The 128,119-nt window shown below is 42.0% G+C and overlaps 1 protein-coding gene across 2 annotated transcripts; it reads right to left on the reverse strand.

Annotated features, from left to right (window-relative positions):
* Nucleotides 1–10,980: 10,980 nt before the first annotated feature.
* On the reverse strand, nucleotides 10,981–72,173 carry ATF7IP2 (activating transcription factor 7 interacting protein 2). Of its 2 annotated transcripts, none has more exons than XM_086691272.1 (12): nucleotides 72,092–72,173; nucleotides 59,361–59,426; nucleotides 57,646–58,493; nucleotides 56,270–56,394; nucleotides 51,926–52,060; nucleotides 51,231–51,329; nucleotides 49,220–49,374; nucleotides 33,116–33,189; nucleotides 31,923–31,984; nucleotides 31,173–31,242; nucleotides 13,111–13,196; nucleotides 10,981–12,498 (listed from the first exon to the last, which is right to left on the reverse strand). In XM_086691272.1, exons 3-12 carry the CDS (start codon nucleotides 58,481–58,483, stop codon nucleotides 12,085–12,087), a joined length of 2,058 nt encoding a protein of 685 aa, XP_086547398.1. In that variant the 5' UTR covers nucleotides 58,484–58,493; nucleotides 59,361–59,426; nucleotides 72,092–72,173; the 3' UTR covers nucleotides 10,981–12,084. The 2 variants fall into 2 exon arrangements, with proteins under 2 accessions (XP_086547398.1, XP_086547399.1); XM_086691273.1 differs by lacking the exon at nucleotides 72,092–72,173 and adding an exon at nucleotides 71,746–72,070.
* Nucleotides 72,174–128,119: the final 55,946 nt, after the last annotated feature.

The raw sequence follows: 128,119 nt of genomic DNA on the forward strand, positions 1-128,119 counted from the left end.
GGTTTACCTTAAATAACAGATTTTTGGGGGCCAGAAGAAGTTGGACGTGCTGCTGCCTCATCCGGGAGGGAAGGGGAGAGGAGGGTTAACAGGCGGCCCACCATGCCTCTATCCTCTTAGCTAAGCTTAGGTTTGCTTTTTCCGGAAGCCCGCGTTTCCTGTTTGTCATCCTCTGTCATCCTATGGCAGCCTGGGATGGGTGGACTTTGGTCCAGAAAAAAAGGATCCCGAAAGACCCCCAGCCCAGACCTTTTCAGAATAAGCTGTGATTCCTGGATCACAACGAAATATCTCACTGGGACCAACGAGACATGCCTCGTGGGGGCTGATGACCCTGCCGAGCCTCTGGTCCCAGCATTCTCCTTGCTGGGTGACCCGTGGCAAACTGCTTGATTTCTCTGGGCCTCTGCTTCCTGTAAAACGAAACTGGCTGTTGCAGGAAGTGCAGGAAGCATACAGACGGTGCTCAGAGAGGGCTATTAATCTCGAATTGTTATTGTCGAGTCACTGGGCCAAGGCCACCTGTCAAGTAAAGTGGTAGATCCCAGGCTAGAAATTAGATTTTCCTACTCCAAATCCTGGGTTCTTGCCACATGCCAGCACCACTTGGGAAGCTTCTGAAGCCCGGATCCCGCAGAGGCGGTCATTTATTGGCCCGGGGAGCAGCCCGGGTGTGGAAGTTGTTAAAATTCTCCAGGTGATTCTAACATGTAGCCCGGGGCTGAGAACCTGTCTCTGGTCTGCGTCATAAGTCAGGTGCAATCAAGTAACAGTCAGGCCCGTGCGGTATTTGACCTTCTGTGACTGGCTTATTTCACTTAGCACACCGTCCTCCAGGTTCACCCATGATGTAGCATGTGACCGGATTTCCTTCTTCTTTATGCCTGAATAATATTCCCTGGTATGTAGATATCATGTTGTCCCTATCCATTCACTTGTCGATGGGCATCTAGTTGGTTACCACCTGTTGATATCCCTTGAGGTGCCTCAAGTAGTCAAACTCATAGGAACAGAAAGTACAATGACGGCTGCCAGTGGCTGGGGGAAGGGGGCTGGGGGGCTGGGGTTCAGTGGGTATGGAGGTTTGGCCGTGCAGCTTGCAAAAGTTCTAGAGATCTCCTGTACGCCATAGTGCTTGTGGCAAATGATGGCATACCCTCAAAACTTTGAGAAGGTAGATCTCCTGTTAGGTGTCTTATGTTTACAATAAAAAAAAAACAAAAACAAAAAAAAACACAGTGGTAGGCGATGGGTTGTTCGAGGAAGTACGGAAGGCTCCAGAGTGAGCAGAGCCCAGAAACAGCAGGACTGAATCAGGAGGGGCTTCCTGGAGGAGGTGGTGGCTGAGCTGACGGTGGAGACGGACCTTCTGGGAGGAGAGGTGCCAGGGAGAGCAGGAAAGCTTGGAGCCAGCCTGTGGAGCGGCAGGTGGCGGGAGGCCTTTTAAGGGGGTTAATGGGAGCAGCAGGCTGCTGGGAATTCCAAGCAGGGATCTGGAGCCTTCAGCGTGAACCGTGAACCGCAGACATCGCAGATCTCGGAGTTGCCTGCTGGGAGCAAGGTGTGGCCTGCCGGCTCCTGCCTCCCCACCCCCCGGTGAGTTGACACAGTAACCAGACTACCTGTGAAAGGGTGATGACTCAGTCTTCCCTCTCAGCCTCCGTCTTGCTCTGCTTGTTTTCTGGCAACGGAGGCGGAGAGGCCCCGTGGGCAAGACGGGGCAAAACGTGGCAAAAACAATGGCCAGTTGGTGCCAGAGGCTCACCTGGTTTCGAGGGGTTGGTCGATTTTCTCTCTCATCGTACGTGGAAAGGGCTGCATAGCTGCGGGTGGGAGAAAAGGGTTTCGTGAAGCGTCCACAGACCCATGGCCTTGGGGTCCCCTGGGGAGCAGGCGGACCTGCGGATTCGTGGCCACGCCCTAGACTGTTGGAGTCCGTCCCTCCAGGGTCGGGGCCTGGGAACCTGCCGCTTTGACAGGCTCTCAGGGATCCAGATCCGGAGAGGTGGGTGGACCGCAACTGGGAATGTCTCACAGGAGGTTTAGCCTTGTCCACCAACCCAGACAGCCCGAATTCGGAGGCGTGATTGCGCTGCCCGCCCGAACTTCCTTTCCTCTCTGCTGGCTGTCCGCTGTCTCGTTGAGCGTCATGAAACGCCGAGTGAACCTCCAAGGCGGTTTGGAAATGCAGTGACCTGACTTCAGTGTAGTCCCACCAAAACTGATAAATTAAAAAAAGAAAGGAAATCTCACCTCCTACCCATGGTCCACTCATGTTTGAAATACCTATCCATGCGGATATTTATTGCTTTTTTTTTTTTTTTTGACTGGCTGATATTCAGTCCCCTTTGCTTTGGTAACAACACCCCAAATGCCTCTTGGAAAGCCATCTCCCCCTCCCTGTGGGCAACCTGATGGGCAGGTCAAGCGGGCGTTTTGTGGCGCGTGACCCAAGCCAGTGCAATCCACGTTTCTTTCTCAGACCCTCCTGGGCTCCTCGAGGATCCCCAACCCTGGCGTTTATTCCATCTAGCAGGTGCTTCTTATCTTTGCCTTCTTTCTGGGCCTTCCCTAATCTACACCACGATTGCGTGGGTCATCTTAGGTGCCTCTCATAAATCCCCCTGCTCCTGAAGTTCCGGTCGGCTTGCCTCCTCGAAAGGTCTCTCCTTACCTACGTGTACATGCTGCTGCAGTATTCTGGAAAGCTTTGGCTTCCCGTGCGAAAAGGAAAGGAGTGGAGGCAGGGATGATCAGGGGCGTCAATGCCTTTCAATTCCTCTGCCACATTCAATGGAGTCCACCAGGAGAGCCTGAGGTTTTTCTCGCAGACAACATAGAGAATGTGGCTCATGGAGACCAGTCTTCCACTTGGGTTAGGTTTGCAGCTGAAAGTAATGGATTTTTTTTTTTATTTTTTTTTCAACGTTTTTATTTATTTTTGGGACAGAGAGAGACAGAGCATGAACGGGGGAGGGGCAGAGAGAGAGGGAGACACAGAATCGGAAACAGGCTCCAGGCTCCGAGCCATCAGCCCAGAGCCTGACGCGGGGCTCAAACTCACGGACCGCGAGATCGTGACCTGGCTGAAGTCGGACGCTTAACCGACTGCGCCACCCAGGCGCCCCAAAAGTAATGGATTTTGATCTACCTCACTCGACTCCAGTTTGGCGAAAGGGTGGAAAAAGGAAGAGAGGAGGAAGGGTGATAAAATCCACCCGCAAGGGCTGTGGTTTCTAAGTGCAGGCGGCATTCTGGAATGGGGAACGCCGTCAGGGAAGGGCTTTTGACTCGTTAGGAAAGACAGCGGGCGTCTGTGGTCATTCTGGTTACATTGTGTGAATCAAGGTCAGAATCCGAATCGACGGAGAAGTGTTAGAAAAGAAATATATATTTTTTTTTTTCTCTGCCCTTCTTGGCTTTTTGTGACCCGTCTAATAATCACATTAACCTAGGACGGATTAACAAGAGAAACACAGATTTAATTAGTACACAGCAGAGTGCCACAGGGACCACGAGGCCCAAGGGCAAGCCGGGAAATGGAGGCTAACGTTTCATCTTGAGCTGAGGAATGAGACAGGGGCCTGGGGCTCCACAGTGGGGGAGGGTGACTCAACTCACAGCAGTAGAAGAGGAGGTGTTCGGTAATGAAACGTTCTTCTTGCCATACAGATATGTCATTCAGATTAACAAGTGACCTCTTGGTAATAGCTCTCTTTCTGGGCCAGGCCCCCTATCTAAATTCTTTTAGGTAGTTTAAGGAAGAGGTACAAGTTTTTCTTGAGTCTGCTGGGTCTTGAATGCCTTCCGCTCAAAACAGTCCACATGTCAATAGTCCACATTTTGGGGAGACTTATTCTGAACCCCTTCAGAATCAATGTAGAGGCCTGGGAGAAATGGACCGTGTTGTATCTAGGTAATAGCTAAAACACTTGCCACACTGACACCGTATTTCAAATATATTATTTAGTAGCATTGTGACAGTTGGTTTCAACGCGCAAAGGACAAAAAGGTTTCCTTTCAGTTTCAGAAAGGCGGAGAAGAGGCATAGTGCCACCTGGTGGCCATTTCCCCACATTGTAATCAAGCCTCAGAGATGAAATTTGTGGCATTAAATGTAGGAGGCGAAACGCGAAATTCCACTGCCCTCAAAATCTGGCCATTGACCTGGGATATATACATCTCTATATTCAATTAAATTCTCAAGTATTAATCAAAAAAATTTGGTTTGGTTTGGTCTGATAAAAGTTGTTCTTTTTAAAAATCAGATATTCCCCAAAGAAGAGAAATGATTCCAATGATTTGTTTTATGGCCATTCTACATTTTCCTCTGCCATGTTTTCCTGGAGGAAGAAGGGTGTGCACATTTATTCTGTGCTTCTTAGTAGCCTTGGGGCAGAGTAACTGGACGCTGGGGTCTGCCTGGTATATTCATTGAAGATTCCCTGGAAAGTATTCATTCTTGATTCCCCTATCCCCGGACATCACTTCCACGGCTTCTGTCCACATCACTTCCCAGCCCGGCTGCTGTCGTCTTGTTCTGACCATTGCAATAGATTTGTAATTAGTCACCCTCGTTCCCTGGTCTACCCACCACCCTCACCCCAGTCTCCAGCTTATTTTCTACGTGGCAACCAGAGTGATTGCAACCTCTCCTGATCGTGTTAACATCTTGATTGAAAGCTTCACTGGCTCTCCATAACTCCCAAGACAACAACCCAACCTCTTTCTCTTTTCTAAGCTTTCATTTTAATTCCAGTAGAGTTAACATTCAGTGCTATGTTAGTTTCAGGTGTACAGAAAAGTGATTCACTTCCATGCATCACACTCAGTGCTCATCACGGCAGGTGTATGCCTTAATTCTCAACCCCTGTTTCATCCAAATCCCCGCTCTTTCCCCTTTGGTAACCATGTTTGCCCTCAATAAGGAAGAGTCTGTTTCTGGGTTTGTCTCTCTTTTTTCCCCCTTTGCTCATTTGTTTTGTTTCTTCAACTGCACCTGAGTGAAATCATATGGTATTTGTCTTTCTCTGACTGATTAATTTCGCTTAGCTTTATACTTTCTAGCTCCATCCATGTCATTGCAAAAGGCAAGGTTTCATTCCTTTTTATGGCTGAGCAATATTCCATTATATATATATATTTCACATCTTCTTTATCCATTCATCACTCGATGGCCACTTGGGCTGTTTCCATGGTTTGGCTCTTGTAAATAAGGCTGCTATAGTATGTTAAGTTACAAGTTAAAAATAGAACTACTCTACGATCCAGTAATCGTGCTGCTGGGTATTTACCCCCAAATACAAAAACACTAATTCAAAGGGATATATGAGCCCTATTTATAGCAGCATTATTTACAATAATGACCCAACTTCTTTTTTTTCTTTTTTCAATATATGAAGTTTATTGTCAAATTGGTTTCCATACAACACCCAGTGCTCATCCCAAAAGGTGCCCTCCTCAATACCCATCACCCACCCTCCCCTCCCTCCCACCCCCCATCAACCCTCAGTTTGTTCTCAGTTTTTAAGAGTCTCTTATGCTTTGGCTCTCTCCCACTCTAACCTCTTTTTTTTTTTCTTCCTTCCCCTCCCCCATGGGTTTCTGTTAAGTTTCTCAGGATCCACATAAGAGTGAAACCATATGGTATCTGTCTTTCTCTGTATGGCTTATTTCACTTAGCATCACACTCTCCAGTTCCATCCATGTTGCTACAAAGGGCCATATTTCATTCTTTCTCATTGCCACGTAGTATTCCATTGTGTATATAAACCACAATTTCTTTTTCCGTTCATCAGTTGATGGACATTTAGGCTCTTTCCACAATTTGGCTATTGTTGAGAGTGCTGCCATAAACATTGGGGTACAAGTGCCCCTATGCATCAGTACTCCTGTATCCCTCAGGTAAATTCCTAGCAGTGCTATTGCACGACCCAACTTCTTAACATGGGCTACCAGTCTCTAACAGTGTCCCGGGTGCTGTTGCTGCCTCATAAGCCTCACACTTAGAGGCTTAGAGTAACTTGGGTTTTGCTTAGTTTTGTGGGTCAGGAATTTGAATGGGGCTCAGCTAGGCTGTTTGGTCCACATGGCTTCCACGGAGGCGATTGAAACCCAGGATCTGCTTCAAAGAGGCCCTCCTCACCCATGGGTCTGCCACCTTGCTCCTCCCTGGTTGCTGCCACCCTGTGACATCTTGCCCTCCAGGGTCTTCATGCAGCGTGGTGGTCTCAGGGTAGATGCACTTTTTTAGACGGTGGCTGGTTTCCAAAGGGGAGGAACCAGAGCCAGCTCTGAGAGCTGGCTCAGCATCGCTCCCACTGTGTTCCATCGGTCAAAGCTGTCATTGACCTGCCCAGAGTCAAGGCGGTGGAGATACAGACGGGTCCACTAGGTGGGGTTGGGGCAAGGCCACACTGCGGGAGACCAGGCAGCATGTGGGTCTGCTGTCCAGGGCCTGGCCCCTGCAGAAGCACAGGTCATCCTAAACCACCTGCCTCTTACACATGTGCTTCCCTGCGCTCTTAACCTGGCGAGCACGGCCAAATCAGGATTTCCAGACTCTCCGTGGCCTGAACAAGCCACTGTTTTGTCCCCAAACTTTTTATTTTGAAAAGCTTCAGCCTACAGAAATCTAAGAATGACATGAGCCCATACACTTTCCACTTAGATTCACCAACTACTAACACTCTGTGGTTGTATTTGCTGTGATGTGTGTGTGTGTGTGTGTGTGTGTGTGTGTGTGATTATTTTATGAACCATTTGTGAGTTAGTTGCAGACATCAAGGCATGGGGTTAAATGTCCATCATTTAACGCAGACACAGCACTGTTGTCTGCACAGTCTATATAGTTGGGACTTTGCTGGTTGTCCAAATGATGTCCTTTAGAGCTGCTTTTCTAAATCCACAATCCACTAAGAATCACGCACTGCATTTCATTGGCCCATGGGATTTCCCTCTTCCACGCAATCCTCTACCTCCAGAGAACTTCCCTGAGTTAAACCCCTCGACTGGCACAAGCCTTCCCAGCAGACGGTCTCCAGGACCGGTCTGTCTCACCACCATGCTCCACTGTATCTCCCTGCTCATGTTCCTCATGGATCACATTGCCAGCGCTCTAGGGAAATCTTGCGTGTTCATTTCTTACTCGTTAATGTCCTTAGGCCACTTCCGAAAGGGCAGGGGCAGTATCTACTCTTGTTCTCCATGTCAGCCCCGGGCCTGAGGTCTGGCACCTGGCAGATGTTCGATAATTCCTTAGTGAATGAATACATGAATATTTCACTGGGGAAATTTAACGAATCAGTGAAAACAGTTTTGGGTTGGCTGAGCTTTGTGTCCCAAACCTTTACTATGTCATAAACCTCTTGCCAAAACTGCTAAGAATTTCTCCTTTGTCTTGGGCTATAGCCCAGCCTACCCAAGCTTGGCCTCTAGTTTGCTCAGAGGAATAACTCCTGCTCATAACTCTACCAAATTGGTTTTATACAGAGCCCATGTGGACTGAAACAAGATTCCAAACCCTACTGCTGAACTACCCAAGTGTCTCTGCTTGCCACTTGTGGGTCCCAATCTGTGAGCAAGAGATGGGTGACTCCAGCTTATGGGACAATCTCTTTTTCTTCTTCTTTGTTATATCTATATAAAGTTTATCTTTTTTGAAAGAGAGTATGTGTGTGAAGGGGGAGGAGCGGAGAGAGAGGAGAGAGAGAGAATCTCAAGCAGACTCCTCACGTCATTGCAGAGCCTGATGTGGGCCTTGATCCCACAAACTGTGAGATCACGATCTGAGCCACCCAGGTCCCTGGGAAGATTTCCTTTTCATGGAGTGAGATGCATAATTCGCCCAAAGGGAGCTGGCTTAAGCCGTGGCAGTGATCAGGTTAATTTGCAGGTAGTCCTGAACATACCCTATGACCCCCAGTAATGCCCATCACATGTGGTTTTCACCCCCTGTGCTATGTCTGTACCCTTTCTTCAAGGCACTTTGGACATTCCAGAATTCTCTTACCATTAGGTACTCCCAAAATGGAGTATTTCCTTGAATCCAAAGAGTTAACACTCTATATTGCAAAAATCAAGTATTACCTGCCTCTTGTGTTACCGTGGCTTAAATCCATTCCATCAAACTTTACCAACTGCATGCACTATGTGCCCCCAAATCCAGGGGAATCAATAAATAAATCTTGGGTGCAGAACTATTATCTTCACACATCAGACATTATTTCCCTCCATCAAAGAAAGAAAAAGAACTTCCAGATGTGTCCTTGCCCCTGTGATTGGTAACAGTATCTATAGGTGTGTCCATTGGTATCAGCCTTAATTTGTTCAACTTTCTGTAACCTTTAAGGAAGGTGAAGTGACAAACACTCAGAGATCGACTGACACTTATACATATTACCCATTACCATACATCCAGAGGGTGGAGTAAAATTGGACTTAAAAAAAAAAATCCCTAAAATCCAATTCAGTCAGTTCCTACCTTTTGGCCTCATGAGATTTTTGTCAGGGGAGAGATGCAACTTGATTTTTTATCCACCTTGAAGGAAACCCGAATAGGCCACCCCTCAAAAAATAAGCCGTTCTGGTGTAAGGATCATGGTGAGCTGAAGGCTGCTGAGAAATGGGAGACATGGGAAGACCTCTTTGCTTTCCCCCTTTCTGCCTAAAATCGGGGCATTTCACATGTGATCTCCTTCGGCTGGCTCTCTTCTGGTGTCACCGATAGGGTAACAGTTGAGAATATCGCCCCTGCACTTTCCAAAAGGCAAAAGCCATTAATGCTTTTTGAGCCACCAACTCTAAGATGCTTGCTATCGGCCTTCCTCCCTCATCCTGTTATTGTGAAACTCTTGCTTAAGCTTGTGTACTCACCAACATTCCAGAAGATTTGCTGGCTGGGGATGTGTTTCACTTCGGTGAATGCCCACCACAATCTTGTCCGTGGTGTCAACTCGGAGCTTGGCTTAGCACATGAATGTCTACTCCGCGTCAGCCGAAGGGTGCAGTCCTCCCCTAAGTGGAGCCCTCGTCCTGTGCTGAGGGATGCCCCCCCACCCCGCCCCGCTCCATTGCTCTGAGCCTGAAACGGGACCTCACAGACGGAAAGCTCAGCTCATCAAATTCAGTTCAGAATCTGGCTTTTCCAGGAGGAGTCAAGATGGCGGAGAAGTAGGGAGACCCAAATTTCCCTCATCCCTCAAACACATCGGTATTGAGGTCACAACACTTGGAATACCAGGAATCCAGTCTGCAGAGGGACAGAAAAATCACAGGTGTACAGAGACACATGGCGGGACAGAGGTGTATGTTTGTGAATTGGGGGAGATGAAATGGGCAGTGTAGACACAGCGTGGGGGGATCCCCTTCGGTGGAGAGACAAAAGGAAGAGAAAGAGAGGCTGTGGAAGTGTGGGATTATATTCGGATAAGAGAAAACCCTCTCCCGACCACTGGCCAGGGAGTTAAAAATATGAAGGGAGCCTGTTTCTACTTTGCAAACAGCCTTAGGAGTTTAGGTCAGAGTTTTCAGGGGTGTATGACTTTGTCTGGGACTGGAGCCAGCAGTGTGTGTGTGTCCTGGGAAGGAGGGGAGCCAGTGATCTTGGGGGTGCACTGGGAGAAAGCAGTCTCCTCCCTGGAGTGCCGTGGGAAGAGAGTGTATTGCCCCCCACCAAGGACAGAAGCCCCTGCAGGTGTCAGCCAGAGGCCCTTTGTGGCTGGGTGGAGCGGTGCTATTCCAGAACCACACCTGCACACAATGGGATCCTTGAAGATACCGGGTTTTGAATCCTAGTGGAGTACCTGGGAGGCATGGGGGACTGTGGAACAGGACAAGCCACCCACCTGGGTGGCTCTGTGAGGATGGCCTGAAGAGCATGCTTTGAGACACCCAGTTCAGGGAGGAGATTGGGGTGTCATTTTCCTTTCACCCAGGGGTGGGGCTTCAGGGACCAGGACAGAGGCCCCCAGGGGACTTGGGCCCCTGCTTACACCAAACCCTGCCCCTCCGTACGTGGTAACTGCTTATCTACCGGGGTGAGATTGACACTGACGGAACCAGACACGGCACAGTCACGGGTCCCAGGCACCAACAGATAACTGTCTTGTGGTTTTTTATGTTAGTCTGTTTTTTTTCTTTCCTTCTCTTCTCCCTTACCTTTCTATTCTCTTCTTTCTTCCCCCCTTGGAATCAGCCTCAGAGCTTCTGATTTGATTTTTGATCCGTTCTTATTATATATAAAATATATATTTCTTTCCTCTCCTCTGGTCATTTAATCAGGCATTTTTATCCTAGTCTTTTTACACCTTTTCTGTGTCTCCTTCTTATTTTCCTCTTTCTGGATTAAGCCTATGGTTTCTTTTTTTTTTTTGTTGTTTTTTTTTAATTTTTTTTTGACGTTTATTTATTTTTGGGACAGAGAGAGACAGAGCATGAACGGGGGAGGGGCAGAGAGAGAGGGAGACACAGAATCGGAAACAGGCTCCAGGCTCTGAGCCATCAGCCCAGAGCCCGACGCGGGGCTCGAACTCCCGGACCGCGAGATCGTGACCTGGCTGAAGTCGGACGCTTAACTGACTGCGCCATCCAGGCGCCCCAAGCCTATGGTTTCTTTGATTCTCTGCCTGGTCTTTTTTTCCACCCCTGTCATTTCTTCGTTTGGGATAAGGTTTCTTCCCTTCTCCCCGGGGCCCCCGCTTCTCCTTTTTCCCAGGGTTACTTCAGCAAACGAATCAAAGCACATGAGGCGGAAGGTCCAACTTCCCACCACGAGTAGCGAGATAGAGCAGCCAAAGACACAACAGTGCATGCAAGACCCTCTAAAAACACTTCCTCAAATGCCAGGCCCTGGACAGCGTATGACCTCTTTTTAATGTAGTAGTTGTCACAGGTGCAGGACATAGCACAAGCTATTACAACACATAAAGGCCAGAATCGGGCTCTTCCAGTAGAAATGTCTTAGGAGATAAAGACACAGGAGACCGTAAGATAACAGCTTTATTTATGACTGGAGATGTGAAGATATTCACAAAATGCCAAGGAAAACCCTTCCTCGTTCAATTTTTGAAACCTCACAGGTCAGAGGACTGAGCTTTCACTACAAACCAGGAAAGGACACCTCTCGAACAGACGATTCTTTACGCTAAGAGCTGGTGTTCCTTTTCTCACCACCCCACTGGGCCCTGAAGTACACGTATGCAGTCTGCTCACGGTTTCCTGGGGAGCTTGTGCTGGCTGCCGTCTCACTTTAGTGCCCCTCAGAGGAGTTCACGGGCCGCATCTCTTGGGGCCCCCTAGGGTTACGTCCTCTCTCCGAGTATGACGGCAGCCAGCAAATGAACAGAGAGTAGCACTGAGGAGTCAGCAAAGGAAAGCTTTGAACCTCAGGCAGACAACTCCATTTTCTGGAGCTGAAATAGAGGGTTGGATACTGCTCTTATCAGAGATACTCTGTGTTTTGTATACACAGCACACAACGTGTAACTAATTTTATTATAGATATCAAAATATACAAACAAATTTAGGGAAAACCTCCAGGCTCTTTCCCCAGATGACTGACAGGGCCAAAAAGAAAAACACAGGGAGAGGGCAAATGATTAGCCCTTAGGATTTGAACAGAAGGAGAAGACATTTATTTTCGTAAAATCTTGGTGAGCACCCCAGGGATGACCCTTCCTTAGCAGAGAGCTGATTTTTCTTGTACCTACACTGACCACAAAAGCAGGGCACCGAACGCTGATTTCCAAAGGCGCAAGAAGTGGCTGCTCGTATCCTAGGGCTTTGGAGATAGAAGAGCAGTGCCTCCACAGTCCCGGAGGTTATGTACACAGCACAGCCGAAATGACGTGAGTCCAGGGAAGCGTATGTTTTAGAACATATCTTCTGGAAGTACTTATTGAATGCAAATCAGAAATTCATGAAACGAGACGTCACTTACAACATAAGGACGAGGCCTGTCCCTGTTCAAAGGGTTCACAATCTGAACTGGCCCCTGGCAAATAGTGTTAGAGGAACACTGTAAACCAACAACTCAAAAATGAAAAAACAAAACAGCGCGATACAATAAATAATCACCAAAGACTTTTAGGTGAGATTTTCAGAAAACCCAGGGATAGATTTTATATCACAAAATGGTCCATATCGTCCAAAAATGTCTTTTGACTGGACGGTAAAATAGTATTTGTTGGAAGCTAAAAATTGAGATAAAGTACAGGCCATTGGGAGTGGTAAAGCTTTAATTTCTCCGATTTTCTTCCAAATAAACTTATTACTAGGGTTGTCATGGCAGAGAAAGAGGTGATAGCTTTCTACAGGGGCACACTTGGGGTTGATTTTAGCGATGTTCCAAGTCAGCGCGATGCCCCTGGGTCTCAGCACCCGCTTCACTTTGAGCTCAGGCTTCTGCGGGGGAAGCGTGTCTCGGGTTTTGTCTACGAGCTCGGGCAGCAGTGGTGGTGGTTCTGGGAGAGGCGGCAGGTGCTCAAAGGACTCAGGAGCCTAAAAACACATTTAGAAAGTTTAGCGAGCTGGCTCGGCGGGCTCTGGTAATTTACACGCGCGCGACTGTAGTTCTAAATCTACTTCCCAGTTTTCTGTCTGTTTCTCCAAATCCTCAGGACAAAAGGATGCTTCAAGACTATGTGGGGCTAGGGCCGGTCTTTTTAAGCATAAGCTGCTTTTGGCATTATGATTTGCACACTCTGCAGTGTCACTAGTCCAGAACGGTGAGGTCCCAGACGTTCTGGATCAATATTCCAGCTCATTTCCAACTTGTGTTCCCAAACGCTGTGCTAGTTTACGTGAATGGTGTGAGTGCACATGAACACCCATTTCTCTCCACCGTCATCAACAATAGCGACTGCTCTTAAAAACCTTTTGTATACACACACACACACACACACACACACACACACACACACACACACATTTGTATTTGCTTTAACTTTTATAGCTTCTGGAAGACTCCATTATTTTGACTGCATACATAAGGAGATGTACAACAGCACAGTTTCAAAAGCACAAGCTGCAAGGGGACCCAAATGTGTCTGCCTAGGTAAATGGGTACTTCCCCTCAATCTGGAAGGAGCATCCCTTATAGAGCATCAGTACCTGGGCTGCATTTTGTGCCACTGGGGTTGTCTCTTTTGAGGTTGAAACCGCTTTTGCGGGTGACTCCAGGGTGGATACTGAACTTTCTGTGAACACAAGGTGTAAGAAGTAAAATTTATCTGCAACAATCAATTCCATAGCCTTTAAGCAAAGCTAGTTACGTCTACCTTAACTTTCTGTATCACAATTATACTGTTAAAACATATACTCCAAGTATTAGGAACCTTGAGACAACAGAAGATGACATAATATTCATATTGTTTAATAACAATTAGGGGCGCCTGGGTGGCGCAGTCGGTTAAGCGTCCGACTTCAGCCAGGTCACGATCTCACGGTCCGTGAGTTCGAGCCCCGCGTCAGGCTCTGGGCTGATGGCTCGGAGCCTGAAGCCTGTTTCCGATTCTGTGTCTCCCTCTCTCTCTGCCCCTCCCCCGTTCATGCTCTGTCTCTCTCTGTCCCAAAAATAAATAAACGTTGAAAAAAAAAATTAAAAAAAATAACAATTAAATGTGAACTAAAGTTACAAAACTGTGAAATAAGATGACAAACTTTTGATAAAAATTCAAGACCCAAAGGTGCTAAATACAGCGAACTTTCCTTCAAATGGGACAAGAATTCTCCCCTTAAACACTGAAGTCACTATGTAAGCTAGAAGTAGGAAAAACTACACACAGGAGAGTGCTCCTGGCTCAGGGCTCTTAGAGGTGGCTTGGGCTCTCTCAGGCCAACAGGATATTTGCAAACAGAGCCATCTGCAATCCTGTATAAATATGTGACACACACAAGTCCTAGGAATTCAAATGAAGTATCAGGCAGCCTGGAGGTTATAGGACTCTGCTGTGGAGGCTGCTTCAGCCTAGAGGGCATCGGATATACCACTGACCCTTGAACAACACAGGCTCGGTCCACCTAGACGTCGCTGTTTTTCATTAAATGTAGTACAGTCCTGTACAAATATTTTCTCTCCCTTGTAATTGTCAAGCCATTTTTTCTCTAGCTTACTGTATTGTAAGAAAACAGTATATACGACATAGAACACACAAACAGGTATTGACTGTTATCAGTAAGGTTTCCAGTCAACAGTGGGTTGTTAGTAGTTACATTCTGGGGAGCCAACAGTCATATGCAGATTTTCTTTATTTTTTTCTTTTTTTTTTTTTTTTAGTTTATTTATTTTGAGAGAGCAAGAGAGCAAGTGTGAATGGGGGAGGGGCAGAGAGTGGGAGACAGAGAATCTCAAGCAGGCTCCACACTGCCAGCGCAGAGCCTGATGCGGGCGTTTGAACTCTCGAACTGTGAGATTATGACCTGAGCCAAAATCAAGAGTTGGATGTACAACTGACTGAGCCACCTGGGTGCCCCTAGGCAGATTTTCTTTTCTTTTCTTTTGTTTTTTTGATAAAAATGTTTAATGTTTATTTACTTTTGAGAGAGAGAGAGAGAGAGGCAGAGAGAGGGGGATACAGAGGATCCGAAGCAGGTTCCGTGCCGACAGCAGAGAGCCTGACGTGGGGCTCGAACTCACAAACCGTGAGGTCATGACCTGAGCCAAAGTTAGACGCTTAACTGAGTGAGTCACCCCACAGATGTTCAGCTGTGTGGAGGCTGGTGTCCCTATCCCCCACATTACCCAGGGTCAACCATAAATTGTGCACTGTGGTAAGGGAGAGGGGAGGGAAAAAGGAGAAAAAGGAGAACAGAAGAGAGCTGGTGAAGGGAAGAAAAGGGTAAAACAGAGAAAATGTGAGCCTAAGGGAGAGACAGAAGGTTTTAGTTGGCCCAGGACAATGTTCTGAGGTTGTATCCATGTAGTTGTATATAATAATATTTTGCTTATTTAAAAAAATTTTTTTTACATTTATTTATTTTTGAGAAACAGAGTGAGACAAAGCATGAGCCGGGGAGGGGCAGAGAGAGATGGAGACACAGAATCCGAAGCAGGGTCCAGGCTCTGAGCAAGTGGGTCAGCACAGAGCCTGATGGCGGGGCTCAAACCCACGAACTGTGAGATCATGACCTGAGCCGAAGTCGGAGGCTCAACCAACTGAGCCACCCAGGTGCTCCTATTTTTTTTTAAATAAGCTCCCTAAGTGGGGTTTGAACTCACAACCCTGTGATCAAGAGCCATGTGCACCGCTGACGGAGCCAGCCAGACACCCCAACATTTTGTTCATATTTACTGTTGAGTAGCATTTAGCTGTATTATAGATATGCTGCAACCTGTTTCTCCATTTATCCACTGATGGACATTTGCACTGTTTCTAGTTTGGGGCTACATGCATAAAGTGGCCACAAACATACGTGTCAAGTCTTTGTGGATGTGGGTTTTCATTTCTCTTGGGTCAATCAATACCTAAGATTAGAATAACACGGTCACATGGTAGGGGTGCAGCTGACATAATGAACCGCCAAATCACTTCGAAAGTGGTTTTACCATTGTACGTCCCTCCCGCTACGGCCTGGGAATTCTAGGCTGTTCCACATCCGACCCAAACTCTGTGTATTTTCAGTTGTTCTCCTTTGTAGCCATGTTGTGGCATCTCATTCCAGTCTGCATTGGCCTGGTGAGTAACGATGTCGAGGATGTTCTCTCGTGCCAGTCTACCATCCCCACAGCTTCTACAGTGAACTGTCATCCGTTCGTTGGCGTTTAATTGGCTCTTTTTCTCCCAAGCATCTTAAGGGAGAAGCTTATCAGATTGCTCATTTTAGACTTTCCATTTTTTCTAATATAAACATTTAATGCTAGTAACTTCCCTCCAAGCACTGCTCTATCTGCTTCCCTCAGATTTTGCTGTTCCAATTTTCATTCAGTTGAAAACATTTTCAAATTTCCCTTCTGACTGCTTTGACTCCTGGGTTATTTAGAAACGTGTTTGGTCTGCAAATACCTAGGGATTTCCCAACGATCCCTGTTACTGATCGTGAATTTAATTCTGCCGTGTCAAAGAACATACCCTGTAGGACTACAGTCCTTTTAAATATACTGGGACTAGTTTTATGGTCCAGAACACAATCTATCCTATCGCATGTTTCATATGCACTTAAAGAGAAGGTATATTCTGCCATGGTTGAGTTGAGCATTCTACAAATGTCAGTTAGCTTAAGCTGGGTTGGTAGTGTTGCTCAGGTTTCTACATACCCTGTCAAGTGCTGAGAATGGAGTGATGGAACCTCTAATTCTACTGGCTTATTTTTCTATTTGTCATCTCAGTCCTATAAGTTTTTGCATCAGGAATTCTGAAATGCTGTGATTAAGTACATACACATGTAGGTTTCCCAGGTCTTCCTGTTGAAATGACTACTTTATCATTAGAGATAGTCTTCTTTACCCCTGGTAATATTCCTTGTTCTCAAGTCCATTTGATGGTAATACCATCACCCCAGCTTTCTCACGACTAGTGTCTGTATGCTTTTGCATAGCTGTCTCCCTCCATCCTTTTAACCTCTCCATGTATTTATATCTGAAGGGCATCATATAATTATCTTATAGTTGGATCTTGTTTTCTTATCCAGTCCAACAAGGTCTGCTTGTGAATGTAGTATTTAGACCACTAACACTTATTCTAATTATCAGTATGGCTGGGTTTAACTCTACCATCTTGCCTTCTGTTCTCCATTAGTTTCGTTTGCTCTTTGCATTTTTTGTGGCTTCTCTTAGATTATTTAAAAATTCCATTTTATCCTCACTATGGTCTATTAGCTATACTTGCACTTAAAAAAATTATTGCTCTAGGCATTAACATATGTATCTTCAATAACTTAGTCTGTTTTCAAGTAACATACTAATAAAACGTTAAGACCCTCACAAAAGCATACATCCATTCCTGTCTTATGCACCACTATTGTCATATATTAACTTCCACATATATTATAAACTCTACAACATGGTATTACATTCTTTCACATACAACACTTTCCATCTGCTATCATTTTCATTTTGCTAGAAGAACTTCCTTTATTTTTTTTTCTGCAAATTTTTATTTAAATTCTAGTTGCTTAACATAGTGTAATACTGGCTTTAGGGGTAGAATTTAGTGATTCATCGTTTACACGTAACACCCAGTGCTCATTACAAATACCCTCCTTCATGCCCATCCCCCATCTCCCACCCCCCCCCTCCATCAACCCTTAGTGTGTTCTCAATCATTAAGAGTCTCTTATGGTTTGCTTCCCTCTCTCTCTTTTCCCTTCCCATACGTTCATCGGTTTTCTTTCCTAAATTCCACATGAGTGAAATCATACGGCATTTGACTTTCCCTGACTGACTTATTTCACTTAGCATAATATACTCTAGCTCCTTCCCTGCTGTTACCAATTATAAGATTTCATTCTTTCTGGTGGCTGAGTAATAATCCATTGTGTCTGGGTGTGTGTATGTATGTGTATCATCGTACACATACATACACAAACACCTTTAATCCATTCTTCAATTGATGGGGCACTTCGGCTCTTTCCATAGTTTGGCTATTGTTGACAATGCTGCTAATAAACATCAGGGTGCATGCACCCCTTAGAACCTGTATTTTTATATCTTTTGGATAAATACTTAGTAGTGCAATTGGATTGTATGGTAGTTCCATTTTAACATTGTTGAGGAACCTCCATACTGTTTTCCAGAGTGGCTGCACCAATTTGCATTCCCACCAACAGTGTTAAGAGGGTTCCCCTTTCTCCATATCTTCACCAACATCTGTTGTTTCCTGTGTTGTTAAATGTTAGCCATTCTGACAGGTGTGAGGTAGTTTCTCAATGTGGTTTTGATTTGTGTTTCTCTGATGATGAGTGATGTTGAGCATCTTTGCAGGTGTCTGTTAGCCATCTGGATGTCTTCTTTGGAAAACTGTCTATTCATGTCTTCTGCCCATTTCTTAACTGGGTTATTTTGGGGGTGTTGAATTTGGTAAGTTCTTTATAGATTTTGGATACTAACCCTGTATGAGATATGTCATTTGCAAATATCTTCTCCCATTCCTTAGGCTGCCTTTTGGTTTTGTTGATTGTCTCCTTTGCTGTGCAGTAGCCTTTTATCTTGATGAAGTCCCAATAGTTTATTTTTACTTTTGTTTTCCTCGCCTCTGGCGATGTGTCTAGTAAGAAGTTGCTACGGCAGAGGTCACAGAGGTTGCTATCTGTGTTTTCCTCTAGGATTTTGATGCTTTCCTGTCTCACATTTAGGTCGTTCATCCATTTTGAATTGATTTTTGTGTATGGTATAAGAAAGTGGTCCAATTTTCCCAACACCATTTGTTGAAGAGATGGTTTTTTTTCCCATTGGCTATTCTTTCCTGCTTTGGTAAAGATTAGTTAACCATATAGTTGTGGGTCCATTTCTGAGTTTTCAATTCTCCATTGAAATGTTCCACTGATCTATGTGTCTCTGTTTGTGCCAGTACCATCTTGTCTTGATGACTACAGCTTTGTAATATAGCTCGAAGTCTGGAATCGTGATGTCTCTACCGTTGCCTTTATTATTCAAGATTGCTTTGGCTGTTCAGGGCCTTTTGTGGTTCCATACAAATTTTAGGATTGTTTGTTCTATCTCTGTGAAGAATGCTGGTGGTATTTTGATAGGGATTGCATTAAATGTGTAGATTGCTTTAGATCATGTAGATATTTTAACAATGTTGGTTCTTCCAGTCCATGAGCATGGATTTTTTCCCCCCATTTCATTGTGTCCTCCTAAGTTTATTTTGTAAGTGCTCTTTGGTTTTCAGAGTATAGACCTTTTACCTCTTTGGTTAGGTTTATTCCTAGGTATCTTACTGGTTTTGGTGCAACTGTAAATGGGGTCGATTCCTTGATTTCTTTTTCTTCTGCTTCATTACTGGTGTATAGAGATGCAACAGAAGTACAGAGATGTACAGAAGTACATCGATTTTATATCCTTCAACTTTGCTGAATTCATGTATTAGTTCTAGCAATTTTTCTGTTGGAGTCTTTCAGGTTTTCCACAGTAAGTATCATGTCTGCAGATAGCAGAACTCTGACTTCTTCCTTGCTGATTTGGATGCCTTTTATTTCTTTTTGTTGTCTGAGGCTGAGACTTCCAGTACTATGTTAAATGATAATGGTGAGAGTGGATATCCCTGTCTTGTTCCTGACTGCAGAGGAAAAACCTTATTTTTCCCCACTGAGGATATTGGCTGTGAATCTTTTGTATATGGCTTTTATGATGTTGAGGTATGTTCCATCTATACCTACTTTGTTGAGGGTTTTTATTAAGAATGGATGCTGTATTTTGTCAAATGCTTTTTCTGCCTTTATTGAGACAGTCATACGGTTCTTATCCTTTTATTAATGTGGTATTATCACACTGATTGGTTTGTGAACATTGAACCACCCCTGCAACCTAGGAACAAATCCCACTTGGTTGTGGTGAATAATTCTTTTAATGTACTGTTGGATTCAATCTGCTAGCATCTTGTTGAGAATTTCTGGGTCCAAGTTCATCAGGGATATTGGCCTCTAATTCTCCTTTTAGGTGGGGTCTTTGTCTGGTCTTGGGATATTATATTAATAACTCTTCTTTAAATGTCTGTTAGAATTCCCCTGGGAAGCCATCTGTCCCTGAACTTTTGTTTGTTGGGAGATTTTTAATTACAGATCCAATTTCTTTGCTGGCTATGGGCCTGCTTAAATTTTCTATTTCTTCCTGTTTCAGTTTTGGTAGTGTGTATGTTTCTAGGAATTTGTCAATTTCTTACACATTGCCCTGGTTTTTTTTTTTTTGGCAATTTTTCATAATATTTTCTTAAATTTTTTTTGTATTTCTGTATTTGCGGTGATCTCTTCTCTTTCATTTGTAATTTTATTTATTTGGATCTTTTCTCTTTTCTTTTTGATAAGTTTGGCTAGGAGTTTATCAATTTTATTCTTTCAAAGAGCCAGCTTAGTTTCATTGATCTGTTTGTTTGTTTCTATATCATTTATTTCTGCTCTAATCCTTGTTTTCTCCTTCTCCTGCTCACTTTATTTGCTGTTCCTTTTCTAGCTCCTTAAGGTTAGGTGGCATATTTGACTTTTCTTGCTTCTTGAGGTAAGCCTGTATTGCAATATTCTTCCCTCTTAGCAGAGCCTTTGCTGCATCCCAAAAATTTTGCACTGTTGTGCTTTAATTTTCAAGCATGAGTGGGAGAGGGACAGAGAAAGAGGGAGAGTCCCAAGCAGGCTCTGTGCTATCAGCACAGAGCTTGATGTGGGCCTCGAACTCACAAACCATGAGATCATGACCTGAACTGAAATCAAGAGTTGGATGCTTAACCAACTGAGCCACCCAGGTGCCCCAACCCATTTATTCTTTAGTAGGATATTCTTTAATCTCCATGTATTGTGGTCTTTCCAAATTTTTTGTTGTGGTTGACTTCAAGTTTCATAGCACTGTGGTCTGAAAATATGCATGCATGATCTCAGTCTCTTTGTGCTTGTTGAGGGCTGATTTGTGATCTATTCTGGAGAATATTCTATATGCACTTGAAAAGTATGTGTATTCTGTCACTTTAGGATGAAATGTTCTGAATAAATCTGTTAAGTCCATCTGGCCCAATGTGCCAATCAAAGCCACTGTTTCTTCGATTTTCTGTTTAGATGATTTGTCCATTGCTGTGACAGTGGGTTGTTGAAGTCCCATACTATTATTGTGTTATTATCTGTGAGTTTCTTTATGTTTGTTATTAATGGATTTGTATATTTGGGGGCTTCCACTTGGGGGCATAAATATTTACAGTTGTTAGATTTTGTTTTTAATTTATTGTATTATTATTTATTTTTTCATTTAGTTTATTATTTATTTTAGAGAGACCACACACGTGTGAATGGGGGAGAGGGGCAGGGGAGAAAGGGAGGGAGGGAGGGAGGGAGGGAGAGAGAGAGAGAGAGAGAGAGAGACAGAGAAAGGGAGGGAGGGAGAATCTTAAGCAGGCTCCATGCTCAATGCAGAGCCTAACGTGGAGCCTGGGATTATGATCAGAGCTGAAATTGAGTCGGATGGTCAAATGACTAAGCCACCCAGACGGCCCACAACTGTTAGATCGCCTTGATGGACACACCCCTTAATTATGATATAATGCCCTTCATCTTTTCTTAAGTCTTTGGTTTAAAATTTAGTAATTCTGGGGCACCTGGGTGGCGCAGTCGGTTAAGCGTCCGACTTCACCAGGTCACGATCTTGCGGTCTGTGAGTTCGAGCCCCGCGTCGGGCTCTGGGCTGATGGCTCAGAGCCTGGAGCCTGTTTCCGATTCTGTGTCTCTCTCTCTCTCTGCCCCTCCCCCGTTCATGCTCTGTCTCTCTCTGTCCCAAAAATAAATAAACGTTAAAATTTAGTAATTCTGATATAAGTATGCCTACTCTGGCTTTATTTTGGCAGCCATTAGTCATGATAGATGGTTCTCCATTCCTTTACTTTCAGTCTGCACATGTGTTTAGGTCTAAAATGAGTCTCTTCAGGAAACCATCAAAACCCTAGAGGAGAAAGGAGGAAAAAACCTCTCTGACCTCAGCTGCAGCAATTTCTTACTTGACACATCTCCAAAGGCAAGGGAATTAAAAGCAAAAATGAACTATTGGGACCTCACGAAGATACAAAGCTTCTGCACTGCAAAGGAAACAATCAACAAAACTAAAAGGCAACCAATGGAATGGGAAAAAATATCTGCAAATGACATATCAGACAAAGGGCTAGTATCCAAAATCCATAAAGAACTCACCAAACTCCACACCCGAAAAACAAATAATCCAGTGAGGAAATGGGCAGAAGACATGAACAGACACTTTTCCAAAGAAGACATCCAGATGGCCAACAGGCACATGAAAAGATGCTCAATGTCACTCCTCATCAGGGAAATACAAATCAAAACCACACTGAGATACCACCTCACGCCAGTCCAGTGTGGAGGTTCCTCAAAAAATTAAAAATAGGTCTACCCTATGACCAGCAATAGCACTGCTAGGAATTTACCCAAGAGATACAGGAGTGCTGATGTATAGGGGCACTTGTATCCCAATGTTTATAGCAGCACTTTCAACAATAGCCAAATTATGGAAAGGGCCTAAATGTCCATCCACTAATGCGTGGATAAAGAAATTGTGTTTTTTTTTTTTTTTTAATTTTTTTTTTTTAACGTTTATTTATTTTTTTGGGACAGAGAGAGACAGAGCATGAACAGGGGAGGGGCAGAGAGAGAGGGAGACACAGAATCAGAAACAGGCTCCAGGCTCTGAGCCATCAGCCCAGAGCCCAACGCGGGGCTCGAACTCACGGACCGCGAGATAGTGACCTGGCTGAAGTCGGCCGCTTAACCGACTGCGCCACCCAGGCGCCCCAGAAATTGTGGTTTATATACACAATGGAATACTACTTGGCAATGAGAAAGAATGAAATATGGCCTTTTGTCACAACGAGGATGGAAATGGAGAGTGTTATGCTAAGTGAAATAAGTCATACAGAGAAAGACAGATACCATATGCTTTCACTCTTATGTGGATCCTGAGAAACTTCACAGAAGACCATGGGGAAGGGGAAGGAAAAAAAAAGAGAGGGAGACAGCCAAACCATAAGAGACTCTTAAAAACGGAGAATAAACTGAGGGTTGATGGGGGCTGGGACGGAGGGGAGGGGAGGGTGGGTGATGGGCATTGAGGAAGTCACCTGTTGGGATTAGCACTGGGTGTTGTATGGAAACCAATTAAACAATAAATTTCATATTAAAAAAATAAATAAAATGAGTCTCTTGTAGGCAGCATATACGAGACTTGTTTTATTTATCCATTCTGATACTCTATGTCTTTTGATTGGAGCATTTAGTCAATTTACATTCAGAGTGGTACTGAAAACATAGGAATTTAGCGCCATTGTGTTATCTGTAAAGTTGGTGTTTCTGGTGATGTTCTCTGTTCCTTTGGGTCTTTTTTCCCTTCCCCACTCAGAGTCTGCCCCTTTAATATTTCTTGCAGGGCTGTTTTAGTGGTCATGAACTCCTTTAGTTTTTACTTGCACGGGAAACTCTCTCTCCTCCTATTCTGAATGATAGCCTTGCTGGATATGCAGCCTGACTGCACATTTTCCCCGTTCAGCATGTTGAACAAATTATTCCACTCCTTTCTGACCTGCCAAGTTTCTGTGCACAGACCTGATGTGAACCTGATTTATTTTCTCTTATAGGTTAAGGACATTTTCCCCTTGCTACTTTCAGGATTCTTTCCTTGTCTATGTATTTTGTGAATTTGACTACGATATACCTTGATGATGGCCAGCTTTTGCTGAATTTAATGGCAGTTCTCTGTGCTTCTTGGATTTTGAAGTCTGTTTCCTTATTAGGGAAGTTTTCAGCTATAATCTGCTTAAACAAACCCTCTCTTCCTTTTTCTTTCTCTTCTTCTGGGACTCCTATGATACGAAAGTTTACACATTTAAGGAGTTGCTGAGTTGTCTAAATGTACAATTATGATCCAATACATTTTTTCCCTCTTTTTTTCCGCTTCATTATTTTTCATAATTTTATCTTCTATATCACTTATTTGTTCCTCTGCTTCATCCGTCCTCAGTGTCACTGCATCCATTTGGGTTTGCATCTCAATTACAGCATTTTTTATTTTGGCCTTTGACTAGTGTTTTGTTCTTTGATCTCTGCAGTAATGGATTCTCTAAATGTCTTCTATGCTTTTCTCAAGCCCAGCTAGTATCCTTGTGATTACTGAATTCCTCCGTCTTGTCATTTTGTCTGGGTCACTGGTCTGTTTGTGTGTGTGATTGTTAGGAAAGTCTGTTGTATTCCTACTCTTGAGAATAACGGCTATTATGGGGGTAAAAAAAAAAAAAAAAAGCTAGATCCTAAGTGTGTTTTGGTGTGCTTGTTAAAAGAAGTAGATCCAGGGGCGCCTGGGTGGCGCAGTCGGTTAAGCGTCCGACTTCAGCCAGGTCACGATCTCGCGGTCCGTGAGTTCGAGCCCCGCGTCAGGCTCTGGGCTGATGGCTCAGAGCCTGGAGCCTGTTTCTGATTCTGTGTCTCCCTCTCTCTCTGCCCCTCCCCCGTTCATGCTCTGTCTCTCTCTGTCCCAAAAATAAATAAACGTTAAAAAAAAAAAAATTTTAAAAGAAGTAGATCCATAAATAAATAAATAAATAAATAAATAAATAAAGCAATATTTAAAAATAAATTAAAGAAAATGAAGGTAAATCCTGGGTGTGCTTTGGTCTGCTTGTTAAAATAAGTTAGATCCTTGGGCGCCTGGGTGGCGCAGTCGGTTGAGCGTCCGACTTCAGCCAGGTCACGATCTCGCGGTCTGTGAGTTCGAGCCCCGCGTCGGGCTCTGGGCTGATGGCTCAGAGCCTGGAGCCTGTTTCCGATTCTGTGTCTCCCTCTCTCTCTGCCCCTCGCCCGTTCATGCTCTGTCTCTCTCTGTCCCAAAAATAAATAAACGTTGAAAAAAAAAAATTAAAAAAAAAAAGTTAGATCCAAAAAACAAAACAAAAAAAGGAAGCTAGGTCCAGTATCCCCTAGAGCCAAAGCTTTGCAGCAGTCTAAGATCAGTGACTTTGTGCATGAGGTGGGGGGGGGGGGGGTCTGTGTTGGCCTCCCGGAGGTGGAGCCTGCTATGCTGATTCTCAGGTGAACTTGCCCTAATGGAGACGCATCTGCGGGGGGGGGGGGGGGAGGGGGGGTTGCTTGGTGTAAGCGGCTCTAGCCTCCACTGGATGGCACTGTTTTGCTCATTGAAGTCGGTCCGTGCTGATGGGTAGAGGTGGGGGGACTGAGGGGTAGAGGGTGAGGGGGTGGGGATGGCACTGCCTTGCTCTCTCCTCCTAGGAGCTGGGAGTTTGTGCCCGCCACCCTTCAGGACGCCCTCAGAGAAGTGTGAATCATCACCTTTCTTGTGTGCCCCACTACTGCCAAATCCCTGCCTTCACCCTGCCTGTGTCTGAGTTGTCCACCTGCTAGGCAGCACGGTACTGCTGTGTTCTATGTTGGGTGCATGCCTGGGTTTCAAAAGTCCAAACTCCAAGACGCAGACCCCCGCTGATCCTCTGGGGGAGGGTCTTGCCTTGCTTTTGCCTTTTGCTAGTCCGTCCCAGAAGAGCAGTCGCAGAACTGCACGGCGGTTCGGAGTTCACTGTAAACTGCAGAACAAGGCTGGCACCAAGGTTTGCTGCCCCCAGCTGGTGTCTGCTCCTACGCTAGCGAACAGGGCAGCACGCTGGCGCCACCCGTTCTTTTTGTCCCCGGAGAGGCCATGCCACCACTCCCACACGTACTGCAAGCAGGGGAACTGTTTCTTCCTGTGCCACCCAAGGGATCCTCAGACCACGGTGCCTGCTCCCGGGTCTCCACCCTCCTTCCCCACCTGCTAAGCCCACCAGGCATGGCCACAGCGATGGCGTAGACCTCTAAAACTTGAGACTTTGCGCTCCACTGCTTGTGATAACTTGCAGCAGTCAGCCTTTCTTCTTTTCCTGGTTGATGGTTTCGAGGAAGATTTTCTTCTTGTGCAATCCGCTGCAGGTGCTCTCTCTCTCTCTCTCTCTCTCTCTCTGTTGCTCCCTTCTCTGTGATTGGGGCTCCCTTCCGTTCACAGCACCCACAGCTCTTTTCTCCCCTAAATCAAGTCTCTGCAGCTCCCCTTCCACAATATGGCTGTTTTTCTACTTTTAGTTGTGCGGTTTTCCTCGGTCAGGCCTCGGATCGATTTCCTGGGTATTCAGAATGATTTGGTATTTATCTAGCTGTGTTCAAGAGAGGCGGCAAGTTTAGGGACCTCTACCCCTCCCAGAACTTCCTTTATTTTTAATAATGAAGGTTTACTGGCAACAAATTTTATCTTAAAAAGTCTTTTTATATATTTATTTTGAGAGAGAAAGCGCATGTGTGTGGGAGGGGGGAGAAGCAGAGCGAGAGGGAGTCTGAAGCAGGCTCGTCTCCACCAGTAGCACAGAGCCCAATGTGAGGCTCGAATTCACGAACCATGAGAATGCATGAACCTGAGCTGAAACCAAGAGTCGAATCCTTAACTGACTGAACCACCCACATGTTCCTATCTAAAAAAGTCTCAAGTTTGCTTTCACTTTTGAAAGATATACTTGGTAAGGATTTTTCCCCCGGCCTTTTAATGATGTCATTTGACTGTCTTTTGGTTTGCACAGTTCCAAATGAGAAAACTGAATTCTTCGTTCTTCTCTCTATATTTTATGATACATTTTTTTTTCTTAAAAACAATTTTTGTTTTTTTTCTGATAGCTTTTAAGATTTTTTTCTCTTTACCCCTGGTTTTCAGGAATTGATTATGAGGTACCTTGATATGGTTTTCTTTGTATTTATCCTCCTTGGAATTTACTGAAGTTCGTAATTATGTGGGTTTGTGCTTTTCATTAAATTTAGAAAACTTCTGACCATACATGTATGTAGGTCCACTTGGTACTATCCCACAGCTCATTAAAAAACTCTTACTCCTTTTTTCCCCAGGCTTTTTTCTTTTCTCGTTTTAATCTTCCTTTAATTTGGATAGTTTCTTTCTAAGCTATCTGGTCAGGTACTATTTCTTCCAATTTACCAATTTGTTTTCCTTCTTCTGTGTTTAATATGCTGTTTTTTTTCCAGTCACTGAATTTTGTTTTCTAATTTGGTTCTATTTTATATATTTTCTTTCTCTTATTATGTTCCTGGGTACTTTTTATCTTTGAGCATATTTCGTTTTTCTTTTTTCAATTTAAATTTTTTATGTAATCTCTACCCCAATTTGGAGCTCAAACTCCAGATCAAGAGCCAGGTGCCCCAGTTTGAGCATATTTATATCACATCTTTCAAAGTCCCTGTCTGTTAATTTTGTCATCTCTGTCATTTCTAAGTTTGTTTCAGATAGATTGATTTTTCTCTTGGTTATGGATTCCATTTTTAAAAAAAAAATTTTTTTTAACATTGATTCATTTTTGAGAGAGAGACGGAGCATGAGCGGGGGAGGGGCAGAGAGAGAGGGAGACACAGAATCTGAAGCAGGCTCCAGGCTCTGAGCTGTCAGCACAGGGCCTGACGTGGGGCTTGAACTCACGGACCATGAGATCATGACCTGAGCCGAAGTCGGACGTTTAACCGACTGAGCCACCCAGGCGCCCCTGGATTCCACTTTTTTTTTTTTTTTATCTTTGTATCTCTAGTGACTTTTAAATTGGATAATGGATATTATAAAATGTAAATGGCTGTATGTCGAATTCCATTCTCTCTCATTTTTTTTTTTTTTTTTTTTCAACGTTTATTTATTTTTGGGACAGAGAGAGACAGAGCATGAACGGGGGAGGGGCAGAGAGAGAGGGAGACACAGAATCGGAAACAGGCTCCAGGCTCTGAGCCATCAGCCCAGAGCCTGACGCGGGGCTCGAACTCACGGACCGCGAGATCGTGACCTGGCTGAAGTCGGACGCTTAACCGACTGCGCCACCCAGGCGCCCCCATTCTCTCTCATTTTAAACAGAACACAGTGAGCTTTGTGTGGTAAGCCATCAAGTTACATGTAGTTCAGCTTGATCCTTTCGAAGTTTGTTTTTTGATTTTATTAGGGTAAGGCTACAGTTGCCTTTGCTCTAAGACGAGTTTACACCCAGATATTCAGAAGACTCTGCCACTATAGCTGGTCAAAATGGAAACATTTCCTACCTGTGAGCATAAAGCTCTTGGGTCATTCTTTGCCCAGATGTATTGAGTTTCACTCTACCCATGTGCGGCTTAATACTTCAGTGAGGCCTCAAGAGGATTCTATGCTAACCTCCTGCGGCTCTTTCTCTGAGTGGCTTCCTGATTCTGATACTATAGTCTTCCCCTTCTCTCCAGCTGCCTTAGCCTCTCTGGAGGCCAAGTTCTGTCTCCTGACCTCAGCAAGACAGACATTCTCTGTTTGGGAGCTCCTACCGTGTACCACAGTCTAGGAAGGGAGTTGGGACAATCTGTACAGCTCATCTCACTGACTGCCTTCTCTCAGGGGTTGTAGTTCCTATCCTGCAATATCTGAAAAGATTTTTAAAAATTACATCTTGTTTAGTTTAGTTTAGTTTGTTTATGGCAGAAAAGGGAAGTCTGGGATCCTTTACTCACATCACTACTCTCTATACGTACATTTATAACTTTTTTCTCTTGTCATATTACTAACACGTTTTCATCAACACATGTACTTCTTCTACAGCATTATTTTTAATGGCTGAATACTGCTGTACCATATAAATGTGTGCAATCAATCCTATATTTCTAGGAATTTAAGGATTTCCAAAGTTTTATCACAAATAGCACTGTGATGAACATTTTCAAAGAATTTGGGGGTCAAAAGGCTTCCATATTTGTTAAGTTTTTGATATTGATAAAAATGTCGTCCAGAAAGATTCACACTCCCATTCACAGTGTGCAAAATTATATTTCTTTTAAATCTCTTTAGTGGAAAATCTGCCGCACTAATTGAACATTTTGGTGGGAAAGTAAACTATGTGATAAACATTGTGCTAAAAGGATGGGAACTTACAGATTAATAAAGACACGGATGCTGTAGAAAAGAAGTTCCAGTGCTTTCTGGAAGACATATGTAAAGAAATGATTACAGGACGATGTAATCAAGCTAGAATATGGGCGTGCGCTAAATACCAATGGTAAGGAGAACCTGGAAGGAACAGTGTAGCCAGTGTCTAAACTGAATATGAAAGGATGAAGAGTGGGGACATCACACAAGCCTAGGGAGCCCAGAGGGGAGAGGCGTCCCAACAAAGGGAACCGCACACGTGGAGGTGGTGAGGAGAGAAGCAGCGCTACCTGTTGAGAGGCGATTAAGGCACAGCTAAGGGATGTGCAGAACATAAGCTCGAAAGGTTTGCAGGGTCTACGTCATTGAGGCTTCTGTCGTGCTAAGGGGTTTTGATTTTATCGTACACAGGTGTGTACACAGGAAGCAGTATTTCAGTGACAGCTTGCAAGAGTCACCAGAAGCACTAAGTTTAGGGCAGAAACATTAGTTACTAGGTTATGACAGAAGACCAGGCTAAAGGTGATGGAATTCTGAAATAAGAAAATACATGGAGCAGACCGGTTGGCTTTTCAGGAGACAGAACCGATGGGCTTGAAAAGTGACGAGACTGAGGAACGAGGCAGATCTAAGCGTCAAAAGTGTTTCCTTTTGTCTAGGAAAACGGTCTAGCTTGGAAAATAGAGTGACCTGGTGATACCATTCATCAAGACTGGGAATACAGGAGACAGTCTAGGTTTGACCTGAGAAACAAACTTTTATTGAGAACTGGATATTCTACAAGATAAACAGACTCGATGTTATCATGGGTCAGCAGCATGAATTAACATGATCTCTCTGTCCAACTGCTAGATTTCAGACTAAAGCCCCCCAAGTTAGAGGTCTGATTTATCTTCTCAAGCAGTGACAAATCTGTGTTCCTACTTTTTATTTTATTGTGTCTCCAATCCTGTACTTTGGGGAATAAGCTGAGGGACTCCCTGAGCCTGCACTGATGAGTTAACAAGGCAGAAAGAATTACAAAGCCATAGGATGCTCACACCCAAGTATGGGTAAACAAGATTAGGTGAATAAGGATAGAGAAGGGGGGCAAAGGTCCCCAGAATAGAGGAGGGGGCAAAGGCCCCCAATACAAAGGTATATGAGGTAAGCAAGATAAGGTATTCAGGGCAAAAGGGCTCCCCAATTTAGTACTATAGCAGAAAGCTGCTTTCACAGGAAGGAAGGACCAAATTAGGTAAACAGGTAAATAGGGCTACAGACCTCTGTGCTGTGGGTGAAGCTGCCCAGAGGGGAGCTGATTAACAAAAGAAAGGTGTCTTGTTAACCCTGAGGTTATGTGCTCTATCTGTCTTATCCTCTAGGCTAGCCAAGATAAACAGACGCGGGACCTCCTGTCTGCCCTTAACAACCATCTACCCATCTGCCTGGTGTCAGGATTTTGTTTTGTTATTAACCCAAACCCCTAAACCCCTTCAAGACCCCCTTTCCCTCACGTCCATGAGTTACTGTTCACAGTTTCACTGCCTCTTTGTGCACATCCATTACCATGTTTGTAAGCCTTCCGATCCTAATAAAAACGGAGCAAGGACCCTTAATCGGGGCTCTTGTCTTTTCCCGGATATTAGCCATCTCTCGCTTTTAATCCTGTGTCCGCTCTCTTGCTGGTCAAGAGAGAACTTTAGACTTAGAGTCTACAGCACTGCACCATGTAGTTTAGAAACAATTTGTAATCTGAATTAATAACAACCGATTATTATAGATTCCAATTCATTTTCAGATCTGTATTTCTAATTTTCATCACTAAACTGGAAATTGAAGGGTTTCTTAATTCTATCATGAGGTACCTGGAGATTTCAATGGTTCCAACCTTTGTTTGGGTCCACAGTTGAAAGGGGAGGAGTTAGACTATATATTTCCTATGCTAATCTCCATTTTTAAATATTACACAATTTTACTAATGCTAATAAGTAATATTTCAAGAGTTTATCAAGAGTTTGAAAAACATTCAAGTGCAGTTATTAAGGGCTGAAACTCTATAACTCATTACTAGTCCCAGATGACTATATTTTACTTCTTTCTCTTTAAATCTGAGAAAGAGGGCGCTGTTCCTCTTCCCTTTCATGTTATGCCCTAGATTCCTCTCACAGTGCTATTGTTATAGTTAAAGAAAAAAGGTGTGTACCAGGGAAGAGATTCATAATAGCCCCAAACAACCCAATGTCTTTCAGTGAGTGAATACAAACTATTTTATACATCTATACCACAGAATATTACTCAGCAGCAAAAGGGAATACTACTGATACACAACTCTGGTGACCCTCTGAGGGAATTATGCTAAGTAAGGAAAAGAAGCCAATCTCATAAAGATACACGCATATCATCACAGAACACCCACAGATGGTTGTGTGATTGGATTGTGGTGACCATCACATGAATCTCTACATGATAAAACTGCCCAGAACTACACACACACACATATACTGACACACTGAAACAAACTTTATAAATGTGTCAAATGCTTTCTGAATTGTTAGCTTCCATCCTACTTAAGAAGGAAAGACAACTCGTTTACCTGCGTTGCAGTTTGATTGGGCTTCTTTTGTCAGATCGATCACAGAATCAAATTTCTTTTTCTCTGTGGCCTGAAAAGTTGTTGTTAAAGAAACAAGATTTTGCCTCCATAACAGAACATATTTTTTTAAAAAATAAATCACAAATTTTAAATTACCATTTAGAAGACAGAACATCCTGTAAGTCCTTAAGGTTTAATTTAATTCTACTATGAGAGAGAAGCTCAGGAAATACTACGTGGTTTTTCACAATATGACTAAGCAGAGTCTGAGTTAATTTGGTAAGTAAGTATGGTTTTGAAATATGTTTATCATTAAGTGTTTGCTTTTATTTTTTTAAATTTTTTCTCTCTCTTAATGTTTATTTTTGACAGAGAAGAGTGCCTGTGCCTGGGTGCATGAGAATAGGAGGGGCAGAGACAGAAGGAGACAGAGGATCTGATGTGGGCTTTGTGCTGACAGCAGAGAGCCTGATCCCAATGCAGGGCTTGAACTCATGAACTGTGAGATCACAACCTGAGCCAAAGTTGAATGTGTAATCGACTGAGCCACTCAAGTGCCCTGTTTGCTTTTTAATGTTTAAGCTAGACTGGACCATGGGTATGCCAACTAGTCAAACATTAATTTCACAGAGAATGAATCTCCCGAAGAATGAATAACAAAACTAAGTCATCCAACATGTAGCAACACTCAAGTTCACAGAACTAACATATTCAAATAAACAGCACTCAGAAACAATATTTATTACCTACCTGAACTTCTGCTTCAGCATTTGGTGGACTGTTAGAATTTCCTGATGTAGGTTTTCCAGTATCTGAAAGACAATTATTAAAATACCAACATTTGACAAGTTTATTAAGCAATTAAATATTTATGAACTTTGTAATATATACAAATGCTAAAACACAATAATGAGGATCCTAATTAACCATTTACCAAGTATGGGTACATAGCCACAAAAAGTAATTCAATGGACATACCTATTCCAAAGACCAAGGAACAGTGCAAACAAACAAAAAATCTAATTTTCGTTCAAAAGATTTTGTTCTCCTGTGACTTTACAACTGTATTAGTGACTCTTTTTTGAAAATCCATCTGTAAATTAATACAGCATTTGAGGAAAGACTTGGAAAGGTGCACGTTTTTTATTCACCGTATTTCTAAACTAGACTACTGGAGAGGGCTGAAGAGCATTCTATCCAGAACCAGTAGAAAATCTCAGATCAATGCTTAATATCCCTTGTAACTATCTGATTCACAATCTTAACAGTCCAAACCCTGGGGGCAATTCAGGAGATACATAAGTGGAGGCAAAGCTTTCTGAAATCAAGATGCAAATACTCTAAAATAGTAAAACGTGAAAAGGAAATGGATAATTTTGAATGAGAACTTCTAGGCCAACAAGAAAGCCATTTTAAAAGAGACGAACTTTAGAAATCTTAGGTTAAAGATTTTTACGTAAGTGAAATAAGACAGAAACTCTAAAGAAAAACAAAGTATTCTCACAGAAACTAAAAGTTAAAACATCAAAGAGGCAAAACAACAGCCAGACTTTAAATCTTAAGTGGACTGTAAGGTAACTTAAAAGACAAAACAAAAAGACAAACAAAAAACAAATCTGTCCCCCCAACACAGGCCAGAGCAAACATGGAAAAATAATGTATACGAAAGGGTAAGTAGTTTTAAAACTCAAAAAGCCATTAAACACAATAAACAAACAAAAGGCCATAAATTGATTAACACGAGTTTAAAAAGAAACCTCAGTTATATCAAGGAATCATTTACTTATTCAGATATTATTAACCACAGACATAAATTAAAACACTTTTGGAACCAGAATTAAAATATTTATTTATTGAAAGATAATATTCAATTCTCTATTAGAAAAAAAACTGATTTGAGGTTTTCTAATTTGATAGATGATATTTTAATCAACTTCAGATACCTGTTGGATTTGATGTAATTGGAGCTGTCAAATTAGGACTTTCCACAGAAATCAACATAACATCATCATTGTTACTAAAATGATAAAGAAAATTAAAAACAAAAATAAACTAAACATGCATTATTAGGCTGAAACATGCAATCAGTGGTTAGAATTCTGACTTAACATTTCATAACTGACACGTTTTAATCTAACAATTGGGGGCAGAGGGAGAGAGATGATAAGTATACAATATACATAAGTGTTCAACACATACAAGTCACTCTAACACGTATACTTGCCTTCATGAAAATTAAAAGTATAACTGAAAGAAACCCATTAAGACACTTAGACTCTTCCAGATACAGGACTATAACAAACAAAGCTATAACAAATTAGTTCTGCCATGATTCTACATTGTATCACTATAGTAGAAATAGTTACCATACATTTACTAAACTAAACAAAGTTGGTAAATGATGCTGATTGCGGTTACAGAATATCCTGAGTCAGAAGATTGTCTTCAGCTCCCATTTGACCCAGACTCCTTTCATGAGTTTATATTATTTTTTAAAGTTTATTTATTTGAGAGAGAGGAAGGAAGAGAGAGAATGGGGGAGGAGGAGAGAGCGAGGGAGAGAGAATCCCAAGCAGGCTCTGGGCTGTCAGCAAAGAGCTCAATCTCATGAACCACGAGCTGAAATCAAGAGTTGGATGCTTAACCCACTGAGCCATCCAGGTGCCCTGAAATAAGAGAGGCCTAAACATAATTCCTTCTTTTCTTTTTTTTAAAGTAGGCTCCACCCTGGGCATGGGTTCCCACAGGCCTTAAACTCACAACCCCTGAGATCAAGACCTGAGCTGAGATCACGAGTCAGACACTCAACCGACTGAGCCACCTAGGTGCCCCTACTACTGAGTTTGATATTTAAAATCAGAATCTTTAAGAAAATCTTGACAAAAATTTCATTAAGCCCATAAAATTGTTAGATGAATTTTCTATGCACAGAGTTACACCACTTTCTAAATTAAAAAAAAAAAAAAATAATGTTTATTTGACAGAGCCAGAGTGTGAGCAGGGGAGGGGCAAAGAGAGGGAGACACAGAATCCAAAGCAGGCTCCAGGCTCCAAGCTGTCAGCATAGAGCCCAATGTGGGGCTCAAACTCACAAACCGTGAGATCCTCACCAGAGCCAAAGTCAGATGCTTAACTGACTGAGCCACCCAGGCACCCCTACACCACTTACTTATAGATGTTTTAAATTTGAGCTTTTGTATTTAGGTCTATGATCCATTTCAAATTATTTTTGTATATGGTGTAAGCTAAGAGGGGAGGTTCACTTTTCCCTTCTGGTTATTCCTGCAACAGTTGTTGAAAAGACTATCTTTTTTCCAACAAATTACCTTGGGAATTTTTGTTGAAAACCACTGGATCATATGCATATTCTCTAACCTGTCCACTGATTTGTAGGTCTATCCTAAACACCACCACATAAGTGCTGTCTTAATGACTATAACTTTATAAAAGTCTTTTTTTTTTAATGTTTGTTTATTTTTGAGAGAGGGAGAGAGACAGAGTGTGAGTGGGGGAGGGGCAGAGAGAGAGGGAGACACAGAATCTGAAGCAGGCTCCAGGCTCTGAGCTTTGAGCACAGTGCCCGATGCAAGGCTCAAACTCACAGACCTTGAGATCATGACCTGAGTCGAAGTCGGACACTTAACCGACTGTGCCACCTAAGTGCCCCAACTTTATAAAAGTCTTAAACTTAGGTAGTGCATGTCTTTCAACTTTGTTCTTCTAACACTGCTTTCATCTTATAGATCTTTTGCACTTTATGTAAGTTTTCAATCAGCTTGTTACTATCTATAAAAAAAAAAAAAAAAAGGCCACCAGGATTTTCATTGAGACTCCACTAAACGTATAGAACAATTTGGGTGAAGTGACATTAATAATGAATTTTCTGATTTGTAAACATGACGTATCTCACCCTATATTTAGGTCTCCTTTAATTTCAGCAATTTCTTGTACTTTTAAAAACTAACAGATGAGTTTTTTAAGAGCAGCTTTAGGTTTATAGCAAAATTAAGTGGAAGGTCCAGGGAGTTCCCATGTACTTATTGTCCCTAACCAATCTCCCGCCCACAACTTCCCCATCAAAATCCTATATCACGGTGGTATGCTTGTTACAGATGATGAACCTATATTGACACATCATTATCATTGTCAAAGTCCACACTCTACAATTGGTTTCACTCTTCGTGGTGAATATTCCATGAGTTTTGACAAATGTAAAATGATATATATCCACCATTATAGAACCATAGACAGTAGTTTCACTGCCCTAAAAGTCCCTGTGCTTCACCTATTCTTTTCTCCTCACTAACTCCCTGGTGGTATTTGATCCTTTTAGTGTCTCCATAGTTTTGTCTCTTCTAGAATGTCATGTAGTTAGCATCACAGTATATACAGCCTTCTCAAATTGACTTCTTTCATTTAGCAATATGCATTTAAGTTTTTTCTGGATCTTTTCATAGTTGGAGAGCCCATTTCTTCTTGAGTATCGTGTAATATTCCATTGTCTTGAATGTATCGGTTTATTTATATAATGAAGGACACCTTGGTTGCTTCCAAGTTTTGGCAGTGACGAATAAAATTACATTTTATATGATTCTATTTTCTTTCCTTTCTTAGCCTATCAGTTATACTTCTTTTTTAGATGGTTCCCTTAGAGTCTATATGTTTACAACGAATCCAAAACTACTGGCAAATAACACTATGCTGCTTCACAAGTAGGGCAAGTACCTCCCAACAACAAAATATTCGTAATCTCTCCTGCCTTTGCCTTGTATCATTGCTATCATTCATTTCATTTAAACAAACACACACATACATAAATACACTGTTGCCATTCTTTCCAACAAACTCGTCAAATCACTTGATAAGATGAATAAAAGCTTGCGCTCTACCTTTGCTTATTACGTCTCCGACAATCTTCTTTTCTTTCTGTAGATCTGCTTTTCTGATTTATTTTCCTTCTCTGTAAAGAATTTTTAACATTTCTTGCAAGGCAGGTCTACAGGCAACAAGCACACTAAACTTTTGTTTGTCTGAGAAAGTCTGTATTTCTCCTTTGATACTGAAGGAGAATGTCACAGAGTACAGAATTTTAAGTTGGTGGTTTTTTGTTCTCTCAACATTTCACTCCACCCTCTTTGTGCTTACATCATTTCTAAGGAGAAGTTGGAGGTAATTCTTATGTTTGCTCAACTATGGGTAAGGTGTTTTTTTCCTCTGGCTTTTTTCAAGATTTTATCTTTGATTTTCGGGATTTTAAAAATCATATGCCCAAATGTAGGTGTTTTTTTTTTTTTTAAAATATTTATCCTGCTTGGTGTTTTCTGAGATTGCTGGTTCTGTGACTTGGTATCTAACATTAATTTGGGAGAAATTCTTCGTCATGATTGCTTGAAATATTACTTTTACTCCTTCTATCAGCCTCCTCCCCTTTTCTATCCTTCTGGTGTTCCCATTATGCTTATGTGCCTTCGTTTGTAGTTGTCCCAACTCCTTGGAGATTTCTGTTGTCTTTTTCTCTTTGCTTTTCTGTTTTCAAGCTTCTATTGTCATTCTCAAGCTGGGTGAAGCTTTCCTCAGGGATGTCTATTCTAATAAGCCCATCAAAGGCATTCTTGTTGCTGTTTTGATCTCCAGCACTTCTTTTTCATAAAATTTCCAGTACTCTGCTTCCATTATCTACCTGTTCTTGCATTTTTTTCTACCTTTTTTTTCATTAAAGCCCTTAGCAAAGTGGTAATTTTTCAAAATTCCTAGTCTGATAGTTTGAACATTTCTGACTCTGCTTCTGATGCTTAAGTCTCTTCAAATCGTGTTTCTTGCCTTTTAGTGTGTCTTGTGATATTTTGTTGTTGAAAGGGGGACATGATATACTGGGTGAAAGGAACTATGATAAAAAGGAAGTTGGTGATGCATTAATAAGACGGGGCAGGGAGGGGAAGCTTCTACTGGTCCTGTGATTAGCTCTCAGCTTTTAAGTAAGCCTGTGCCCTTGGAGTGTGGACTTCACTTCACCAGTGCTTCTCAGTCCCCGACACCCTTCAGGCGGGACAGGATGGCTGGAGCAGGTGGAGTTGGGTATTTACTTCCTCCAGATGGAAGGCCAGAGGGAGCAGGAACTGGACATTTCCTTCCCCCCAGGTAGGTTAACTTCTGGTAACAGTTTCTCTCTAGGACAGGCCTTGTCAAGAACAGAGTGCTCTGGTGTATTTTAGAAGCTTCCTTTCACCATCCGCCTCTATAAGCACGAGGGGATTTTTCTCCAGTATTCACCGTAAGGCCCTGGCAAAGCCCCACCTGGAGTTGCTAACTCTTGATTTGTCTACACTGAGCCTCCAGCAATTACAGTTTAGGTCTTCCTACCCTGGGACTGGTTCCCACGGAGTCTTCTGCTCTAGTTCCTGGATGTCGTGATGAATATTTCTGCCTGTTGTCCTCTCCATTGGGGGGGGGGGGGGGGGGACGTTGCTCTGTGACCTTACTTCTTCTCTAGTGGTTCTAACAAGAGCTGTTGATTTTTTCAATTTGTTCAGCTTTTTACTTGTCGTTAGAAAGGAGTGACGACTCCCTGCATGCTGGATCACAAACCTGATATCTACTTTGTAGTTTTGAAATTAGGTCTTACAGATATTTTAGTAATCTTAGCCCTATGTATATGTCAAAGAACATTATTGTAAATAGGATGGATTTTAAATTTGAAATTCCAACTGTCTGTGGCCTGTATGCAGAAACACTGTATTAAACAGGACTTATGTAACATATATACACACATATACATATACACACACACACACACACACACCATGTAATATAGAGGAACAGTATATTAGATACACGCATATATACCCTATATGGAAACACAGAAAAATACTTTACATTACCCACATATTTACAATATCCAGCACTCTGCACCTCTTTACCTTTGCATAGAGTCACATTTCCATCTGGTTTTGTTTTCCTTCTGCCTACAGAACTTCCTTTAACATTTCTTGCGGTGCAGGTCTGCTGATATATTCTCCACCCCCCTATATTCACCTTTTTTTAGTGGGAAAGTGTCTGTTTCCCCCTACGTGTCTGAAAGGTATTTTCACAGGAGTGTAAAAATTTTAATGGGTCATTTTTCTTTCAATGTGTTAGAGATGTCCTCATTCCAATGCTTTAGAAATGCCTTCTAGTTTGCATAGTGCACAGCAACAAGTCTCCTTATCTTATTTTTTTTGTTCCTTTCTATGTAATGAGTCTTTTCTCTCTGGCTGCTTTTAAGATCTTGTCACTGGGGCGCCTGGATGGCTCATTCGGTTGAGTGTCCAACTCTTGATTTCAGCTCAAGTCATGATCTTTCAGGTTCCTGGGATGAAGCCCTGTATAGGGCTCTGTGGTGACGGTGCGGAGCCTGCATGGGATTCTTTGTCTCCTCTCTCTGCCCCTCTCCCCGCTTGCATACACCCTCTTTCTCTCTCACACAATAAATAATACACACACACACACACACACACACACGACTGCTTGATACTGTTCCAAAGGTCTCTGATGCTCTGTTCATTTTTTTCTTTTTTAGTCTTTTACCTCCCCATGCTTTTGTGTGAACAGTTTCTATTACTATCCCACTGTTTTTTATTTTTTTTTATTTATTTTTTTATTTTATTTTTTTTTAAATTTTTTTTTTCAACGTTTATTTATTTTTTGGGACAGAGAGAGACAGAGCATGAACGGGGGAGGGTCAGAGAGAGAGGGAGACACAGAATCGGAAACAGGCTCCAGGCTCTGAGCCATCAGCCCAGAGCCCGACGCGGGGCTCGAACTCACGGACCGCAAGATCGTGACCTGGCTGAAGTCGGACGCTTAACCGACTGCGCCACCCAGGCGCCCCTATTCCACTGTTTTTTAAATGAGTAATTATCTCTTCTGTTCTTAATCCTAATCAGTGTACTCTGCATTTACTGTGTTTTTCACCTCTAGAAGTTCAACTTGGGTGTTTTTGTTGTTGTTTTTTACATCCTCCATCTTCCTTTCTATCGTAGGACATGAACGCTATACAGGTTAATAGCTGTTTCCTGTTGTGGTTGTCCATCAAACATAGTTTCCAGGTCTGTTTCTATCATTTCAGTTTTCTCCTTGCTATGAATTATATTTGTGGCTACTTTGCATCCCTGGTAAAGGTGCCAGACATTGTAAAATTTACACTGTTGAGTGAGGGATGACATTTCATTCTTTCAAAGAATGCTGGACTTGATTCCGGCATGGAGTTAAATACTCAGGATTAGTTTCATCCTTGGTGTCCTTTCAGTTTTTGGGAGCAGGTCCACTGCAGTTTTGAGGATGAAGCCAGGCCCACTATAGCATGCCCACCTAAAGACTCTACCTGGTGTTCATACTTTAAGTTTCTTCATTGTAGCCAGAGGGAAAGCAAAATGTCCCTACCCTGTACAATACCCAAGAAATGTTTGGTCTTCTTCTTTGCAATGGTTCTTTTCGCAGCCTCTTGAAGTTTCATCCTTTGCACGTAAAGATCTGTATTCAAACAATAACTCAAGAGGGTCCCTCTGCAAGTCATCAGACCTCTATCTTTACACACTTTCTTTTCATCACTGTTCTGCCTCACAATTCTAGCCAACTCAGACTTCCAAGTCTCTGATCTAAATGTAGCAAGATCTCAGGTGCACCTGGGTGGCTCAGTAGGTTAAACATTGGGTTCTTGGTTTCAGCTCAGGTCACGATCTCACAATCTGTGAACTGAGCCCCATGTTGGGCTCTGTGCTGACAGCATGGAACCTGCTTGGGATGCTTTCTCTCTCCCCCTCTGTCCCTCCCCTGCTCACTCTCTCTCTCTCTCAAAATAGACAATTAACATGTAAAAATAAATAAATAAATGTAGCAAGACCTGTAGGCTGTTTGGGCTCTTCCTGCCCCTGTCTTTCAACCTGCGAAATGCCTCTGGGCAGTAAGCTTGAACACTGTAGGGTGCATTTCAGGTGCTTCCCTTTCCCCAGGGAACCCAGTCTTATGCTCCCTGTCGAACATTTCTGAACACAATTCTTTTTCTTTTTTAGTTTGGTTTTCTATTTGTTGACAACCAAAGAACAATTCCTGTAGTAATTAATACTTCATGGACAGAAGTGAACATTTCCTACATGCTCCCTTTAGTTTTGTGAAATCAACTGGTTTAAATGCACATTTTAAAGCAGACTTAATTCAATAATTTTCCCCCAAATTTATCAATAAGAGAGTCTAATAGCCATCATTTCTAAGTTCAGTAAATAAAAACAAATGTTTAGATTGAAATTTAATCAAGAACATTTTAATCTTCTATCCACTTTTGGTCTCTAACAAAACTGTTTTGTATGTATTTCTTTCTACTAGTGATAGTGATCATACGGTTGAAAGATTGATAACTATATTTATTTTGTTGCTTAACCATAAGCAATTCTTTTCAGATGTTCATTACACCAGAGTCAAAATCTCTTTATCAATCTCAAAATTCTTCATTTAACATTTGTAAAGTATTTCTAGTATTTTTTTTTAAGTTTATTTATTTAGGTAATCTCTATCCCCTTGTTGGGGCTTGAAAACTATTAAGTCACATGCTCCTCCAACTGAGCCACCTAGGCAACCCAAATACAGTACAGTGCTATTTTAGGAGTCTAAGAAACCAAGCAGAAGACTTTAAAAGAGTGGAATTTTTGGCTTTTTCACTGGGCTGGGGTGGTAAAGATTGCAATTTGAGACCCACTAAAGTGGAGGGACCTAGTGAATGCTCCAAGCTTTCAGCCAGGAATCTATGGAGGGCTAGGTTTTTTGTTTTGTTTTGTTTTGTTTTAAGTTTCACATATGTTTGTTCCATACAAAACAAAACAAAACAGAGGGCTATGTCTTAAGAGCCAGAGTGAACGAAAGGTAGAAGGAACCTTGCCACATTCACAACAAGCCTAAATTTATACCATTCTCTGAGGAGCTTAGGTGACCAGGCCCTACTCTGCCAGAGGACAGAATGAACCTTGTGTATAGTATGATATCATTCCAGAGCCTCACCAATTTTTCAGAAATTATCAAGTGTGCCAAAAAACAGAATCAAATGACCAGAAACTGACAGAACAGCAATAGCAACAGTTACACAGATGATGTGGATGCTGGAGTTTTAACACAAGGACATTAAAAAAACTGTAATTAATACTTTTAAGAATAGTGAGGGAAGACAGAGATATAGTTAAAGCCAGATGGAACATTCATCAGAAAAGCAGAAACTATGGAAAAAAAAGACTACGCTGAAACTAACAAGTCAATTCATATAAAGACACTATTAAGAAAGTGGAAGGACTTGGGACTAGAAAAAGGTATTCATTGTAAACGTATCTGACAAAAAACGTAACAGGCAACTCAAAGGGAAAACATGCAAAAGTCTTAGAGAAACTTCATAAAAGGTATTAGAATGGCTCACAACCATAACATTGTACTTCACTACATTATTAGAAGGAAATATAAATTCAAAACCAATATGTGGTGTTATCAACGTACCAGTGTGGCGAAGCAAAAAACAGAATATCAAGTGATGGCAAGGATATGGGAGAACAACCACCTCATTATCCTTTCTAATGGAAATACAGCTTTCGTATGATTTCCCTGGTAAAGTATTTGGTAATATCTATTAAACCTGAAAGTACATATATACTCTAGGACCTACCAATTCCATTTCCAGGCAACAGAAATGTGTGTATGTACATTCACCAAAACACATGTAAAGGAATGTTCATAACAGCACTACTCATAATTTCCCCAATCTGCAAACAAACTAGGTGCCCACGAATAAGTAAACTGAGGTATATTCATATGATGAACATTATACAGAAAAGAGAATGAACACATCATTGCTGCTCAGCGGAGCATGGATGAGCCTCACAACATATAATGTTGGACAAAAGAGGCAAGACACCAAAGTGTTCCCTGAGTCTGACTCCATTTCTATAAAGGTGAAAACCAACCAAAAACTTAGGTTAAAAGTTCAGATAGTGTTACTTAGGTCACTCTGGTAGGAGTAGGATTGGTGATTAGGAGTGAGGCATGAGGCAGAATGGATGGCACTGGTTTGACCCAAGAGATAGTTACAAAATGTTTTTATTTTCTAAGCTATACATTTGCCAAGCTATACATTTACCTTGTGTAGTTTTCAGTGGGCATTATGTCAATTAACTTAATTTTTAAAAATTATTTATATAAATGTGTGTGTATATATATGCATGTAGAAAAGTGTGTCTGTTTGTGTGTGTATATAAACTGTTAATACTTACCCTGAGAAGCTAATCTGTGTATCTGCACACTGAAGATTGGAATCCCATGACCATTCAAAGACATGTGACTTTTATAAAACTGTTCTACTGACTGATACCAGTGATGGCTGGTTTTTTTTTTTTAATGTTTGTTTGTTTGTTTATTTATTTATTTTTGAGAGAGAGCGCAAGTGGGAGAGGAGCACAGAGAGAGGGAGAGAGGGAATCCAAGCAGGCTCCAGCTGAAGAGAGGATTAATAAACTGGAAAATAGGTCAATAGGAAATATCCAGACTGAAGCCTGGAGAACAGAAGACATGGCGGCTACAGAGAAGCAAGTAATTGAAATACCGGAGGGGAGAAGAGATGGAATGGTGCCGAAGGAATATCTGAAGAGACAATGGCCAAGATTTTTCCAAAGATAGTGGAAGACATAAAACCAGATTCATGAAAACGGTGAGTCCCAATCTAGATAAATTAAAAACCAAACAAACACTAAACCCAAGCCCCCACAACTAGCATCATAGTGCACTAATGAAAACCAAAGGTAAGTAGGATATCTTAAAAGCAGAAATACAGACACGATCTTTGAAGAAACAACAATCAGATTGAAGCTAACTTTTCAACAGAGATGATAGAAGTCAGAGGTAAAGACATCTTGAAAGTTCTGAAAGCAAGTAACTACCTACAAGTCAATACCTATGTTAAAATAGTCTTTAAAAATATAGACAAAATGAGGGCACCCAGGTGGCTCAGTCAGATAAGCATCTGATTTCTGCTCAGTTAAGCATCTGACTTCTGCTCAGGTCTTGATCTCATAATTCATGAGTTCGAGCCCCACATCGGGCTCTGCGCTATGTGGAGTCTGCTTGGGATTCTCTTTCTCCCTCTCTGCTCCTCCCCCACTTGCGCTCTGTCTCTCTCTCTCTCTCAAATAAATAAACTTAAAAAAAAAAAAAAAAGACAGAATGGCATTGTTTCCAAACCAAAAAAACCTGACAAAATTTATCTTGAGCAAAACTAAGAAAAGAAATAACAAAGAACAAAGTTCTTCAGGCAGACGGAAAATTACCGCAGATCGAAAGACAGAAATACAGGAAGAAATGAAGAGCAACAGGAGTGGTAAATATGTGGGTAACTCTGAGTAATGACTGTAACAAAGCAGTGATACCAGGCACCTGGGTGGCTCAGTCGGTGAAGCATCCGACTTCCGCTCAGGGCATGATCTCACAGTCCATGAGTTCGAGCCCCATGTCGGGCTCTGTGCTGACAGCTCAGAGCCTGGAGCCTGCTTGAGATTCTGTGTCTCCCTCTCTCTCTGCCCCTCCCCTGCTCATGCTCTGCCTCTCTCTGTCTCAAAAATAAATAAAAACATTAAAAAGAAACAACAGTGATGCTGTCTTGTGAGATTTAAAATACAGAGGACTTTGAACAACAAGGGTTTGAACTGTGCATGTCCACTTACAGGTGGAAATTTTTTCGATCAATAATGTACAGTACCCCAAATGTATTTTCTCTTATGATTTTTAATATTTTTTCTCTAGATGGCAGTACTGTAAAAATACAGTATATAATATATAGTACATACAAAATGTTTAATTGTTTATTTTAAGTAAGGCTTCCAGTTAACAGTAGGCTATTAGTAGTTAACATTTTTGGGGAGTCAAAAGTTATGTGTGAAGTTTTGTGTGTGGGGTCGATGCCGCATTATTCGAGTGTCAACTGTAATGTAAAATGAAAATGTGTGAAAACACAAAAGATGGAGAGCAGTAAACGGAGTTACAAGGTTCTAAGGTCAAGCACTGCCTACAAAATGGCAGAGGTAGCAATTCATATGAGATTCTGATTACTAGAGTCAAGGATCCAAATCTGATCTTTAGGGCAATTTCTAAAAGAACAATGAAGATGTGTAATTAACAAGGTAATGGGGAAAGAGGAAAACAAGATTGATTCAAAAGGCTAAAATAGCGACCAACACACAGACACAGACAAGGGAGAAGGAGCATAAAATAGATGGAATGAAAGAGTACAGAAGAAAGACTGTAGTTCTGAACCCACGTATTTCAGTAAGATTACATTAAACATAAATCTAGATTTTCTAATAAATAGGCAACTAATTTCAAATTGGGTTTAAAACACATGTTTAATTTAATAATTAAAAAGCTAGCACCCATGTAACCACCGCTTAGGTAAATATATTTTATATGATCAGCATTTCAGAAACCCATGTGCCTCTATCCTGTATTACAAATCTCCTCCATAAATAGCATTTGTAGTGCTTATTTGTTTTATTCTTTAGGTTCACCATCTAGCCTTGAATTCCTACATAATGTACTTCTATTTTTCTGGCTATTTTTGACATTCATTTGAACAGAATGGAACCATTCAATGTTTTTACGGGAGTAACTCAGTTGCATGTGACTGCAGTTCCTCCGTTTCCACTAACGTACAGAATTCCACTGTGCGGATTTACTGTAATTTATTCACTTCAAGTGTAGATGGGCTTTTTTTTCTTTCTCGTTTTTGACTATTATGGAAAATGCTAATAAATGTTCCTCTGCATATATCCTATTGCACATTTAAAGGGCATGTTTCAAAGGATAGGAATGTGAGGTCAAATGATGGTCAGATCTTCAATATTCCTAGATAATGCCAAATTTTTTCTAAAGCATTATACCAATTTGCTCTTCTAACAACAAAATTTTAAACAGAGTCAGTTCCCTTTATTTCAAAGCCTCTCCAATACATCTGGTGTTGTTGGATTTTTCAATGTTTTACTTTTCCTTACCTGATATGAAATGGCAGCTCATTGTGGCTTTAATTTGCATTTCCCTGATTACTAATGAAAATGAGCACCTTTTCATATGTTTATTGGTCATTTGGAATTCCTCTTTTGTGAAATACACATACAAGTCTTTTGCCCATTTTCCTTTTGTATTATCTGGCTTTTATTCACTGAAACTCTTTTATATATATACTCTGGGTACTAGTCCTCAATAGGTTCTATGTGCTGCATATGTCTTCTTCACCTTGATGGCTTGTCTTCTCACTAAAATTATAGTGCCTTGAGAGAAGTTGTTTCCAATTTGAATGTGGTAAATCCAAAAAAAAAAAGATTTAATGTGATCAATTTTTTCGCTTATTGCAAAGGTATTTGTGTCTTAAGAAATCTTTCCTTATCTGAAGTTCATGGAGACATTCTATATTACCTTCTAAAAGCTTTATAATTCTCCTTTCGTTATTTAGTTCCTAATCCACATGAGGATGATTTTTATGTATAGCCTGATATAGGGATCCAGTTTCTTTCATATTTCCCTCAACAAGAGTAGCAAAGTATCTGCACTATTTACTAAGTCCCTCATGTCCCAGATGATGTGCCATACATTCTCCATCACTGATCACATGTGTGTGTGTATGTGTGTGTGTGTGTATATATATATATACACACACACACACATACATACATAGGTTTCCGGATTCTCCATTTTTCTATCACTTGTATCACATTATCCTCATTATTGCAGTTTAGTAGTGTCCTGACATCTGATGGCAAACTCCTTCGTGTTTCTCTAGTTGATGGACATCTTGGGTTTCTTAATCTACTGCATTTACGCACACATTTTAGAAATCAAATCATCTTGTCAAGTTCCACAAAATTACACACTGGGGAACTGATTGGAATTGCACTCCATAAATTAATTTGAACAAAAGTGAGTACATTCTATAAATACTGCATTGGGCAACCCATAAACATAGTACATTTCTCCAGTGAATTTTTCTTAAAATCTCTGGAAGTTTTGTTCATTTTCTTCAGTTATTACATGTCTTATTGAATGTATTCCTAGCTTAGCTAATGGCTGTATTTGGTGCTACTGTATTGGTGTGGTATCTTTAAAAAAAATCTTATAATTCCCTAATTGTTTGTATCAGGTATACAGGAATATAACTGATTTCTTACACATTTGAGATTGGCAATGTTGCTAACCTCTTAGTAATCCTAATAATGTATCTGTAAGTTATGTTGCATTTCCTACATTATAATCCTACCCTAATCATCCAAGGATAGCAATAATATTTCTTCCTTCTTTTTAAACCCTCTGTATTTTGACTTCTTTTTCTTCCATTAGCCAAGAGATCCAGTAGAAGGTTAAAGTGATGACCGCAGGCATCCTTCTATTTTATATCTTAAAGGAAATACTTCCAATATTTCACCATCAGATCTGTTTTAGGGTTTTTGTAGATATTCTTTATCAGATTAAGGATGTTACCTCCCTATTCCAAGTTTGCCAGGAATTTGGTTTTTAATCATCAACAGGTATTTTGTCAAATCCGACCTCTATTGTGAGTTAACAATGATTCTTGTCCTGGCAAATTACATTTGCTGATTTTTTTTATTGTTGAACCAACCTGGCAGCATTGCTGTGACAAACTCAACTTTTATAGATTATTGGACTCGGCTTACTAGTGTCTTGTTTAGGATATCTGTGTCTGTTTTGTGGGTAAAAGTGGACTGTAGGTTTCCATTTCTGTAAAATGTTAAAATTGACTTTGTATCAGAATTGTGCTAGATTGTAGTATCTAGTCTCACAAAATGAACTCAAGTATTTCCTCTTTTTTTATTCTTTGGAAGAGTTTAACACCGGTGTTGTTTCTTTCTTCGGTGTTTTTAAAACTCACCACTGAATCCATCCATCCAGGTCAACTTATACACACTTGTTATCGTGGCTGCCTAGGACAAGTTCCATAAATGGCAGATTCTTCATGACAGAGCATAAGGTAGATTGTTCTTATCAGATAAAGCCACAAACAAATTTGCCATATTGGTCTACAAAATGCTATTTTCATGGGGTCTTCACTTTTCAACTTCTGTCACTAGCATTTTATTTTTCTTTTTTGTCACTTGATGAGTTTCAGCACACACATTAAGAGGTAGTAACAACAGGGACGCCTGGGTGGCTCAGTCGATTAAGCGGCCGATGTCGGCTCAGGTCATGATCTGGCAGTTTCGAGGGTTCTAGCCCGTGTGCGGCTCTGTGCACTGACTGTGCAGAGCCTGCTTAGGATCCTCTCTCTTGCTCTCTCTCTCTCTGCCCCTACCCTGCTCACACTCTCTCTCTCAAAATAATTTTTAAAAAATTGAAAAGAAAAAAAGAAGTGGTAACAACAAAGACTCGATGAAATGGGACTCTTGGGGCGTCTGGGTGGCTCAGTCGGTTAAGCGGCCGACTTCGGCTCAGGTCATGATCTCGCGGTCCGTGAGTTCGAGCCCCACGACGGGCTCTGTGCTGACAGCTCAGAGCCTGGAGCCTGTTTCAGATTCTGTGTCTCCCTCTCTCTGACCCTCCCCTGTTCATGCTCTGTCTCTCCCTGTCTCAAAAATAAATAAAAAAAAAAAAAACGTTAAAAAAAAAAAAAGAAATGGGACTCCTGCCTTCATAAACTAAATAAATGCTTTCTTCATAGCAGCCTCCTGGCTCAAAACTAAAATGAATATTAGGAATATTAGGAATATTAGGAATGTTAGGGTTTCTTCCGAGGAGTCAAAACTGCATGTAAATTCCCAAATACCAAGAATCTACTGCAAATGGTGTAGATTTGGGATGCTTCTCCTTCTTTTGCTGCCTCCTTGGGTATGTGCAGTTCTCTGGAGAAAGGGTGCTGTTCTTCAAATAATGGCCATCCTTTATTTATTTTTGGTTATATATTTTTCTCTTTTTAAAAGCTGGAGTATAATTTAACATATAAAAGTAAAACCTGAGGACATTTTAAGGAGTTAATGTTAAGAATAAATAAATAGTATTATAAAGCTCCAAAACTGTTCAAAATCACCAAAGAAAAGAATTCACTAAAATGCCCCTCCCCCCATCATCTATCTAGGCTGGAATCAGTAATCGTGTTTCTTTGTTAAACCTAATGATTTCTTCCCTACCAGCCCCAAATCTTTTAGACTAGATCAGGGGTTCCAGGTCTTGGATGCTTTTTTTTTTTTAAGTTTATTCATTTTTGAGAGATAGAGACAGAGCATGAGCAGGGCAGAGAGAGAGAGAGAGAGAGAGAGAGAGAGAGAGAGAGAGAGAGACATGGAATCCAAAGCAGGATCCAGGCTCTGAGCTGTCAGTACAGAGCTCAATGCGGGGCTTGAACTCATGAACTGTGAGATCATGACCTGAGCTGAAGTCAGATGCTTAACTGACTGAGCCACCCAGGCTCCCCTTGGATGTTTTTTTTAGACAAGGAAGTTAGTCTATTCACTCTAATTTGAAGTTGCCATGACACTGCTTTCAACCTCTAAGAAACTAATAATTTCAGGCACTTCTTCTCCACTCTTACTTTCCTAGCCTTAGTCTTCTCTGTAATTTTTGTAAGCCACTGTTTCACAGGACCTTGACTTTTCCGTGTGTAGAACAAAAACCACAGGAGTGATCAAGTGACCACTCTGGTCCCCATACCAAAGCTGGAACACAGCATAATGGAAAACCCAATCCCCTAGTCAATTCTAAACTTGACTTAGTATTGTTTTTCTTTTTAAGTAAACCCTACTCCCAATGTGGAGCTTGAACCCACTACCCAGCGATCAAAAGTCACATGTTCTACCGACTGAGCCATTCAGGTGCCCATATTTAGTAAAAACCACCATGTAAAACAACAATGATAAAAGTCCTGGATAACCAATTCCATTCCTTCACAACAGACAAGAATGAATGTGAACATTTAAGCTGTTTTACGCTTGAGAAACAAAGGTTTACAAGCATCTACTTAGTTAAGTATGCATTTTTATAGAAACGCCTACCTTTCAGAAACAGCATCATGTTTCCTTGATAAATTAATCTTTTCACTCGCATTTTGTGAAGGGTTAGCAGATTCAGAGTTCACCGAAGTCTTTCCTTTATCTGGACTACTGACTGACTCTGGGCTCTTATCCAAATTCGTCTCTGAATTTGTAACCTGTTAATTGGGTGAGGGGAAAGCACTGAAAGGGAGTGGAGTGTTACCACTTGTATTCTTCCACATACAACTACTAGGTAAACTTTCACCTGGAAAATGTTCTCAAGATATTCCCGAATACATATGGCAAAACATACGTTAAGTTATACGTATTTCGATGGCTAATGACCATGATTGCAGTTTCTCTGCCAAAATGAATTTTAAAAATACTTCTAGGAAATAAAAATGATAGTAACAAATGAACTTGTTAGCTTGCGTGGAAAAGAAAAATAAATACCTAAGTACTTATACATTTTATTCCTATCAGACTATGTTATAGGAACTCAGAAACATTAAACTTTAATAAGCAAATTTTTACTTTCATTATATTTCTAATAATAAGTGAAAACCAGAAATAAATCAAATTTCCAACTTGTTCTTCCAGTTGGTGAGTTTTGTTTAAAACTTGGAAGCTGAAGTACTTAGTACATGCTTTGGTTGAGAACTTAACAGTATTTTTTTTTTAAGTTTATTTATTTTGAGGGTGGGGGAGAGAGAGGGACAGAGAGAGAGAGAACTTGCTGACAGCGCAGAGTTTGATGTGGAGCTCAAACTCACAAGCCGTGAGATCATGACCTGAGCTGGAGTTGGACACTTAAGTCGACTGAGCTAGCCAGGTGCCCTGAGAACTTGCAGTACTTAAAATATCTGTGTTAGTTGGGGCCCCTGGGTGGGTCAGTGGGTTAAGCATCAGACTCCTGATTTTGGCTCAGGGCATGATCTCACTGTTTTGTGGGTTCAAGCCCCATGTCAGCCTCTGTGCTGACAGCTCAGGGCCTGGAGCCTGCTTTGGGTTCTGTGTTTCCCTCTCTCTCTGCCCCTTCCCTGCTCATGCTCTATCTCTCTCTCTCTCTCAAAAAGAAATAAACATAAAAAAATATTTAAAAAAAAAAAAAGGACAAGAAAATTTTGTCAATCATTTGTCAACACATTCAACAACTTAGATAAAATGGTCACATTCCTTGTGAAGGTAACTTACAAAACTGACACGAGATCAAAGAGAAAAATGTGAATTGCCCCATACCTATTAAAGAGTTGCATTTCGAGAATAAGTCTCTCTATAAAAAAAGCTCTCACCCAGAGAGTCTTCAGAGATGGATTCTATCAAACATTTAAGGCAGTAACAAAAATTTTACCACAAACTTCCAGGGAACAGGGGTAGGAATGCTTCCCAATTCATTTACTGAGGCTAGCTACCATAAATACGATACCAAAGAAAATAAAGACACTACAAGGAAAAAACTCAGTGAACGTACATTGAAGATTAGATTCAAATTTTATATAAAAAATATAAACAGATGCCAAACTCCAATGATACCCTTGCTGAAATATTTTGGAAATACATTCTGCTACAAAACATGTTAGTATTTAAGAATGCACCAAATATAAAGATGGCTTAGGAGATGAATGGATTGACAGATATATGACAAAAATCAACACATAAAAATAGTAAAGGTAGAATTTAGATGCCGTGTATACAAGTGTTCACTGTTACATTTTTTCAACTTTGCTGTAGTGTGTGTTTTAAATTCTTTATCCTGATAAAATGGTGGGGATGGGAGCAGTCTAGGTAATCACAAATCACCTCTCTACTCACTTTATTTTCCTTTATTTTTTACCTCTCCATTCACTTGATGAAAGAAATATAAGTGGCATTTGGAGGATACTCTGCAGACTATCTTCTCCAGAGACAGCATCATAGGAACATTCCAAAAACAAATGTATTGTCTTTAAAGCTGACATTTCCTTTCTTAAAATCCAACTACCTGTAATGTGGGTCAGTGAGGTAATTAAAACTCCTATATGTTTATACCAACCTTACGGGCCGTGTTATTGGTTAATACATTTGGTTCCAAGCAATTCTTTTGAGTTTGCAATACTGTTTTAATGCGTCTTTGAAGTTTGGATATTTTCGCCTAGAAGAGAAAGAGAAAAACAAATATGAAACCAGAGTACTAAATAATATATAGAGATGAAGGGAAAACTATGTATTTGCCAAAGTAGTCTTCTAACACTTAGGTAGCCACCCAAGTAAATGAGAAATTCTTATATAAGCAAAGATTTAAATAATGTTTGATGCTGATATACCATTTAAGAATGGAAGATAAAAACCCCAAACTTCTAACTGAGCCACAGTAACACTAATGTCGGTACAAACACCAATCAGCAAGTAACCTTAGAAAAGTAGAACCAAACAAAACCCCCGAGACAGTTTGAAACAGGCTGTAGGCGCTCTAATACAGAATATGTTTTGAATTAAAAAAAAAAACAACTGCCTATGTATTAGGTCAATCGACACAGAATTACTGACAACAGAATAGCACAGAAGAATATTTCTAAAAGTATCTCACAAGGGCCACTATTGCTAATAGATTCTATCGCCTCTGGTATAGTACATAATGCTTGTGGTCAAGGATCAGACTTGGGTCTGCTTTATTGTTTCTGTTTCCTAACAGGTAAAATATCACTACATTCCACTTCCAAATTAAATCAGATGAAATTAGAAACTTACGAAGAGTTCATCAGCTACTGCTTCATGTTTATTCCTGCACTGTGTCCTCCCAATGCGTTCGGTCAGTTCTTTCAGTTTGTTATCAAATAGTTTGTAATTTACACTATAGATCTCCTGTCGAATCAAATGTTTGACCTAGAATTAAAAAAAAAAAACAAAACCCAAACACCCCATGTTTCAAGTTGAAAAACAATTTTATTTTCTACCCCTTCAAAAGATCTTTGCTCTTTTTTGGATTTACTGTAACCAATAAAATATGCTTTTTTTTTCATATTTTTATGTTTCTATGTATATGACTGTATGCGTAAGTTTTATAGAAGTTCGAATATCAAATTCAGCAAGACACACCATCTATGGAGATGCTAATTTTAGTTTCCTGTAGTTTCAGCTGAATTCCATAATATATATTAAAGGAAAGGTAAAAGCCTATATCCCGTTTATATATATATTTTTTAATTTTTTTTAACGTTTATTCATTTTTTGAGAGACAGGGCACGAGAGCGTGAGCAGGGGAGGGGCGAGAGAGAGGGAGACACAGAATCCCAAGAGGGCTCCAGCCTCCAAGCGGTCAGCCCAGAGCCTTGATGCGGTGCTTGAACCCACGAACTGTGAGATCGTGACCTGAGCCGAAGTCGGACGCTTAACCGACTGAGCCACCCAGGCGCTCCCCCATTTATATTTTTTAATAAGCATAACTGAAACCTGTATTCCATAAAAAGGATCTCTACCTATCTGAAAACCAGAGCCCAGTGAACATGGCTGGTTGGTCTGTAGTAAATCTGAAGCAGATTATGGAAGTCTGAACCTTGGCCCAGTCATTAACAAGCTACATGACCTTTGGGAAGTCACAATATCTCTCGCCTTCATTTTCTTTGTCCACATAGGGGTAGATAATACAATGCTGAACAAATGATCCTCATAGGATTTTTATAATACGAAAGGTTAATATGTGAAAGAGCTCCATAAAATAGAAAATAGTGAATTGGCATAAAGGAAATAAATATGCAACATAATCCACTTTACTTGCATAGGTTTTTTTAGGGGGTGACTTTCCTATTGTTAAAACTGAAAGAGGCCAGAACAATTAGGTAGTGACTAATGCCGTTTGGCATAAAACATGCTATCCTAACAGTCTGTAGTAGCTATCACACGAAACATTAATGCATTTCATTGTCTGGCTGTTTTTTAGAAAACAGGCTGGCCTATTTTCAGGGAGTAGAATTAATCTCAATGCCCATGGCTATGAAAAGCTCTGTCGAGCCATATATTCAGAAACATCCACTGTACCTTTTTGAACCTGTAACCTCCTATAAGCCACTTTCCTAACACAGTAAGTAGTCTCTCTTAATAACAAAACCTGTCATGATACACTTAAGGTATTTATTGGTAATATTTGTATTTTTCCCCATAAATTCTTGTTTCTTGGTGTCTGAAATTAGAACACAAAGCTTCTATGTTAACTCTTTTATACTGGTATCACCTGGATGATTTCTCATATTCAGCAATTTTATTTGATTATTCCTAAGGTTCTTCCTTCACATTTCCAACCGTTCTTACTCTTCAACATTATCATCTACTTGATTTTTTCTGTAATGCTTAACATTTCTTCAGTGGTTTTCTCACTATTAGGCACGACTGTCATTTTCACTTTCAAACTTTTAAGTATTTGATTAAACTAGTAAGTGCTCAAAATAAGTATATTATATAAATAAGTGCTCAGAAAAACATACTATTTTTTACTGTCGGGTGTTACCTATTACCCATGTGTGGTTTTTATGGGTTACTGCATACTTGCCAGTTCAATGGCTGGGGTCAATATGTAAAGCTCATACTGAGATGAATCTTGGAGAAACTATCTAAATGTTTTGAATATGGAAATAGCGTTTTGCTAACAAGTGGAGGCCACACAGTATTTGCGAACCTTCCCTGGTGACGAAGAACCATTATGGGACATTTGTTAACATCACAGATTCCTAGGCCCTACCCTGAATTCACCAACCAGAACTTCCTGGAAAAAGGCCTGGAAAGCTGTATAATTAACAGGCACCACGAGTAATTCTCAGGTAAGTGTGAGAAAAAAGGAGCCTCAAACAACAGTCTTCAACTATTAGTGAGCCCAGTAAAAACCACAATTTAACCAAGCAAGTATTCCTGGTGATTCAGATGGAGGCCTACTCTTAAAATTTGGTTATTTAAAAGGACTAACTGCCCACCTACGGGTGATTACTCTTGGTTAGAGCGGACATTTGTTCTCATTTAGTGGTGATGTTCCTGAAGAACAGGGAAGATGTAATAACCTCCACCAAATACCTCATAAATGTCTTGTGCTGATGGTAATGTGTCCAAAATTATGGTATCAGATGCAAATCCTAGGTACAATTTGCAGATGGCAGTCAAAGTAGCCTAGAGCTTGGAGAAAGACTGGCAATTATGCATTTCCAATCTGCCCCAACTTCCTAGGATGAGGAACTCCACTTATCTATGGGTAGATGAATAACTTGGACTTTAGAAGAAAAACCTCTCCACTTCAATAATTTAATTGAAATCAGTGAGGCCAAGATCCTTACAGAATCTCAAGAGAGAAGAGTCAACAGCTCTGGGACTCTCTCAGGGAAGAACGATGCCAGAATGGTAGGACCTATTCTACTGGGAATCAAACAAGAAAAATAAATAGGTATGGTTTAGAGAGTTAACTGTTTGAACAGGAATTAAAATATCAAGGGATGGAAAGCTAGCTGTTTAGAGATAGGTAAAAAGATAGTAATTAGTTGAAACCCAAGATATTTGCGAAGAATGTGCAAGAAAACTTTTGGCGGGGGGGCTGACAAAACAAAATAGACTGCATTCCTTAAACCTCACTTGGAAGGACCATTTTCTGTGTCAACTCAGACCAAGTATTTTGTGAGACAGATAACAATAATGAATGAAAATTGTAATCTTCCCCTGCCAGTGAAACCAAAATGATACAAAGATTAAATTTTGTCTTTATATGTCCCTATCAGAACTTATTTCTAGGGGCACCTGGGTGGCTCAGTCAGTTGAGTGTCCGACTTTGGCTGAGGTCACGTTCTCACACCTCTTGAGTTCGAACCCCGTGTCAGGCTCTGTGCTGACAGCTTAGGGTCTGGAGCCTGCTTCGGATTCTGTGTCTGCCTCTCTCTCTGCCCCTCCTACACTCTCTCTCAAAAAAAAACAAAAACAAAAAAAACCCATTAAAAAAAAAAAGAACTTCTTTCTAAATTCAGCTACTAATCACCGAAGTAAGACACAGCTGGAATCCACAACCTTTTTTGTAAGCTAGATCTATGCTTACCATAATTTTGCTACCCACCTCCTGCAAATAATAGAGTTATGTACATATTAGAGTTTCCTTTGGTCTTCCTGGAAGAAAAGACTAGGAGGAAAGGGAAAAACTGCTGACTGGCTTTCATGCTGGTTCTGCATGAGTCTTTCAATAAGGTTTCCATTTATTTATTATGTGAATATATATTCATATAATACATAACCATATAACTGTAATGGTCTCTTTTAGAAAACAGTAGTGCTTTTGTTCCTGAAACAGCAGGATAGTTTGGCTTGGGGCTTTGTGGTCCATTATAGTTGACAGACATTAATCTACCATATAATGACTTTTGGGTGAACAATTCCAGTGGTAGCAAAACAGTAAAATATGATTGTTATAATAGGTCCTGTAATGAGGACCTTTTTTATTAAAATTAAAGCTCATTAGACTTAAACTCAGAGTTGATCAGACGTAGGAAACTGTAGTACAATGAAATAAAATGGGGCAAAAATGAAAGCAAAACGTGCACTTGATGATGCTATACAGCAAATGGTCAGACAATGAAACATTTCTGTGTAAACCTGGAAATCAGGGCAAGTAAAACTGAATGCAACTGGACTTTATGATGGAGACTTCTGGGCTGTCAGAGTCTATGGAGTGGTCAATTGTGACAAGGTATACCAACAGCTGTAGCTGCAGATCAGAGAACCCCATGACCAGGACAAAAGAGATCCAGCAAAGCTTAAGGTCATGCAGTGTCTTTCAAGGAAATTTAAATGCAATATGACTAAAAAGGCCATTCTCTTTCTACTGCAGCACTCTACCTCCATGTGATTCTCCAGGTTGCTCTGCATAGGGCTATGTTCGATTAATTAGAGATGGTAAAGGAAACAATGATCTTTTCCCTGATACCTCCATCTGTTGATTCCGTTTTCACATACCACCTTTGCACCATAGTGAAAGTCACCTGTACTATACATCATTGTGGAGATCAAGTAACTTTTACCATTTTTTATTAATCAGAAGTTTCTGAAGCAAATATATATGCCCTGATATTTTACCTGTTCCAGCAATGCTGTTTGCTTTTCCAGAGCTACACAAATATTTTCATCAATTTGCTCTGAAGTTTTCATGCGCTTAACATGTTCTTTTTTTTCTGAAAACATCCTCTTCTTTTGATTATGGCCTTGGGGAAATGGAAAGATCAGAGGTAAAAACATTCCTTCTAAGGAAAGAAACAGGGGAATTCTCTAATCTAGTGACCAAAATGTGACCAAGGCAGCATTTTTTAGCAAATGTAATTGTATAAAAACTTCCGACAAACTAATCCCCCCCAAAAAATGATTGTCTTAGGTTTTTACGTAGCGTTCTGGTCTCAGATGCACTTTCCCTTCAACCTTATTTAGTGCCTATTTAACACCAACAAAAACTGAATTATAGCATTTAATCCTCTAGTTACTTAAGTGGTCTTACAGTATTTTTATAAAGTTACTTAGGCAGTCTGACCTATTTTAATATGTGATACTATTATTATTTTTAATTTTAAATCCATCTTGTTTAATCATCACTATGAAGCCTAGGCAAGAACACAAAATTTCTCCTGCGAAATCGGTTTTTTCTTATATTTCACTAACCTACAAAAACATTCTACTTCTAACGAAATTTACTTTTGCTATTTGATTTGGTAGCTCTAGAACATCACTGGTTAATTATCTGACGTTTCTCTGTCACTCTATGCACACACATGTATATGCTCATGTGTATATACCCTTATTACCTATCAGCTTATACTTGGCATATGATTTCCAGGTCAATTCTATGGAAAGAAATGAGTTCACCAATGATTAAAAAAACACACTCTTTCAACTAGCCTCCTTATTAACCTAATAAATAAATCTTTAAAATAAGAAAAGATGTAGGGGTGCCCGGGTGGCTCAGTCAAATGAGCATCCAACTTCGACTCAGGTCATGATCTCACAGTTCATGAGTTCAAGCCCCACGTTGGGCTCTGTGCTGACAACTCGGAGCCTGGAGCCTGCTTCGGATTCTGTGTCTCTCTTTCTCCCTCTGCCCCTACCCCACTCGTGCTGTCTCTCAAAAATAAATCAACATTAAAAAAAATTAAAAAAAAAAAAAGAGATGTAGATGAAATAAACCAAACAACTGCCTTAAACCACCTTTTGATTTCTTTGTACTCTTAAGGGAAAGCGACTGATTCCTTCTTTGCCAGAATTTATTTTCCTTTGGGTATGGATAATACTATTTCCCCCTCCTCACCCTAAATGGTTCAGAAACAAGATACTCTATAACAATTATTATCATTATTCACTCTTTCTCTTGACTATATGTAGTCTACTGTTTCTACATCTGAGGCTAAAAAAATCCCCCAAAAGGAAAATGACTCACTTCTCCAAAAGATGCTTAAGTATGCACTTACTGCTATTACTATCTGTGTCGAGTGCTGATGGCCACGTTGAGTCTACATTGTCACAATTTGAAACGCTGGAATGACTGGTTCTACAGGATTCTTCACTTTTCAAGATGTCAGCAGGACAGTTACTGGAGATGACTGAATTCACCAACTTAGGTATTTTATCAAAAGGCACAAAATGGGTATCTGAACTTAGAATGTCACTTTGTCTTTTATCATGTGACTCGGAAATGGAGTTCGTTTCTAAATGGGAAACAATCTTGTCGATTCTCTTATCATCCAAGGTGTTTACTGTAGATTTTGGTATTGGAACCATACCACTGCATAAACTGGACGGACAACAAATGGATTTCAGATCACAATCCTCTTCACGTTGTTCAAAATAGGACCTTGTTACCTCTGTCTGACATTCAAAATGATTTTTAGAAGTGTTTTGTGAATCTTTTGTCTCTTGTGTAAAGGGTTTCCCAGAAGATTCTATTGTTTTACTTGGCTTTTGGGAAGGGCACACAACTTGTTCTTGAGTGTATTCTGATCTTGTTTCTGAATCAACAGTTTCTAATGGTTTCATTACATTCTGAGACAAAACTTTACTTTTCACCGAGCATACTGAATTTTTATTAGAGGCCAGCAAGGAAGCAGCATTTTCAGACTGTCCATATATGCTCCTTACGACACTGGTATTTGAATTCTGATTACCACTTGACATATTATTCCCACTTGCTGTTTTCAGTGCTTCGACATTCTTTGACTTATTCAGGATTTCTACTTGCTTCCGGCAACTTGCAGGCATTGTTTTTTTGGCTTTTAGTATCTTCCGTTTACTTCTATCTGGACTTACCATCTTTTATATCCTAGAGTTTAAAATACCATATTTAAGTACTTCTCTCTAATAGACAAAAGCTTATTTATTTGCAGTACTAAAATTAGGGTCAGACTATCTCTGAAGAGTCAGGTAATTTTCTTGAAAATTACATCCATTTCCATCTGTCATTAAAATGTACAATTTTAATTTTAGTCTATAAATCTAAACTATGTAAAACCCAGACTTCATATTGCCAGTAAGCCTCTACTTGATACTAAGTCTGATAATTTTATCCGGCCACTTTTTGTGGTATTACCTCATTGCTGTAACCATTAAAGTCTGGTGTCAACAATCCAAACAGGCCATACTTTACATAATCTAAAGAATGAACTGCATTTCTTCATAAAAACAAAACTCAATGTTTTGCAAAGAATTTTGGATTTTCTCCACATAATGGCACCTTCTTAAAGCCTTCCTAATGTTCAAATTTCCAAAATAAATGGTACTGCAGGAGTAATTCCCAGTAGGAGTATAAAATAAATGCTAAAGATACACAACGTGATGCCAGTTCAAACAAGAAAGCCAATTTAGGTTTTGTAATAATAATTTCTCATAATTTAAGAAAAATCTCCATAAGAGAGAAAAATATCTTCGTGTTTCTCAGTATCTATATCAAGTCTGATCTAAACTGCAGGTAGGTAAATGGCTTAAAGGAAAGAACTCTGCCAAGTGACAATCAAAGGCGTAATAAAAGCAAAAGAATATAGATATATATAATATATACGGGCATGGTAGACCAGTTATCTAGCAAACTATAGAGAACTTATTAAACTGAAAGAATCTAAGACTTTTTAAGGCACAAACGATACAGTCAAAACTACCTAAGTAATTTTGTCATTTGTAACTATATTCTTACCTGAAGCTTTTATCCTTTTTATTCACTATTTCATATGATCACGAACAGTTCCAGGATTTGTGAGACCTGAAGGTTGAGGTAAATAGTTATTTAATAGCAAGAAAAAAAAAATCAGAACAAATTCAAATTAAAAAAAAAAAAACCTGTCACGTATGAATAAACATCACAAAATCCAGAAAAAATAGCATACTTTCATTAATCAAGGGCCTGATACAATATAGGATCCTGTTTTGCCTCTATGACTGAATATCTGCCTCTTAGTGAACATAATTTTTGCAGAATTTCCCATAGAAAGAATGATCAAACCAAGGCTTTCTTCCAGCATGGTTAATTTTTTTTTTAATGTTTATTTACTTTAGAGAGAGAATACAAGCAGGGGATGGGCAGAGAGAGGGAAACACAGAATCTGAAGCAGGCTCCAGGCTCTGAGCTGTCAGCATAGAGTCCGACATGGGGCTTGAACCCACGAACTGTGAGATCATGACCTCAGATGAAGTCAGACACTTAACCGATTGAGCCATGCAGGCGCCCCTATGGTGACGTTTTAATTGAACATGCTGTTATTTTTTTTTTTTTTTAACAAAGAGAGAAGTTCTTTTGATTGGAAATCCATGAGAGCTATATCCTCTACTTACATTTTTAAACATGAGGTAACTGGGAAGTCTTCCTGACTACCTTCTGGCTTCATAAATTTCAATTTGTGGCTTCTTTACTCCTCACATATTTCAGGTGCCAGGCACTGAAGACCACATTCCCATCACGATCAGGCCAACAGGCAATAATTACCTACACTCAAAAGTGACTATGAACCACAAATGTATTCCATTAAACCCACGCTAAGGATATCCTTAATCACAATCTGCCTGAAGCTGTTCTACTGCCAGGTGACACAGAGGTAAGGGGAAATGAAGATGAAGAGAGACAGTAGTCTTACATGATTACAGCATCTTATTTTTTAAAATCTTACAAAAACTTCCAACCATGTGAATACACTGCCATGGTCCTTTCTCATGGCCTTGAGAGAAGGCCGAAAATAGTGAAAAGCCCTGAAAACTTTGGGGGAAATATGCCCCTCCATATGATGCATCCAAAAGGCATGTAATATCCATTAATTATGAAATACAACAATTTGAAAGTACTGAATATTTTTGGGGTGTCTGGCTGGCTCAGTCAGAAGAGCATGTGACTCTTGATCTCAGGGTTGTGAGTTTAAGCCCCACCCTGGGTGCAGGGATTACTTAAAAAATACTGAATACCTTTGAACCACACACCACTCATTCAATCAAGTACGACCAGTAACTTTCATTTGCTTAAGTTTCCCTATATCATGTCTCCTCCCTGGTACCCATTCTAAGATAATTCTATATCCTAAGTTTTGAGTTTATACTTCTATTACCCTTTGTAAGTTAGTTTCATTGTAAATGTCATTGTAAACAGTATAGTTTAATTTCGTTTAGAGTAACTTATAGTTTTCTAACACTTGTTCCTTCATGAATATCCCAGACTCATCCACACAATTGTATATAGCAATAATTCATACATTTTAATGGCATTATAATGACCGATTGCGTCAATATAACAAAACTTGTTTATTTACTTCTCTATGAAGATATCTGAGTCACTTCCAGTTTTCTTTTTCTGACGAATACTTGTTTCAAGGGGGCATATCTGTATAAATTTTTTGAGTGGATCTGTTGGGTAGCAGGTAAGATATACAAATGTTCAACTTTTCAAGATAGACAAATTATTTTCCAAAGCAGGTATACCAATCTACATCTCTATGGGCGATATATGAGAGTTACCACTATCCACATCCCCTCAAGCCTTTGGTATTGCCAGACTTAATTTTTATCAATCTACCTGGATATAGATATATATCCCAACTGTCTTTATTTGCATTTCCCTAATTACTAGCATCTTCTCATGTTGATTGGCTATACAGCTTTCTTTATCTGCAAAATTCCTGGTTATATCTTAATTTTTTTTTTTTGACTGGGTTTTTTCTAAAGCTTATTTATATTTTTTGAGACAGGGACAGTGTGAGTGGGGGAGGGGCAGAGAGAGGATTCCAAGCAGGCTCCATGCTGTCCCCACAGAGCCCAAACTGGGGCTCAAACTCCTCCGAAATAATTACCTGAGCAGAAACTAAGAGTCGGGATGCTTAACCGACTGAGCCATTCAGGCGCCCTGGGTTGTCTTTTCTTATTTACATATTAAGAAAACTTAATAGATTATGAGTAATAATCCTTTGTCAACCATTCGCTGAATGAGTTACAAGTATCTTGGATCTTCCTAATTTTTATATTGACAAATTTCTTTCTTTTTTTCTTTTATGGCCAAAGTTTAATCTCCCTTGAGAAATCCTTTCCCACCCCCATGGTAATGTATGAAATAATAAGGCCCACTGGAGGTACAGAAGCCTTCTTCCAAATAGGTTATCTCGGGACATGGACCTGTAGCGTGGCTGCGTTAACTATAAAAGTGTATGATATAAATGCAGACCTGAGTGAGTATATGATAGAAATACTTGCTCAGAATTATTTTTAAAGTTTATAAACATGAGAAAATGGGTCATTAACTGCAACTTGCTCGTTGATAAAACTTAGGGCACTAAAGAGAGACAAATCACTTCTGTATCAGTATGCTTAGGGAGAAATAAGTAACACTGCCAGTAAAGGGCTCAGGGAATTTAAGTACTGGTAACTACCTAAAAGGTAAACTACAGTTTACATGTTGTAGAGAGGTTTAGTGAAATTTATTACTGGTAGATTAAAACTTAAAAAATTGTAATTGGGGGATCCCTCCCATCACCAGAGCTCCTGACACTCTTCAACCTTGAATCCTGTGCTTCGATCCTTTGCTGTCAAATAAACCACATTTGACACATCATTGGAATCATGGTACTGTTCTGCAGCATAAGGATGGAAAAGAGAAGTCATCTATATTACCTCAAGTTTTAAAGACCTGTGTTTTGTAATTTAAGTCTTTAATCCATCTAGAACTGATTTTAGAATGTACTGGAAGGAAGGAATCTAAATTCGTTTTTCCCTCAGGTGTATAATTAATTGTTGGACAGTATCCTGTTAATTTTTAACTTTAAAAACATAATGTCTCTTTTATTTATCTGATGGTGCAATTCCTTCTGAACATACTGTTGTTCATCCCATCAATTTTAGATGTCTCTTGTAAAACTGATTTTAGTCTAATGAATCTTTCAATATAATTTAATCAAATTACATGTAATATAAATGCCATTAAAGCTTTAATTTATATTGGTGTTATGCCTCTCTGGTTTTCACAGCTTTTTGCTGTTACGTTTTCCTTTCTGTTATTTGTGATCTCCATATTATGCTTCACTATGAAAATGTCCTTTTTATTTTTTGTTCTTTTTTTAAGGTCTACACATGCTTTCCAATTCCATGGATTTTAGTATATTTAAAAGTTTTCCCAAAGCATTTCAGCCAATGTTTCAGTAACCACTGAAATACAAAATGCAACATTATTTGAATATACATTATTAAAACAAATATCCAAGGGGAGCCTGGCTGGCTCAGTTGGAAGAGCATGTGACTCTTGATCTCTGGGTTGAAGTTTGAGCCCAACTTTGGGTCTAGAGAGTATTTAAAAAGTATTTGAATTTTACATCCCGGATTTTACCCTACTTTAATGTTATATATACTTTCAAGAATAATTTTGGATCTTTACATTCTGGTTCAGAGCCAAACTTGGCTATTATGAATAAACTGCTATAAACACGCATGTGTCAGTTTTTCGTGGACTTGTTTTCATTTCTCTTGGGTATATACCCATCAGAATTGCTGCGATATACTCTAACTTCATATTTAACCTTCTGAGAAAGGCTGTTTTCCAAAGCATCTAGACAAATTTACATTTACACCAGGAGTGAATGACAGATCTTGTTTTAGGATCACTTCCTCAACACTCCCTATGATCTCTATCCTAGTATACTCATCTTAGTGAGGGTGATGTGATACCTCATTTTCATTTCCCTGATGGTTGCTAATGCTGCTTACTGGCCATGTTTATCTTGTTTATTCAGCTCATTTTCCACTTTAAAATTGGGTTATTTGCCTTATTAACTTATAAGAGCTCTTTGTATATTCTAGATTTCAGTATCTTTTCACATATGATTTGAAAACTTCTCACACTCTGTAGGTGTCTTTTCAATTTCTTGATATGCTTTGCAAACCTCAAGTTTTTAATTTTGATAATGTCCACTTTAGTTTTTTATTTGTTGCTTGTGCTTTTGGTATCGTATCTAAGGAATCACTGCTTAATCCAGGGTCATGACTATTTACTGTTGCTTAAAAATTTTATAGCTTTATTTCTTGAAATCCATTTTAATTTATATATAGTATCAAGGGGGTCCATTTATTCTTTTGCATGTGGACATTTGTTCCAGCACCATTTGAAAAGGCCATTGTTTTGGCGCTCTTGTCAAAAACCAATTCATTTCAATGTTAAGGCATAAAGGTTCTCAATTTTATCCCATTGACATATAGGTCTGTCCTTATGCCAGTACCACAGAGTCTCAATTACTGTAGGTTTCTGCTAAGTTTTAAATTTAGGATGTGAGTCCTCAACTTTGTTTGTTTTGGTGCGGTGGGGACAGGGGGATTGTTTGGACTGAGTTCCTTGACTGTGTATATGAATTTCAGGACCAGATTAACAATTTCTGCAAAGAAGCCTACTGGATTTTGATAGGGGTTGTGTTCAACCTATAGATCAGTTTAGGGAATATTGCTACCTCAATTCTACCAAACATTCTGATCCATGAACATGGAAGTCTTTCCATTTTTAGATTTTTAATTTCTTTCAAAAGCATTTCATAGTTTTTAGAGCTTTGTACTTCTTTTTGATGCTATTTAATTGAAACTATTTTTCTTAATTTCATTTCTGTATTGTTCGTTGCAAGTACATGGAAATTCAACAGAATATTGTATATTGATCTTGCCTGCAACATTGTTGACCTTGTTTTTACCTCTAGTTTTTTTGAGGCTTCTTTAGAATTTTCCACAAATAAGATCCTGTCATATGTCAGTAGTTTTATTTCTTCGTTCCTAGTCATGATGCCTTTTATTTCATTTTCTTGCCTATCCTAACTAGAAACTCCAGTATAATGTAGAACAGAAGTGGTGAGAACAGACATCCTCATTTTATTTGGACTCAGGGGATAACCTTTACTCTGTAACCATTTTTGTATGATGTTAGCTGTGTATTTTTCATAGATAACCTTTATCAGGATAAGGAATTTCCCAACTATCTTTACTTTGTTGAGTGTTTTTGTCATAGAGGAGCATCGGATTTTGTCAGAGAATGTTTCATCATCTATTAACATAATCATATGGCTTTGTTTTCTATTCCACTGATACATTACATTATTGTATTTTTGGATGTGAAACCAACCTTGCATTCCTGGGATAAATCCCACTTGGTCATGGTGTATAATCTTTTCTGTGTTGCTGGATTGAATTTTTTAGTGTTTTGTTGATGATTTCTGCATTTATATTCATAAGAGATATTGTTCTATAGTTTTCTTGTGGTGTCTTTGTCTGATTTTATTATCAGAGGAATACTGGCCTCCCAGAATTAGGGAAGTGTTCCTTCCTCTTGTATTTCTTAAAAGTATTAAAAATTGGTATTTAAAAAAAAATTTTTTTTTTAACGTTTATTCATTTTTGAGACAGAGAGAGACAGTGCATGAATGGGGGAAGGTCAGAGAAAGAGACACAGAATCTGAAACAGGCTCCAGGCTCTGAGCTGTCAGCACAGAGCCCGACGCAGGGCTCGAACTCATGGACCGCGAAATCATGACCTGAGCCAAAGTCGGACGCCCAACCGACTGAGCCACCCAGGCGCCCCTAAAAATTGGTATTTTTAAATGTCTTGTAGAACTGAACAATAAAACCATTTGTGACCGGGCTCTTCTTTGCCTTCTAATTCAATCCCTTTACTTGTTATAGGTCTGTTCAGGTTTTCTATTTCTTCCTGAGTCAGGTTTGTTCATTTGCGTCTCTAGCAATTTGTCTGTTTCAACTACTTAATTGACTGGTATACAAGTGAGTTGTTTATTCTCTTATTTATTTTTTTAACTTCTGGAAGGTCAGTAGTAAGCCTCCCTCCTTCATTCCTGATTTCAATTATTTGAGTCTCTTTCATGGTCAGTCTAGGTAAAAGTTTGTCAATCTTTTTGATCTTTTGGAAAAACAACTTTTGGTTTCCTTGATTTTCTCTATTTTTTATTTTATTAATTTCCACCACACTCATTATTTCCTCCATTCTGCTGACTTAGGTTTAGTTTGCTCTTGTTTTTGTATTAAAGTTAGGTTATTGACTTGAGGTATGTTTCAACACAGGCATACATCACTACAAAATTTTCTTCTAATGATTGCTTTAATTTCACTCCAAAGTTTTGGCATATCATTTTCATTCATTTCAAAGTATTTTCTGTTTTTCCTTGAGTTCATCTTTTACCCACTGGTTATTTAGTAGGAGGTGTTTAATTTCCACATAGTTGTGAATTGCTCAAGTTTCTTCTTGGCATTAAATACTAATTTTATTCCACTGTTATCAATCTACTTCATTGACTTCAATCCTCTTAAATTTGCTGACGTTTGTTTTATGGCATAGTATGTCTACACTGGAGAATGTTCTCCATACATGAGAAGAACGTATTCTGCTGTTATCTTGTTGAGTGTTCGCAAGACATCTCTTCGGTCTAGTTGGTTCATAGCGTTATTCAAACCTTACAGTCTCCTGCCTAGTTTTCTGTACATTAAGAAAGGGCAGTACTGGTCTCCAACCATTCTTTTTGAATTGTCTATTTCTCCCTTCAATTCTTGTCAATATCTGCTTCATAGATTTTGGTACTGTTATTAGGTGTATGTATATAAGTGTTATAAATTCCTGACGGACTGGTCCTTTTTTTATAAAACATCTCTCTTCTAGTAGCATCTTTTGTTCTAAAATCTGTTTTGTCTGAAATCAGTATAACCACTCTTTCTTAAATTTTTTTTTTTTTTTCAACGTTTATTTATTTTTGGGACAGAGAGAGACAGAGCATGAACGGGGGAGGAGCAGAGAGAGAGGGAGACACAGAATCGGAAACAGGCTCCAGGCTCCGAGCCATCAGCCCAGAGCCTGATGCGGGGCTCGAACTCACGGACCGCGAGATCATGACCTGGCTGAAGTCGGACGCTTAACCGACTGCGCCACCCAGGCGCCCCCAACCACTCTTTCTTAAGGTGGCTCTTTGCATGATAGATCTTTTTCTATCCTTTCATTTTCAACAGATTTGTAGCTTTCAATCTAAAGTGTCACCTGTAGACAGCATATAGTTGGATGCGGTTTTCCCTCCAGTCTGAAAATCTGTTTAATCCATTAATTGTTTAATCCATTAATATCTGACATTAATATTGACAATTCGATTTGTGTCTACATTTTACATTTTGTTTTACAGGTCTCACATCAAGAAAATTGAAAGTATTTTCTATTTTCTGAAGAGTTTGTGTTTGCAAATGATTATTACTTCTTCCTTAAATGTTATAAATAATTTACCATAATGCCACCTGGGCTTGGAGTTAACTTAGTAATAAAGGTTTTCAATTATAATTGAATTTTTAAAAAGAGACACAGGACCATTCATATTTTCTACATCTTTTTGTTACTTTAGTGGTTTTTCTCCTTTCAACAGAATTTCAAATTTATCAAGTTCTTCATAATTTTCTCTAATTATATTTGTAACATCCGCAAGATTTGTCGTATTTTTTTTTTTTCTTTTCCTTTCTTAAGATGAGCGGGTAGTGGCTCAGGCCATGTTCAGTCTCTAGCTGTCTTACCACCCACACTAGCTTCTTAGCTCATCTGGGCAGATGTCAGGGCAGTGAGTGAAGTCAGAGGATATTGGCACCCATGGGCCCTAGAAGTTGGTTTTCCTGCAAGCCTGGCCCAGTGGTCCAGCAGGATGAAGTCATTCTGGTCCTTGGCTGTCTAGCACTGGGCCTCTGTCTGCTGTTGTTGCTGCCACTGCTCCTTCCTTGCCCTTGTAGCCAGTCAGGCTTCACTGAAGCTCTTTTTATTCTTGATATTAGTGATGTGGGTTTTTTTTCCCCCCTTCATCATTTTTACTGGAAATCTATCTACTGAATCAATACTTACAAAGCACTAAATTTTGGCTTTGTTGACCCTCTATTGTATGTAGTGTTCATTTCCTGTTGGCATAATTCCATTTTCTTCAGGCTTGATTTGTTGCTCTTTTTCCAGCTTGAGATAAAAACTCAGATCTTTCATTTTCAGCTGCTTTCCCCTCTTCACTTTTTGCATCTAAAGCTATAAAATTTTTCTCTAGTTCTGCTTCAGTTGAGTCCCATACATTTTGATAAACCCACTCTCAATTTTATTATTTGGTTCAAAATATTTCCAATTGTCATTAGAATTTCTTCTAGGATCTGTGGATGATTTCGAAACATTAATTTCCATGCAATTGCAGATTCCCTATTTATATTTTTGTTGAAAGTTAGTTTAATTGCACCAGAGTCAGAGAATATCTTCCAAAATGACTATCTTCCAAATGGTATTTGTTGAGGCTAGCTTCATTGTCAATTTTTCCAAAAGCTCCATATATACTTGAGCAGAACCTGTATTCTAACACTGTTGAGTACAATGTTGTTATATGTAAATGCCAACTAGTTCAGATGTTCTTAGTTGTACTGTTCACAACCTTCCAGCTATTAAAAACACTGGATTTGTGCACTTCTTTTGATTTAATCATGGTTTTCTTTATATAGTTTGAAGCTGTTAAGTACATACGGATTTATTTTCTCTATTCCTGGTGATGGATTGGTTTTCATTACAAAATCTCTTGCAATGCTTCTTGCTGCAAAAGTATCTTAATACATTATCAACAGTAAATAAATGTCAATTGTATTTTTTTTTAAATCCACTGAACCAAATATTTACCTTCCCTTTACTAAAAGTAAAACTTAGAAACCAACCAACCTGAGCTAGGTTATGTAATTTGTTCAAGGAAACATAGTTCAGAGCCAGAATTTAATCTTAGGATCTTAAGAGTCAAGGAAATCTTGTATCACAAGTACAAATCAGATTAGGAATTATGAAGGGACAGGGTTATCTTCAGGGCTATACAATGGTCAACAAATTGACAAAACTTGACCAATTTGTGACAGGTGATTATCTGATAATGAGCATGAACTAATTACTACTCTAAGTGTGGTCCATGGACCAGCTGCACCAGCCACTTTCTAAGTGCTAGCAGAATTTTACTTTTATTTTAAAAACTTTCATCAATGTAATGCCCTAAAATCAAACAGTTATAAAGTGCTCATAATGAAATGTAGTTGCTTGTCAGCACTCCTTAATGCCCGGTGGCAATCAATTTTAATCAATTTAACAACCTGTTTTTATTTCAGTATTTTTATTTATTTATTTATTTTTAACGTTTTTTTATTTTATTTATTTTTGGGACAGAGAGAGACAGAGCATGAACGGGGGAGGGGCAGAGAGAGGGAGACACAGAATCGGAAACAGGCTCCAGGCTCTGAGCCATCAGCCCAGAGCCCGACGCGGGGCTCGAACTCACGGACCGCGAGATCGTGACCTGGCTGAAGTCGGACGCCCAACCGACTGTGCCACCCAGGCGCCCCTATTTCAGTATTTTTAAATATCTTTACACTAGTTATCTCCTGAGTTACAAATTCTAGTAATTATCAATTCCTATATATTTACAAATGAGATTTAGCTGTTTTCTACACCCTACGCTTCTTTTTTTTCTTAAAATCACATCTGTAGCTAACCCAATACATTGTTATAGACAAGTATTTTCTATATAACCAGTAGATCATTGCTGTCAGCATGGAGCCTCATGTGGGGCTGGAACTCATGAGGCATGAGATCATGCCCTGAGCCCAAACCAAGAGTTAAATGCTTAGCCTACTGAGCCACTCAGGCACCTGTAATGTCATGTTTAAAGATCACATCTTCAAAAATGCCTTCCCTTGGGGCACTTAGGTAGCTCAGTCGGTTAAGCATCAAACTCTAGGTTTCCTCTCAGGTCATGATCTCATGGTTCAGGAGTTCAAGCCCTGTGTTAGGCTGTGCACTGAGAGCACAGAGCCTACTTGGGATTCTCTGTCTACCTCTCTCTGCCCCTCCCCCACTCGGGCTTGCTCTGTCAGAAAAAGAATTAAAAAAGCCTTCTCCCAAGATAACAACTTTCTCCTCTTAAGATGCCATTACATATATTTTTAGTTATGAGCTTTGAGGTCAGAGGTGTATCTTACTTACTTTTATATCCTCAGGAAGGTAGCTTTCATATAGCTTTAAAAAATACTGCTTAAATGTATACTTCTAAAACTTAATCCAGAAAGTCAACCAGGGTTAGTCTTTCTTTAAGTACCCAAACAGGCCTCAGCAATTTTTGCCATTGGGAGCTCATAAGCTACTTCTTATCAGCAGCACTATATTGAGTCTCTACATTTACCAGATCAGTCTATGAACATCCCTGTATCCCAAGAAATTTTATCAGGAATTCAAAAATTCAAACTAATCTGATCATCTCCCCTACCCAGAGAGTCATAGTTAGTTCTCTCCAAATATCGCCGGACTACAATCTTTTCTTTCCCACTCAGACTGGTAAAGCTGAAGGGCAAGAAGCTACTGGAGCCTACAGTAATGCATTTTAAAGGTATGGGTTGGGGCACCTGGGTGGCTCAGTCGGTTGAGCATCCGACTTCGGCTCGGGTCATGATTTCACAGTTCGTGGGTTTGAGCCCCGCGTTAGGCTTTGTGCTGACAGCTCTGGGCCTGGAGCCTGTTTCAGATTTTGTGTGTCTCTCTCTCTCTGCCCCTTCCCTGCTCATGCTGTGTCTCTGTCTCGAAATAAACATTAAAAAAATAATAATAAAAATAAAGGTATGGGTCAAGGTTTAATTAAAACTCAGAGAAAAGAATATTTAAATGATGTAAGAATAGGAGACAGAAAAGAACAGAATGCAGTTCTTTTTTATATTTAATATCTCAATGAGAACACTTGTACATTTAAAGTTACAAAGTTTGCTTTTATTACTAACAACTATCCAATGTATTACTTAAAATCTGATTACATGAAATGAATGAAATAAAATGAAATGAAATGAAATAAATCTTCCCACACCCACGATGATAGAATTACATATCCACAATTTTCACACCAGAATTCAAGATACTAACTAGTAAGGAGATAACAGTGGGCTGAAAGCTGAGGTATGTACAAGTCAATAAGGTAAAGAGAGCAGAAAATTCAAGATGTACCTAGACACACCAGTTCTTAAAAGACACAAATCGTTTCCAGTAAGACACTGTTCCTGCATTTCTGTTGAGGCAGAAGTTAATCTTAGGGTGTGGTCTGTGCAAATCTGCAGATAAAGCTGAGATAGGCAGATTAATTTGATTAGCGTCACACTCAGCATCTCTGAAAACCGAAGGGAAGGACACACGACCAAGGCAAACTTCACAAAAGATGAATTCAGCGTCATCAATCCTTGATTCAGAGGCTGCATTTCTGCATTTTCAATAGCTCTCCTGTGACATAAATTATCTTGACCTTGACTGTTCTTCACCGTTTGTTTTGCAAGTAAGTAGGCTGCTGGTCCGTTTGCTGGCTACAAATAAACGCGTGACAGGATTGTCACGAAAAGCCTTATTAAATCCCAACCTGGACTTAACAGACTCTGTACGTGGACAGGACACAAATTCTTCCAACGTTTTACTTCCACGGGGTTGGAGTTATTCGGTCCGCTTCTCTTTCTAGATCTTGGTCACACAGAAGTCTTCAGGGCAGCGCAGACTAGCTTGTCCCAGAGCCAACAACAGGTGCCGGCTCCTAGCATCAGAAGCGTCGTCTTCAACAGTCACGCGCACAAGTTTTCCAAGTACAGCCAGGCTGGGGTCCGAGAGGCAAGGCAAACTAACCGCCTCCTCTCTCTACCGTGCACATCCTTGGACTTGGCCAAAATGGGGGAGAGAGAGCAGGTCAGGCGGCGGCACCAAGAAGAAAACGGTCTCTGATACGAAAATATGTACATATACATTTGTAAGCGCTCCTAAAAGCCAGAGCGCCTGCGTGGGAGGGAGACCCATCTTCGCGAAGATTCGGCTGCAGGATCCCTAGCGCCGCTAAGCTCAACAGGTGTCCGGCACACGTGTGCGCGCCAGGCCCCGGGCTCGCAGGGGCTCCCTCCGTCCCCGGGCTCACTTCCCAACGCCACGTCTCGACGGCAGTCTCCCCGCCGCCTGGTGAGCCGCGCCGGGGACCGCCTTCCCCCGCGGCCGCTAAAGTAGTCCGGCCGGGCCTCGACCCCGTACTTACTCGGAAGGATAAAACCCCGCGGCCGACGCGGTGCCCCTCCGCGGCCGCCACTCCCACCCACGCGGGGCGCCTCAGCCGCCGAGCGCACACCGCTGTCGCCTCCCGCGCCGCCCGCCGGGGAAGCGCCGCGGACGCGTGCTCTCGCCCGTTGCGGGCGTCCTCCCGACCCCGTCGGAGCCCTGGCCACTCCGCGGGGGCCTCTCGCTCGGCCCCGCCGTCGCTGCCGCCCTGCTAGCGAGGCGTCCCCGGGCTCCTGCGCCGACCCTCAGAGAGGCGCGCGGCGCCGCGCAACCGCCGACCCGGCCAACCGCCGCTCGCGCGGGGCTCCCGCCCGGTCCCCACGTACCTCCGGCGGCTCCCCACGGGCCGCTTTCCTCAACGGGAGCTCAAGGAACAGTAACCGCCGCGCACAATAACTCTCCCGCGCGGACCTCGGGGGTAAGTCTGCCCGCGCCCGCCCCCGCCGGACTCCGGGCCAATGGCAGCGCGAGCGTGCCGTGGCCCGGCCAATCAGGGGCGCCCGGGTGGAGTGGGCGGGGCGAGAGGGGGCGGTGGCAGGGAAGTGGAAGTCGGCGGCGGGGTGCCTCTGGGCTGGAGCGCTGGTTCGCGTCGGGCCGTGGTGCTCACCGGTCCGGTGGCGGCGCCCTGCGTCCGGGCGGGCGGTCGTTCTGGGTGATTCGCGCGACGCGGTAGTTTTCCGAGAGACGTGACTCGTGAAACTCCTTATAAAAACCGATTGGAATCTTCAAAATGTTGCCTTTAAAGCTTCGTTTCTTTGGATGAAGGAGTTTTTGGACGACTCCTTAAATTTTGCCACCCAGGCGAGAGGACATGGCCCACTTGTGTTTTCTTGAGTTTCCTGAATTATCCCGGCACCCTGTCACCCTGGGCTGCGTTAGATTTCTCCAGGCAGATGATGGCTCTGTTTGTGACCGCTGTGTGTTCGTCAGTTCTGAGTGTCCTCTCTGTGCTCGGCGCAGGGAGTGTAACCGTCAGTTTTTCCATGACGCGTCTCTCATCGCCGAGGGGACAACTGCTTGCCGTGTAGTAGCTACTGGCTACGGGGAAAATGAGGCAAGGACGGAAGTTCTGGAAGCCTGGTCATGAACAGAATGATACACTTTGGCCCAGTGGGTTCCCAAAAATCTGGTCCAGGGGGTGGGTGTCTATTCTATTATAAAAATAGTATTGACATTTCTGTTGGTCTCAGACGTTTCGGTTTTCCAGAAACTTCTAGGAAAGTGTCGTGTTATGTTGCAACAGGTTAAATGCAGAAACAGATACAAGAACCCAACTGTCTTAAGTCAGACATTAAGGAAATTGGCAAAAATGTAAAATAACACCGATCTTTGCACAAGTTTTTATGTTTTGTTTTGGAAAATAATTTTTTGAGAGAGATCGAGAATGGGGGTGGGGAGTGGCAGAGAGAGGGAGACAGAGAGGCTACCCTGACAGAGCCTGATGTGGGGCTTAACTTACAAAAGGTGAGATCATGACCTGAGCCAAAGTTGGACGCTCAACTGACTGAGGCACCCACGCGCCCCATGTTTTGGAAAACAATTTTTCACATAATTGAAGGGTGTACATAGGGTTGCTGAGAGAAAGAGAGGGTGTAGGAGGCAAGTGAATTGGAGCCAGATAAGGAATATGGACCTAATTCAGTCAACAGCGAATAAGTAGCCTTTAGAAATATCATGTCCATGGGGCGTCTGGGTGGCTCAGTGGGTTGAGCGTCCGACTTCAGCTCGGGTCGTGATCTTGCATCTCTGGCTCTGTGCTGACAGCTCAGAGCCTGGAGCCTGCTTGGGATTCTGTGTCTCCCTCTCTCTCCCCTCCCCACTTATGATCTGTATCTCTCTCCTTCAGATATAAATAAAACATTAAAAACATTTACCAAAAAAAAAAAAAAAAAAAAAAAAAAAAGAAATATCATGTCCATTTAGGGAAATAGTATATCGTGTGCCATTTAAAAAAAAATTTTTTTTTTAACGTTAATTTATTTTTGAGACAGAGAGAGACAGAGCATGAACGGGGGAGGGTCAGAGAGAGAGACCACAGAATCTGAAACAGGCTCCAGGCTCTGAACTGTCAGCACAGAGCCTGATGCAGGGCTCAAACTCACGGACCGCGAGATCATGACCTGAGCCGAAGTTGGCCGCTTAACCGACTGAGCCACCCAGGCGCCCCCCATTTTTTTTTTAAAGTAAGCTCTATGCCCAACATGGGGCTTGAATTCATGACCTCAAGATCAAGAGGTGCATGCTCTACTGGTGAGCCCACTGAACTTCTGACTTCTAAAACTATGACACAATAAGTGAGTGTTGTTTTAAGCCCCTAAGTTTGTAGTAATTGGTTATGGCAACAACAGAAAATAAATACTAGCATTCTCATACCCCTCTCAGCAATCTCAAAGGCAGGGCTGGAATCCTGGGAGCTACATTTCCTAGATAACCTATGGCCAGCGTTCTGGATTCATTTACATTTTGCCCAGTGGATGCACGTGCTGAGATTTGGAAAGTAGAAGAAACACAAATTATCATTCTGTGTTTTTTCACTTTGGCTTTGGCTCTCTTCACAGCCAGTCCCTGCAGTGACATAAGGCAGCTGGGACAATCAACAGTGGTTTTTCTGATCTTTCCAGCAGCAGCAACTTCCCTACGCTCTGGATCACAGAAGCAGTGACACAAATGAAAACTAATGTGACAGTAACTCCTCTAGCCCTTCCAAAGTCTTTTAAAGTACCTATTCTCTGTACCAAATACCGTTATGCTTGAAACATCTGGAGTGCTTTCTATTTTCATGATTGTATGCTAATCGGTAGACTTCTCCGTGACTCAGTTTCCTCATCTGTGAAATGAAATTACCTGTAATACAAGAAACATAGTACAAAATGATGTCTTAGGGTTGCCTGGGTGGCTCAGTTGGTTGAGCATCTGACTCTTGATTTTGGTTTAGGTCATGATCAGTGTCATGGGATCCACCCCCATTTTGGGCTCCGTGCTGAGCATGGAATGGAACTTGCTTGGGATTTTCTCTCTCTCCCTCTGCCCTTCTCCCCTACTTGCATTCTGTCTCTTTCTCTTTACAAAAAAAAAAAAAAAAAAAAAAGGAAACCTCTTTTTCTCTACCAAAAAAAAAAAAAAAGTAACCTCTAAGAAAAAGAAAGTAACCTTTTAGAATTATTGCATGGATTAAATTACATGGATTAAAAATCCATTTAAAGTGCTTAGTAGAGCATTTAACACACAGCGAGTGCTCAATAAATGTTTATTATTATTTTTTCCAAAGGGCTCTTTATGTGGTCACCAAATGGGCACTACCAAAAAGCCAGTTTATTCTGCCTTTTTCCTCTCATCCACATTCCTACCTTGAAAACATTGGGGGCACCTGGGTGGTTCAGTTGGTTGAGTGCCTGACTCTTCACTTTGGCTCAGGTCATGATCTCATAGTTGTGAGATTGATCTCAGGGTTGGGCTCCATGCTGAGCGCAGAGCCTCCTAGGGATTCTCTGTCTCCTTCTCTCTCTGCCCCTCCCTGGCTTGCTCTGTCTCACAATAAATGAAAATAAACATTAAAAACAAAGAAACGTACACCCTGGGGTGTCTGGCTGGTTCCATCATAGAACAGGCTGCAACTGTTTTTTAAATTAATTTATTTAGAGAGGGGAGAGGGAGAGAGAGAGACCCCAAGTCTGCTCAGCCCTGTCAACATGGAGCCTGACTCCGGGCTTGAACTCGTAAACCATGAGATCATGACCTGAGCTGAAATCAAGAGTTGGACACTCAACTGACTGAGCCACGCAGCCACCCTGAGAAACTGCAACTCTTGATTTCAGGACTGTGGGTTCAAGTCCTATGTTGGGTGTAGAGATTACTTTTTTTTTAATTTTTTTTTTTTAACCTTTATTGATTTTTGAGACAGAGAAAGAGAGCATGAATGGGGGAGGTTCAGAGAGAGAGGGAGACACAGAATCTGAAACAGGCTCCAGGCTCTGAGCTGTCAGCACAGAGCCCGACGTGGGGCTCGAACTCACAGACTGTGAGATCATGACCTGAGCCCATGTCTGCCGCTCAACCGACTGAGCCACCCAGGCGCCCCTGTAGAGATTACTTTTAAAAAATCTTAAAAAAAAAAACCCATACACATTGTCACTACTTTATGTATTGGGGAGTTTTAGCAGCCACAAAGTACTTTACAACATAAGAAGTCAGGATTATATATAGCACTCAGCACTGTCAACTGTGAAAAATGACTCTGAAGTTAAGCAATTTATTATTATCTTGAATATATGTATTTTTACTATGATTATCATGGTGGTTATATTTTATATGTCAACTTGGCAAGACTCCGTGCCCAGTTGTTTGGTCAAATACTATTCTAGATGTTGCTGTGAATATATTTTGTAAATTTAATGACAGCTACAAATCAGTTGACTTTAAAGTCCATGTGTAAAAATGAAATTTGTGTATACATACAGGGGGAGGGAAGGAGCTGTATAAGAGCAAAGTTTCTGTATGCTATGAAAGTTAAGGTGGTATAAATACAAAATAGGTTGTAATAGGTTGAAGAATCTAATTGTAATCCCTTAGGGTAACCAGTAAGAAAAGAACTTTTAAAATTTTCACAGCAAAAGAAATGAGAATGGAATAAAAATGGTACACCAAAAAAAAAAAAAAAAAAAAAAAAAAAAAAAAAAAAGTCACGTAAACACCAAAGAAGGATGTAATGGAAAAATTGAATAATAACAAGAAAAAAAGGAGCAAATTGAGAGCATTAAGATTTTCCTTATCAGTAACTATTTTAAATGTAAATGGATTCAACTTTCTTCAAAAGTAGTGTTAGATTGACAAAATAGATTAAAAAACAACATCAAGAACCATGGTCCCACTATATGCCTTCTGTACACAACTCAGCTGAGATCTAAAGGCAAGTAGGTTGAAAATAGATAAACATAGATATTGCATGCAAACAGTAACCTAAAGAGAAGTGAGGTGGCTGTAATAATTTCAGACAAAATAGATTTATAGTCCAAAACTATTGCAAGAGACATAGAAGGACATTATATATTGATAAAAGGTCAATGTATCAAGAAATACAATAGTCATAAACATATTCACACCTCACAACAGAGCTAAAAAATACATGAAGCAAAAATGACCAGTAGTGAGGGAGAAATAGATAATTCTACACAATCCTCAGAGTGTTTAATACCCCACTTTTATTTTTTTTTTATTTTTTATTTTTTTGAAATTTTTTTTTTCAACGTTTTTTATTTATTTTTGGGACAGAGAGAGACAGAGCATGAATGGGGGAGGGGCAGAGAGAGAGGGAGACACAGAATCGGAAACAGGCTCCAGGCTCCGAGCCATCAGCCCAGAGCCCGACGCGGGGCTCGAACTCACGGACCGCGAGATCGTGACCTGGCTGAAGTCGGACGCTTAACCGACTGCGCCACCCAGGCGCCCCAATACCCCACTTTTAATAGTGAATAGAACAACGGAAAAAATATCAGTAAGGAAATAGAGGACTTGAACAACAATATAAACCAACCAGACCTAACAGACCATTGAAGGATATCCCGTACTAAAACAGCAAAATAAACATTCCCAAGTGCACATGGAACAGTTCTCCATGATAGAGCAGATGTTAGGCCACAATACAAAACTCACGAACGTTTAAAAAGATTGAAATCACACAAGGTATCTCCTCGGGACACAATAAAATAAAACTAGAAATCAGAAACAGAAGGAAAACCAGAAAACACGTGTGGAACTTAACCAACATGTTCTTAAACAACCAATAGGTTGAAGAAGAAATCACAAGAGAAATCAGAATATGCTTTGAGTAAAAATGAAAACACTATATACCAAAATATATGTTTAGGATGCACTGAGCCTGCCAATTCTGAAATTATTCCATTATTGTCAAAGGTCTTGTTTTTGGGATTCAGGACACATGGGTATCACAGTTGAGGGTAGTCATGTGATTAAAAGATGTCCATAGATAGTGCTACAGAATGTAAGGTGTCTTTGATGACAAAGTTTATGGAAACATTTACAGGGTGATAACTATGCAAACAGGCAAAGATAACCAAGTGTTGGTTCCCTGGGCTTCCTCAGTGGTAGTGTGGCTGTTGATGATCAGGCCCAACTAGAACGGGGATTCTTTAAGGCTTTTCTTTTCCCCTCTCCTTATGGCCCTCCCTAGAAGGAAGACATACTTATATATCTGCCTATTTACCATTTGCTTCTCCTAAGTCTTTGATCTTCAAACAACTCAAAACACTTATGTTATTTTATGCTTGTCAGTTGGTCACTAGCACAAACCAACTCAGCACATTCCTGACCATTTACTTGAAGGGATCAAAGGTTAATCTCCGAGGTGCTTATATCAGAAATAGGCTTTAGACCTGAGGTCCATTTCTGCATAGATTATTACAAGTGTTGTACTACAGTGAGACTTTGCTTTACTATTTGTTTCTATTGTATGAGTTCAAATTTGATTCATTCACTTTTTTTTTTTTTTTTTACTTTTAAAATCAACTTTCTGAGGGTGCCTGAGTGGCACCGTTGGTTGAGCATGTGACTCTTGATTTCAGCTCAGGTCATGTTCTTGCAGGCTTGAGATCAAGCCCCACATTGGGCTCCATGCTGAGCCTAGAGCCAGCTTGGGATTTTCTCTCTCTCCTGCTCTCTCTGCCTCTCCCCCACCTCTCTCTCTCTCAAAATAAGTAAATCAACATTTAAAAAAAAGTACATAAAATACACACATTTCAAGTTACAATGAGTTCTGAGAAATGTAGCCACCACCTCAGCCAAGATCACTTCCTTCCCCCAAATTCCCTTGTACCCGTTGCAGTCATCCCCAAACTCTGAACCCCAGTTCCAAGAAACTCCTCATTTGCTTTTGATCAAAATATATTAGTTGCACCTCTTCTATAATTTAATATAAATGGAATTGTACAGTATATCCTCTTTTATGTTTTTTGTTTAGCATAATGTTTTTGAGATTCATCCATGTTGCTGTGTGGTTTTTTTTCTGTTTTAATAGGGAATAACATTTTATTTTATGGATGAACTCCATTTTGTTTATCCATTTACCTGCTGATGGGCATTCGGGTTGTTTCTGGTTTTGTTTATTATAAATACAGTTGCTCTGAACATTTGTGTACAAGTCATTCAGGAAGTATGGCTTTTTGTTTTTTTTTTTTCCTACCTGGGAGTGGAACTGCTATAGGTCATATAAATATATGCTTGACTTTAGGCATCTGCAGAAGTTTTTTCTAAGGGCCAGAAAGTAAATATTTTAGGCTTTGTGGGCCATATGGTCTCTGTTAGAACTGCTCAAGTCAGCTATTATGGTGTGAAAGCAGCTATAGGCAGTACATAATTGAATGAGCACGGTTGTGTCCCAGTTAAACTTTATTTACTGTCCATCAAGTGATGAATGGATAAAGAAATTGTGGTTTATATACACAATGGAATACTACGTGGCAATGAGAAAGAATGAAATACGGCCTTTTGTAGCAACGTGGATGGAACTGGAGAGTGTTATGCTAAGTGAAATAAGTCATACAGAGAAAGACAGATACCATATGTTTTCACTCTTATGTGGATCCTGAGAAACTTAACAGAAGACCATGGGGGAGGGGAAGAAAAAAAAAACACAACACGTTAGAGAGGGAGGGAGCCAAAACATAAGAGACTCTTAAAAACAGAACAAACTGAGGGTTGATGGGGGGTGGGAGGAATGGGAGGGTGGGTGATGGGTATTGAGGAGGGCACCTTTTGGGATGAGCACTGGGTGTTGTATGGAAACCAATTTGACAATAAATTTCATATTTAAAGAAAAAATACTTTATCTACAAAAAATGGGTAGTGGGTCAGATTTGGGATGTCGTCTATAATTTGCTGAACCTGGCAATCAAGGTTTCAAAGATTCAGTCCTGTGTTTTCTTTTAGATATTTTATAGCTATAGCTTTTATACTTAGATCTAGATCAGTTTTCAGTTAATTTTTGTAGATGGTGTGAAGTTAGGATCAAGGTTCATTTTTTTGTTCATACTCTTTTTTCTTGTTTCAGTAACATTTATTGAAAAAACTTCTTTCCCTCTTTGAATTGCTCTGGCAACTTTATCAAAAAACATTCAGGAGCGGCTGGGTGGCTCAGTTGGTTAAGCCTCTGATTTTGGCTCCGGTCATGATCTCGTGGTTCAGTGAGTTCGAGCCCTGCATCGGGCTCTTTGCTGCCACCATGGAGCCTGCTTCAGATCCTCTGTCCCCTTCTCTCTCTTTGCCCTTCCCCCGCTCACGCTCTCTCGTGCTCTCAAAAATAAACATAAAAAAAAAAAAAGTCAGTTGTTAAGTCAGTTAAGCATCTGACTCTTGATCTCGGGTCAGGTCGTGATCTGGTGGTTCATGAGACTGAGCCCTGCATTGGGTTCGGTTCTGTGCTGACAGTGTGGAGCCTGCTTGGGGTTCTCTCTCTCTCTCTCTCTCTCTGCCCCTCCCCTGCTTGCATGTGGTCTCTCTCAAAATAAATAAATAAACTTAAAAAAAAAAAAGCAATTGACCATATATATGTGGATATAATTCTGGACTCCCTTTGTGTTTCTATGGATTTATATATTTATCCTCGTGCCAACATCCCATGGTTTTGATTACTATGGCTTTATAATAGGCCTTGAATTTGAGGGTATAAATCCTCCAGCTTTGTTTTTCTTTTTCAAAATTGTTTGCCTATTCTGGGTCCTTCTCATTTCCATGAAAATTATAGAATCCACTTATTACATTATGTAAAAAAAAAAAACTGTAGTGATTTTAATTTTGATTGAATACGTAGACAAATATGGGAGAATTGACATTTTAACAGCGTTGAGTCTTCTAATCTGTAAGTAGTTAATACTCTGACAAGTACTGCTTATCATGTATATGTGTAATTTTTATTAAAAATATTAATAGTAATTCTCTGAGTGCCAGGATTATAGAATACTTTTGTTCTTTTTACTTTTCTGTCTCAAAAATATTATTTTAAAAATATTTAGCTAGACCAAAAAAAGATACTAATTTTGGTTATGCAACAGCTCAATTTAATTTGAATGATTCAGAGACAAGTAACTATATTAGAAAAAGAGAGGATAATTGTTTCTGTCTTTCCAACTAAAATAGAAGATTCATTACCACAAGAAAAAATTATTTGATGGTGTGTCCTTAGCAACTAAACTTTAAAAATATCATTGAAAAAAGAATAAGGAACTGCCTGTTCGTCTACATCACGAAAGCACCTTCATGCAAATAACTGTTTTGTACACTGTGAATTTGTAATCTGTTTTCTTTTGCAAACAGAAGAAATAATGTATTTCTAACTTTCCTCACAGAAAAGCCAAGGAACTGTGACCAATATAAGGGCAACAGACTTTCCCAGTGTTCATTCTACATATTATTTCTCACTGCAAGAAACCAGAGCTTGGAGAAATAGCTGAGTCCAGGTATACATAGGAAAGTACAAGTTAACCTGGAACGTCTGATATTCATGAGGAGGGAAATGACATTTTACCTCATCCATGGAAGAATGTTCTAGAAGTTGTAGGCATATGTTAAAACCCCCACAAGTCCATTAAATGATTTTGATTTTTATTTTTTAAACATTTTTTTTTTATTTTTTTTTCAACGTTTATTCATTTTTGGGACAGAGAGAGACAGAGCATGAACGGGGGAGCGGCAGAGAGAGAGGGAGACACAGAATCGGAAACAGGCTCCAGGCTCTGAGCCATCAGCCCAGAGCCTGACGCGGGGCTCGAACCCACGGACCGCGAGGTCGTGACCTGGCTGAAGTCGGACGCTTAACCGACTGCGCCACCCAGGCGCCCCTGATTTTGATTTTTAAAAAGTACCCAGCCACTATCCATAGGCATCCTTTTTTTTTCTTTTTTTTTCTTTTTAATGTTTTTGAGAGACACAGAGTGTGAGTGGGGGAGGGGCAGAGAGAGGGAGACAGAATTTGAAGCAGGCTCCAGACTCTGAGCTGTCAGCAGAGACCCATGCAGGGCTTAAACGCACACACCATGAGATCATGACCTGAGCTGAAGTCCGATGCTCAACCAACTGAGCCACCCAGGCGCCCCCATATGTCATCCTTATGAAATGCAAGCCATATAGCATTCTATACAATAAAAATTGAAATCCCCTGTTCACAACTGAATTTACCCACACCCCTACTCTAACCTTCAGAACGTGACTTTCCAGACATTTTCCCATTTACACACACACGCACATGCGCACAACTCTATACATAAACGTATACAAATTTAGAGTTTTGGTTATTGCATGAATGTGCTCATGTTACCATTCTGTTTATCAATCAAGATATATCTCTTGAAGCTCTTTCCATGTCAGTGTAGAGCTAGCTCATTCTTCTTAACAAGTGCACTGTATTCTATTATGTTGATGTAATTTAACCAATTACTAACTGGAGGACATAGGATAATGCCCTCTCCTTTTTTCTACTATAATAAATACCTTTTTAGTCTTTTCCTCTTAATTCTAGCAATTGGAGACCTAGGAGTGAAAAAAAAGTTCAGTTAAATGCTATCTATACATCAGATTTTGACAGTAAGTGCCAAATGATGGGAAGTTGTTCTAAAAAGGAAGTTGTTCCAGGAAGAAGGAACACACTTTTATCAGTTGGGATGTTTTGCAAGTAACAGAAAAAAAAAAACGAAAGTAGCCCAAACATCTAGAAAAAGCTAGCAATTGCAAAGTAGTGTTCCTATAACTGAACCAAATGAGAGTTCCTTCCCACATCACTCAGTAAACCAATAAAAATTGACGACTGAGCTTTTGCAGTGAAGAAAGGTAGGCTATATATTGGTATGGTACCACCCAGGAGAGTGGCGGCTAATGCTCAAAAGTCCCAAACATCTCCGTGGTTGCAGGTGAGAGATTTTAAGGGCATAATTTGGGGCGGGGGTCTCCTGAGAAGGTGGACGCTCCCGGAGGCTCCGAAGTCCTGTTGGCAGATGCTAATAACTTCTGGTGCCACTTTGTCTGGTCACAAGGAGGTCTGTTCCATCACAAGAGACTTGGAATCTGAAAAATGTCTTTGTTCTTTAGAGGAGAAATTTCACCTGGTACATTTGGTGATTATATCTTCAGGGTAGTGGTGATTAACTACGTGTACCTGCCGCAGCTAGTAGGCTTGCATTCCTGCGTGTTGCTTTGAATGAGCGAGCCTTTCTATCTGGTGAACCTAGGCCTACGTGTTCCTTGGCAGGTCCAGCCCAGCCCTGGGACGGTGAGACCTCTAGTGTCCATTCCTTCATCTGCAGTGTCCACGTGGATGCCAGTTTCACTTCCTTTTCCTTTCCCAGTACACCGACTCAGATCCTGCGGATTCAGAGTAACTCCAAAATGTGGGGTGGAAACACAAGGTCGTCTGGTGGTACCAAATTCAGCAGATCGTGTTTGCTCTGCTGTAGTTAAGAAAGGAACGACAGAGGTGCCGATTTGGGGCGCACGGCGCAGTGGGACGTGCAGCCTGCCCTGGGGACCTGGGCCTTCCATGGCGGCCCACGGCCCACTTCCTGGCCCAGGCCTCAGGCGGCGGCCGACCCTCACCCCAGGGCCGGGGTCCCAGCTGGCCCAGCCCCACAGGCCGTGACGCTCTGGTTGGACCGTGGGGCCGCCGTTTGTTTGAGTGGAGCTCGTGGTGTCACAGCGTAATGGCGACAGCAGAAGCGCAGGGCAGAGTCTCGAGAGGGCTGGTCTGGTCCTCGAGCTTGGCCGCCTGGATGAGGCCCACGAGCCCGGGCTGATGGCTTGGTCCCAGTCAGACGAAGCGGCCCCCCACCCCCTTCCCGACAGCGCGCACAGAGGCCTCCGTAGGGAAGCGAACAGAGCGTGGGGTGATGAAGGTTGGAACCGTTGGTGGCCCTCAGGTGGCAGAATAAGGCGTGGCCCCAGGCGGGTAGGGAGGGCCACCACCCTTGGGTGGGTCTGCTGGCTCAAGCATGAAATACGAAAAAGGTCCCCCCTCCATGTCCATCCCCCCCCCCCCAGCCTTTTGAAAGAAACTATCTGCTACATCAGGTCCTTGTTGGACCACCTCTAGAAGCAGCATCAGGTGTGACACAGGTGCACGTTGGCACCCTGGCTTAGAGGTCATGGAGCGATAAGGTCACAAGGAGGAAGAGAAGAAGCTTCTATGTCAGAGCAGCTGTATTCAGGAAACATTGTCACATTAAAGCTATTGCTCTAGTACAGTGCATTTGAATTGCTCACTGACCTAGGGTTGACACTGCTAAATACTTTGTTTGAAATATTTTCTGTTTAGATTTTCAGAAGTGCGATATAAAACCAGTGGTAGTGTTGCAGGATTCTTTTACCTCAGTACCTGGGATTCGTGGTCTCCTGTGGCTTCAAAGAATGAAGAGGTAGACTCGGAGGGAAGTAAGCAGGCAGCAAGAATTTTATTAAAAAGCAAGATTAGCAGGGCGCCTGGGTGGCTTAGTTGGTTAAGCGTCCCGAGTCCTGGTTTTGGCTCAGGTCGTGATCTCGTGGTTCGGGAGTTGGAGCCCCACGTAGGGTTCTGCACTGACACTGTGGAGCCTACTTGAGATTTCTCTCTCCCTCTCTCTCTACCCCTCCCCGCTTGCTCTCTGTCTCTCAAAAATAAATATATATTAAAAATTTTTTAAATAAAAGCAAGAATAGTACAAAAGGTTTCTTTGCAGAGAGAGGGCATTGCAAAGTGAATAGCCCCGACTGTAGGTGAGGAACTCATTTTATAGGACATCGCGTTCCCTCCCCTCTCTTTCCCCTTTGTTCCTTTCCAGGTTCTGTTTTTCGTTGGCCTGATAACTGTAGGTGCTGACTAGTTTATTCCTGATGGGCTTGATTCCGTGGTGTGAGGGCTCGGACTGTGAGGACCATGATCATACTGTCCCTGGAACAACATAAGTTTTATGGTTTACTTTAGTCTGTTTGTCAAATTCCTGAGGGGGACCTGGGGGTGGGGGGAGTAGGTGGTTTGTTACATTCTTAAGAGAAACACTACGCCTGAGGGAGTTTTTCTCCTAGTCACATGCTCCCAGCATTGTTTTAAAATAATGTGTTTTCCTTCTTCTGCATGGGGGGTGGGGGCCCTCAAGTCCTAACCTTTCCCTTGCTACCTCTTTAACCTTCTCTTTCCCTATCATAGTCACATAAAAATTCACTTTGTGAATTTTTTTGTTCAAATTTATAATATGAAAATAAAGTGAGGCCTCACTAAAAGGGTGTCAGGAGGCAAGAAAGGGAGCACATGCTGTAACTGAACAAAAGGAGGTTCCTCCACCGGCTGCACAGGAGGCCAAAACAAAAGCAAAAACAAAAACTTAACACTGAGCTTTGGCCATGAAGAAAGGCTACTTATTGATGTGGGGCACCCAGAAGGATGGGGATGTACTGTTTGAAGTCCTGAACTCCCTGATGGTTAGTAAGTGAGGATTTTTTAATTTTCTATTTTTTAATGTTTATTTTCGAGTGACAGAGACAGAGTGCGAGGGAAGGAGGGGCAGAGGGGGAAACACAGAATCCGAAGCCGGCTCCGGGTTCCGAGCCTTCAGCAGAGAGCCTGATGCGGGGCTTGGACTCACGAACCGTGAGATCATGACCTGAGCTGAAGTCAGACGCTTAACCGACTGAGCCACCCAGGTACCCCAGTAAGTGAGGATTTTTACAAGGCATAGTTTGGGGCAGAGATGTCCTGAGGCCCATGTTGATTGGTCTATAAAGTCCTGTTAACAGATGTTACTTAGCAACTTCCTGGTGCTGCTTCCTCTGGTCACGGGGAGCTTTGTTCCATCTCAGGAGGCTTGGAATCTGAAAAATACCTTTGTTTGTTAGGTCGTTAGGTCCATGTGATGATCGTATTGTTAGGGTAGTGCTGATTAACTACTTGTATGTGCATAAGCTAGTGGGGTTGCATTCTCGCGTGTTCCTTTGCACCCTCAGCAAGCACCGCTGTCGCTAAGCCTCCAAGTTCCTTGGTTAGACAGTATCCCTGCTACTGTTCATTCCTTCACCTGAACAAACAAGATGGATGCCGGCTTCACTGCCACTCCGGGTCAATTACAGGAAGAACTGTCAATCACAGACCCCGGCTGAAGAAGTGCCAACAGGAAAGAACCGTCACTTAGAGGCCCCGGATGTAATTGCATATCCTGCAAGAAATATACCCCTGCCAGCCAGCCAGTGAGAACCCGTCATCACCTGGAACTCTGTTCTCTCTGATGGACAACTCCTCCCAATTCCCTTTTCTTCTCCATAGGATGATGTTCGTCTCCTTTTTTCTTCTCTTTTTTTTTTCTTTTTTGTTTTGTCAGACTGGTCTATAGTTTTGCTATAGCTTGCATGTCCTGGGTTGCAATTCTTTTTGTTGCATCCACACGACTCCTGAAACAGAATGCTATGGACACCAGTGACAGTCACAGTAAAGTTTACTGCAAGGAGAGGCAAGTCCTACCAATCGGGACCAACACTTTTGATCAGAGTGCGGCCCTGAACAGCCCAGGTACAGAGTTTTTATAGCCGACCACATCGTCTTATCATCACCTGGGAACAGAACAAAGAAATAGTTCCCAGATGAGGTGGAAACAGTTCCCGGATGGGGGTGATTATTTTAGACTTTCTGCCGTTAAGTCGCAACCAGTTGATCTCCTTGACCCTGCCTCTGATGCCACTTTTCTTTGAACTTTTGTTCCCTTAATTGGTGAAGCCTAATTTACAAGAGTATGAAGCGTAATTTAAGGTGTTATCTCTTTAACCTTCAGTGTCAAAACAAAGCTGTTATTTCTCAAGCTACAGTGTCAACACAAAGCTGGTATCTCTCAAGCTATAGGTTAGCCCTACACTACAATTTACCCCTTACACTTTTCTGTTCCTAAAAAACCCATTTTGCTGGTTAAAATAACTGCCTGGCTTTTTTTGTTAAGGTTAACAATAAGAAATACAGCTTGTTTCTTTTGGAACGGCCAAATCACTTCCTTGAGTACTCATTGTGTTTGTGCACTTGTTTGGTGGGGGAGAGAGGAGCAGCAAAGGCCTAAGTGTATTTACACAGAGGCAAGATTAACCACTATCCCTTTGGTTTATACGTTACCTTCTGCATTCTGCGTTGCTGTGTATGTAGTGCGTATAATGGACAACCGAGTCCTAGCTCATAGCATCTCATCTTTGTGGATGTTAAGGAGGTTGGCAGTTTATACTATAGGCGTTAGACTAATACATTTTGTATGCTTTGTGTTAAAATTCCTAGGAAAGAATGTCTCCTGAGAATTTGAGCAGTATAGCCTGTTAGGGTCAGGTGTAAGGCAGGGTAAAGATAGGAGTCAGAGGCTCTCCCTGTGACTCAGGGAGAGAGAGAGAGAGGAGTCAGGGAAGTCGCCCCCAGGTGTAGTGGGGTGGGGTTTTTAAGCTGCAGCGGTTCCGGGTTTAGGTCCGGGTGGGCCTTTTTCACGTCAGGTCGTGCTGTCGCTCAGTGATTGGTTGACCTCCAATTCGTTCTGGCAACTTTTTGTTGGGTTGCGCTGGCAAGATGGCCGTCCCCTCTCTTGTGGTTCCAAGGACATCCTAACATAGCCCACTTGGAGCCACACTCCAGTGGACTCTAAGCCAAGGGTGGGTGATGGCTCAGCTAGACCTCAGAAACGACATGGTGATATCAATGGAGACGCAGGTTTATTGGGGGAACTTATGTACAGGGAATCCAGGAGTGGCAGACTGGACAAAACAAAATCCCCCTTACTGGGATCTACACGCAGCAAGCTTTTACAGTCTAGCGACTGGCTGAAAGGGCGGGCCTATGCCGGCCGACTCCATCTTGTTCTGTGTCCTTCACCTTGACCACACCTCCTCCCCTTGAGTAACCTCCCACTCACCTGCCTAACAGGACTTGGACCCTTCCCCAGCCAATTGGCTGAGGCCATAGCCATTACCTCACCAAATGCCCCTAGGCCCCAATAAAACCTTTGTCCTTTTGAAACTCGTTCTCTCTCCCTGGTATCTCACCGCTGCGTCGGTGCAGGTAGGGGATTGAGCTCGAGCTAGCTCGAATAAAGGCTCTTTTGCTTTTACATCGGACTCGGCTCCCTGGCGGTATTTGGGGATCACGAATTCTGGGCATAACATGGCCAGCAAGTTATAAGTAGCTTCTTCCCTCCTTGTGTGGCCAGTGATCCAGGGAGATCAAGGCCTGCCATCTGGACATTCTTTCTTATAAAGGAAATGGTCTGGGTTGGCCACCCCCAGAGCCCCTGACCTTGAATGCTGAATGACACGTTCTTCTACATATTCTGTTTGATGGGAATATAGATGGAGCACAGGATGCATACGTTCTCAAGATAGCGATTAACAGGGGCATTCAGGGTGTGCTTGTGCAAACCATCCATCTAGCGCATTCCATATACTGGGTCGGTGGGGAGGGCGAGAAGAAGGAAGGGTTCTAGGCCAGAAGTTCATATGTAAAAGGTACTTTCAGAGTATAAAGGGTGTCCTATGTGTGCAGTTTACTCAGCACTGCTGTCTCGCTAGTGGGCATAGTCCTTATTTGGAACGGCTAGTCTATCCAGATGTTTTGAAACATCCAATGAGATATGCTTAAAGTAGAAGTCGTGAAATACCGCTCTGTACATATCTTTGTGCTAAAATTCTTAGGACATATCTTTTAGAAGGTGAATTGCTAAACCAGCTCTGTGAGTAGTATGCTACTGTCTGTACTTGTTTCATAGTTTGGAGGAGGGAGGGAAGGAAATTCAAAAGGTAATATGCTAATGTGTCCGCATTTGGATAGTTTCAGACAAAACCATTTTTGTGTGTTATAGACATCTTCTTTGCTGTGTATATAGTGCATACAGTAGACAAGTGAGTCCTAATTTTGTGCCATCTAGTCTCTGGATGGTAAAGAGGTTACCAATGTATGACAGAGTAGAGTTAGTAAAATCAGCACGTTCTGTACAGTTTGTGTTGAAAAGCATAGGAAAGCCTGTCTTCTATAAATGACTTTTGGATATGAATTTGTCCAACCACCTCTAAGCTTGTGCTTGCCCACTGGGTTGTGGTAGAGAGAAGGAAGTCAGGAAGGAATGGTCAAGGCCCAAGTGGTCGTATTTAGAAGATACCTCAATCATAATCCTTGCCATGTGTATACGTTTTATTTTACAGTACTTTGTAAATATAGTGAATAATTAAGTCTTTATTGAAATACCTAGTCTTTCTGGATGTTTAGAAGTGCTTGATCTACAATTAGAAGTAGTAGAATAACATTGTATAAGTAGATTTTAAAAATCGATGGGAATGTTATACAATCCCACTTATATGAGGTACTTGGTATAGTCACATTCATAGAGACAGAAGGTAGAATGGTAGTTATCGGGTGTGAGGGGTGTGCTATTGGACTTATCGTTTAATGGGTATAGCTTTTCAGTTTGGGATGAAGAAAATTCTGGAGACAGATGATGGTGGTGGTTGCGCAAGAAGGTGAATTCATCTTATGCCACTGGACTGGAGAATTAAAAATGTTTAAGTGATAAATTTTATGTTGTGTATATTTTACCACAATAAACAGTTTTTAAAAATTGATGGGAAATTTTATCTTTGCAAATGGGATTGTTAAACCACGTCTGTGGACACTATATTCTATGTACTTGTTCATTGGGTTGAGGGAAGTGGGAGAGAAGAAATTGCAAGAGGTGTTTTACTGGCATGTTCTAGAAGATTTCACGTTATAACACATTGCCAATGTGTTATGTATATTCCATTTATTTATTTATTTATTTATTTATTACTTTAATGTTTTTTTTTAATGTTTATTTTTGAGAGAGAGAGAGAGCAAGCAGGAGAGGAACAGAGAGAGGGAGACAGAATCCCAAGCAGGCTCTGCATTGTCAGCATAGAGCCCAATGTGGGGGTTCGAACTCATAAACCACAAGATCATGACCTGAGCCAGAACTAAGAGTCGGACTCTTAACTGACTGAGCCACCCAGGTGCCCCTTGTACATCCCATTTAACTTTTCTGTACCATGTGTACATCCAGGAATATCTTCCTTAAGGGCTTGGCAACCATCTCTGATATGTAATCATCAAGGGTGGTAGCCCCTATGTATCTGAAAACCTTCCAGTGTTCCTTCCTCCTGTGTCCTTCTCCTTTATTTTCGTGTGGAATGCTTCCCTTATAACATTCTGGTCACTAAATAGTGGGGTTTTGCCCCCCACACCAAAGAATTCTGCAACACCACATTCCTATAATTCAACTCAATTCTGACACTGTCTACCTAGAGTTAGAATCAGATCTCGTAGGTTAAGGATTCTCGAGAATCCTAATGACACTACCCCTGACTTAAGATGCCATTTGCAAGTGGTAGGTTTCCCACATTGCCCACAACTTCCATGTGGTTTGGCTGCAAATTGGAGGTTCCCATGACCTCCTCTCCCATGGGGTCTGACATTTGCCAGAACAGATCGCAGAATTCAGGGAAACACTTTCAGAGATTCCCTCAGCTAAGGTTTCGCTTTCTGCAGTTTCAGTGACCTGTGGTCAACCACAATAGGGAAGCAGATGATCCTTCTTCTGACAGGTCATCAGATAGATGGTCAGTAGTCGCCTAAGGCTGCATCACAGTGTCTACAGTCATTTACATCACTTAGGCATTTTATCATTTCACATCATCCCAAGAAGAAAGGCCACGATAGTACATTAAGATACTTTGAGAGAGAGACCATATGCACATAACTTTTATTACTGTTATTGGTATAATTGTCCTATTTTATTATTAGTTATTGTTAATCTCTTACTGTGCCTGCTATATAAATTAAACTTTATCAGAAGTGTGTACGTATAGGAAAAAGCATAGTATATTTAGGGTTTGGTACTGTCCCCAGGCATTCACTGGGGGTCTTGGAACATATATCCTCCAGATAAGGGGAAACTGCTGTACTTATGTTTACCAGTTTATTAAAGGACATGATGAAAAGAACAGCTTTAAATCCAAATGACAGCCCTGCCTTTGTTTAAAGCTAAGTTCTCTTTTCTGCTTATTATGGATCTTTGATAAGAAATACAATTGCTGAGAAGTCTGTTTTGCTTGCTGTTTGCCATGAGCATTGTGAAACCTTTCCTGAATGTAACCCGCTATGTAATTAGAGTAAGTTGTGAAACTTCCTAAATGTAGTCTGGTATGTAATAGAATAAGTGATTGTACATGAACTAACCGGCATTTCTCGCTTCTGTAAACCTGCTTGCTTAACATATTTTCCCCTTCCCCTTGGTTCCTCAGGTACTTGAGAAAGGGGAGAAATGAGAGACCTGGGCAAACTGTTTGCCTAGTCATCCTGGTCTGTAAAAAACAAACTTAGCTTCAATCCCTTGCTTAACCAGCTTGTTCCGCTTCTGTACAACTGCTTGGCGTAACCTCGAAGAATCCCTAACTTCCCCATAACTTGTTTGTACCTGTCTATAAAAAGGCTGTAAAAACCTCACTCGGGGCCTCTTAGCGTCACCGGCAACGAGTGAGCGGAGGTCCAGGTTCGAACCTGCAATAAACGACCCTTGCCGCTTGGCTTTGACTTACGGCTCTGGTGGTCTTTTGTGGGAGGTTTCGGAACTTCGGGCATTACAATGATAAATCCCACTGGGGCGCCTAGGTGGCTCAGTTAAGTGTCTGACTTCAGCTTAGGTCATGATCTCATGGTTAGTGGGTTCAAGCCCTGTCAGCTGTGCTGACAGCTCAGAGCCTGGGGCCCGCTTCAGATTCTGTGTCTCCCTTTCTCTCTGCCTCTCCCCCTCAAAAATAAATAAACGTTAAAAAAATTGTTTTTAAATAAAGGATATGATAAGGGGTGCTTGCCTGGCTCAGTTGGAATGGCATGCAATTCTTGGAGTCCTGAGTTCAAGCCCCATGTGAGGTGTAGAGATCATTTAAAAAATTTTTTTTTTAATTTAAAAAATACTTTAAAAAGGGTATGCGAAGGGATCCGGATGAATAGCTAGGTGAAGATATACATAGGGCGAGATCTGGGAGGGTCCCAAGTGGAGGAGCTGCTGCCCCCAGGAAGTTGGGTTGCACTACCCTCCCAGTATATGGATACGTTCACCAACCTGGAAGTTCCCTAAACTCTACACTATTGGGATTTCAGGGAGGCTGCCTCCCTTAGGCATGATCAATGATTAATTCCATTTCCACCCCTCTTCCCTCTCTGGAAGATAGGGCATAGGGCTGAACCTTCGAAGCTTCTGATCTTGGCTTAGTCCCGCCCCCACCCATCCAGGAGACCACCCAGAGTCGCCTCAGGACAACAAGAGGTGCACCTAGTACTCGGATCGCTTAGGAATTTACAAGGGTTTTAGGAGCTCTGCATCAGGAACGGGGTTAAAGACAATTATCAGAACAAAAAATACTCAAATCACTTAGGGAACTAAAAGGTTTTGGGAGCTCGGTACCAGAAACTGGGAGCAGAGACCAATATATATATTTTCTATGATGTCACACCACAGCTCCCAGTCTCTGTGGGAGGGTAGAAACCTAGCTTCAGCGGACGCCTACCAAGTTGCAAAACTCCCTTCTGTCATAAGCGCTCAAAATAAGTTTATTTTTCCTTTGGATAAAGCCAATTAGCACACACAGATGGCCACCTCAATTACCAGGTGAATCTAGGATGTGTGTGTGACAAAGGGTGGTATCAGGTCCTCTTACTTGAGAATAGTTCGCATTTATCTTGAGAACATCTAAGTCACGGGCTGTATCTCCTTGGCTATAGAACAGAGAGCGATTTCGTTTGTTTGCAGTCTCTTAGCAGCTTGCCCGTGATGTGTATCACGTTCTGGATTAATCCTCATTCAGTCGTAAAGCTGTTTTCTTTCTCTAAGACTTTTGTAGAGAGGATTTTTGGGTTCGGAGATTTTGTTCATAATTGTATTTCCCCAGCAGTGACAACAGTGGAGTGGAGTTAGTAATCTAACACGTTTTATTCACCTTGCGTTGTTAGGAGTCTGTAGAAAGATTGTCTTCTGAAAATGGCTTTGGGAGTGAAATTGTAAAACCACATCTCATTTAGTGGGTCGTTTCTGGAGAAAAGGAATCGAGCGAGTTGAAGGACTCCAGGCTATAACTAACGTCCCTAATCAGAAGTCACCTTCAGATATAACCATTGTCACAGGAGTGTAGTTTATTCAACACTACTGTGTGTATAGTGGACAAACTTAAGTCCTTATTTGAGACACATAGCTTTTCTAGGTGGCTAGAAGGACACAAAGTATGTTAAAAACAGGAGTAGTGAAATGACACATTTTATAAATCGTCTATTGTTAAAATCCACACGAGAACCGTGTATTTTGGAAATGGAATGGTCAAACTACCTCTCTGAGCAGAACACGTTGTGTTCGTGTCGGTTCAGGGAAGAGGGAAGGGCAGAAGGTGCCAGGAGCTGGATGCCAGTCTGTTGATAGTTAGACAAGCGTAACCACCCCCCCCCTTGTGTTCTCTGTATACTGTTCTGACCTGCGATGTATACAGTACATGGAAAAGATCAACATGTTCAAATTTTACAATGTCTCACCTTTCTAGATGTTAAAGAAGTTGCCAGTGTGTGACAAAAATGGAGTTAGTAAACTGAATTTTTGGTTAATCCACCCCCTGGTGCTAGAGGGGTTTCCGTCCTTGAGTCACTGCCATGGTGGAATCGGTCAGAGAGGAAGGGTAGAGAAAGGGATGCTTTGCTACGGTCTCCGCAGCTGGAGGATAGTTGTGGATTATGTCCGAAGTTCTGTATGTGTGCTTTTTTAAAGGGCCGGTGTCTACTGAGGACAAACCCCAGTCTTTATTTTGCAACTTTAAAGATTTGGGATGTCTTGAGGTGACAATGTATGATAAAAAGTAGAGCTAGTGAATTAATCAACTTGTAAATATCTTTTAAAAATAATTACTAGAGAGACACCAGGGTGGCTCGGTCGGTTGAGCATCAGACTCTTGATTTCAGCTCAGGTCATGATCTCACAGTTAGTGAGTTTGAGCCCTGGGTTGGGCTCTGCATTGACAGCACAGAGCCTGCTTAGGATTCGGTCTCCCGCTCTCTCTGCCCCTCCCCTGCTTGTGCTTTCTCTCTCTGTCAAAGATAAATAAAAATAAACTTGAAAAAAAGCATTTTGAAGGTGGAATTGTGAGGCAACCACTAGGCAGTGAATGCCAGGATTTCGCTTTCATGATTCATCTATTTGTTTGTTTAAATTCCAGGTAGTCAACATACCCTGTAATGTTTCAGGTATACAATATAGTTTTTTTTTGTTTAAATTTTTTTTTTAGAAGCATTCCTTTTTTTTTTTAACGTTTATTTATTTTTGAGACAGACAGAGCATGAATGGGGGAGGGGCAGAGAGAGAGGGAGACACAGAATCGGAAGCAGGCTCCAGGCTCTGAGCTATCCGCCCAGAGCCCTACGCGGGGCTCCAACTCACGGACCGCGAGATCGTGACCTGAGCTGAAGTCGGACGCTTAACTGACGGAGCCACCCAGGTGCCCCTGTTTAATTTTTTTTTAATGTGATTTACTTTTGAGAGGGGGGGGGGAGAGAGAGAGAAAGAGAACGAGCGGGGGAGGGGCAGAAAGAGACACACACACACACACACACACACACACACACTTCAAAGCAGGCTCTAGTCTCTGAGCTGTCAGTGCAGAGCCCGACGTGGGGCTTGAACTCACGAACTGAGGTCATGACCTGAGCCGAAGTCGGAAGCATAACCGACTGAGCCCCCCAGGCGCCCCACAGGTACACAATACAGTGATTCGGCACTTCCATACGTCACCATGTGCTCATCACGACAGTTGCCCTCCTTAATTCCCATCATCTATTTCACTTATCCTTCCCCCCACCTCCCTTGTGGTAACCATGTTTGTTCTCTAGAGTTAAGAGTCTGTCTCTTGATTTGTCTCTCTCTCTTTTTCCCCTTTGCTCATTTGTTTCTTAACTTCCATGCATGAGTAAAATCATATGGTATCTGTCTTTTTCTGACTGACTTATTTTGCTTAGCATTATACTGTCTAGCTCCATCCACGTTGTTGCAGATGGCAAGATTTCATTCTTTTTTACAGCCGAGTAATACTCCATTCAATATATATACTACATCTTCTTTATCCATTTATCTATCAACAGACACATGGACTGCTTCCATAGTTTGGCTATTATAAATGATGCTGCTAAAACCAGAGTTGCATGTATGCCTCTAAATGAGTGTTTTCATATTCTTTGGGTAAATACCCAGTAGTGCAATTACTGGATCATTGGGTAATTCCATTTTTAACTTTCTGAGGAACCCTCATACCGTTTTCTTCTGTGGTTGTACCAGTTTTCATTCCCACCAGTGGCGCCTGAGGGTTCCTTTGTGGCCACATCCTTGCCGACACCTGTTGTTTCTTGTGTTGTTGATGTTAGCCATTCCAATGGTGAGGTGATTTCGCATTGTAGTTTTGATTTGCACTTCCCTGATGATAAGTGATGATGAGCATCTTTTCATATTTCCGTTAGCCATTTGGATGCCTTTTTTTGGAGAATAGAGGCCTGTTGGCTTGTTTGTTTGTTTTGGTTTTTATGACTTTTTTGTTTACAAGTGTATCAGGGAATTATTAATTTCTACTAGTAGTAGTTAATAGTAGTACTCCAGAAGAACAGAACGAGTAGGACTGATGGATTGATTGGATTTCATTTTGTAAACATCCAGAAATGTTTAATCTGGGCACCCTGTTGCCAGTCAGGTTAACACATAAAATTAGCTATCACACCAAGAAAAGCAGGATTTCTTTCTTTCTTTTTTTCTCTGATTGAGTTGGTATAGTATACGCTTGGCTATCAAAATATTCATGGCTTTTGGACTTTGAGTTGCTAAATATTTGAATTTGTAAATATTCATGATCATGGTGTGTGAAAATGCATGATATAATCTTTTTTAAGTTTATTTATTTAACTTATTAGTCTCTACATCCAGCGTGGGACTTGAACTCTTGACTCCAAGATCAAGAGTCAATGCTTTTCTGACTGAGTCAGCCAGGCACCACCATACTGTATAATCTTAACCACACAAAAACATTTGCTTAGTTCTGTGTATACAGATATAGGACCTAGAAGGTTCCTTCATCTATGGAGACTCTTTTCAAAATAAGATCCCATTCACAGGTGCTGGGGACTAGGCCTTATCTTTTTGGGGACCACAGTTCAGTTCATAACAGTTGCAGGTCAGTGGTGGCTCTGCTCCTCCTAGACGTGTCTTTGCATCCTTGGACCCAAACTGAACAGGGCCCTCCTCCTCAGCGTGTGCTGTTCTTGTGGTGGGAGTAAATAATAGCTCTCAAAACATCCATTCAGATGAGGCGTGTATCAAGTTCAGTTCCACAAGTTTGCCACATGCCAGTTTGCCGTGTGTCACAAGTTCCTGCCTCACGTTGTGTTTGTCCAAAATTGCATCATTTCACAGGCATGGAGTTCTTGTCAAGATCCAATCTGTTCCAATTCTTGTTTTGTTTTGGTTTTAGTTGCTTTACTGTCATTCCTCTTTTTGTAACTTAACTCTAACAGAAGTATCCTCTCTTCTGTTAATCTTGTCAAACCCACTTATTTGAAGAAGTTTGACATTTTTCTTAAGTATTCACAGGCATCTTGGGCTGCTCCTGCGTGGCTCAGTTGGTTATGCGTCCAACTCTCGATTTCAGCTCAGGTCATGATCTCATGGTTGGTGACTTCAGGCCCCGCATCGGGCTCCACACAGGTGGTGAGGTGCCTGCTTGGGATTCTCTCTCCCTCTCTCTCTCTGCCCCTCCCCTGCTCACTATCTCTCTCTCTCTCAAAATAAATAGATGAACTTAAAAAAAAAAAAAGAATTCACAGGCATCTTCAGCTGATTAAATGCAAGACACACATGAAAAAAATCTTAGCACTTAAGATTCTTTCAAGAAAAGATAGCAGTTTCTGAAATATATTTGGAATATGACAATATGTAGATAACAGAATGATTTCACTTATACTCTATAAATATTTCCAAGTGAAATACTTGCACAATATCCACATCAATGAGATGAACACTAGATGTTGCTGCTGAGTCTTGGTCTATGTGGTAGTGAGAGCAGCCGGATAAGAACGATGGGTTGTTCGCTCTATGTCTGGTTCCATTTTGTTAGGCATCTTGGGGGCAGGACTGTCGCTGTACTGTATTATAGGAGTGGTAGAAATTGTGTAGTCATCTCTAAGAGTTGGGGAGCAGGAAGGGGTTCTACACACTTCTGAGGAGGCAGAGTTACCCATCTGAGGCATGTGGCCTTTCAACCCATTGGTTAGAGGTTTCACAGCACAAGTTGTGTTCTTTAGTGTGTGTGTGTGTGTGTGTGTGTGTGTGTGTGTGTGTGTGTTTTCCAAGTAATCACCTTATAAATCTAGCTTCCTTCTGTCGTCATACAAAGTCATAGATTATTAACTATATTTCTTAAGTCATACATCATATTCACGTGTTTTACTTATTTTATATCTGGGCATTTGTACCTTTTAACTCCCTTCCCTTATTTTGCTCATACCTATACCCCTTTCCTCTCTGGCAATGACCAGATTATTCTTTATACTTCTGGATTGTTCTCTATATCTATGAGTCTGTTTCTTTCTTGTGTTCTTTGTTTTATTTTTTAGATGATTACTTAGATGATTACATATATAAGTGAAGTCATACAGTGTTTGTCTTTCTCTGTCTCACTTATTTCGCTTAACATCATACCTCCTAAGTCCATCCATGTTGTCACAAATGGCAAAATTTTGTGCTTTTTTATGGCATAGTGATATTACATTTTATATATACACATATCACGTCTTCTTTATCCATTCATCTGGGTACACCTCAGGTGCTTCCATATCTTGGCTATTGTAAACGGTGCTGCAGTGAACCTAAATGTGCATCTATCTTTTCAAATTAGTGTTTTTGTTTTCTTCAGATAAATACTCAGAAGTGGAATTGCTGGGTCTTATGGGAGTTCTGTATTTAATTTTTTTGAGGAACTGCCATACTGTTTTCCACAGTGGCTGCACCATTTTGCATTCCCACCAAAAGTTCATGAGAGTTCCCTTTTTGTCCCAAAAGCTTGTTTTTTTGGTGTGTTTTGTTTCGTTTTTGCCTCTGGATTGAAGTTAGCTTTTTACTCTTCATCTAGGAGTGACCTATAAAAACATGTACAGGCACTCAACACAGTTGGAAATGCCACATAAAGCTATGGTAAGATGCCATTGTACACCCTATAAAATGGCAAACATTTAAAAGACTCACCACACCAAGTGTTGGTGAGGATAGGCAGCAACTGGATTCTTTTTTTTTTAATAATTTTTTTACGTTTATTTATTATTGAGAGGCAGAGAGACACCGAGTATGAGTGGGGGAGGGGCAGAGAGAGAGAGGGACACAGAATCTGAAGCAGGTTCCAGGCTGTGAGCTGTCAGCACAGAGCCCAACGCGAGGCTCGAACTCACAAACTGTGGGATCATGACGTGAGCCAAAGTCAGTCGCCCAACCCACAGAGCCACCCAGGCACCCCAGTAGCAACTGGGTTCTTGTACACTGCTGGTGGGAGTGTAAAATGGCACAACCACTTTGCACAAGAGCTTGGTGGTATTATGATGTTGTAGATATCTGAACAAGGGGCCACAAAAAGGATATCGGGAAACTAGGAACATATATATCTTACCAGCTCTCAGGACATCCCTTAGCCCAGTCAAGCTGACACATAAAATTAAATATCATGTGCAGCCACTAGAGTAGGAGGCCAGGAGAACTGGGAAGATTCTTGTTAGGATGCAGTTCAGATGTCATCCAGTGACAGTGGCTTCACACACTGTACTGGTGGTTTGGGATTATAGGGTTTTTATTCATTTATTCCTTCAGTCCCTCAACACATGTTTAATGAGCATCTATGGTTTGTCACGATTACACTGAGCAAGAACCAGTCCATGTCCTCGAGGGATTTGCCATCGGAAGTTAGGGTGGAGAAGTAAGTTCATAACATTAGTATAGTCTGATCAATGCTACCATCACATGATGTGTCATAGTTTAATTTCACTAATAGAGTGCCACCAGGGATCCTTAGCGCTAAGATACAGAGCTCACAGCCAAAACACACAGTAGGGAAATACTCTAGACAGAAAGCATGAAATCCAGATCTTTCTATGTTCCTGTTCAAATATAGAATCTTTGATTTAATTTTGATATCTTGATACGCAAGGGAATGTCTTTGGATCAGGAATTCAAGGACAGCCTCCCTGAGGAGGTGACATTCAAAGAGAAATCTGATTGGTAAGAAGGGGAAACAACTAATGCAAAGGCCCTGGGGTAGGACTGTGCTGCATTTAGAGGACCTGAAGGAAGGCCATGTGACCAAAGCATAATGAGTTGTATAGGGCAGATCACAGTGGTATAGTTTGGAGCAAGATTAAATTTCATTTTAAAGGTAATGGAAAACCATTGGATCACCTTCAATGGAGATCAGATCTGACTTGCACTGTGCTCGTAGAGGTGGTGTGGTAGAGCCCCTCCCTAAGGAATGTGATGAAAACCTCAAGACAAGGGAAGACAACCTGGCCATGTGCATGTATGTGACCTTCCTCATGACTCTGTAACATAGACCTCCCAGTCAGACTGGATGTCTGTGTGTTACCATGTATGGGAGACCATGAAGTAGAAATTGTATAAAAGACTATACCCCGCTGCGCTCAGGGCTGTTTTTTGGGTATGAACCCATTGAGCCTGTGCCAGCACAAATAAACATGCTTCCTGGAAAGAAGAGCCCCAGTATCTCGTCTCTCTATGCGAGAATCCTGCTACTGTGGGGCTCCTTTTGTCACTGGTCACTACCCAACTTCCTTATTGAGGCAAAGCATAGCAGTGCTTGGAACTACCAAACTTTTGTGGTTAGCCATAGCTGACAAATACATGCTTACATCTGCTTCCTTATCTCAGAAGAGTAGTTTCTAATCAGGTTTTCTTTGACACTCACTTCCCCTTTTCCTAGCCAGAAACAAACAAGCAAACAAAGAGAGTCTCAACAGAGCTCTTTAAGAAATCAATAAGACCCGAGAGGACTTAAGGTAATGGAAATATTGTATATCTGGATCTTGGTAGTGATTATACAGGTGTATATAATTTGTCAAAAGCCATCAAACTGTAGGCTTGCCATAGGGGAATGTTATTGTATGTAAATTATACCTCATTAAAGCTGATGTCAAAAAGGAAATTCTCTGAACACCATAGGTAAATACTGAGGAGGTCTGTTGTGTACTGTTTGAAGAGTGCCAGCAACGTGACGATGTCAGAGCTGCTCTTTGAAGAATGAGTAGGGGTGGTGTGGCCATTTAAAACGAGGTTTTGGGGCGCCTGGGTGGCTCAGTTAAGCCTCCGACTTCAGCTCAGGTCATGATCTCGTGGTTCATGGGTTCAAGCCCTACATCAGGTTCTGTGCTGACAGCTCAGAGCCTGGATCCTGCTTCAGATTCTTTGTCTCCCTCTGTCTGCCCCTCCCCCATTCACACTCTGTCTCTCTTTCTCAAAAATAAATAAACGTTAAAAAAAAGGGGGGGGCACCTGGGTGGCTCAGGGGGTAAGCGTCCAACTTCGGCTCAGGTCATGATCTTGTGGTTCGTGGGTCGAACCCCGTGTCGGGCTCTGTGCTGACAGCTCACAGCCTGGAGCCTGCTTCAGATTCTGTGTCTCCCTTTCTGTCTCTGCCCCTCCCCTGCTCACACTCTGTGTCTCTCTCACTCTCTCTCTCTCTCTCAAAAGTTAACATTAGAAAAAATTTTTAAAGCAAGTTTTCAAAATTCTGTGACACTCCTCCCCTTAAGATCTGTGTAACTAGTTACCCACGGCTACCGTGTGGCCCCATCCCTGTAGACTCTAAACCGAGGACGTGTGGGGACTCAAGACCAAAGCCATGACCCAGAGTAGTGATCCAGATGTTGGTTTATTGGGGGAACTTACGTACAGGGGGTCGGAAGCAGCAGACTGACAAAACATTCTACCGGATCTGCACGCAGCCGACTTTTATAGTGTGACAACTAGCCCAGCAACTATCTGAAGCCTTTTCCCTCCTTGCATGAGCAGTGCTCCTCGGAGATCAAGGCCAGCGCTCCAAGGAGGTCAAGGCCTGCCATGCAGAACGTTCTTTGTTAGAAAGGAGATGCTCCGGGGCGCCTGGGTGGCGCAGTCGGTTAAGCGTCCGACTTCAGCCAGGTCACGATCTCGCGGTCCGTGAGTTCGAGCCCCGCGTCAGGCTCTGGGCTGATGGCTCAGAGCCTGGAGCCTGTTTCCGATTCTGTGTCTCCCTCTCTCTCTGCCCCTCCCCCGTTCATGCTCTGTCTCTCTCTGTCCCAAAAATAAAATAAACGTTGAAAAAAAAAATTTAAAAAAAAAAAAAAAAAAAGAAAGGAGATGCTCCGGGTTGGCCACCCCTGGTGTCCTGACCTTGAATATTGAACAACACGTTTTTTTTCATATCCTGCTTGATGGGAATACAGAGGGAACACGGGATCAGTACATTCTCAGCATAATGGTTAACAGGGGCATTCAGGGTGTGCTCGTATGAACCAGCCAGCCAACACATACCATGTGATATTCGGTCACCAGAACAAGGTGGGAGTGATGCTGTGCCAACAGAAATGGGTAACTTCTACTTCCTGTTCTTGGGACGCTCTCCTTGAAACCCAGATGCCATGCTTGAGGAAGTCTGTGCAGCTGGTGGAGAAGGCTTGGTGGAGAGGTTCCTGTGAAAAGGCACCTCGGCCCCTGCCCTCAGCCTCAGCTGAGGTCCCCGCCAGCAGTCAGCCCCACCTGCCAGCCGGGTGAACGAGCCAGGCGGTCCCCGTTCCCACCAGCCGAGTCCATGCGGTGGGGAGCAGAGGCAAGCTCCCCCTGCCGAAGCCTGAGCCCAGCACACAGAGCCCAGCACAGATGTGGGAGCCAAAGAAATGGCAGTTGTGTTGGCCCCGAACAATTCTAATATCTGGTACAGATTCATACCCACTTACTCAAAATCCGCAAGGTGAGCTGTATTTCACAATTCAGAATTTTTGATTTTAGAATTTGGAATTTTTGAAATGGTACTTACACCATATTTTCATAACATCCCCAGTGGGTCTTACCAAAATTTTCAAATGAAATTTTAAAGGTCTAATTGGCTTTATGAATCGGTTCCTGAATTAGGCAGCATCCCATCTAACAAGTAGAAGAGAACTCCACAGAGCTACAGAAGGGGAAAGGTTTTAAAAGGCAAGACAAGGAAGTCATAAACAGGAAAAAAAAAAAAAAGGATTATTTTGGGGGAGGTCAACTTTGTTTTAGAGGCGAAAGCTTCTCGTGGTAGGTTGATGACCTCAGCGTTTTTGGGGACATGGGGAGGCCCCATGTGACAGATCACCTTATTGTTTCTGACCAGAAAATTCCTTACTGACAGGTCACGACTACGTTTCTAGGGGAGGCTGAAAGCTTAGTAAGATTAGTTAAACCCTGGTTTGGTGTCGTGGTCTAGCATACATTTTGGGCCCGAGGTTTTCTTTTTAACATGAGTAAATGCAAAATACGAGCTTAACCTCACCAGGAGAAGGGCGAGCTAGTGCTCAAAAGTCCCAACTCCCTGATGGCTTGCAAGTGAGGATTTTAAAGGCCGACTTTGGGGGGGGGGGTGGCGCTCCTGAGACACTGGGCGCAGCTGATGGGAGGCCCAGGAGGTCAGGCTAGCAGATGTTACTGGATAACTTAGTGCGGCTTCGCCTGTTACCAGGGAGCTCTGTTCCATTTCAAGAGACTTGGAATCTGAAAAGTATCTTCGTTCCATATGTTAGAGATTTCATTAGGTCGATGTGGTAATTCTATCTTTAGGGTAGTGCTGATTACTTGTAAGCGAGCGAGGTGCGTTCCTCCTCCAGGTTCCTACGAACGATAAGGGAGGATGCCCATCGCTTGAGCCTAGGCCAATGGGTTGTTCCTTGGCAGGCCCGGCCGGGCCTGGGGACGATGACCTCCAGTGTTCATTCTTCTACCCGAACTAACGAGAAGGCCCTGGGAAGCTGCCCCTCACCTCCAGCTGCCCCATCAGTGACCCTGATCCAGGCCAGGGCATACCAGTGTGTAGGGCCTGCTGGGCGGGAAGCTGTGGATGTAAGGGCTACCAAGGAGGAAGAAGCCGCTGGACTTGGCGGCCGATGTGGTTGGGAGACGTGGAACGGGATGGAAGGGTCACTCAGGCTTCTGCTTGGAGGACAGGATAGATGGTAGCACCACTCTTGCTAAAACACAACAGGATCGCTCTTGGCCAGAGGGTTAGATTACTGGGGGTCATTAGCTTGGGGGTCATTATCATGAAGGTGGTAATTGAAGTCTCTGGAATGTGTGAGATGGGCCCTGAAGAAGGTTTCCAGAAAGAAGGGAGGGAAGGGGGGGGGGGATAGACAATAAAGAAGGGGAAGAGGTACTCTTCGTATCTTTTAATACATCACAGTTCACCTGTACATCCCAGAATCCTAACCAGACCCCGCCTCCACCGCAGATTGTGATTTATTGATTAAGGTGTTGGGGTTTGTGTCTGGCAAGGTCTGACTTTCAGGTCAAGTTCCTTATAAATAAATAAAAACCTTCACACAAATACATAGCCTTCAGTACAGCCTTCCCCACCCCCTGCAGGGCTTTGATTGGAGGGCAGAGACCATCTTTGAGGTGCAAAAGACCCAGGAAGCCAGAGGCTTCCACCCAAAACTGTCAGACCACTTAGGCCTCTGTTTCTTGATATGCATAAAAAAGGTCAGAGTCACCTCTGAAGGGGGAAGTAGAGGTGGGGGTGGGGGGCTACAGGTGGAGAAGGGAGGAAAGGAAAGGACATTTTATCTTCTAATTCTACATATTTCTGTATTTTTAGGAAAACTTGACAGGAATGTATTCATGTATTCTGTAAATGTATCTATATATAAACATATACCATATATAGTAGATTCTGGCAACTTTCTTCTTATTTGTCTTACAACGCAATTAATACTTGCTGTGACAATAATTATTGCTGTGTTTTGACTCAAGGCGCACTGGTGAAATGTAGGATTCCCTCCTCAGTTCCACCTTCAGTAAATTTTCTGCGTAAATAGTTGACTTGGGTGAGTTTCTTGATTAGGGCTTGGGAAACCAGAGGCCAGCCAAGGTGAGAACAGAGCAGGGAAGGCAGGGTGAGGCGATCCGACTTTCTCTGTTTAGTAAAGACAAAGGAGGTGATTGTGACAGAGTTCAGGACGTGCTCCCCTAAAATACGGCCCCTTCTTGTATTGACTATCTTAAGCTGGAGGAGTTCGAGAAAATGGCAGAAACAGGAAAGATCACTCTGAGCTTCTCCCTCCTGCCCTTCTTCCCTGAAACAGCCCATAAAATTCTCCTGTGAGAGACCCCCTCCCTCTACCTGGAGGAAAGGAGCAAGTCAAGGGGACACAGAAAAATCCTAACAAACAGGTCTTGCTAAGTTTCCCTCAGATTAGTGGACTCTCCTGCTGCTGAACCTGTCCCTGTCCTCCGTGATGCCCCTTCTTTAAATGCAGCATAAAGATCCTCAAGTCTGTTTCCTAAGGTCCTCATTTCCTTATGAAGGCTGCTGTGTCATGTAAAACAGACTTTAAATAGATTTGTCTGCTCTTCTCCCGAGTAAATTTTTAGATCCAGCCAGAGACTTGCTCTAAGAGGGTCTAGGAACGCTCTTTGCTCTCTTAGACTTTCTCACCCCCTCCACGTTGGGATGTATTTGATGGAGTTTTGGGGTGATAGTGGGGTTTGGAGCTGACCACCAAGAAGGAATTCCTGAAGACTCTTCAGTGCAAAAAAATGATTTTATTAAAGCATGGGGACAGGACCCGTGGGCAGAAGGAGCCGCATAGGGGTTGTGAAAAGTGACTGGTTATATACCTTCCGGTTGGGAGGCGGGTAGGGACAGTGCACGTCCCGATGGAATGTTGGGAGCAAGGTTTGCAAGACCTTGAGGGGCTAGCTGTTGTTAGGAAAATGTCATTTATTACTGTTTAATAAAACCTCAGTCATGATACCCTTCAGATGTATATCAGTGGCCATATGCTTGGAGTATAATTGCCAACATACACTTGGGGGTTAGAGATATAAGGTTTGCAAAAGATTTTTTATGTGTTTAAGGAGACTCACGGGATCCTGGGGGGTCAGGATAATGTTAAGCCAAGATTCCCTTTTGCCCCTAGCCAAGTGTCATCATTGAGGCAGCTGAGCTCCTAGAGGAAAGTCCCCCTGCCTGTTTCAAGGACTTGTCAGGCTATAGGCAGTAAGGGAATTTAATTTTTCATTTGCCTCAGTTTCCCACATCACCACAGCAAGCACTTAAACCCCTGTCCTTTGTTCTTGGATAGCTCAGAGTATCCAAGGGATATCACACAGATCCCACCTGGGGGGTGGGTGTGGAGGGTACTCACTCTGCCTACCTCATGCTCCCTCATCAATGATACCTATCTCGACTCCTGGCAGTTTAACTGTTTGTTTTCTGTCCTCTCCTTTGTTCCTGGGCAGCCAGGAGTGCCTGAGGAACATCCCACATCTCTCACCTGGTGGGGGCGGGGGTGTGCTAGGTTGCCCTTTGCCCTCAGCTTGCCTTATGCTCCCTCAACTTATTGATGCAAACTGACTGGAAAGAACTCTAATATAAGAAGAAAATACAGAGTTTTATTTGAGCCTGGATAGGACAGTTGCTGGGGAAACATGATCTTCACAGGGAAGACTGCTCCAGAGAAGGAATACTTTTTTACAGGGTTATATGTTTTTTTTACATAAAGAGCCATAAATCAATATGTCAGAAGTACATTCTTGTTAAAGCTCAAAAAGATCATAGATTAACATGTAGGCAGGAATCATGAGTTTTAATGTCATGGAATGCAAGGAGTAGGGGCATTGATCGATATCTGAAGGGCAAGATGTTTTCTTTAGGCTCCTCATTTACAAAGCAGATGTACGATGCATGCTTGACCGGTCATAAATCAGGCTTTCAGTTTAAACAAAGGTTACATACAGTCATGCTGACTTAGAAAGAAATCTAAAATGACTTCCCATATATATCATGCCTTTCGAAAATTTTTCTCTCATCATTTCCCCCTTTTGATTAATAATCTTTTGAAAGAGGTGTGCCTGTATGGCTCAAGTCAGTGGAGGATGCGTTTCTTGATCTCGGGGCTGTAAGTTTGAGCCCCACGTTGGGCGTAGAGATTACTTAAAAAAAAGTCTTTCGAGGGGCGCATGGGTGGCTCAGTCGGTTGAGTGGTCTGACTTCAGGTCAGGTCATGATCTCACAGTTCTTGAGTTTGAGCCCTGCGTCGGGCTCTGTGCTGACGGCTCAGAGCCTGGATCCTGCTTCGGATTCTGTGTCTCCCTCTCTCTCTGTCCCTCCCCTGCTCATGCTCTGTCTCTGCCTCTCAACAATAAATGAACATTAAAAAAATTATAGAAAATAAATTCTTTGGATAGAAAGAATTGATTGATCATATTATTTTGTCCCTCGATGTCAGGGTGATTGCTTATTTGCCCTGGTTTCGTTATGTTCCTTGATGCTAGGTGTCCTGAGCATGCTATGAAGACACACGTGAAATTGTATCTTTCCACACCATCAGCTTTATTCACTCATACAGTCGCCATAATCATAAAGCAGGTTCAGGATTCCAGATTCAGTGATGTTTCCTTGGGTATTTTTACTTGGCTTCTTACGGGTCATACACAGCAAAGCACAAGATCAGTCCCACAATGAACAAGATAAGATAGAGTGGGGGAGGGGGCTGAGGGCTGCGGGGAGGTGGTGGGCTTGGTGGGATGAGAAGTTAAGGAACCAATCTCCAGGTCTATCTGTGAGCATGAAGTTGAGGTGAAGCCTTGGTCCAGTCTGGGTCAGCTCTCAGCTCTTGTTGCTGATTATGTTCAGGCAGTAGAGGAGCTCTCTTATGTGCAGAGATTAGTTGGGTACAACCTTCAGCGGCAGTTGCCTTTTTGATGTGGTCATACGTGAAAAGGGTCAGTGTCTAGAAGGTTTGACAGTTTGCTATAAAAATCCCTCCTTTGTAAAGTGACTTGATCCGTCTTGGGCACTGCAGACCTCTGGTTCAGCTGCTCATCAGTTCTGAGTGTGTTGTCAGCTGGTGCTGGTTTCAGCGATATCTGGTCTTCGCTGTGGTGCCCTTGGTTGCTTGCACCACTGCTGGACTTAAGTTACTGCTTGATGTGAGTGGCTCCATCTTGCTGTTTATTCCACGCCCAGATTTAGGTCACCAAGGAGTCTTCTTTGGGGGGATCAACCGTGTGGTCTTTCAGGGGAATATTACAGTTGATATATATATATATATATATATATATATATATATATATATATATATTCTTTTTTTCTTTTTAATTTTTTTAATGTTTATTTTTGAGAGAGAGAGAGAGAGGGAGAGAGAGAGGCAGGCAGAGTGCAAGCAGGGGAGGAACAGAGAGAGACGGAGACACAGAATCTGAAGCAAGCTCCAGGCTCCGACCTGTCAATGTGGAGTCCGATGTGGGGTTCGAACTCATGAACTGTGAGCTCATGACCTGAGCCGAAGTCAGACACTTAACCGACTGAATCACCCAAGCGCCCTTATATATATTTTTTCAATGGAATTGGATTGTCGAGCAAACATCATAATGTGTGCTTTGTGATGAGCTTTTGCCTTTGCATTAAAAAATTTTTTTTAATGTTTATTTTTGAGAGAAAGAGGGACAGAGTACAAATGAGGGAAGGGCAGAGAGAGAGGAAGACACAGAATCTGAAGCAGGCTCCGGGTTCTGAGCCATCAGCTCAGAGCCCCATGCGGGGCTTGAACTGAAGAACTGTGAGATCGTGACCTGAGCCGAAGTCAGATGCTTAACCGAATGAGCCACACAGGGGCCCCGCCTTTGCATTTTTGTAACCTTTGGTAGAGGCAGTTAGATTCTCACAGGGTGCCTGGAGGCCAAAGAGGAAGTCATGGCCTGTTGGGAAAGTCAGAGGTCTGTCCTGGCAGCACTCCAAAACAAGGCCACAAGAAGCCGGATCAAACCAGACAAGCCCAAGATGGCTGAGAAAGCAGCCAGAAACTCGTGACCAAATACGGAAGAAAAAGCATTAAACTCTGCTTCAAGAAGTCCTCCCCTAAGTAATGAATATTCTACCTCCTATTTAGCAACTGTACCTAAAAGATAGAAACCCAACCCCTGAGGGGCTCATGTAGCTCTTGCTTGTGAGTGCCTGCGCGCTCTCTCTCTCTCTGTTTCTCTCTCTCTCTCCCTTGCTAGACCTGCACTCACATTTTCCTGCTTGTGTTGTTCCTCTGCTGTGTTGTGTCTCTCCTTGAATTCTTGAACTCTTTCTTGTGAGGAGACCAAGAGCCTTTGGTCACAAGTTTAGGACGGGCTGGATCGAGGCCTCAGGGCCCCGGGGTTGCCCCAGTTCACCCAGCAACACATTTATAGCATAAATATGGAATAGCAATAAAAATCCAATTAATAACATTTGAGGCAACCAATGGGGAGTATTTACAGAATTAGAAAAACAAGGGGCGCCTGGGTGGCTCAGTCAGTAACCATCAAACTCTTGATTTTGGCTCAGGTCATGATCTCACACTGGCAGCATGGAGCCTGCTTGGATTCTCTCTCTCTTCCTTTCTCTCTGCCCCTCTTTCTCTCTCTCTTTCTCTTTCTTTCTCTCTCTCTCTCAATAAATAAATAAAAAAAATTAGATAAGAGAAGAATCCAAAAAATCTGTTACAGGTATTTTAATGATCTTGAATTAGTTTGAGTATCAGTTTGCCTCCTGTATCTAGTTATTTGTGCTTTGTGATCTGTTTGAGCTGATTGGTTAAAATGGTAAATAAATTTTCTGTTACTATCTGTAATGATTTCTCTGGGAAGTTCATTTCCATAGATGTATATCTTGTAGTGGTTGTTATTCTATCTTCCAAAATATTTGGCCCTTGAAGTCAATAATAGTATAAATTTAGTATAATTGGTATAATATTTGTATAATTTTTGTTAGCATCAGGCAATTTGAGTTGCCAAGCCTGAATAGTACCCATATAGCAGTAGCATTATGATGGAAAGTACTGTGGTTACAAAATAAATCAAGGAGTATTACAGAGGTATGTTTGTTATGATTTGAATATATATACTCAAACAGTAGGTAATAGTTTAGTGTTATCATCAGTCACCTTAGTAGGAGTTACTGATTTAATTTTTCAGTGTCAGAACGAGAAGAGGACCATAATTTGGGGCGGTGGGGTGTGGGGGGGATTTGTAATAACATATGGTTATCTTCCGGTTGGTCTACTTGTTTTTGTAACCATTAAGTTTTCAGAAACCAGATTGTGGTCTTCATCTGTCTTCATCAGTGTCTTTTTTTTTTTTTTTTTTAGTTTATTTATTTATTTTGAGAGAGAGAGAGTGTGTGTGTGTGTGTGTGAGCACACAAGTGGTGCATGGCAGAGAGAGAGGAGGAGAGATAATCTCAAGATGGCTATGCACTGTCAGCCCCAATGCGGGGCTCGAACTCATGAACCGTGAGATCATGACCTGAGCCGAGGTTGGACACGTAACCAATTAAGCCACCCAGGCGCCCCTTCATCAGTGTCTTCCAGATCTAAAAACATTTTACCCTTTTCAGAAATGTTTGAACATTATATGTTTCTAAAAAAATCTTGCCATGTAAGATGATTTGGGGAATAATTGGCCAACAAAAAGACATGATTTCCAGGAATATTTCCTAACTGGAAAGTTGTGGTTCTGATTCAAATACTCAAATTGTCAGATTTGCTACCTCTGCCATTTGAACTGAATTTTTACTCCGAGGGAAAGGGCAATGGGGGAAGGTAGAGATGAGAATAGAATAAGGTAGCCCAGTGTATGTTTAGGGTCCTTGAAGTACCCCCCCCCCCCAAGTAGTGACGTTGATGTCTTCTAAAGTGTCAGTGAGGAAGAAGGGAAATGCCCTCTCGGTTCCCTTGGAGCATCCCTATTCTTTATTTTAAGGTTTATTATGCTCAGTGGCCCATTTGCATTTGTAACAGTCTCACTCAAAATGCCCAGGTTGTCTATGATTAGTACCCCAGATGGTCTTCACAAGCCTTTGATTGGGTGTTTGGAAAGGCATCCGAGTGGGACCATTATTAGGCTCTTATTGTAGATTTATAACGTTCACTGCTTTCCCCTCTTCTTTATTGTGTAAAGTCTTAGAAAGTTGATCCACAAGGGAAACAAGTACGTTGGGAGGTAGTGTCCCCTATCTCAAGACCGATTGCTTTCCTTATAAAGCCAGTTCTTCATCTAGACCTTCTACAAAGGCTGAATTTCAGAGAAGATCACTCTGATGATTTTGAAAAGTCTCAGGAGTCCTTCTAGAATATTGTTTAAGTGTTTTTTTGAGTCTTTCAAAATAGTGAAAAATGGTTTCTCCGTGCTTTTGTTTACATTGTTGAATTTTGGGGGGACATCTCAGGGATGGCATGGTGTAACGTATGGGCAATTCTGTAATTTTCAAGGCTTCACATCTAGGGAAATCCGGCGGTGTTTTCCATTTTGCCTTCCTTATTCATTCCTTTGCTTTACTCTCAGATGCAAGCATATGCTCAAGCCAGCATAGGTCAGGATATCCAGGTCATATGCCCTAACAGTTAAACTGAATTCTGAAGCAAAGCCTGTGGGAGCTTGGAAAGGGTCCAGGAACTCTAGTTAAATATTTAAACTCTGTTCTTGTCCAGGGGGTATAAAGAAGTGCTGACTCACTTCTCCCTGACACAGGTTTTTCCTTAAAGAGGCCCAGAGTAATTGTTGGTCCTTCCATATTTATCCCCTGAGTTTTGCGGACTTCATCCTTTGAGTTCAGAAAGAAGGCGATATATGGGAGCTGAGGGGGGCAAAGGGCTACTGGCAGTTGTTTCTGAAGCTTTCTCCAATTCAGCAATGGATTCTAAAAGTTTTTTTATTAGTTTCCTGTCAAAAGATATCATTGCCACATTTTAAATACCTATTAAAATAAACTTCCTATTCTATTCGTTTAATTTTATAGATGGCTTTTTCCAGTTGTACACACAAGAAAACTTTTTGGTAAATCAAATTTTGGCCATTTTGGCCACCTAACACTTAGATTATCTTTTGTTGAATGTTCTCATTTAGTCAAACACTTGCAAGTAGAAATTCCATTTGTATTGTATGTAAAACCTGTTGGAATTCCTTTGGGGGGGGCTGTTGTGTGTTTGGGAGCTGTTCTGCTTTAGAAGCATGATTTCTTATCTTCTTTTGATTTTAGTTTTGGTATAAACTCTGGGCTATTCTCCTGGGAGAAGAGAAGAATGTCGTGGATTAAAGTGTGTTGTTGGGGCGCCTGGGTGGCGCAGTCGGTTAAGCGTCCGACTTCAGCCAGGTCACGATCTCGCGGTCCGTGAGTTCGAGCCCCGCGTCGGGCTCTGGGCTGATGGCTCGGAGCCTGGAGCCTGTTTCCGATTCTGTGTCTCCCTCTCTCTCTGCCCCTCCCCCCGTTCATGCTGTGTCTCTCTCTGTCCCAAAAATAAATAAACGTTGAAAAAAAAAATTAAAAAAAAAAATAAAGTGTGTTGTTTATGAACGTCACTTCTAGAAGGCTGTGGAACACTCTCTTAGGAGTTTTAGTCTCTTCCACCTGTAGTCTAAAACCACCTTGTGGGTAGTGAGTACCCAATGAAAAACCCTTATGTGTGCATCTCTGGATGAGCCAAACTTTATTTACTATGTGAAGAAGATGCAGTTCCCTATGGGACTGTTTCTTGTCTTGAGGAATAACCCCAGACCCTTCCACTACATTCTCAGTCGCCCGAGGATACCCTTTGGCTGAAAGGAGCAAGTGTCCCTTAGCTTTGAAACTAAATAATTCAATCTCTCATTTTCTGACCAGCCTTTGAAGTCTTATTGCCAAATGAAAGCCAGATATGAATTAGCCATCCCAAGTATTAGCCTCTTTCCCCTAGATTTCCTACCTAGAAAATTATACCAGTGCAAACAAAATCAGTCTAAAAACAGCTCAACAAAACTCAAGACCATCAAGTTAAAATAAGGATGTCTGAATATCAGGAGAACTCACTGATCCACCCGAAGGTTGCTGAGAAGCTGGAGGGGTACAGGGGGCCCATGCCAGTACCAGGTGCTGGGTTCCAGAGGACCTTAGATGGCCTCATGTGGGTTTCTGCGATACCCTGCTGATTATGCCAAGACGTGTACATAAACCGACCAGAAAGAACTCTAATATAAGAAGAAAATACAGAGTTTTATTTGAGCCTAGCTGGGACAGCTCCCTGGGAAACATGATCTTCACAGGGAAGACTGTGCTCCAGAGAAGGAACAGTTTTTACAGGGATTATGTATGTATGTATGTGTGTGTGTGTATGTAGAATTTTGGCATAAAGAATCATAGATCAATACGTCAGAAGTACATTACTGTAAAAGTTCAAAAAGATTATAGATTAACATGTAGGCAGGAGTCACAAGTTTTAACGTCATGGAATGCAAGGAATAGGGACATTCATCGATATCTGAAGGACAAGATGTTTTCCTTAGTCTCCTCATTTACAAAGCAGATGTACAATGCATGTCCGACCGGCCATAAATCAGGCTTTTGGTTTAAACAAACTTTATGTGCAGTCATGCTGACTTCGAAAGAAACCTAAAATGGCTTCCCTTATATATCAGGCCTTTAATGTATTTTTTTCTCAGTGGATTCTACCCCAGTTTCCACTCAATGACCTGTGTCCAACGAGCCTGAGTTTGAATGGGATACAGGAATCTGCTGTTCTCCTAGGCCTCGCTTCTGACATGATGCTTGTCACACAATGTACATCTTGTAGCCTAGAACGTGGCTCTAGTATGTGAAAAGCAGCCCTTTCTGTTTGGCATGCCTCCAAACACAAACTGAGTACTTTGTCTGGTGTACGTGAGAGTACAGCCTAATCTAAAGTCAGAGAAAGGACTTTCTGTGTTGATTATGTGAGAGAGCTGGTCTCTAAGGTGGGACATCAGTCTGGAACCAGATATGGAGGGAGAAAGTTGGCCACTGTCCCAGGGTCTGCTTCCAGCTCTCCTGGTCACTTGGCATACTTTATTGTGCTGTCCTGCCTGATGCCTGCCAATGAAAACACCAAGAATGGACCTAGGTCCCAGGGCCTAGTGGGTCCTTCAGAACACCTTGTCTTCTTTCCAGACCTGCATGCTCCCCACTCATAGCTACAGATTTATTCTTATTCAACTACACTCAGAGCTTATACTCACCAATAGAAACACCTCTGACAGTGACTGCAAATGGCTCTGACTTCCTGGAATGGAACATGTGTCCTTGGACTGTTCTAAGAATCTAGACAAATAATCATCTCCAGTCTGCCTTTAGTTCATCTGATCATCACTCTGGGGTGACCATTCCAAGTTTTTTAGGACTCCCTCCTGGGATCTGCAACGATGCATCCTCAGGCCTGGAATCAGTTTTTGTACGTGATACATGATACTACAGCTTCATGTGGGGCTTTATCTCTGGTTTGGGGAGGTTAATTATCGGGTGACATCCCTATGGGAGCTCTTACCCTGCTAGAGCAAGTAGCCAGTGAAGTGGCTCAAGTCTTAGGGTCCAAGCAAGCCATTCTGGATGTCTTGGTTCAAAGTGGTCTGAGACAACAGAATTGTTCCTTACTATTCACTTTTGGCCAACCAAGGGGTGGACTGTACCCTGACCAAACTGTATTATGTTTAGGTCAACACTGATAGCAAGGTAGAGCAATGAGACTCCTATATGTAGAAACAGGTAGAACAGCTGACTAAGGGGCCCTGGTCGGCAGCCTGGAAACTCTTCTCTTGTCTGCTCTGGGATCCCTTGATCCCTAGTTTTGGGGAGGACTTCAGGTGTTATGATCTTCCTTTTCCTACTTGTCCTTCTAATTATCTTTCATTGTCTCCTACAGCAAAGCCAGACACTGGCTCCACAGTCCTTATGGGCTCAACAGGTACAGGAAGAAGTCAGCTGGTGGGATAGAATATGACACCCAGCAGCTCTCCTCTGAAATCATGTAGACTGAGAAGCAAGGATAAACTTGCCCGGAGACTGCTCCCCCACAGACTGGCCTCCTAGGGAGGAAGTTGGCTTCCTTTGGAAAAGGTCTCTATGGGTTATGGAAACTGGTTAAAGCTGAGCATGGAAAGAATGAACATTCTGGCAGGATGCTGATGTGGTGGAATAGAGCTGAAGGGGTATGTCCTATCAAATGGCTGTATCTGTAAGACTTGAACCACAGCCCAAGAGCACACATCTAGGGGAGGATAATGCATCCTCAGCCACAGAGCTGGTAAGCCCAGAGGCTAGGGTTCATCTGGACCCCTATCTGGCTCAGATAAGTCGGTGTTCTGCTCCACATGGCCATGAGCACTGGAGGGGAGATCTCTATGATCTCCTCCAGGCTTGGTGCATGTGCCTTCAGCCACCAATTCCTGTTTTCTCAATAACACCCATAAAATCATTTCTCTGTTTCATCCTGAATTCCTGGCATCCCAGGACCAGTCAAGGTCCCATATCACCTTTTTAATGAATGAAAAGTGATCTGAGCTGTTCCCCAAAATAAGTTAAGAAGAAAAACAGCAAAAGGAGCCTGTCCACATGGCATCAAGACAGATTTAAGAGAGGAAAAGGGCACAGGATTAGCTGGGTCATTTGATGACTTAAGAGGCAAAAAAAAAAAAAAAAAAAAAAATAGACTTGTGTTTTATTATTTGCATATTCTAAGGAGGAAATGAGAGGCAATAAATGGTAAAACAGGGACAGCATTTCTCCATCATTCACATGTGATAGGAACAGGAGTAGTTTTACAAAGCTTTCTACCAACAGTTAAGCTTTTTTTTGTCCCACTGTGTTTCAGAAGGCAGAGATACAGTCTAAAGAACTTCACAGTTGTAAAAGTGAAGCTGTTGTAACTGAACCTTGTTGCTTGCTGCCCGGCACCCTTTCCTTCCATTGGCATTTGTCCACTGGATTTCCTGGAACAAAATTAGCTACAGATTCGGCAGGTGTACACGCTCAGTTTAATACAATCGTCAAGAACCATTTCATCCCCCAAAACTTGTGATTGTCTTAAGAATCTATATGTCCATGGGACCAGATTTGGCCTACACGAGGCAATTAGCTGCTGGTGAATTCTGGGAAGAAGATTTCTTCCCTTTCCCAAGAAAATGCAGGGGAAGAGGCTTCTTCTAATCAGGATGAAATCTGTAGCCCTGGATCTCCTGGCAGCCATTTTTTGACCACACGGGGAGGCAGATGTAGGGGAGGAAAAACTCCCCTCTACCCTCTTAGGTTCTGTAGTCGGGTATAAGTATTAAATTTGCATAAGATGGATTAACAGGAGAAAAACCTATGTATTTTATGTAATATTTTAACGTGTGCACAGGAGTCTTCAAGAGGAAAATGAAGACCCCAAGAAACCATTGGAGCCAAAAGTGTGCAAGGAGCAGTAAGTCATGGGGATGTGACAAGGGACCAAGGGGCTTGGGCTGGGGGCAGTAAACTGTGGAACCATGACTAGGAAATATGTGGGGGGAGCTGATGGAAGACAAGGGTTATGTTAGCAGGTTGGTGTGTACAGATCCGTGTTGGAATTGACTCCTAGTCTTTGTGATAAGAGTGTTCTTCTCTTACTGGAAGAGTGAGCACCTCTCCCGTGTGAAGCTTTACGACCTGATTTTAGGTAGAAAGAGCCATCAGAAAGCTCTTTGGGCATCTGCTGGCTTCTCAGGTGCCTTCAGCTCAAGGTAATCAATACGCCAAAGTGGTGAAGGAGGGTAAAACATGCCACCTTCAAGTGTGCCAGTTTAGCATGTGGATGATTTTGAGCCGAGGGCCATCGAAACCCAGGAGACTCCAGAGAAACTTTTACCTCTTCCTTAACTGCCTACAGGAATTTAGATCAGGGGGGTCTGGCTCAGAAAGAGAGCTACTACCAGCGATAAATTTTTATCTGACTAAACCTGATGATCAAACATCTGCTCTTTTGATCTTCCTGTGAATCCTCCTCTCTTTTGAAGCCCCAGGCCCCTGTTGCATCACTTAGATTAGGAAGGCATTTAAGCCTCAACTGCCTGCCTTTGGGTCTCCTATTTTTTTTTTTTTCAACGTTTATTTATTTTTTGGGACAGAGAGAGACAGAGCATGAACGGGGGAGGGGCAGAGAGAGAGGGAGACACAGAATCGGAAACAGGCTCCAGGCTCCGAGCCATCAGCCCAGAGCCCGACGCGGGGCTCGAACTCACGGACCGCGAGATCGTGACCTGGCTGAAGTCGGACGCTTAACCGACTGCGCCACCCAGGCGCCCCTGGGTCTCCTATTTTTAATGGGCCTCTGCCGTCCAAAATTAAATCTGTTTTTCTCCCATTAATCTGTCATTTTATTGTTAGACTTTCCAAAGAACCTAGAAGGGTAAAATGAAAAATTTTCTGCCCCTACAGCCGCACATTTTGGGGTTGCATGTTGTAAATGCCACTATAGCCTTATGTTGAAGACAGTCGTAGAGAAGACAAAAATACTTCAAAATAGGGTCTCCTGGCTGGCTCAGTTGGAAGAGCATGCAACTCTTGATCTCGAGTTGTGAGTTTGAGCCACACGTTGGGTGTAGAGATTACTAAAAAAAATTAATAAATAAACCTAAAAAAAAGAAAGTATGCAGCACAGGTCTCAAAAGAAAATGCACATAGATTTTGCAACATAATTCTCTTTGGTACGAACTCAATTTAATAAATAAATAATATCTAAAAAAAAAAAAAAAAGATAGTTCAAAAGAAATCAGATCATTGGTGCCATGGCTGAACTACCAGGTCTCAGCTAAAGTTTGCTCTGTTCACTGGGCTTACTGATTTTGGTGGGCAATACATTCTTTTTGTTTATTATTATTTTCATTAGTATTATTTTTTAAGTAAACTCTATCCCCAACGTGGGGTTTGAGCTACGACCCTGAGATCGAGAATCACATGCTTTATTGACTGAGCCAGCCAGGTGCCCCCATTCTGCTTATTTTTTAAGACCGTAGATATGGATCTCTGTTGCTTGATACTGAGAGGATCCTAACAGGTACAGCCATCGCATTTGATGTAATGACAAGACAACCACTAAAAGCAAACCAAGAAAAAAGCCAAAGAGGGAAGGGAATTATTATTCAAATTCACATGTACACAGATGTACTATTAAGAGTTGAAAGGGGCACTTGGGTGGCTCAGTTGGCTAAGCATCCAGCTTGGGTCATGATCTCACGGTTAGTGAGCTCGAGCCCCACATTGGGCTCTTTGCTGTCAGCACAGAGCTCGCTTCAGACGCTCTGTCATCCTCTCTTTCTGCCCCTGCCCTGCTCATTCTCTCTTTCAAAATAAATAAATAAGCTTTAAAAAAAAAAGAGTTGAAAAATGCTGCAAATACAGTTGCTTAGGGGGAAATATTTTATGTGTTCTGTGTTCAACAGGCTTTAATTTTCACACTGGTATATTTATCCAGGAAGCCGGGATATGGGAAGTGGCTGGGGATAGAAAGGGGAATGTGCTGAGAAAATTAAAATTGTCCCTTTTAGGGCACCTGGGTGGCTCAGTCAGTTGAGCCTCCTATTCTTGGTTTCAGCTCAGGTCATGGTCTGAGATGGAGCCACATACTGGGTTCCATGCTGGCAGCATGGAGCCCCCTTGAGATTCTCACTCACTCTCTCTCTCTCAGCCCCTCCTCAACTTGCTCTTTCTCTCTCTCAAAGATAAATAAATAAACTTGAAAAGAATTTAAAATATAGATAAAATTGTCCCTTTTGCTTTTTTAAAAATTGTATGTAATCGACACATAACATTATCTTAGTTTTAGGTGTGCAACATAATGATTCGCTATTTGTATACCTTGTGAAATGACCACCACAATAAATCTGGATAACATATGGTCACCATACACAGTTTTTTCTTACCAAGAGAACTTTTAAGGTCCAGTTTTTTAGCGATTTTAGAATATACGAAGCAGTACTATTCACTGTAGTCAACATGCTGCACCTCACATCCCCAGGAGTTACTTATTTTGTAACCGGAAGTTTGTATCTTTTGACCCCCTTCACTGTTTCTCACCTCCCCCTCCCCCGCAGTCTGCCTCTGGCACCTGCCACTCCATTATTCTCTGTATCTATGACGTTGGTTTGGGGGCTTTGGTTTACGTTCCACGTATAAGCGAGATCTTACGGTATATTGGTCTTCTCTTTCTGACTTATCACGTCGCATAATACCCTTGAGGGTCACCTGTGTTATCACAAATGGCAGGATTTCCGTCTTTTTTTATGGCCAAATAACCCTTTTGCTTTTGTTGGTTCCTTTTGTTAAGAAGCCCACAGTACCGTACACATGCCTGTGATTTGTGGTAGTTTGCACGAATGGTTGCAACAGTTCCTCCCCTGGCTGTGTATATCTACACACTTGCAATAGGACACTCTTTGAATCTAAAGGCAGAGTCTGTTTCTCTTGCCCGTGAGTTGGGACTGGCCCGTGACTTGCCTTGATCAGTAGAATGTGATGGAAGGGATGTTGTGTAACTTCTGAGCCCAGGCCTCAGGAGGGCTTGCAGCTTCTCCGTTTGCTCTCTTGGAGCGCGGCCCCGAGACTACCAGGTAAGGAAGCCCACGGAGCTTACGGTAGGGTCTGTTCCCCCCAAAACTGTGAGAAGTAAAGGAGATGATTCATTTTCAGAAGTACCAAATAAAAGCTGTGTTGTCTAATTAACAATAGGTCTATGAGCTATTGGAAATATGTACAGCAGTGGAGCCCCAAACCCTTAGACGCTTCACTTCCTGGTTCTTCCCCTCTCCATTTCCCGGGCTTATTTTCGTGGGCTTTGCAATGAGCGTGTGCCCAAGAACAAAGGGAGGAGGGGCTGAAAGTCTCTGCCTCGCCTCAGGAAGTGTACATTTGTTCCAAACAGACTACGTTTTGCCTTACATGGGCATAGGTGACATCCGGGTAAGGCTGTCACCTCTGTAGTGCTCAGCCAATGAGGAGCCAGGGGAGGGACTTCGTGCTAGGAGATAAATTGTCTGCTGTAACTGCCCTGAGTCTGTCTGTCAGACACCTGCTCTCGCAAGAACATTGATTAAAGCCTGGCTTCATTGTGCTTCCAGTCTCCCTATCCCTCCTTTGATTGGGTCGGTGGGCTTATTTCTAACAAAACCAAACAGTATTTGGTGGCAAGGGGGTAATTTATTCAGTGGGCAGAGAATGGAGAAGGGAGAGCTTGTGCTTCAAAGACACCTTCACTGCAATTAGGTCTCATGGTCAGGGTTTTTTGGGGTGAGGGCAATTAAAGATCTGGTAAGCAAGCTGATGTTGGGGTTTTCTAGGGATAGGGGAGGAGGCTTCTCAGCATCAGAGCGCCCCCTCTTTTCTTCCCTCAAATGGGTGCAGTCAGATCTGTCATGGCCCTGGTGGGTATGTTTTTTGTGATTACAGTTAGATGGCAGTGATCTCAAGGTCATCTGGAAGGTCAGCAGCTTCTGAACTGGATCATACTGGTTGAAAATTGGATCATGGGGGCATCTTTGGAGCTTATGGCTTCTGGCATTTGGCCTTAGTTTCTGGTGACCTATAAGCTGGGCTAACTAGAAAAGTGGGTTATTGTGGCTGGTTTGGAGCTTGTTAGCGAGTTCCTGGTGATGGAGGCCACGGGGAGGAGGATGAAGGTGCCTTGGATAATGGTAGCATCAATTGCAGATAGGTGAGTGGGGCCATGACGGGGCCATCATAGGCCAGTTGGGCCTCCCGCTGCATGTAGCCACCTGAGTGACCCCGGGTGAGGCCAGTTGAAAGAGTGGCCTAGTCATCTCCCAGGATCATGATAGATCATAACTTACTGCTGTTTTAAGCCACTAAGTTTTGTGGAGTCTTGTTAGACAGGAGCAAATAACTGGGTCGGTTCTCCAGATCAATTCTGCTAAGACAGTTTAAAATGCAAAGGCCTTGTAAAATTTGGGTACCACTTGGGATTAAAATCTGAAGAAATAACCCGTTACCCAGTGTAACCTATTGTCTCAACCCTTTAGGCTCCAAACCTCAGAGCTGAGACATCAGGGAATGTAGCTATGCCACGAGAGTGCTTGTCTGTGGAGAGAAAACCAGGTTCCAAAAGTACTTGTTGCTTCATTGTGCAAGAAAGACTGGATGAATTTCCACCAAACATGAAGGGAGTGTTTAAGATGGTCTGACTTATACAGGGGAGGCAAAAAAAAAAAAAAAAAAAAAACCAAACCATTTTCCTTTATCAATCTTTGATTCTCCAGCTGGGTCCTTGTGAATTAGACTGACAGAAGACAAATTAAGAGAAAATTAACCAACAAACAAGCAAAACGCAAACAAGAGAAAAATCTAACAGAAGTTTATTGGCACGGGCATCGCACATACTCAAGGGAATACCCAGGGGTGAGTAGTTCAAAGGGGTGGTTGGGATTTGGGGGTCTATGCTCCCAAATTAGTTTGGCAAAGGAAAGGGGGAGAAAGAGTTTTTATGGAAAAGCAAATGACTTTTTGGAAAGATAAAGGGTGACTGGGAAATAGGATAGTCTTGTGATGGTGTTAGTCTGGGTATGGTTGAGAGGGTTCTCAGCACAAGTACGTTCTTTTGGGAGCCTCTGCTTTTAGGTTGATACGGGATTTCAGGAGCATAAATGCCTTTGGCTCAATCCTTATGCCAAAGTAACGTGTTTTGGGGCGGCGTATCCCAATCCCTGTCACTTGAATACACAGTTTTCACTTTGGGAGGCCTTGCGGGGGGTACTTCAAAAAAGTGGGCATCGTCTACACCACTGGAACTGAGGTACAAGGAGAGGATCATGGACTGCTGATGGGCAGAAACTGGCCGTGTGCCCAGCAGGTTAACCCCCACTCCCCAACCCCTCCGTAAAATATGCTTCAGAGCACGGAATGCTGAGTCCACGGCCAGTGGGCCTGTCTGTGCCCCAGTGCTGGCATTTGTAGAAGGAACGGTAATGTCTGTCTCAGGGAGTTGTTTGAAGGGTTGATAGAGACGCTCTCCTTGACCAGACCTCAGTCAAGCTCCTCCAGACTCTTTGCAGCCAGGTGCCTCCACTTTGGACTTCCGTGTTCTTCTGTGCCTCACCCAATTTTAGCAAGAATCCTGTCAAGTACGTCAGTGGACCCAGAATCCCCAACCTCAATATCTCGTCATCATCGGTGCCCAACAACATTCGCCGTCCCTGCTGGTCCGCAGCTGGTGTCTGACACCCTGACCTGCCTTCAGCGAGAGTCCTGTGAGGTCGCTGTAGCCAGAATGCCCCCTGACCCCTGACGGTTCCTCTTAGGAAATTTCCACCCCCTGACCTCCACCCTGCTCCTGGGCTACAAACTGCCGCTTACTCGTTCTTCTCGTATTTGGAATCAAGCCTGGTTTTACACTGAGCCCCTCCTTCTCCACCCGGTTGTAATAGTTACTGTGTAAAATCGGTTTTTGCCACCTCGCTGTCTAGCTCTGGGTTTTCTTCGATGGGTTCAATGGGTAAATGTATGAAAAGCACTTAAAATCCTACCCGGCACCCAGTAAGCCCTGTGTGGCTTAGTTTTGTTATTGTGAAACCCTTTTTATCAGTCTCTCAACTGATGGATAAAAAGACCCATCCCTGCTCCTGAGGTCCCAGAGCCAGCTGCAGACCTATCCCTTTCCCTTCTCTTCCCAAGTTGCTCTTCCCAGAGCACACCCACCCCCGGGGCACCTCTCCCTGCCCAAGAGGTGGGGTCCTGGTTTCCCTCCCAACCCAGGCTCTGAGTGTTCGCTTGTCTTGCTCTGTAATGTTCTCTCTTTTCCCAAAGACACGTGATACTTTTCAGCTCCTTATTCCCTTCTGCAGGGACTTTTACCTGCTCCACTCCCTTGCACCCAAGGCCAACCGGCTTTGTTATCCTCACAGGCAGGGCTCATGATCCAGCTTCCCTGTGCCAAGCACCTGCCCCTGAGTAGAATAACTACACTCTCTTGCAGCTTTAAGGACAGAAGCTTGAGAGAAGTGGGGACTGAGAAGGCACCTAACTGGGGACCCCTCCCTTCGAATCGGTTTTTGAAGTCTGAGGTCACGGGGAAAGCCAGGGACTTTATACTGATTCTGTACTCCTTTTTGAGTTTTCACGGCTGACAGGGTCATAGATTTCTCTCCCTCCCCAGAGTGCACCCCTTCCCCCCACCTCCAGCTGTTTATGGCTACAGCTGTTTTTCTCTGGAGAAAATCAGAATTAATAAAAATCTGTAGTTATGACCTTCGTCAACAACCAGTTCTGGAGAGTGTCTGTGGACAGACCCAGTAACCAGACAAAAAACTTGCTTGCACATAGGGATTCAGTAGTGGCCATTTCAAAAGCAAAATCTATGGAAAGATACTAAAATTGAAGGATATTCACCACCACCACCACCACCACCACCAAAAATACATATTTAGAGTGATTTTTCAGTGGCAAAGGACAGAAATACAAGCCAGACTGGCTTAAGCAGTAAGTATAGAATTTTTGACGCATGTAATTAAAAAGCCTAGAGACCCTGTATCCGGGCACAGCTGGATATAGGTGCTCGAATCATGGGATCAGATAACTCTTTCTCTCTTCTCTTTCTCTCTCTTCTCCATTTCTTTGCTGGCTGGACCTTTATCATCTATTTCATTCACCAGGTATCTGTTGGGTTTAGTTGCGGCGGGCCCTGGGGATACTTCAATGAAAAAGGCTGACAGGGTCCCCATTCTCGTGGGAGTCATGTTTTATTAGGAGAGAAGGACAATAAATTAGTGAATGGATGTATACATAATATATTTCCAATTTGGGGTAATGATGATGAAAACAAACGGAGGCAAGGGCTGGGGGAAGACTTCCAGTATCTAGGGTGACAGGGAAGGCCTTTCTGTAAAGGTGAGATTTCCTGCCACCCTCGGGCATAGTAGAAGTCAGCCATGCAGGGATCTGGGGGGAGTGCATTTCAAGCAGAAGGAATAACTACGCTGGGATAGACAACATCTTCCAGTGATGGGAAAACTGATTCTGGGGAGACTGGCACAAAGTAGAACTGCTGAGCACCAGCTTTTGGGGTTAGGCTAATCCAGGGAGGCAACACTAATGGGTTTTGTAAATAGGGGTGTGACTTCTGTAGATAATGATTTATCATGTCAAAGATGGTGTTCATTGCTGTTTCAAGAACGGAATGGAGCTGGGTGGGAATAGTAGACCTTCCTGATTGTATCAGCAAAGGAGCAAAGGAGGCTGGTTTCTACCCACCTTAGCGTGTTTTGGTATTGGCTGAACTCACCAAATCATGGTGCAGGTGTCCATCCTGCAAAGGGAAGTGAGCCTCATAGCTACAAAGAAAATACAGTCTATCATCCTACTCTGTCAACAGATGACAAAAAGTATGTCACATTACACAGTTTTCCGCTCATGGAGTGTGCCTCTTCATGTTTATTGACGTGGTATAATGTGGCCATTTTTCAAAATGTCAGAGGCCATTATCTCAAACATTCAGGGTCCTAGCAAAGCTCCCTGCTCCTTTGAGCAGTACATGAAGTCATTTTCCAATTATATCCTTTCTGAACGCCTTGTCTTTCCCTTTAAATAAAGTGTCTAGCCATATGTTCAATGAGTAGTATTCTGAGTTTTATATCTTGCCTCATTTTCTTTGGAATCTGTCAATGTCAGAGCTTTTTACAGGGTTACTGTAAAAATGTACTTGAACCTTGGTTGAGAGAATTGGCTTTTCTGAAGATAAAGTGATTTTTAAAAGAGGTCGTGTGGGAGTCTATGTCCTGTTTGCAAAAATAGTGAAATCCGGCCTTTCAACTAATTCCCTACTTGGAACCAAGCTCGGTTTTTCAGTACTTTGTTGACTCTGTTGCCCAAATTTAAACTCTGTGTGGTTCTAAATCATCTCATGCTTTTAAGAAGTAAGGTTATGGGATATTTTACCCAGAGACCGCCAGAGTTCAAGAAAAGCAGGGGCTCAGTAGAATACGTTGAAGGTAGAGAGAATGGAAACTGACATAATTTCCTGTCCTTGAATTAAACCATACCGGGAGCAGAAATACTCTGCTATGTTTATATTAATTAATACAGAGACCAGGCATAAAACATTTAGTTGTTGATTCCAGGAAATAGCCGCTCTTGCGAGATAAAGACTGTAAACCAGAGAAAATCGGTTGCTCCTTAGGATTTGCCTTAAAACTTTCGAGTCACTGGGTCCGCCTACCCGGAGCAGTTCTGTCCTAAACTATGCCTATCCTTGATGGTTCCCTACCTTGCAAACCCCACCCTGAAATCACCCAGCCCGGGCTCTAAAATCCTACACATGCCCTTTGCTAACGAAGGAGATCAGAGTATTCCACCCTCAAATATATCACTTTGGTGTAAGGACTATGGAGATATGGACTATGGAGATGGAGGCGCCTGGCTGGCCCAGTTGGTAGAGCGCACGACTCTTGATATCGGGGTTGTGAGTTCGAGCCCCACGTTGGACACAGAGATTACTAAAAAATACAATAAAGAAAAAATCAACAGATGTAGGAAAAGTTCCCTGCCCTCCCCTAAACTGACTGAGTGCAGGGTGTGAATGTTCCTTTGAGGAAGGTACCCTCCCTCTCCACCTTCCCCCACTACCAGGGAGATAAAAGCAATTCTCATCATGATAGACAGGGGGTCTACAGCAACATGAACTTGTAGAAACAGAACCTACTAAGATAACTGTTTTCCCGTTGGTCTTCTCCATATATTTCATAGTTATTCCCCCATATTTTATTGTCCCTTGGAGCCCAAATCCATTTTCCTTTGTTAAAAGAGTATCCAAGCCCCTGAGTCTAACTGCCTCTTGGAGTTTTCACTTCTTTCTGTGAACGCCCATGCATGCAAAGGTTAATCAGACGTGTGGCTTTTCCCCTGTTAATCTGTCTTGTGCTAGTTCAATTCACAGGCCCCAGATCAAAACTTAAGAAGGTAGAGGAAAAAAATTTTTCCTCCCCGACGCTAATGTCTCCACTTTAAGATTCTACAAAGACCCTGTCAAGATGCTGTCCTTCTTCATTCCAGTGGCTACAGTAAATTTAGCTTTGCTTAATCTGCGATCCTTGGAGAGGTGATGGCTGGCCTTATAGACCGTGTGTGCACAGTGTAAAAATGCAGTAAAACCACCACCAAAATGCAGGGTTCCAAATGATAAGATTGCATAAAATATGTGTTTGTGTGTGTGTGGTGGGTGGTTGTCAGGATCGTGCACTTCCCCTTTGCACGATCAGTCTTTCGTCTCAGTTGTGATCCATCTACGCTTATAAATATGGTGTAGCGTTATAAACATATGCAAAGTTTACTCTCTATAAAAAACGTTATGTGAAAAAAGTTATGTGAACTGATTGCACAAAAAGCTGTAATTCTTTCTCTCATTCTCTGGCTCCCCTTCACAGTGTAACTTTGCAGCCCCTCCCATCAAGAGGCAGAGTACTTTCTCTGGCCCTTCCGTGTGGGCTGGTCCGATGTCTTGATTTGGCCAATGGCCTCCAGCAGAACTGAGGGAATGCCGGTTTGGGAGCGAGGTCTCAAGAGGGCCTTTTGGCTTTTACCGTTTCCCTTGGAACCCTGATCCCGTCATGCGAACGAGCCCAAGTTAGCCTGCTGGAGAATGAGACCATGTTGGGACATGAGTCAGGGTACCTCAGTCTTGCCAGCCCACTTCCCATCATGTGAGCGCCCAGCCTAGATCGGCAGAGCCACCTAACTGATGTCTGTGTGAGCCCAGCTGAGATGAGCGGAACCGCTCAGCCGAGCTGTATAGACGCGACTGCCTGTTGTTTTAAGTCACTGGGTTTTGGGGTAGTGTGTTGTGGGGCAGTTGCTAACCGATACGTAGAATGTGGTGGAGACTGTTTATTGCCTGGAAACATCTACTTCCTTCTCCTCTTCCCCAACTGACAGAATGTGAGTTTTGTTCAGATTCCTTGGCCTCAAAGAAGGTGGGCAGTAGCCAGTCACATTATCCCACGTTGCTGGCTACACGTGGGGACAGGCAGGCACATGAACCATCCTGGCTCCTCAAGGGACCATCCCCCTGGTCAGTCACTACAATAAATCCAAATGAGCAAGTGAATAAAGATATGTGTCTTACTTCGTCCAGGTTGCTATGATCGAATACCAAAGACTGGGAATTCCTAGGCACCACAGACTGGAGGAGGCTGGGAAGTCCAAGATGAAGGTGCTGGCATATGAGGTGTCTGGTGAGGTCTTGCTTCCTTGTTCATAGATGGCTGTGTCCTCACATGGCAGAAGAGAGAAGGGAGCTCTCTGGGGCTCTTTTCATAAGGGCCCTCATTCATAAGGAACCCTCATTTATAAGGGTTCCACCCTCATGACCTAATCACTTCCCAAATGCCCTATCTCCTGTACCATACTCTTGGGGGTTAGGATCTCAACCTGTGCATTTTTGGGGGACGTAAACATTCAGTCCATAACATATGCCGGTCAGAATTCTTCCCTAGGGTGTTATCTGTGAGGGTAGAAATGAGAAAAATGTGACTGAGCTGCGGGCTCCATCGGATTGATCTGTTTTAGAATAAAGCATGAGAGGTGAATGTTACACCTGAATATTTTAGAGAAAACGCGTATCTGTGTCATAAGTTTACCATAACAATGAACTTAAATTCACCTCCTTCAACATACAAAGTGCACAACAAGTTCATATTGAGCCTTTAGACTTCAAGGTAGAGAAATGCCATAGGAAAAGATGATACATAATTATTTTTATGACTCCCACTGCAATGTTCCCTTTTGCCTGGATAAAACAGTTGAAGCAATGGCTGTTTATAATGGGTAGGAGAATCGGGTCAAATGAACTCATCTCCAAGGAGATTTAAAACCCTTTTGAAACCCTCCTTGATATAGACTGCATTTTTATGCATTTTCTTTGAACTTTATCATTCTGGGCTCTGTTTGCCAACTTGTCTTGCAGCCATACTTTAGATTAAAGCTCCATCTTCTGGAGAAAAACCGACATACGTGGGCTAACGGACTCCATTTAGAAGTTACTGAGGCAATGTCTTTCTTAGTCATCTGAATGATTTCTGATTGGCAGCTCATTTTTCCCCCTTTCGAAAGAGTGTCATCTCAGCAGGCCAGTGAAAGTAGATGTAAGCTATTGATCACCTCCTCTTTTTCAAAGAGAGATTCATAGCACAATTTCATCTTTATATTTATGGTTTCTGCAGGAGGAGACCAGTTAGAATAATTTCCCTTCCATAGCCATGTTCTTTTCTTTGATCCCTCGTATCGTAAAATAGGTCCTGGCTATTATTTTCTTACTCTCTAGAGAAATCAATTCCTCTGCAGCTTTTATTATATTTTATTCATGTGGTCTATTCTGAAGCTCCTTCTTGAATACAAATATTTTAAGGAATATTTTAGATCGATACGGTATTTTTGAGAGATTTAAAAAATAGTCATTAAAAAATAAACTTAACATTTTAAGAATAGTTTTAGATTTAAAGAAAAATTGTGAGGCTAATACAGACGGTGCACATGTACCTTGTGTGGTGTCTGTCTCTCTCTCGTTCAGATGGCTTCCGCCAAAAGCGAGGCGACGATTGGGAGGAAGCTGGTGGTGTGGGCCCCGAAAGGATTCACCGGAGAATAGAAGTTTACTGAATACGCTGCAGGGGAGTGGGCGGGCAGGCAGGACAGCAGAGGAGAGGCTGTCTGCTATGAGGAACTGTTTTTAAAGGGAGAAGGTGAGGATGTTCCAGCAAATACTCGACGTCCAGGAGGAGACAAGCGACGCACACTCAGGGAATCAGAAAAGACTGTTTATTTCGCACCGGTGGGGGCCCAATGGAGTCACTTCCACAGGCTGAGCCCCCAGCCCTGGTGCTGGCCTCCTTTTATGGGTGGGATTGCAGGGGCTCAAAGAAAAAAACGGTGGGGAGGAGGATTTACCGGTTGTGCTACACAGGCAGTTGGTGGATGCTGGGGTGGGGGTGGGGGGTGGCAAGCAAGATTACGGAAGCCAAAAGCATGCAAGGGGAGTATCCGGTCTCAGATATCTGGCTGCCCCTCCCCCTCCCCTTTTTTTAATCTGCTCTTGACAGATTTCCTACCCATGAAGGTATGGCAACTATGGAATTTCCCTTTCTGGTAACTGTGCCTGGTTGTAAGGAGCCCATTGGTCACCTAGGGCTCATGGATTCTTTGAGGGGGTCCTCGGATGGGCCTGTTTGTATTCAACCAGGTCGTTGCCATGG

The sequence above is a fragment of the Puma concolor genome, chromosome E3 (assembly GCF_028749965.1).
Source record: "Puma concolor isolate L17-30 chromosome E3, mPumCon1.1.hap2, whole genome shotgun sequence".
Classification (NCBI taxonomy): domain Eukaryota; kingdom Metazoa; phylum Chordata; class Mammalia; order Carnivora; family Felidae; genus Puma; species Puma concolor.

What these genes read in the sequence shown, in the direction of transcription:
- ATF7IP2 (XM_086691272.1), bottom strand. Translation starts at nt 58,483, where the DNA reads ATGGTAAGTCCAGATAGAAGTAAACGGAAGATACTAAAAGCCAAAAAA. An exon ending in CCAATCAAACTGCAACGCAG is followed by an intron (nt 13,197 to 31,172) that starts GTAAACGAGTTG and finishes TTGTGTTCACAG; the next exon opens with AAAGTTCAGTATCCACCCTG. An exon ending in TGGCACAAAATGCAGCCCAG is followed by an intron (nt 12,499 to 13,110) that starts GTACTGATGCTC and finishes ATGTGTTTTTAG; the next exon opens with GCTCCTGAGTCCTTTGAGCA.